At 42.0% G+C, this 144,179-nt stretch overlaps 2 protein-coding genes across 6 annotated transcripts; both read left to right on the top strand.

Moving 5' to 3' along the window:
- The first annotated feature begins 836 nt into the window (after positions 1-836).
- On the top strand, positions 837-62,774 carry LOC308102503 (H-2 class II histocompatibility antigen, E-S beta chain-like). 5 transcript variants are annotated; one of them, XM_080458001.1, is made up of 10 exons: positions 1,327-1,359; positions 51,427-51,446; positions 51,692-51,775; positions 53,344-53,598; positions 54,568-54,840; positions 56,548-56,764; positions 58,952-59,019; positions 59,560-59,673; positions 60,182-60,238; positions 61,252-62,774. In XM_080458001.1, exons 3-9 carry the CDS (start codon positions 51,709-51,711, stop codon positions 60,217-60,219), a joined length of 1,032 nt encoding a protein of 343 aa, XP_080314127.1. In that variant the 5' UTR covers positions 1,327-1,359; positions 51,427-51,446; positions 51,692-51,708; the 3' UTR covers positions 60,220-60,238; positions 61,252-62,774. The 5 variants fall into 5 exon arrangements, with proteins under 5 accessions (XP_080314125.1, XP_080314124.1, XP_080314128.1 ...); XM_080457999.1 differs by lacking the exons at positions 51,427-51,446; positions 51,692-51,775; positions 53,344-53,598; ... (4 more) ...; positions 60,182-60,238; positions 61,252-62,774 and adding exons at positions 837-946; positions 1,753-2,007; positions 2,833-3,105; ... (3 more) ...; positions 6,418-6,474; positions 7,488-9,031 and having other exon boundaries at positions 1,276-1,359; XM_080458000.1 differs by lacking the exon at positions 51,427-51,446 and having other exon boundaries at positions 1,258-1,359.
- Positions 62,775-65,259: 2,485 nt separating this feature from the next.
- On the top strand, positions 65,260-84,916 carry LOC308102501 (uncharacterized protein; the record flags this gene model as incomplete). Its single annotated transcript, XM_080457997.1, has 5 exons — positions 65,260-65,421; positions 71,574-71,672; positions 73,212-73,313; positions 78,788-78,935; positions 84,883-84,916. The coding sequence occupies exons 2-5, from the start codon at positions 71,606-71,608 to the stop codon at positions 84,914-84,916; spliced, it is 351 nt and encodes a 116-aa protein (XP_080314123.1). The 5' UTR covers positions 65,260-65,421; positions 71,574-71,605.
- Positions 84,917-144,179: the final 59,263 nt, after the last annotated feature.

Consider the following 144,179-nt stretch of genomic DNA (forward strand, 5'->3'; position numbering starts at 1 on the left):
TGTTCCGGTGGTTGGTTCCGGTTGGTGTCGCATTGTTTTTGTTCCCCACATAATGTGAATCAGTTTGTTTAGTCAGGCTACGAGTTAGAATAAAAGATGAACATACCAAACCAGTGGGTGGATTTTTTTTTGTGCAGCTCCATCGTTTTAGCTATTTTCAGAAAGAGAAAGAAAAGAAGACGGGGGACGGGGGGGGCAAGGAGAGAATAAAAGATGAATTAAACAAAGATATTTACATACTGTATGTACATGAGGAGACATAAGGTGCATAAGGTACAGTATGTACATGAGGAGACATAAGGTGCATAAGGTACAGTATGTACATGAGGAGACATAAGGTACAGTACGTAGCCTACATGAGGAGACATAAGGTGCATAAGGTACAGTATGTACATGAGGTTAGACATAAGGTACAGTATGTACATGAAGTTAGACATAAGGTGCATAAGGTACTGTATGTACATGAGGAGACATAAGGTGCATAAGGTACAGTATGTACATGAGGAGACATAAGGTGCATAAGGTACAGTATGTACATGAGGAGACATAAGGTGCATAAGGTACAGTATGTACATGAGGAGACATAAGGTGCATAAGGTACAGTATGTACATGAGGAGACATAAGGTGCATAAGGTACAGTATGTACATGAGGAGACATAAAGTGCATAAGGTACAGTATGTACATGAGGAGACATAAGGTGCATAAGGTACAGTATGTACATGAGGTTAGACATAAGGTGCATAAGGTACAGTATGTACATGAGGAGACATAAGGTGCATAAGCAGCAGCTATATACCATATATGATTATGTGCAATAATACAGACTGTCGTCTTTCTGGAAACAGATGATGTAACATCTTATCTTTAATCTGATTGGCTGATTCTTCTGAACTAAAGAACGAGTCCTCCTTCATTCTCTTTCAGACTCCAGAACTTCTCTTTCAGTAAACATCTGTTTATTCTGATCTCTTTATTCTCATCTGTTTATTCTCATCCGTTTATTCTCATCTGTTTATTCTCATCCGTTTATTCTCATCCGTTTATTCTCATCTGTTTATTCTGATCTGTTTATTCTGATCTGTTTATTCTCATCTGTTTATTCTCATCTGTTTATTCTCATCTGTTTATTCTCATCTGTTTATTCTCATCCGTTTATTCTCATCTGTTTATTCTCATCCGTTTATTCTCATCCGTTTATTCTCATCTGTTTATTCTGATCTGTTTATTCTGATCCGTTTATTCTCATCTGTTTATTCTCATCTATTGAATTCAGTTCAGTTTTGATCAGTGATGATGAAGATTACAGCCACCCTCCTCATCCTCTCCTCTGTACTTCATGTCAAAGCGATCCCAGGAAGTAAGTACATTATATTTATGTTATTATATAATATATACATTTATATCTACTGTTATTATATAAAACCAAATATGGACAATGCACAATACAAACAAATGACATGCGCACGCACGCACGCATATACGCACGCGCGCGTGCACACACACACACACACACACACACACACACACACACACACACACACACACACACACACACACACACACCCTCCTTTTACTACCTGTATATACAATATTGAATCAGTGTGAATAAAACATTTGACAGGAAGCTACTTTTAATATCAAACCTTTCACTTCATATAAGAACCAAACATGATTGTTTAACATGATGATTATGTGTTATTGTCACTGTGAAGAAGTTTGTTGTTTAACGTCATCTTTGTTTTATTTCCAGTGTTCCATGAGAGCATTCTAGTCTATAGCTGTTCAGACACAGTTAAAGACTCATATAAAGAGTGGATGATAGGACTGGATGGTGAAGTGTTGGTGTACGCAGACTTCAACAAAGGGAAGGTGGTGGAGCCTCAGCCTCCGTTTGTAGATCATATCCCCTGGCCAGGAGCTTATGATGTAGCTTGGGGTGATCAGGCGTACTGCAAAGGCACGCTGGACAACGTTCGCACTGCCTTGAAGAAACCACCAGTGAAAGGTACATGAATACTATTAACACAATAGTTATTAACTAAAACGGTTGCACACACACACACACACACACACACACACACACACACACACACACACACACACACAAACAAACCCCTTTACTTATTTATTTGGATTTTCAATATAAAGACATGAATTATGTCAAAATCCAAGATAATACGATTATACAACAGTTACCATCAAAGTAAAACATATCAGAATGTATTCATATTGTGAGGCATTTCGCTCTCAAAATAACAACCTTTTTGCAAGTTTTATCTCTGTTATCCTGGAAATACATGATGAGGTCTGACTGACAGACAGACAGACAGACAGACAGACAGACAGACAGACAGACACTTTAGCTAATGTAAAACATTTGAGTACTTCTTCCACCACTGAAGGATGGTAGAGTGTGTTGTTAATGTTGTTTTATGGTCGGTTAATTAATTAATTAATTAATACAAAACATTCGCGCATGAGTCGCGCACGCATGTGGTCCGCAACACAGGTGCGGGGGGGGGGGGGTGTACAGTTTATGCCCGGTCAACATTAGATTCCAGCAGCTGGACTGACAGACAGACAGACAGACAGACAGACAGACAGACAGACAGACAGACAGACAGACAGAGTCCTTGTTTACTCAGCCGCATTAGACAACTGGACACATAGAGAAACAAAACCTAAAACATTTTAATGCCAGATTTCACATCCTTGTAGACTTTATGTAGAGACATATTTGGCTGATGGGGGGCAGTTAGCCTAGTGTTGATATTATACAGATGAATAAAACTGAACATTAATGACATTTTTCATTGTCGACTACTTCCAGATGGATATGTGTACTATGAGACTCACCACTGTGTGTTTAACTCCAGTGAGCTGAAGGACATACAGTACATATACTCAAATGATTTCGATGGTGATGAGTTCTTCAGGTGGGACAGTAGAGTAGATCAGTTTGTTGGATACACTGAGTATGGTGTGAAGGAGGCAGAGCGCGGCAATAAAGATCCTGGACTACTGGCTGGGATGAGAGCAAACCGAGAGGCATTCTGCAAACCCAACATTGAGATCTACTACTCCTCTGCTCTGAACAAGAGAGGTGAGCTGATCTCAGAGCAGCACTCAACACTCATCACCTCATAAACTATAACATGAAATCACATGATTCTATTCAGAGATGATTAATGGTGTTAATATTGATCATATAATAATTATTACATATTTCTTTATCTGCAGAGAAACATTTCAGATCCTCTTGATTTATACTGTAACAGGCTGTCACGCAGTGGAAATAGCAGATCTACAAGCTCACAACATGTGGTGTCACCATCGTACAGTAGTATAAATGAAACATAGATCTAGGCTATGAGCGTTTTCACCTACATATAATGACCTGCCTAAAACAAAGACACCAGGATTAATGTTTTTAAATTATCGTTAAAAAGAACCATGCAGGCTAAAACACACCTCTATACACTTCATTTCACCACCTGATTTTATATTTTAATTATTGTCTTAACTAGTTTGTTTTGAATGTTTTTAATCACAATATTTTACAGGATTATGTGTATTGTTTTGTTTGTTTATTAAGCAATATCATTTTCATACAATGATATTGCTTGGTTTATTGTTGTTTATGTAAAGCACTGTGTAACTGTGAATTATTTAATATGTTTAAATTATATTATATAAGTGCATTCTACAGTGTAGAAAACTGTGACTATTGTAGAATCTACAGTACTCTGGTTCCATCTGGTGGCCAAACACTGACATTTACTGTTACAATTTACAATGTAGGCATTTATCAGACGCTCTTAATCCAGAGTGATTTACAGTAAGCAAGGTAAACATGAGGTAATACATCAAATGCATAGAAATATTAATCTAGGATCATATGTAAACCAATAACCTATCATCAGTCTAAACAGTAATATCAAACAAATAAATAATATGTACATTGAAACTATCCAAATTATAGGATGCCAGGTTGAACCTGGCATCGGTTATATGATAATAATAATAATGATAATAATAATCTTTTTTAGGAGTGGAGCCCAAAGTGAGTCTGAAGTCAGAGACTCCCCCTCGTCGTGGTGAACACACTCACATGCTGAGGTGCAGCAGCTACGACTTCTATCCTAAAGTGATCCTGGTGACCTGGTGGATAGGTCAAGAACCTTTGACATCTGGTCTCTCCTCTACTGACGAGCTGTCTGATGGAGACTGGTACTACCAGTACCACTCCTACCTGGAGTACACACCCAGGTACACACCTAACAGACACCTATACATAGAAATACACACCTAATAGACACCTATACATATATTCTTTAAAAATAAAACAAGTGTTACTCATTTGCTGAAAATTTCCCATTAATTGGTAGGCTAATATTAAGTCACACACACACACACACACACACACACACACACACACACACACACACACACACACACACACACACACACACACACACACACACACACACACACACACACACACACACACACACTCCTGTGTGTTTTTCCTCCCGAGTCCCGTGTTTATCACCAGTCTACTCCAGACACAACTGCGCAGCAAGCTTGTCGTCGTGCGTTTTTTTTCTCTCCAAGAAACTAAATAATAACAAAGATCAACGGATCAATGTGTCGAAGCGCGGCACGTTTCAGCGTGTAGATCGGCTACTTTCACAATCTGTCCTAATGTTTGTGCTAATTAACAGCTGCTCACTCACTGCCAGACCGGGCGGGGAGGAGGGGCCGCTTCAGCTCTGAGCAGATCCACATGGACACACATTCAACTTGAGGACACACGCACGTCATGATTATTTTAGGTGGAGAAAATATCAGTATAAGCTTATCTTATTGCCTATAACGGTCTAGTGCTATGGTGCATAATTGTAGCTGTGTTTTTAATCTTACATTTAAATATAATAGTTCATCGTTTAGTTATTATGATGATCGGCATGGCTCATTTTGGGTGCCCCCTCGGTACCGTGGTCCCCCCCCTTTGCACCATGGTTCCCCCCCTGCACCGTGGTGCAGGGGGGGAACCTGTGTGTAGGTACTGATCATCCTCATCAGATAGAAAACATGCTGTGCTTTTTGAAGAGGATCATCAGCAGAAAAACTGTGTGTGTGTGTGTGTGTGTGTGTGTGTGTGTGTGTGTGTGTGTGTGTGTGTGTGTGTGTGTGTGTGTGTGTGTGTGTGTGTGTGTGTGTGTGTGTGTGTGTGTGTGTGTGTGTGTGTGTTACAGATCAGGAGAGAAGATCACATGCATGGTGGAACATCCCAGCCTGACCGCGCCTATCAAGATGGACTGGGGTCAGTTACTGTAATCTACTCTATTCTACTGTAATCTACTGTAATCTACTGTATTCTACTGCATTTTACTATATTCAACTGTAATCTACTGTATTCTACTGTAATCTACTGTAATGTGTTACATTGCACTCTGTTTTAAGGGTTCAAGGATTCTTCTCTTTTTGTACCTGAAGGTACATTTGTTTTGCAGAAAGGAAACACAGCAATCCAATTAAAAACAAGACACAATAATAATACAGTCACCAGAAATAAAAATCAATACAAATACATTAAAACATCGGAAAGTAACCATTCTAATAAGAAGGTCATGACAGGAGCCTCACCTACTTAGAGCTTAAGTGTCTTGTCTAGATCAGGTACATCATCTTTGTTTACTAATGGCTGCAGGTATAAAGATATTTATAGAATTTATAGAATTTAATATAATATAACATAATATAATATAATATAATATAATATAATATAATATAATATAATATAATATAATATAATATAATATAATATAATATTTTTATTGTCAGATGACTCCATGCCAGAGTCAGTGAAGAACAAGGTGGCCATGGGAGCATCAGGTCTGGTTCTGGGTCTGGTCTTGTTCCTGTCTGGATTCATCTACTACCAGTGGAAGAAACAAGGTGATTAGCATGTTTAATTAACATGTTTCATTAATTAATCTACTACCAGTGGAAGAAATGAGGTCAGATCAACAGAGGATCACATGACATGTGGAACCCTCACATAAATGCAAACAAACAAACAAACAAACAAACAAACAAACACATATGTAAAGCCACAACCTAAACTGGTTTATATTGGTTTAGAACCTTAACCAGTTTAGACCAGTTTAGATAACCTAGTTAGAGGTCAAAGTGTGTTCTATGTTGTCAAATGTAGTCTTAAATAAGAGTCAAATGTTCAAATTAGTTCTGATGCAACATGTGACCCTGATGACTGAACCCTAATGTTGTTGTGTTGTTGTGTTATTGTGTTGTGTGTACATTTATGCATTTTATGGAGAAATACACACAATACAATACATACGATTTATTTGTGTGTCTGTTTTAACTGTCTCTCTTCTTCTTCTATCAGGTCGTATTCTGGTGCCGACAACCAATGACGATCTTTAGACTCCTCCCACACACCCAGGTTCACTTGCTCTTTCTTTTTACTAAACCTTTTTACATATACATTCATACAGTTTTAATGTATAAAAGTGTATAAAAGCATAAAACATACACAAAACAACATGCTTGTGTAAGAAGTGAAACAACTAGCCTGGTAAACCATCCCGGTCGCGTGAATTCACATTATCTTGTGTCTTCCGCTTAATTTCTTATAATAATGAATCAATCAAATGTAATAATCAAATGATTTGTTGTATCAGACAACACTGATGTCAATGTGGTCAGATGGGGGGGGGGTGCTCTTGGTGAACTGTGTAGTTTGGACCATTCATCATCAATCAAATATAAACATGTTTTACATGACGCAGGAGTTTAGATCCCATAGCCTGAGAGGACGTTCAGGTGACTCAGTTAGGAAGTGAAGAGACGACACAATGCAGCCAAACTCTGAACCAATCATTTGAACACAACATTTCAGGGAACTGTAACAATGATTCAGTTCATTGAACACAACATTTCAGTGAACTGTACCAATGATTCAGTTCATTGAACACAACATTTCAGTGAACTGTACCAATGATTCAGTTCATTGAAAACACTGATCATTCCATCACTAGCAGGATCAAAGACAGAACCTTGTGGTCCAAAGGAGAGTGTTTTACCAACTGGGCTGCCCTTCCTACTAAGATACACTATTGACAAAGTATTGGTCAAATGTTGTTTGAATGGACTGAGTTGTTTCTACTTTGATGGTTACTGTAGTTGCAGGGAAGGTGCTGGGAGGTTAAGTTTTTAAGTAGTTTAGGCCTACTAATAACTTGTTCATGATCTATTAACTATTAATAGCATAGTTTTATAAATAATCGTTAAAGCATTAACCATTAACACAGATTTAACAAGTTATAAATAACACATCATTAACTAATCATTTGGGAATGATTAATTTAATTTGATAAGGGAAGGTTATTCTAAAGTGTTAACATGTTCACACAGTTAATACATTCTGATTCTTATTGGTTTATTGTCTTTTCACAGAACACCTGGGTGTGTTTTCAGAGAAGCAGAGAGTCATCGCTGCCCCCTGGTGGAGAGAGGAGTAAATACATGTGTGTCCATTCAGCTTTTAAAAACTAATAACAGCAGCAAAATGATGACATCATCAACCTTTTTCACAAATGTGTCCTTTACACAATTAAAAATGCTAATTAGCTAGCCAAGGCTAACGAGAATTAGTGTGCAGACTCTGTCTTTTCCCGGTGTTTCGCCCAGTTCGACGGCACGGAACGTCGGAACGGCACGTACTGGCGCCATTATCATTTGGTCGAAGTGTGCCATTTAATATCATGCAGGATTTACACACTGCTTTAGCTCCGTGTTCATTGCCAGATTTACAATTGTGTTTTCTGTAGGTTTTAAACGAGGATAGCCGGGTTTGGCTTGTTTTGTGTGTAAATCGCTGCATGTTGAACTGCGTTTCCAAACTGTAATGGCGTCGATGTCTCCTGTACTTGGAATTCACTAAAACGTGTTATAAACATCATTGATGAATTAATGGCTTTTGCATTTTGATATTATGATAAGTTTAATTGATCATATCTATAGAAAATGTAATAGTGTCTCTTACCAGGCGATTAAAGCGGTTAACCTCGGGCCATTGTGTTGTGTTGGATCCTCTGTCCAGTCAGGACAACATTCCAATCGGACTCTTGAATTAATTTGCTAATGTTGCGTTCCTTGTCGAGTGGCAACAAGGTTCTGTGCCTGTGATCTGGCAAGCCATGACGCCTGCTTTTTAAATTGGTATACTTTTACAGCATATGAGTTTGAAAACCCCACATCCCTCGGTCTATACCAGCTGGGGGAAATCTGTGTTTTCCCCCGAGCCGACTCCGCCCCCCCTAGGTACGACCCACTGATGACACTACGCCGTGTGGATGTATTCCCCCTGTGGTGTGTGTGTGTGTAGAGCTGAGGATGGATCATGATTGGTGAACCAATCCGACTGCTGTCCAATCATGGTCTGGTTGGCCTTTTAAAAGCAGGAAGTTGTCATTCAACAACAGATTTGTTTGCAGATTTTGCACAGGCGGGCAGAGTGTGATCCAGCGTCACCCATGGTAAATGTAATAGTTCATTTATAGTTATTGCTACTTTTAAATGGGGCTAACAATGGAGTGTGTAGCTTGTGGGGCAGAATTCTGCCATTAAGGTGCGCTCCACTCTGCTCGCCCTGTGGTAAGGATGTTTTTATTATGTGCGCGTAATGTCAGGTTGTTTTGAAATGTGTGTCAATGTACTAAGCTATTTAATGCAGTCAGATAGTTTTGTGTACATGGTATGTAGTTGTATGTTTTAAACCCACTGTATTTATATAATAATGGTCCATTTGAACTCCTATTTGATGCCATGTCTGAGCATAGTGAACTAATATGTGTGTGTGCTCTTTTGCAGTGAAACGACTAACCTATGAGTTAATTACTCCCTTTTTGTGTGCTGTGGCTTATCTGCTCTGGACAATGCTTGGGGAGATGTGTTCTATTGACCAGTTGTATTGCAGTGGCATAATCTTTTTTTAATAATTTAATGTGAATAAAATGTAAAACTTTTGCAGCGTCATGGTGTCATTGCTGAGCCTCCTACCCAGTTTTCAAAGCTCTGTTAAACGAACCTCCTTTTAATGTTGAGCCTTAATTGGCTTGTTGGTTTAAATCCAACTGGCGTAGTCAGTAGTATTTATGTTTTTAGTTACCCCTATTTTGGCCAGGGTGGTTACATATGGATTTAATTACCTCAAAGGACTTTTCCCCCTATACCACCTTCTATTCATTTAAAAAGTAAACCCTCATGCCAGACCGAGTCGAAAGCTTTCTGGAAATCGACTGTGTGTGTGTGTGTGTGTGTGTGTGTGTGTGTGTGTGTGTGCTGGCATGGGAGGGTCTAATGGTCAGTGGTGTAAAGTAACTAAGTACATGTACTTACTTTACGTACAGTACAATTTTTAGGTATTTGTACTTTACTTGAATATTTCCAATCTCCAATACTTTTACTTCTACTTCACTACATCTCAGAGGCAAATATTATACTTTTACTCCACTACAATTATTTGGAAACTTTAGTTACTTTGTTTTTGTCCATTTGAAAATAGCTAATCTACAATCTACAATCTACAATCTACAAGGTCACAATGCGCCGCGATGCGACGCATTGTGAGCTTGTAGATCTGCCATTTTCAAAAGATTTTTTTACATTTACACCTGAAATGGGACATTCTGCATAATGAGTACGTTCTACACTGGCACTTTAAGTACATTTTGATACTTTTGATACTTTTACTCAAGTACATTTTCAATTCCGGACTTTTACTTGTAACAGAGCAGTATTGATACTTTTACTTGAGCAAAAAAATGTAGTACTTTTTCCACCACTGGTAATCCGTCCATGGTATTGAGGATTGTGAAGAAATTGATTGAGTGATTCTTTAATGGTCTGCTTCTTGTTAATGGTGTCCTGTCTCCTGTCCTTGCTTGTCATGGCTGCCAACTAAAAGAAAGATCAAGCAAGACTATAACCAGGGGTCATCAACATGTCCGTACACAGACAAATGTGTCCGTGGCAAAGACTTGGTCTTGTCCGTGGCAAATTTTTTGATTTACACACCATTATAATGTTCTTATTTAACTCTGAGAGTGTACAAAATGGAACCAAATGGACCCTCTTTATGTGTTTCTGGTAATATTATTGTCCACTCATTTTGTATGTCTGTGGCAAAAATGGAATTTTGACCAAAATGTCCACCACAAGAAAGCATGGTGATGACCCCTGCTATAACTGAAGAGAGATACCTCCTCCACCAACCAACCCCAGCCCCATCCATCCTGAAAACTTGACCTCATAGCTTTTTAGATGTTGAGATGCTGAATTTCAATTAATAAACATGTCAAAACCTCTTTAAAAGTAGTTGTTTTTGTTGTGGTTGTGTATTAATAACATGTCCAAAATAGGACTGCTGGACACGACCATCCACAGTTGTTGTGAGAGAGACACTAGTCGACTCCAGGTTGAACTTCAATGTTAATGTTAATGCCATTTTAATACATTCTCAATGTGCTCCTGCGTGCTAGCCCACAGCTTGATAAACCTGTTGTATGACTGGTTCTCACTGATAACGACAAAAATAGCAGATCTGCAAGCTCATAGCGTGGCACCGAGTGCCTATGAGCTTGTAGATCTGCTATTTTTGAAAAATCTTGAACATTTGTGCTTATCTTTGAATATTTATATTTATAAGCGAACATTTTTAACTCAAATCATTGCTTCTGGGGGTCCCTGGCACAAAACATTTTCAGATGGGGGTCCGCGGCCAAATGTATATCAATTTAGGGGTCCTTGGCATGAAAAAGGTTGAAACCCACTTTTGTTCAGTAACAGGTGTCTCTCCAGCTCTCTATTAAATAGAAGATAGCTACATTTTCAGGTTGGGATACTAATTGTATGTAATGCTAACTAAATGTTTCAACTCCTACATGCCAAGTGCTTAAGTTGTCAGGGTGAGGGGTCCCCATTTCAAATGTCATTATCTTCTTGGGGGTCACGTCTGAAAAGTTTGGGAATCTGTAGTGCCACATTTTCTCATTCTTCTCCTGCCCAGTAGGCGGCGCGCCTGCTCATTGGAGTCGGACGCAACTTCCTTGAAATGCCAGACAAGAAGAACAACAAATCAGGGTTGCCATGTCTGCTTATTATAAGTAAGGTTTCTTGTAAATATTAAAAGTTGCGGCGAGTTGCGTTTTTTGTGCCAGGGACCCCCGCACCAGATTTGTGTTGATAAAATGTTTCAAAGATAATAGCAGATCTAGCAGATCTACAAGCTCACAGTCACAACGTGTTGTGAGCTTGTAGATTGGCTCTTTTCAAATAGGCTAGATAGATCATATAGGTTTAAAGTGCTCATGTGGCCTGCTTTTGGGCTTGTTTTCCTAGACCTGGTTGCTTATTTCTCTCACAAAACCTGGCAACACTGCTCTAGTGCCACAATGCAGTAGTGAAAACAGCATGGTGTGTTGACTGACTGTTGTTGACACTTTAAAATACCATAGATTTATATCAAAGTCAAATGCAAAGAAAAGTAAAACGTGTCGTTTCTAAACAGTGTCGTCGTTAAGCAGCAGGAGGACGTTTGTTAGCAGCTCAACCACTGAAACACAGCAGGTATAAAGATCAACTCATTCAGGTTGTTTTGCATCTATGTTAGCCATGAGAGTTCCTGCTTTAGAGTGGTGTTCGATTTGTTTTACATTTACAACTCTCACATGTACATAAACGTTCACATTTCAAATATAAAGTGCTGACCCATGAGCCACGGATGTTACAAGTTGATCCGTTCCGCGATAAGTACCCGTATCTCCCGTATTGTTCAATAAAAAGCATTTTAATCCGATCGCCGGCCATTTTCTCCAAATTTTCTCCTATGCTTTCAACCATGCGACACTAATGGTTGGGAGGTGTATTGCACTCTGATGATCGGATTAAAATGCTTTTTATTGAACAATACGGGAGATACGGTACTTATCGCGGAACGGATCAACTTGTAACATCCGTGGCTCAGGGGTATAAAGCACTTCTGAACGTTTATGTACATGTGAGAGTTGGCAATGTAAAAACATCGAACACCACTCTAAACCAGGAACTCTCTGTTCCATGACTGTCATGTTTCAGGGCTACCTCCATAGCAGCAGCAATACATGTATGATTTTGTTGTTGTTGACGTCACTATTGTCATGGTAACCCTATAGTTACATCAATGCTACATCATTACAGTGGATAATCTCCATAATAAGCAATGAGGTGCAAAGCAAAGGCTAGGGTTAGGGTTAACAACCCTAACCTCATGTCAAGGACCCCCAAATTGACACTTATTACCCCGCGGACCCCCATTTGAAAAGATAAGCCGGAGACCCCAATAAGAGAAGATTTTTACGGCTCTCTAGCAGTGATTCTCAACCATTTTAATTTCAAGGACCCCCAGTTTGACATGCATTAGGCTACGGACCCCCATTTAATGGCATTTAAACCTCTGGGACCCCGATTCATATTTTAAAATCAATGTTAATTTAACTCTGAGAGTGTACAAATGGAACCAAATGGACTCGTTAGGGTCTGTAACTCTGTAACTCTCAGAGTTACAGACCCATAAGGGTCCATTTGGTTCCTGTCCATCATTTAGCTGGGGACCCCCTGGAACCCCCTCAAGTACCCCTGGGGGTCCCCGGACCCCACTTTAAGAACCACTGCTGTAAACCACCAGTAGTATCTTTACTCTGTCAGACAGAGTCTGTCTGTAATGTTAATGTGATTGTCAAGTGAAGTTAGAGCTCCATGTCTTCATGCACCTTGAATCCTTCTACCAACTAAACATCTGTCATGCTGTATTGTGTAGAATGACCGTCCAGGTAATGCATGGAATTGGAAATGATCTGACAGTTTAGCTCCAAACTCACCTGTCTGCTGTTATTATCAATTGACAAAGGTTTTCTCCTTAATTTTCAAATTATATAGTGTGTAAACTTTATTGCTACATCACAAGTTTACAAAAACGGCAAACACGCAGTGGGAATATTAATTCAGCTCTAAATGCTGAAAAGGGAAAAAAAATCGGTTGAATTTGCATCATGTCTATAATCTGCATACAAGCAATAGATCGTTTGACATATAATAGGCCTATATTTTTTTTATATATGTGTTGACAAATGTTGGGCACATACATATTTTATTTGAGGTTTGGCACTATTGTAATAGATTTTTCATGAAGAATAATGCATTCTAATGACATACCAAAGCTTTGGTCCTATGTGTAAGTCTGCCTTCGAGCAGACGTGAGAAAGAGCGAGCCTCCCGCAAAATTCACAGACAAAAGAATGAATGGATCAGACTACTAACATGGGAAGTTACGAAATTCCTTTACGTAAAAATTATGGGCGCAAACAGCGATAGTGAATCGGGCCCAATGTGTCTCATCGGGATGCATCATTATTCAATACCTTGTAGATCTGCTATTTTCAGATCACCTACGTATATAAATTAGGTTTAAACTGGTTACAGTGATTTTGATGCTATACATTTTGCTGGGGGTCCGCGAAACTGCCTCTCACATGAGCGGACCACTTTAAATAAATCCCCAAACCCTGAAATACCACTAGGGATGGGACCATTATGAACATTTCATGTCACGATTATTGTGACCAAAATAATTGCGATTCACGATATTATCACGATAATCAAAAAATGCTTTAGAACACTTAAAATGCCACTTTTGTTAACCACTTGAACCCCAGCATCCCTAGTCTGGGGTGGAACATTTGCCAAAAATAGCGGATCTACAAGCTCACAACGCGACGCAACGCGACGCAACGTGACGCAACGCGACACGACACAACACAACACAACAGCATCCCTAGTCGCGTTGCGACTTGGGGTCGCGTCGCGTTGTGAGCTTGTAGATCTGCTATTTTTGGCAAAGAGATTTAGAGAGTGAAAAAAAGACTGTATCAAGTAAGTCCTTTACAGTTGCGTTTTACCAATCCTACAGGATTTAAGTGGTACCGGATATGCAGCTCAGCAAAGCTGAATTGATCCCAGTGTATGACGGAGGACAATTTCACCATGAATTAAAATCTCTGCGATGCGATTATTGTGAGCGTTTTTTATCAGGATAAACGATAATAAGGATTATGGTCCCATCCCTAAATACCACATGGTTCTGTGGCGTTCAACGTTAAACATTGGACTTCCAATCCCAGCATCTAGTCTGGATGGAATCCCTCTCCCGCCATTGTTTATTTATATAATCTAAAATGTGTCACATTATTTTATTATGATTAAGGTTGGGTTTAGGCATAGTTTTTGTCGCGACCAGCGAAGCGGACCACTCGACCCACTTGGTGAGAACAGACTACAGCCATTAAAGGGATTCTAGGCAACTTCAGAGATCAAAAAAAGAAAAAAAATGTTGTCAAACACCGCCCCTCCACTCCCCCCCCCCCTCCTCATCAGCAGTTCGTTTCCCCGACCACCAGGGGGTGACGCAGGGGGGACTTCTGAACGGGCCATGCCGAAAATAGGTTGCTTTATTCGGATACAATGCGTGTCACTGCCCGCCCCTGCCGGTTCTCTGTATTTAAAAAAAATTAATAGGCTCTGACATGATTAATTGACCACATATATGAAGTTAAACAACTAAATTCTATCCAAACGATATCTTAAAAGTAAATTCCGTTCCTCAAAAAATAAGTTTGAGAGCGTTTTCAAGTTTTAAAACCCAAACAAAAAATTGCGCATAGACAAGATGGCTGCCGCTCGTTTTTGCTCGGGTGCACTCAGGCTGGACTTAGGCTGGTTCCATTCGGTTTCACTTGAACTCGCCACCTGATTGGCCAACCTTCGCTGTCAATCACCCGCTGCATACCCGGATGTCAAAACATAAATAGTAGGGAAAATACGGATATCAGAAAGAGGACTGTGTTTCAATGCAGGAAAACACCCCAGCATCATTATATAGTGGCTGATAGAGGGGGAAAAATGCAATATATATATATATATAAATATTTAAAAATGTAGGCTTAAAGTTACCTAGAATCCCTTTAAGTTAGGAAGAGGAAGTAGTTAGGCAAATAACAGTTACATCGGAGGCGCGCCGACTCTAGTGGACTTGAGCAACAAGAGGCACCGCCGAGCGAGCCGCTGTGCCGAACGTTGCGAAGTCCACTCAGCGCCGTTGGAGCTATGTACCGACAGGGACAGAATCGTAAATGCCCCCCCCCCCCCCCCCCCCAGGCTGTGCCAGCGCCGAGGACTATCTTCCACCACGGAGGAAAGCCGGCCAGTGCTGTCTTCTTGGAATGAGACGCAGTGATTAGGGGCGAAGCAGTTTCGCGTGCGTCACAGAAGGGGGCGTTGCCAAGTTACTACGATCGGGTAGGAAAACGACACACGTGGGTGTGGTCATGTAGGAGGAGGGGAGGGACTTGGTCAGGTGGGTGGTGGTAAGGTGCCAACCAGGTATACTTGATGAACTGGTGGGATTTGTCCATATAAAAATATCATTTTAACACTTACTGTACACTTTTTGGAAAAACATTCTTCCTCATATATTAATAATACCCAATGATCACCGTTTTAGGGGAAACTAGAACCATGGAACTCTAAAGTCCTTATTCAATTCCTTCATTTCAGACAAGTGTGTGGAGTCCAGACTAAAGGTGAAGATGAACTCTCCAGACTCAGCCAGTGCCATTGCTATTAAACAGGAACCTGAAGACCATCCACACCTCAGTACGTTTAATGTTCTCTCTCTTTCTTAAATATTTTTCTGTTCTGTTGTAGAGCTGTCGCAATATGAACATTTTACTATGCAATAGTCATGACAAAATATATGATAATATCCCGATGATTAAAGATGATTAAACAAATTGGCCATGTTGCCTTGTGGTGCACACGCCATAGGCACCGGAAGGGGGGTCAGAAGGGCCTAGCAATCGGCTTGTCGATCTCGCCGACCGCTGGTCTATTTATTTATTTTTTAAATCCCGACCAGCACTGGTCTAGCACCCCACTGTTCCCATTGTGTTGCACAATGGTTGTTGTGTATTGGCTGCATGCTTGCCTCTTGCCGCAATGACCGTTCTGTTACTGGCTACGTGTGCAGTTGCTCTCTCAACTCGATAAACTAGGAGCCAGACAAGCTAATACTCAACAAATCGCTGTTCTTTATGTATTCTGCTTGTGGGTGTGAAAGAAGCAGATTAGTCAATGAGCCAGACAAGATTTCATTATTGAAAGAGTGGGCAAAACCATACCTATATTAAATTGTGTATAGGGTCAATATTAGTAAATAAATATATGATAACCTTTCCACAGGAGCAGCTTTTTCATATTTATCACACATTTTGTTATTTTCCCCATACGCACATGACAGGTGAAAAAATTACAACATTTAAGAAATAGTTATCATAATGAAACTTCCCCAGTTGATTACTTACATGAAGACAATGATTTATCGTATTACAAGTTTTCTGAAATTGGATATTTAAATATGCAAATTAGGCATTAGGAAAATATGCCCGAATTTGCATAACTTTCCAGAATCAACATTGGACCATTGGACAAAGCCAGAGTCAACATTCTTATTTTATTTTGTTTAGATGTTGGAGTCAAAGGTTTTCAACGAGGGAATATTCAATATCTGGCTCAATTTTGGGGCTCTGGCTCATGGACTAGATGCCCGTGGGGCTCGGGCTGCAAGAATCAAGTGCTGCTATGATAGACTGACTGACCAGGGATCAGATTACTGCAGCGCAAATCTACATAAATGTTCAGATATCAAATATAAAGTGCTGACCCCCGAGCCACGGATGTAACAAGTTGAGGCGCAAATGGTCTAAGTACCTGTATCTGCCGTATTGTTCAATAAAAAGCTTTTTAATCCGATCGCCGGCCATTGTCTCAGAATTTTCTCTGATGCTTTCAACTATGCAACACTACTGGTTGGGAGGTGTATTGCACTCTGATACATTACAAAAAAAATAATAGAAAATGGCCGCCGATCGGATTAAAATGCTTCTTATTGAACAATACGGAAGATACAGGTACTTAGACCTTTTGCGCCTCAACTTGTTACATCCGTGGCTCGGGGGTCAGCAGCACTTTATATTTGAAATCTGAACGTTTATGTAGATGTGGCAGTTGTAAATGTAAAAAAAATCGCAAACCAGGAACAAGTGGGCCCATGACAGTCATGTTTCAGGGCTACAGCTAGGCTAGATTTCATATTTCATATGGAGTATAGCTGACATCTCACCAATACTGTGTTAGAAGAGCATTTTAGGTTTGTCATGTCCATAACAAGACAGACTGCAGGTGACGATGAACTCTCCAGACTCAGCCAGGGACATTTCTATTAAACAGGAGAAACACTATTCTTTTCTCTTCTGTTGTAGGGCTGTCACAATATCTAATTTTACTAAGAAATAATCATGACAAAATACATCATGACAATGATAATATCCTGATGATTAAAACAAATTGCTCACTCTGTCTGGTTGCAGAAACATGAAAAACTGATTGGCTACTTTCACCTTATTCACTTAAGACCATTATTTGCATCGCAGGAATCCATTCTTCTTCCTTGTGCAATCCTAAATTACGAAGGATTTCTTCCCTAATATATGAATCCTATAATCTTTGCACCCAAGATTCATATGATGGAGAGTTGGTCTTTGCCATTTTGCCTTCTGCAAATATTATTGTAAATTTTTTCTTCAGTTAACAAAGTCCTTTTTCAATTGCTTCATTTCAGACCAGTGTGTGGAGTCCAGACTGCAGGTGAAGATGAACTCTCCAGACTCAGCCAGGGACATTTCTATTAAACAGGAGGAACCTGAAGACCATCCACACCTCAGTAAGTTACATATACTCTCTCTTTCTTTCATATTTTCTGTTTTTAATTTTAAAATTAAATATTCAAAAAAGGTTTAGTCAGTTAAATTAAGTCTCCTCACATCTATCTACAAATTACATCCTCCACATAATTCTACATTAATTCAAACTGATAACTCTGACTGGGGAGGCAGTCTGGGAGATAGGTGGGTCATTGAGTCTAATGATTGTTATGTATAGCCTATGGACAATCAAAATCAGGTGGAAATACGACATTTTGATGTGGTGTCATACTTAAACTTAAGGCACACTGACTATCAAGAAGATAAAAACATGGCACTTCATGTCGAAAAGGTTGCCGACCCCTGTTCTACATGGACAAAGGAAGAATAGTGTTACATTTTAGAAATCCATTGTTCAATATCATGTTATTGTTCTGCTCCTAGACATCCTGCACCTTGTTGTGTGTAAAGAGGAGGATTCTTCTGAACAGGAGAGGAGCCCCAGTCTGCTCCACGAGAAACCAGAGCCTTCACACATTAAAGAGGAACAGGAGGAGCTACTTCAAAGACCAGAGGAGCCTGATGGATCAATGTTGACATTACTAGCAGTGAAAAGTGAAATTGATGAAGACATCTCTTCACACTGCTCTGAAGTTGAAGTTGAGCTTGAATCTGACACTGAAGTCACTGAAGACAGTGATGATTGGGGTGAGACAAGTGGAGGTGTCCACACTGGAGAAAAAACATTCCAGTGTAAACTGTGTAACAAGAGTTTCAGTGGGTCATATGACCTGAAGAGACACCAGCGTGTCCACACTGGAGAAAGACCATTCCAGTGTGAACATTGTGACAAGAGTTTCAGTCGGTCAGGTGCCCTGAAGAGACACCAGCGTGTCCACACTGGAGAAAAACCATTCCAGTGTAAACATTGTGACAAGAGTTTCAGTGAGTCAGGTCACCTGAAGACACACCAGCGTGTCCACACTGGAGAAAAACCATTCCAGTGTAAACTGTGTAACAAGAGTTTCAGTGAGTCAGGTAGTCTGAACAAACACCAGCGTGTCCACACTGGAGAAAAAACATTCCAGTGTAAACATTGTGACAAGAGTTTCAGTGAGTCAGGTGACCTGAAGAGACACCAGCGTGTCCACACTGGAGAAAAACCATTCCAGTGTAAACTGTGTAACAAGAGTTTCAGTCAGTCATCTGAACTGAAGTCACACAATCGTACCCACACTGGAGAAAAACCTTTCCATTGTAAATATTGTTACAAGAGTTTCAGTCAGTCATCTGTACTGAAGAGACACCAGCGTGTCCACACTGGAGAAAAAACATTCCAGTGTGAACATTGTGACAAGAGTTTCACTCAGTCATGTGACCTGAAGACACACCAGCGTACAGGGGCGTGCTTAAGGAGGCCCTAGGCAAACCCCAGTATGAGGCCCCTGGGTCGGGACCCATATGTGGGTCGCGGACCAATTTTTCAGGGTCTCGAGTAAATAACCCTTTATTTATTTTTTCCTACATTTATTTTTTAATTATTTCAAAAGACGTTTTACAAAAAAAAATGTTTTTTTCCTAAATATACACATGTATGTGTGTGTGAGTCCACAGACAGACAGACTGTCTGTCTGATAACTCTATTCCAATCTCACTACATTACAAGTTATATTCATAGTGAATTGTTATGAAATTAAATAATATCACTCTTTCTTTCTCTCCAATGGTGGCATTCGGTTATAAAGCATTGTTTTTCAGTCTGTTGTCTCAGTCACTGCTATAACTACAGTATAGCACTTAAAGAATGTTATTATGAAGAAGAATAGCTACTTTCATGAGAGAGAGAGAGAGAGAGAGAGAGAGAGAGAGAGAGAGAGATGTTTTAAGCTCTTACCAGGTGAGCCACCGGGCGGCGCTCCAAGTCAACTTATGTATTGTATTTGCCACTATAAACAGGGAGCACATAACTTTTTGGGTTCAGTTCTCAGGGAGCACCTTGGAGCTCACTCTAACAATTTGTTTTATATAAAAATAGGTATTTATAACCAAATAAGAGGCTACAATGCAAGTGTTTCAGTGCTGATTTAGAGCACATTACATAGTTCAGTGAAATGGAGCCATACTGTATGAATATTGTTTTTGCGCAATGAATCTGTTACCCCATTAAGACCAGGAAAACATCTGTCATTTAAGATTTTAACCTCTATAACCATTATCTTATACTTTGGCTATTAAAAAAAACATTAAAGCAGATTTACACACCATTATTATGTTCTTATTTAGTTTTCTTCAGAATATGTATGACTCTGATTTACTATGACACTATGTATGGAACATTAGGAGTCCTACTAGTACTAGTGGTTCTTAAATGTTTTATTTGCAAGGACCACCATAACTCTGAGAGTGTACAAATGGAACCAAATGGACCCGTAAGGGTCCATTTGGTTCCAATTGTACACGCTCAGAGTTACAGACCTGTTATATCGATGGCCAAAATGCAAAACCTCCTATGTGCAAATTTCATGATTTTCGGATTTCACTGTGGATGAGGACTATAGGCTATGCTGCACAGGCTCAGTCTGTCAGCAAGATAGTCCCGCCCCTCATTTTGGCAGAAAAAGTCATTTGACTAAAACCTCCTATCTTGTTCAGTGCCAATTAGTGCTAAAATGTTGAAGCGCAAAACCTCTTATCTGCACCAGAACTAGTTGAGCAGCAGACAGAGCTGAAACTTGGGAATTCTATGTTATGTAGACCGTCTAAATGTCTTTCAGTTTGTAGTCATCTATTATTTTCAAAATAAAAAAAGTGTCTTCCCCCCTTACTAGTTAAGTATTTGTTAGTAACTCTGTCAAGTTAATTGCATTGCCTTGTTGATTGCTAATGATTAGTGTCAGGTGGTGACACTTTTATCACACCAAGAGTGTGAGTTGATAAAAAAATGTAATGGTAATACTTGATACAGTACTGTAGAATGTCTTGATCTCAAAATGAGCATAAAAAAGCATTATTTAACAAAAATAATGTGTGTTTGTAAGCCTAACTATTTCTAGGTAAAAACCTCCTATGTGCATCTATGTAGATAGGAGGTCATTTTTAGGTATAGATAGGAGGTTTTGGCATTGAACATTTTGAACTTGTGGTTAGAGGTTGTCATTGCTGCTTAAATGTGAACGTCATTGTCGTGATTTTTTATTAATTGCAGATCAAAATCACACGTGAACACTGTGGCAGCCAACAACCCTGTGAAAATATTGTGGTGTGTCGGTTGGGGGGTATGAGGGTATGGGGGTGGGATGGGGTTTGGAGTTATAGGGTGTGGGAGGTGTGGGTGGTGGTTGGGGGGGTATGGGGTGGGGGGTGCATGAGGGTTTGGGTGGGTGGAGTTTGGGGGTTGTGGTGTGCTGGTTGGGGGCATGGGGACCGGGGGTTCTGGGAGTGGGGGTAATGGGTTGGGTGGGATTTGGGGGTGGGATGGGGTTTTGAGTTATGGGGGTTGTGAGGTGTGGGCTGGCAGTTGGGGGGTATGGGGTTTGTGGGAGTGGGGGAGTATTGCAGGTGGTGGAGTTGGGGGGTAGAGGGTATGGGGGGGATTATGTTGAGGGGGGCATAGGCCAGTTAGGCCGGATCATACAGGATAGGGTCTTTGTGATGCGAAAGTGTGGTCTAGCCAACACCAACTCAGGACTCCTGAAGTGGGATGGGGTTTTGAGTGAGGGAGGTGGAGAGGTGTGGGCTGGCAGTTGGGGGGGGGGGGGTTGTGGGAGTGGGGGAGTATTGCAGGTGGTGGAGTTGGGGGGGTAGAGGGTATGGGGGGGATTATGTTGAGGGGGACATAGGCCAGTTAGGCCGGATCATACAGGATAGGGTCTTTGTGATGCGAAAGTGTGGTCTAGCCAACACCAACTCAGGACTCCTGAAGTGGGATGGGGTTTTGAGTTAGGGAGGTGGAGAGGTGTGGGCTGGCAGTTGGGGGGGGGGATTGTGGGAGTGGGGGAGTATTGCAGTAGGTGGAGTTGGGGGGTATAGGGTATGGGGGGGATTATGTTGAGGGGGGCATAGGCCAGTTAGGCCGGATCACACAGGATAGGGTCTTTGCGATGCGAGAGTGTGGTCTAGCCAACACCAACTCGGGACCCCTGAAGTGGGATGGGGTTTTGAGTTATGGAGGTGGAGAGGTGTGGGCTGGCAGTTGGGGGGGGGGGGTTGTGGGAGTGGGGGAGTATTGCAGGTGGTGGAGTTGGGGGTAGAGGGTATGGGGGGGATTATGTTGAGGGGGGCATGGTTCAGTTAGGCCGGATCATAGAATAGGGTCTTTGCGATGTGTGAGTGTGGTCTAGCCAACACCAACTTGGGACTCCTGAATCGCTGCCCTCCACACTCTCCTATCTAGCATCAGGGTCTTGAGCTCTACAGTATTGTTGGCTAAGCTGTCACGCCGAAGTGCATCTACGTAGGTGGTGCACTTCTTGTCTCTCCTGGCTTTGCCCTGGGTTGGCTCTCATAGTGTTAGTTTGCTTGCCACTAGTTATGGGTCCCTGACGCAGTGCCCTGCCTCATCCTTCTTTCTCTGACTTTGTCTGTGACCCATGGTAGGTTCCTGTAGAGGACCACATTTCTGATGTGGTCCGTCCATGTGACTCCTAGTGCCATTCATAGCATTCTAGTGTAGACTCCATCCAAGGCCCTTTCCTGTTGTGCTGTGACGGTCCATGTCTCAGCCCCATACAGCAGTACTGACTCCACTGTAGCTATACGAACAGCCGCCTCTTGAGGTCTTCTCCCATGTCTGATTTCCACACTCTCCTCATCCCATGCAAGGCATTCCAGTCAAGTGCCCCCCGGACCTTCAGGTCCTGTTCCATTGAAGCAGTCCAGGCCCAGGTTATTAGAAGTCCTGGACTGCCTCGAGTAGCTTGTCTCCATCATCTGAACCATCTTCTCAGGAACTCCATAGGCCCGGAGAATGTTCATCAGATTCCCCCGGTGGATGGTGCCAAAAGCCTTTTGGAAGTCATGAAGGTGATCACCAATGAAAGATTCCGCTCCTTACTCCTTCCAGTATCCTCCTCAGCATCAGTATCTGCCCGAGTTTCTCATTACAGGGTCTAAGATGGGTCTAAGACGGTTAGAGTATCTTCCTGTTAGCCGTCTTGGCAACTTGTGAGCTCAGGCTAATGCCTTGGTGAGTTCGCCTGACTTTGGTACTGGATCGATGATCATTTTGCTCCACAGCTTCGGCAGCTTTCTAGACGTGTGTGCTTGATAAAATCCAACACCACCTCGTCTATGGGCACATACATCAGAACCTCTGCTGTCACTCCATCTTCCCCGCAGCTCTTGCCTCACTTGATAGTAGCCTTGGCCCTACTCATCCATGGTGAACCGTCTGGTTTGGGAAGGTCATGGAAGACAGGAGCATCGGATCATCCTCTTCTTCGGTTGAAGGAGGATTTCCTAGGAGTGTTTTGAAGTGCTGGTACCATGTTTCAACTCGTTCCTCTGTGCTTTCTCCCCAGATCTTGGAAGTCTGAGAAGAGCTTCTGCCAGAAATGTCATTGATGAGCTTCCAGCTCTTGCCATGTTTGTGGTTAACATGCACCTCTTTAATGTCCCTGATCTTTTGGGTCAGCTCCCGGTGTTCCAGTTGCATACACTTGATATAGCTCCTCCTTCCTCCGCTTATATTCCTCCCTCAGACCCTCTCGTTATTGGTCAGCGACAAAGTCCCTGTGTGCTGCGCTCATCTCCTCCCTGGCTGTGGTGATTCTAGGGTCAAGGCATCCGTCTTTCCTCCTTGCTTATATGCTCTTTAAGACATTCAATGATCTTACATACTATTCCACTATCCACACCGGACACAAGGTTGGTGATCCAGTTGTATGAGTTAGGGGAGTTGGAGGGCATGAGGGTTTGGGTGGGTGGGGTTTGGGGGGGGTGTTGTGCTGGTTGGGGGGAATGGGGGTTGTGGGAGTGGGGGGGTATTTCAGGTGGTGGAGTTGAGGGTATAGGGGGGATTATGTCGAGGGGTGCCTGGGCCAGTTGTTTTGTAGTCCATCTAATTGTTGTTGTTTTGGGAAAAAAGCGTATACAGTCTACTAACCATTTCATCCATTGAAAATGCACTAGCGTATAACCACGACCACACGCATCTCGTGCAGGGAAGGATTATTGTATACCTCAGAAAACAAACCTAGACCACACCATTGATGCAACTGTTTGCAGCTGTAAATGTATGTATTTACAGCCTGTACTATTTATCATTATTTAGTTATGCAATCACTTAACATCACAGTGCAAAAGCTCCTATCTGCAGAATTATCCAGGAAAAGTGGGGAAAAACCTCCTATCTGCATTTGCAATATGTAATATAGTGTAATTAACATATAATATTGTAATATAATCCAGAAATCCAGAAATGGTGAATTATGTGATGGGTATCATAAAAAAATAGCATTGTGCAAAAAAGATACAACATTTTGTAGTTTTCTTTTTCATTTTCCCAACAATGTTAATTTTTCAGATAGGAGGTTTTGCGTTTTGGCCATCGATATGGTCATTCAGGGCTCTTTATGTGTTTCTGGTAATATTATTGTCCACTCATTTTGTATGTCCGTGGCAAAAATGGAATTTAGACCAAAATGTCCACCACAAGAAAGCATGGTGATGACCCCTGCTATAACTGAAGAGAGATACCTCCTCCACCAACCAACCCCAGCCCCCGTCCATCCTGAAAACTTGACCTGTAGCTTTATAGATGTTGAGATGCTGAATTTCAATTAATAAACATGTCAAAACCTCTTTAAAAGTAGTTGTTTTTGTTGTGGTTGTGTATTAATAACATGTCTAAAATAGGACTGCTGGACACGACCATCCACAGGTTGAACTTCAATGTTAATGTTAATGCCATTTTAATACATTCTCAATGTGCTCCTGTGTGATAGCCCACAGCTTGATAAACCTGGTTTAATAACTGGTTCTCACTGATAACGACCCCCCCCCCCCCTCCGGGGACCACCAGTGGTCCTTGGGGGGTAGCCTACCAGCGGGGGGCCCCCCAGCAAAATTAGTTAACATAGCGTCACAATCATTTTAACCACTTAGCTTTGGCTATTAAAAAACAGCAGATCTACAAGCTCATAGCGCGGCACAGAGTTCCATGCAATGAGCTTGTAGATCTGCTGTTTTTGAAAAATCTTGAACATTTGTGCATATCTTTGAATATTTATATTTATAAGTGAACATTTTTAACTCAAATCATTGCTTCTGGGGGTCCCTGGCACAAAACATTTTCAGATGGGGGTCCGCGGCCAAATGTATATCAATTTAGGGGTCCTTGGCATGAAAAAGGTTGAAACCCACTTTTGTTCAGTAACGGGTGTCTCTCCAGCTCTCTATTAAATAGAAGATAGCTACATCTTCAGGTTGGGATACTAATTGTATGTAATGCTAACTAAATGCCTCAACTCCTACAATGCCAAGTGCTTAAGTTGTCAGGGTGAGGGGTCCCCATTTCAAATGTCATTATCTTGGGGGTCACGTCTGAAAAGTTTCTGAATCTGTAGTGCCACATTTTCTCATTCTTCTCCTGCCCAGTAGGCGGCGCGCCTGCTCATTGGAGTCGGGCGCAACTTCCTTGAAATGCCAGACAAGAAGAACAACAAAGCAGGGTTGCCATGTCTTATTATTATAAGTAAGGTTTCTTGTAAATATTAAAAGTTGCGGCGAGTTGCGTTTTTTGTGCCAGGGACCCCCGCACCAGATTTGTGTTGATAAAATGTTTCAAAGATAATAGCAGATCTAGCAGATCTACAAGCTCACAGTCACAACGTGTTGTGAGCTTGTAGATTGGCTCTTTTCAAATAGGCTAGATCAGGCACGCCGGAAGGGGTTAAATAGTGGGGGGACAGCGACGACGTCATGACTCCCCCCTTCCCCCCGCCCCCTACCCACTGCGTTGCGGGCATGTACGCGCGCGAAGCGCGCACGATTTTTTTTGCTTAATTAATTCATGAAATGACCATAAAACAGTTAACAACACTCTACCCATCCCAGTGTGTCCCATCCTCAAATGTTTTACTTAAGTAAAAGTATCAAGGGTTAGAAAACCTTTTTTTCACATTTGAAAACTTGTGAAATGGGACCTTCTGCATAATGAGTAGCCTACTTTTACTTTTGGTACTTTAAATACATTTTGATACCAATACTTTTCTACTTTTACTCAAGTACATTTTGAATACCTTACTTTTACTTGTAACAGAGTATTTTTACTTCGCAGAATTGATACTTTTATTTAAGTAAAACATTTGAGTACTTTTTCCACCACTGGTATTCAGTGCATGCAGTGAGTGACTGTTAGTGCACACAGGACGAGGGAGTTGAGGGACACAGCATAGCGACCCTTCATTTCAATAATGACAATAATGACACCCTCCCCAAAACCTGCAGAACATGTTTAGCACAGCCACAGTGATCAAGACTTGTTTATTAGAGGCAATTAGCATGTCTGGCTGGGGCCGCTTGACAATGCGAACGGTGGGGTGGACGGAGGCTGCGGAGCTACTGCGCCGGTAGAGAAAAAAAAAGACAGTTTTTTTTTTTTTTTTTTCAAAAGTTTTTTTTATATATAAAAAAAAGAAGTCGATAGCTGAAAAGTGGGGGGACACAGAGGACCGTGTGACCCCGCCTCCGGCGCCTATGGGCTAGATAGATCATATAGGTTTAAAGTGCTCATGTGGCCTGCTTTTGGGTTTGTTTTCCTAGACCTGGTTGCTTATTTCTCTCACATAACCTGGCAACACTGCTCTAGTGCCACAATGCAGTAGTGAAAACAGCATGGTGTGTTGACTGACTGTTGTTGACACTTTAAAATACCATAGATTTATATCAAAGTCAAATGCAAAGAAAAGTAAAACGTGTCGTTTCTAAACAGTGTCGTCGTTAAGCAGCAGGAGGACGTTTGTTAGCAGCTCAACCACTGAAACACAGCAGGTATAAAGATCAACTCATTCAGGTTGTTTTGCATCTATGTTAGCCATGAGAGTTCCTGCTTTAGAGTGGTGTTCGATTTGTTTTACATTTACAACTCTCACATGTACATAAACGTTCACATTTCAAATATAAAGTGCTGACCCATGAGCCACGGATGTTACAAGTTGATCCGTTCCGCGATAAGTACCCGTATCTCCCGTATTGTTCAATAAAAAACATTTTAATCCGATTGCCGGCCATTTAATCCAAATGTTCTCCGATGCTTTCAACCATGCGACACTAATGGTTGGGAGGTGTATTGCACTCTGATGATCGGATTAAAACGCTTTTTATTGAACAATACGGGAGATACGGTACTTATCGCGGAACGGATCAACTTGTAACATCCGTGGCTCAGGGGTATAAAGCACTTCTGAACGTTTATGTACATGTGAGAGTTGGCAATGTAAAAACATCGAACACCACTCTAAACCAGGAACTCTCGGTTCCATGACTGTCATGTTTCAGGGCTACCTCCATAGCAGCAGTATACATGTATGGTTTTGTTGTTGTTGACGTCACTATTGTCATGGTAACCATATAGTTACATCAATGCTACATCATTACAGTGGATAATCTCCATAATAAGCAATGAGGTGCAAAGCAAAGGCTAGGGTTAGGGTTAACCTAGCTGTAGTATACAACCCTCGTAGACGTATTTATGATTCTGATGTCTTAGATTGAAGACGTCAGAATCATAAATACGTCTACGAGGGTTGTATTCTACAGCTATGTTAACCCTAACCTCATGTCAAGGACCCCCAAATTGACACTTATTACCCCGCGGACCCCCATTTGAAAAGATAAGCCGGAGACCCCAATAAGAGAAGGTTTTTACGGCTCTCTAGCAGTGATTCTCAACCATTTTAATTTCAAGGACCCCCAGTTTGACTTGCATTAAGCTACGGACCCCCATTTAATGGCATTTATACCTCTGGGACCCCGATTCATATTTTAAAATCAATGTTAATTTAACTCTGAGAGTGTACAAATGGAACCAAATGGACTCGTTAGGGTCCATTTGGTTCCATTTGTACACTCTCAGAGTTACAGACCCATAAGGGTCCATTTGGTTCCTGTCCATCATTTAGCTGGGGACCCCCTGGAACCCCCTCAAGTACCCCTGGGGGTCCCCGGACCCCACTTTAAGAACCACTGCTGTAAACCACCAGTAGTATCTTTACTCTGTCAGACAGAGTCTGTCTGTAATGTTAATGTGATTGTCAAGTGAAGTTAGAGCTCCATGTCTTCATGCACCTTGAATCCTTCTACTAACTAAACATCTGTCATGCTGTATTGTGTCAGACCTAGAATGACCATCCAGGTAATGCATGGCATTGGAAATGATCTGACAGTTTAGCTCCAAACTCACCTGTCTGCTGTTATTATAATTGACAAAGGTTTTCTCCTTATTTTTCAAATTATATAGTGTGTAAACTTTATTGTTACATCACAATTTTACGAAAACGGCAAACACGCAGTGGGAATATTAATTCAGCTCTAAATGCTGAGAAGAAAAAAAAACAGTTGAATTTGCATCATGTCTATAATATACATACAAGCAATAGATGGTTTGACATAGGGCCATAGGCCTATATCTTTTGAACTGGTGGGTTTTTTCCACATAAAAATATCATTTTAACACTTACTTTCTTCCTCATGATTTGATTTGATTTGATTAGATTTTATTAGACGTTATACAGGAGAAAAACACATGTTACATCATGTTCATCGTAGAAACGTCAAGGATACAGACACAGAAAAGTCTTGCGACTTATTTTCATTGTGGTCCTTGGTCTGAGACAAACAACACTGCAACAAAATACATACAGGTAGACAGTACAGTAATAAATAAAACAATAGCTACACTACATACAGCATAAATATATATATAAAAATACATATAATCGCATTGCTAACATAAGTGACCCTACTATTCGGCAACGTTTTCTAATAGCCATGCTTTGACCCTTATCTTAAAAAGGAGATGGCTGCTGGTGCTCTTTATAGTCAGGGGTAGCGAGTTCCAGTTAACTGCTCCTCCAAATCTAAATGAGCGTTTTCCCATTTCAGTGGTGAACGTGGGCATGGTCAGGTCTGCTATGCTGGCTCTGGTTAGGTGGGAATGGGCTTCGCTACGCTTCTGAAAAAGATTACATAGGTGCACAGGGGTGCTGTTTAAGTAGATGTTATGCACCAGGTTCAGCTGTAGTTGAACTGACCTGGCTGCCAGAGGGAGCCAACCCAACTGCTGGAAATGATGTTTTCCAACATGGTCCCTTGCAGACAGCCCCAAGACAAGCCTGACCAACCTATTTTGAGAAACCTGCAACTTCTCTTTTAGGGCTCTGGTTAGGCCATCGTACCATGAGCCAATGGCATAGTCGAAACAACATAAAACCAGTGAGTTTGCTAATAAGCGAAGACTGTCCGACTCCAGAAACTGCGCTTTCCTGGCTAAGAATTTGGTTCTACCGTTTACCTTGCTAATGGTCTTAAGAGCCATGTTTTCACCACCCAGGCTGCGATCAAGCAGACAACCAAGGTAGCTGACTGAGGGTTTAGCCGGAAAGGACTGGCCCCCAAGAGTGATACTGGGTGAGGCCAGTTTGTGCAACCTGGGCTGAGAACCAAATAAAATATATTCAGTTTTGGCCATATGAAGGGATAATTTATTGTCTGAAAGCCAGGTCTTAATACTATTGTAAGCCGTGGTGTACTGTGTCAAAGGCTTTTTGGAGATCAATTAGGATCATTCCACTTAGCTTACCAGCTTCCATTTCAGATCTAATTAAATCAGTAAGGTAGAGAAGTCATGAATCAGTTGAGTGGGACTTCCTAAAACCAGACTGGAAAGTATACAGTAGTTTGGAGTCACTAAGGTACCCATAAAGTTGTTCATGAATTACTTTCTCCAGTACTTTGGAAGTGACATGTTTCATGTCCAAGGGGACAGTTCCTAGCTCTAGGGACAAATTAACTATGTGTGTGACACATGGTGCAATCAAGTCCGCTGCATCCTTTAGGAACCTTACAGAGATGTTATCAAGCCCAGTGGCCTTGTTGGTGTTAAGGCTCTTTAACATTTTATTTATGTTTTCAACTGTGACTGGCTTGAAAGAAAAGCTGTTAGGAGTGACACCGAGACGGTCATAGAAAGCTTACAGTTCTTTTTGCCCGTAGGTAACAGGGCCTGCAGGCAGACAAGCAACAAGTTTCATGGCAATAGAGGTGAAAAAATAGTTAAAGTGGTTTGCAATCAGGTTTTTGTTGTACACCCTATTACCTTCAATATCTAACGAGATACAAGGACTTGAAACTTTCGTTTTGGTGGTGCAACCCAGGTTCTTTAGGGTTTTCCATAAGGTTCGAGAGTTATCCTTGTTTTCCCTGATTTGCTCAGTGAAATAGCTGGACTTGGCCTTCTTCACTTTGCGCTGAACCTGATTTCTGAGCCTTCTAAAACGTAGGAGGTCAGCTCGATTACCTGATTGCTTGAAACGTGACAGGGCTTTGTCCCTGGCGCTGATGGCTTCAAAGATTGCTTGTGTGAACCATACATTGGATCTCTGCTTGATTCGGACTGTTCTGGTTGGAGCTACTGTGTCAATTACAGAGATAAAAAGTTTTTTAAAACTACCCCATGCCTGATTGATGTCATCAGAATTAAGAACTGGGGACCAGTCTAGCTTCTGTAAAGCCTCGCAAAATTGAGCCGCAGAGTAGCGCTTAAAGGATCTGGCAGTGATTGATTCATTAGAATTCACAATCATTAGAATTTCAGCCAAATTGGTCTCAAGGTCTTTTCTAATGGTGAAGTCAAGGTCGGCTCTGATGTATGCACATACCTGTACACCACCGCCGCCACGATTACGGTCTTTCCGTACAATGGAATAATTATCAATAGATAGTTCGGAGTCACTGATACTAGCATCGAGCCAGGTTTCAGTGAGACAAAAGACTCCAACTTTAATTGATTTGACCAGGGCTCTGATCTCATCGATCTTCGGCCACAAACTCCTAACATTAAGATGCACAAAATGCAGGCCCTTTTCTTGAAAGGGTTTGCATAGGTGCGCAAAGTCGGGAGGTGAAAGATTTGTCCGTGAGACAGGACCAGGGTTGAGTTCAACTTTGCCAGACAACAGAAGTAACAGGAGGATAAAACATATTTTTCTGAGAGCACTTACAGGGTCCTTGTTTACATAGGAAGACACATGCCTATGGCTGAGACAAAGAACATAGTCCTGAAGTAGCATGAGAGCTGGGAAGTGTGCAGTGCAGACAACATTATAACAGGAAGAGCAAGAAGCAGCTAAAACATAAAAACACTTGGAATGTGCAAAAGTTGTGCTGGTTCCTTTGCTGGGAACACTCACCCCAGATGACCGGAACGGTGGAGGAGACCCAGTCCGAGGAGGTAAAAGCACTCAAAGCTAAAACTATAAAAAAAGTTAAAAAGAGACAAGCGAGCCATCCTTACTGCTCGGTAAGGTGCTCCTGGCTGGAAACAAGCCACGCTGGTCGCTGCAAGTTTGCCACTGTAGCCTTCTGAAGTTACTCCCTGGAGCTGTTAGCCTGGTCCGGACCGAGCGCAGCCTCACTGCGGGAGCTGTTGACGTGTCTCCGGGAGGCGGACAGGACGCAGCACCGCTGCGGGGAGCCCACTGTAGCCACTGCCCTGGGGCTCGCAGCCAGATCGCCATGTTCATCATGTAATGGCGCTAAAATCCAGAGAAATTGGTCTGTAGAGGGTTAATTATGTAAACCAGTCCCGTCTGTAAAAATTTTAATTTAATAATTAATAATATTATTAATATTAATAATACCCAATGATCACCGTTTTAGGGGAAGTAGAACCATGGAACCCTAAAGTCCTTATTCTATTCCTTCATTTCAGACAAGTGTGTGGAGTCCAGACTAAAGGTGAAGATGAACTCTCCAGACTCAGCCAGTGCCATTTCTATCAAACAGGAACCGGAAGACCATCCATACCTCAGTATGTTTAATGTTCTCTCTCTTTCTTAAATATTTTTCTGTTCTGTTGTAGAGCTGTCACAATATGAAAATTATATGAATCTTTCACGTTCACAACTGCTACTTCTACATAAACGTTCAGATATCAAATATAAAGTGCTGACCCCAAAGCCACGGATGTAACAAGTTGAGGCGCAAAAGGTCTAAGTACCTGTATCTGCCGTATTGTTCAATAAAAAGCGTTTTAATCCGATCGGTGGCCATTTGTTCCGAATTTTCTCCGATGCTTTCAACTATGCGACACTACTGGTTGGGAGGTGTATTGCACTCTGATACATTACAATTAAATAAATAAAAAACTAATAGAAAATGGCCGCCGATCGGACTAAAATGCTTTTTATTGAACAATACGAGATACAGGTACTTAGACCTTTTGCGCCTCAACTTGTTACATCCGTGGCTCGGGGGTCAGCACTTTATTTTTGTAAAACAAATTGCTTACTCTGTCTGGTTGCAGAAACATGAACAACTGATTGGCTACTTTCACCTTATTCACTTAAGACCATTATTTGCATCGCAGGAATCCATCTTTTGACACATTCTTCCTTTTGTAATCCTAAATTACGAAGGATTTCTTCCCTAATATATGAATCCTATAATCTTTGCTCCCAAGATTCATATGTTGGAGAGTTGGTCTTTGCCATTTTGCCTTCTGCAAATATTATTGTTATTTTTTTCTTCAGTTAACAAAGTCCTTTTTCAATTGCTTCATTTCAGACCAGTGTGTGGAGTCCAGACTGCAGGTGAAGATGAACTCTCCAGACTCAGCCAGGGACATTTCTATTAAACAGGAGGAACCTGAAGACCATCCACACCTCAGTAAGTTTGATATACTCTCTCTTTCTTTCATATTTTCTGTTTTGTTGTAGAGCTGTTACAATAATAACACTGATCCCTAGCGTCCCTATTTTCTCCTGGGGGGAGGAGGGGGGGGGGCATTTGCTGAAATTAACTGATCTACAAGATCTCTAGCTTGTAGATCAGCTATTTTAGGTAAAGAGATTTGGTGTAGAGGGTACATAGCAAATTGTCTGGGAGATAAGTGGGTTATTGATCTGAGTCTAATGATCATTACATTCCGATAAAGAAGAAGAAAAAACTAAAATTATGTACAGTATATGGACAATCAAAATCAGTTGGAAATATAACTTTTTGATGTGGTGTCATAATTAAACTTAATGTTGACATGGCGCACTGACTATCAAGAAAATTAAAACATGGCACTCATGTCAAAAAGGATGCCGTCCCCTGGCCTATAGACCAATTATTTGTTTACTAACATTGAGACTGGACGCACAGGTGATTGTTTCACGCAATCAATTCCCAACCTGTTGTTTTGGGGTGCGCTGGTTTCAGCACACCCCAACCCCCTCTTGTGTGTTGGCTAGTGAGGCGCGTCCTAGCGAGACCTGACAGAATGGGTTTCATTCTGCGCATACTGGTTGCACGCATACTGGTTCTTATCAGTGTGACGTCGTCTGTTAACTTAGGGGTCTATCCATTCAACCGCAACTTTAAGTGGCAAGTTTCAAGTAGGCAAGTATAGAGAAAACATTGGTATAGCGTGAAGTTGAGCGGAGATAGCAAACAGTGTAGTGTGGAGTTGGAACGCTGGCATTGGTCTGCAGGGTAGCTTGGGTTTGAGCGATGGCAGCCTGCAGAGTAACGTAGAGTTGAACGGTGATGTGGGCCTCAGGAGTAGAGCGGGAAGGACTGGCGGTTGGTGCCGACTCCTGTGGGGAAGGTGGTGCTGGTCTTTTGGCTACAACAATGCTCCCTGGTCAGCTGGAAGGCAAGCCTACGAAACCGATGACATCAAAGGGCCACAATGAATTATTACACAATAGGGGTAGGCACCCTTACGCACGAGTGCCAACATTGGCGCAGGGGAGGGTGATCATTGGCACACTGACATAAGTGTGAGAGAGTTTTTTTTTCCTTTTAAAATTAAATATTCAAAATAGGTTTAGTCAGTTAAATTAAGTCTCCTCACATCTATATACAAATTACATTCTGCACATCATTCTACATTCATTCAAACTGATAACTCTGACTGGGGAGGCAGTCTGGGAGATAGGTGGGTCATTGAGTCTAATGTTTGTTATGTATAGCCTATGGACAATCAAAATCAGGTGGAAATACGACATTTTGATGTGGTGTTATACTTAAACTTAAGGCACACTGACTATCAAGAAGATAAAAACATGGCACTTCACGTCGAAAAGGTTGCCGACCCCTGTTCTACATGGACAAAGGAAGAATAGTGTTACATTTTAGAAATCCATTGTTCAATATCATGTTATTGTTCTGCTCCTAGACATCCTGCACCTTGTTGTGTGTAAAGAGGAGGATTCTTCTGAACAGGAGAGGAGCCCCAGTCTGCTCCACGAGAAACCAGAGCCTTCACACATTAAAGAGGAACAGGAGGAGCTACTTCAAAGACCAGAGGAGCCTGATGGATCAATGTTGACATTACTAGCAGTGAAAAGTGAAATTGATGAAGACATCTCTTCACACTGCTCTGAAGTTGAAGTTGAGCTCGAATCTGACACTGAAGTCACTGAAGACAGTGATGATTGGGGTGAGACAAGTGGAGGTGTCCACACTGGAGAAAAACCATTCCAGTGTAAACTGTGTAACAAGAGTTTCAGTGAGTCAAGTAACCTGAAGAGACACCAGCGTGTCCACACTGGAGAAAAACCATTCCAGTGTAATCTGTGTAACAAGAGTTTCAGTGAGTCAAGTAACCTGAAGAGACACCAGCGTGTCCACACTGGAGAAAAACCATTCCAGTGTAAACATTGTGACAAGAGTTTCAGAGAGTCAGGTGACCTGAAGAGACACCTTCAGGTCAGTGTGTCCACACTGGAGAAAAAACATTCCAGTGTAAACATGGTGACAAGAGTTTCAGTCAGTCAGGTAGTCTGAAGACACACCAGCGTGTCCACAATGGGGAAAAACCATTCCAGTGTAAACATTGTGACAAGAGTTTCACTCAGTTAGGTCACCTGAAGTCACACCAGGTTGTCCACACTGGAGAAAAACCTTTCCAGTGTAAACATTGTGACAAGAGTTTCAGTGTGTCACATGACCTGAAGAGACACCAGCGTAGCCACACTGGAGAAAAACCTTTCCAGTGTAAACATTGTGACAAGAGTTTCAGTGCGTCACGTGACCTGAAGAGACACCAGCGTAGCCACACTGGAGAAAAACCATTCCATTGTGAACATTGTGACAAGAGTTTTAGTCAGTCAGGTGACCTGAAGAGACACCAGCGTGTCCACACTGGAGAAAAAACATTCCGGTGTAAACTGTGTAAAAAGAGTTTCAGAGAGTCAGGTCAGCTGAAGACACACCAGCGTGTCCACACTGGAGATAAAACATTCCAGTGTGAACTGTGTAACAAGAGTTTCAGTGAGTCAGGTAGTCTGAACAAACACCAGCGTGTCCACACTGGAGAAAAACCTTTCCAGTGTAAACATTGTGACAAGAGTTTCAGTGAGTCAGGTGACCTGAAGAGACACCAGCGTGTCCACACTGGAGAAAAAACATTCCAGTGTAAACTGTGTAACAAGAGTTTCAGTCAGTCAGGTAAGCTGAAGACACACCAGCATGTCCACACTGGAGAAAAAACATTCCAGTGTGAACATTGTGACAAGAGTTTCAGAGAGTCAGGTGACCTGAAGAGACATCAGCGTGTCCACTCTGGAGAAAAAACATTCCAGTGTAAACATTGTGACAAGAGTTTCAGTCAGTCAGGTCACCTGAAGTCACACAATCGTACCCACACTGGAGAAAAACCTTTCCAGTGTACACATTGTGACAAGAGTTTCAGTGAGTCATGTGACCTGAAGACACACCAGCGTGTCCACACTGGAGAAAAAACATTCCAGTGTAAACTTTGTAACAAGAGTTTCACTCAGTCAAGTAACCTGAAGAGACACCAGCGTGTCCACACTGGAGAAAAAACATTCCAGTGTGAACATTGTGACAAGATTTACACTCAGTCATGTGACCTGAAGACACACCAGCGTACAGGGGCGTGCTTAAGGATCAGGAGGCCCTAGGCAAACCCCAGTATGAGGCCCCTGGGTCGGGACCCATATGTGGGTCGCGGACCAATTTTTAAGGGTCGTGAGTAAATAACCCTTTATTTTTTGTTTCCTACATTTAGTTTTTAATTATTGAGCGGTGCAACTGCTCCTATAAGAGGGTTTAGGACCCATCTGTGGCGAAAGTTTTTCTTTCCGTCGTGAAAATTTGTCTTTCGCTGTGACGCCATGCTGTGGAAAACACGCCCATAGGCTAAGCTCTGCAGGACGTGCTGTGATTGGCTAGCGAGACACATGATGAAATTAACTTTAAACTAAGAGGCGCTGTGATTGGCTAGCGAGACGCATGATGAAATCAGAATCAGAATCAGTTTTATTGTCACATCACAGGTTTACAAGGTAAAAAAGTGGGTGAAATTCATTTTAGTGCAGCTTAAAAAAACAACACCACAGCAGCCGTAAACGATGAACATGAACCATAAACATGAACCATGAACACCATGGCGCTAAACGATCCCTCATATCTAGAGGGAACTGAATAATAATGAATAATAATGTAAAAAATGTAAGCACGTCACTTCGCAGGACGTGCTGTGATTGGCTACCGAGATGCATGATGACATTAATAACTCATAAATAGCACCGCTCACTTCACTGGATTTAAAAAAAAAAATGTTTTACTAAAAAATTAAAATGAAATATATATATTTTTTAAAGGAGTGAAAATAGCAGATCGAGCTATGTTTTTTTCCTAAATATACACATGCATGTGTGTGTGTGTGTCCACAGACTGTCTGTCTGTCTGATAACTCTATTCCAATCTCACTACATTACAAGTTATATTCATAGAGAATTGTTATGAGAGAGAGAGACGGGGTTTCCGACAACGGCGGTCGTTTGTTCGTTGGTTCGGTTTCGCAGAGAGCGGAGAAAAGACTCGACCACGCAGAGCTCTTCCTCTCGTCGGTTCTTCAACTCGACCCCTTCCGCCAACCGACAAGAAAACTCAAGAACGACGACGGCACCGCGCCTGCGTTGTGGCATTGATCCGCGGGGACAAACACCCACTGTGTTCCTCGGTGGAATAGATAGCGTTTAAGCCAGCGGTTCTCAAACTTTTCACCCCACAAAACAATCATATTTGAACTGTGGAACCCCCCACCCTTACAAGCACTTGGAATTGTAGGAGTTGAGGCATTACATTTAGTTTGTCTCTGTTCCACAGATAAATAAGGTGGAAATAGCTACAAGCTTGTAGATCGTCTCGTCTATTTTCAAAAATGTTTGCCTAGTATAGTTTGTTGATTACTTTTGACGCAGCAATGGTCTTATTATAATTTTTTGATGTATTAAAACTATCTCAGAATGTCACTTTAGTGACAGGTGCAGATAGCCTGTATACACTAATACTGTATGTTGGTTCGTTTACTGCTGAGTGAGAAAACAATGTTGCACATTAATTAAGCTAATCATCTGGGGACCCCCCTTGGGGGGGTCCCCAGATGACCCACAGTTTGACCCACAGTTTGAGAACCACTGGTTTAAAACGCATTCAAATGAATTACAGTCGCTTCCGGTGTGAAAATTCCTTTAATAGCCACACACACACGCCCAGCCATCATTGGCCAGGTGATTATAGGCCCAGTAGAAACAGCTGTCGACGTCACTGCAGTAAAAATATCTGGTGACCCGTGAGGGAGAATAGGCTCTGTGTACAGCGGCCATATTGGAAAGAAATTGGGCCTCTGCCTTACTGCCTTAACAGGTCTTACCAAGGCTTACCAATTATACTAATTAAGGCTCTGTTCCACTTAGTGTGGCACAGTGGTTCTCACACTTATTAATTTCAAGAACCCCTGTAACTCTGAGAGTGTACAAATGGAACCAAATGGACCCTTATGGGTCCATTTGGTTCCATTTGTACACTCAGAGTTACACACTCATAAGAGGCCATTTGGAACCCCTTTAAGGAACCTTGAGGGTCCCTGGACCACACTTTGAGACCCACTGGTGTAGCAGAGTGTTTCCAGTGAGCCAACAACATGCACAACATCAACTCCCCTTGATTGTGTTTGACCAGAATGGAACAGAGCCTTCATTAGTATCATTGGTAACAGTAAGGAAGAGGCCCAATTTCTTTCCAATATGTTCTGCTGTGCATAGAGCCTATATTGCAGAAGGTAAACCGCTCGCCAGAGAAAACGTTCCAAACCCTTTGGTCCCAAAGACGTTCCAGGGATTCCATTCTATGAGTAATTAAAAAATAATGTCATTTAAGTTATGGCTGCGCCTGTGCCAATCAATGTTTTTACCCAGAACTTGGGGCCTGGGGAAAAAAAGCCTGAGAAAGAGTATTAACCGGAGTCCCCCAGGGGTCCACACTAGAGCCCCTCCTGTTTTTCGCTCTACGCTAAATATATTTCGCCCGAAAAGTATATTTGCCGAAGATCTTCCTGTCATGTGGTTTTGGACCACATGGCACCAAAATGCTCCGGGAATAATAATAAGAAATATAATAATAAACGAATGAATAACGTTAAGTCCTCTGAGAACTTGAACTGAAATGGTATAAAACATTGTTTCTTTTTTAGCCAGAAGGGAAGAGTGAAATGTTTCAAAAGACCAAAGCTTCCTTTGTAAATGAAACCTTATTAAAACACTGTCACAGTTTGAAGGTCTAGATCAGTGGTTCTCAAGCATTTTCATGTCTAGGACCCCCACATGATTGTATTTGGCCTGCAGACCCCCATTGATTGATTCCTTGATTTGAATACTTTATTAACACGTTTCTTAACAGTACAGTTAGTACAGTCCAAGGTTGTGCTAAAAAGGATAACACCAAAAAAGCCCCCCAGGGAGCTTTTGCTGGGGACCCCCTGGGACCCCCCCAAGAACCCCTGGGGGTCCCCCAGACTCCACATTGAGAACCAGTGATCTAGAGCAGGGGTCTTCAACAGGGGGTCCGGGACCCCTAGGGGGTCCTCAGAGTTGCTACACGGGGTCCGCCAAATCTTAGTTTGGTATGATTTTTTTTTTACCTTAACCATTTGAACCCTAGCATCCCTTTTCTGAGGAGAACTTAAGCCAAAAATAGCCGATCTACAAGCTCACAACGCCTCGCGCTGGCGAGGCGTTGTGAGCTTGTAGATCGGCTATTTTTGGCAAAGAGGTCTAGGTGTAGAGGGAAAAAAGAACAGTAAACGTAAATAAAAAAAGTTGAATCTAAAACACCATTTTATACAATATAGAGGGGGTCCCTGCTTCATCTCTCTCTCAGCTAGGGGGTCCTTGGGCTGAAAACGTTGAAGAGCCCTGATCTAGAGAGTCTTATCTTTAGTTTAACAGAGCAGCCTGTTCAGAGGGTTGAACACTGCTGTGAAATGCCCTGATCTCACAAGTGTTTTTGATTAAAAAGATATGAATATAATGGATACAGTATTAGGTATATCATCACATAGCATTGTGCCGGTTATTATGGTCTGTTGTCTCCACTGGAAGTTCTTCATCCTGGTTTCAGAACAGAGGTTCTCAAAGTGGGGTCCAGGGACCCTCCGGGTTCCTTGAGGGGGCTCTTAAATGGACAGACCTTTAAGGTATATTATACTATTTAGCAGTGGTCGAAAAAGTATCATTTATTTTTACTTTTAAGTAAAAGTATCAATACTGCAGTGTATAGAAATACTCTGTTACAAGTTAAAATCCGGAATTCAAAATTGACTTGAGTAAAAGTACCAAAAGTATTGGTATTAAAATGTACTTAGAAAGTACCAAAAGTAAAAGTACTCGTTATGCAGAATGTCTCATTTCAAGTTTTCAAATGTATTGAAATCTTTTGAAAATAGCCGATCTACAAGCTCACAATGTGTCGCATTGTGAGCTTGTAGATCTGCTATTTTCAAATGGCCAAAATAAATGGGGCTGAAGTGGTTAAATCAAAATCTTCAAAGTAACTAGTAACTAAAAGTTTTCAAATAATGGATTGTAGTGGAGTATAAGTAAAAAAAAATACTCCAAAGTAAAGTACCTCAGAATTATACTTAAGTACAGTACTTGAGTACAAGTACTTAGTTACTTTCCACCACTGGTTATATTATAGTATTTAGTGTGCAAAAATAAGTGACCTTACAGGTCAGTAACTCTGAGAGTGTACAAAATTGGGTCCATTTGGTTCTTGTACTCTTAGAGTTATGGGGGTCCTTGAAGTTTAAAACAAAAGGTTTGAGAACCACTGTTTCAGACTAATACCTGGTATTAATGTATGTCCTGAATGTACTGACTATCATCCTGGTTCTATTGGTATTACTGCTTTAGGTCTGGATATTGCACTTTTTCTCATGGTTTAACTGACAGTAAGGTCTTGAGTGTAAATTCAAGAGTGAATTTAGCTTTGGGGGAGAGTTAAATGAATTGGCATTACTGCATACATACATGCACTCAAATACATGCACATATCAAGGTTGTTATAGTTTAACATTTTTCATTTTTTATTTAAATTAGTTTAAATTTGTTTTAATGTGGGTTTAGAGTATTATTATTTCATTTTTTTAAAAGGCTTAGTTTTGAATTTGTTGTAAAATGGGGTATTTGTCAGGGTCAAGATTCAAAACGGTAATAAAGTATTGTCATTAAAAAACAAAACACAAAAATATATTTTCAGTCATAGCTAAGAAAGCCAAATTTCATATCCAAGCAAAATACTACCCTGACGTATGAAATATTGCCTAAAACTATACAGTTAGTTATTGTTTTTTTGTACAGCCTTGTTTTTATTTAATTTTTATTTAACTATAATAACCTACATATATGCACATACATATATGCACATAATACACATGGCCAAATACAGTACATGGAAATTGTTCCATATAGTTTTATTGTGACGTAGACAGCAGCTCATATTCTTTCTTTGTGATTTCCATTGGTTTGTCTGTAATGTACCGTATGTGTTGTTGTACACAGAGACCACATGGCAGTACTGACATCTATCTCTGACATAATCTCTTTATCAGCAATCATACAAAGAATGCACATGTTCCTTTGATCAGCGTCGGTGCTTTTTAACCTCTTAAACCCTCTATACTTGATTGGCAAATCTCTTCGCCGAAAATAGCCGATCTACAAGCTCGCGTTGTGAGCTTGTAGATCGACTATTTTCCTGCGAATGCCAATTTTAGCAGTGATTCTCAACCATCCAACCAATTTAATTTCAAGGACCCCCAGTTTGACATGCATTGATTAGGCTACGGACCCCCATTTAATGGCATTTCTATTTCTATAAACTGGCATCTCTGGGACCCCAATTTATATAGTAAAATCAATGTTAATTTAACTCTGAGAGTGTACAAATGGGTCCATTTGGTTCCATTTGTACACTCTCAGAGTTAAATTAAAATTGGATTCCAACCTGATTTCTAAAGCCGTCTCTCAGTCTGGACACTCTTGACACTGAAGCCTGGTTTATACTGGTTTATACTGGTTTATACTGGTTTATAATTCATCAAGCGATGGTGTAACTCGCTGACCTACGAGCTGAGCTGTTTTTGGGGAACGATGAACCGCTGTACGATAGAGCAGGGGTCTTCAACAAGGGGTCGGGGACCCCTAGGGGGTCCTCAGTTACTCCAGGGGGTATTTTTTCTTTTTTTACATTAACCACTTGAACCCTATATAGCATCTCTATTCTGAGGAACGTTAGCCGAAAATAGCCGATCTACAAGCTGCGTTGTGAGCTTGTAGATCGTCTATTTTCGGCAAAGAGGTTTGGTGTAGAGGGGGAAAGGAGCAAATCAAGTACTATGTCTTGAAGGTTTAAGTGGTTAAATGTCTGAAATTAACAAAAGAAGCATTAATTTACACAACACTGATGATAGTCAATGAATCTATCTATGAAATCTATGAAAAAAGTTGAATCTGCAACACAATTGTATGCAATGTAGTGGGGGGTCCCTGCTTCATCTCTCTCTCTCTCTCTCTCTCTCTCTCTCTCTCTCTCTCTCTCTCTCTCTCTCTCTCTCTCAGCTATAGGGGGTCCCTGCTTCATCTCTCTCTCTCTCTCTCTCTCTCTCTCTCTCTCTCTCTCTCTCAGCTATAGGGGGTCCCTGCTTCATCTCTCTCTCTCTCAGCTATTAGGGGTCCTTGCGCTGAAAAACGTTGAAGACCCCTGGATAGAGTATAAGTTAAGCATTAGCCACGCCTATGTCGTTAAACGTTAACGACAGCAACTGAATACAATAATCCGGTCTGATCACTTTGTAAATAACAGTCAGTCCTAAAGATCAGATTTGAGAAACAAATGGGATTTTGCTGCAGCCTGAACAAAGCTTCAGATTTAGTTAGAAAACAATAAGTTAGTTTTTTTTTCCACTACAGGACCAAACATGGCCACATGGGTCATACAGGACACATTAATATCAACCAAAATATCATCATTCTGTTTCAGTATGCCGCCATCAATGTTTATTTGCCAACTAACCGGGTCATAGTTTGAAATGAACCAGTTCTTGTTTAAAAAATCATGTGCTATTAATACATTGTGTTAATTTGGCCCTGGTTTTGGTTAGCGCCCCCCTGTGGAGGATGGTGTGTTTAACGCCGCTGAACAAGAGAGGAGAGGCAGTAGAACATGTAATGTATTAATCATATAGCATTATTGCTGTCTGCATCGATGGGTCAAATGCATTGTTTGGAAGCCTTTTTTTCTTTTTAAATTAAGTCTTACCTATATGTGAGGATGAAACGTTTGCTGTTTTTATTTTATATTTTATATGAATTGAGGAGAGAAAACAGTGACAATTAAAGATGCATTCTGTTTTAATTTGGATGATAAAGTGTTTACATGTTCTGTAGTAGCACAACGTGCCAAAGTTCCTTCCTGTCTCGTCACCAGGAGGAAGACGGAAATGGGAGGAGACTTGTAGAAGTGGGAGGAGACTTGTAGAAGTCTGTGTGGTACCTCTAATGATTAGAGCAATGGTTCTCAAACTCAAAGTGGGGTCCAGGCCAGGGACTCTAAGGGTTCCTTGATGGGAGGGTCTAAATTGACCCTTACAGGTCTGTAACTCTGACGGTATACAAATGGAACCTGACGGGTCCATTTGGTTCCATTTGTATACTGTCAGAGTTAAAGGTTTCACGAGAGAGAGGGGGCGGGATTAATGGACTATGACATCAAAGTCCAGGGGCCAATCGCAGCACTTTTTTTAGCCTAATTATTCAGAAAACCTCAGACCACAGAAAATCCACTGAATGTTCAAAGTTCAGACTGGCCAATCACAGCGCTCACAGCGCGTTGACTACTGGCCAATCACAGCGTGTCTAACTGACTTTTGCTGCGCGGCTGCCTCTTACGAAAAGACCCGCCCCCACCTGCCTCTGATTGGCCTACCGAACGCCCCCTTCTGTGACACACGCGGAAGCTTGCCTTCTCTAAAATGGCGCCCGAGATACCAACGCCTCAGAGCCGAAGGAGACGTCTACCTTTATATGTCTATGGAGTGCAGTGGGCGTCGCCCCAAATGTTGTGACGTCACGGCTCTCAATGCTGCACATTGGGGAGGGGCGCGGGGAGGGGGCAGGGGAGGGGCGCGGGGAGGGGGCAGTGGCGGGGGCTGACGGACAGATCGGTGAACCAATAAGATCCGGCGGAACTTTTCACCGGAAATTTTGAACCCGCCCCTCTAGACTGCCACACACTTCTACAAGTCTCCTCCATCTGACTGAACATGATGTGAACTGAGCCTGGAGGTTGGAGGTTGGACCAGGGGATGTTGCCTCGACACCCATCTAGTATCAAGTCATCGCTGTCTGGTGGAAACCTTGCATGTCCAAAACCCTGACGAAAATGAAAAAAAACCAACCCGTGTTCCAATGGATTCAATGTAGTTATTTAGTCACAAGCTCTTATTAATACCTTTCGTTGGTTCAATATGTATGAACTCCACAGACAGACTCAACCACGTTCACTTTTAAAATGTTGTAAAAATAGCCGCGCAGTGAGCTTGGCTGTTTTGGCGACTTTTGCACGGCAGAACGAAGGCGATGTATGACGATGCAATGTTTCCGCCCGACAGCGATGATGTATTTGACAGGATGAATAAAAGCCCAATGTCATATGTAGAAAATACTATGTAGCGTGCAAATCAAAAGTTATGAATCCCATTTTAGCTGCTTGGGAGAACGAATCTCTAAACTGATGATTAGTTTGAATTCGGGGAGTGTTATCAGTTATCCACAGATTATGACAACTATGCTAACAAGTGGAATGCCTCAAATCACCTTTTTAACATCGCCATCTTAAAACATCCTGTGTAGGGTACAACTATCCCTCTGTTACTATTAGTATGGAAAGGTGTTTGAGTCATGCTAGGATATTTGAGTCTTGGTGGGATGTTTTAGTCACGCTATGTTTGAGTCTTGGTGGGATGTTTGAGTCATGCTAGAATGTTTGAGTCATGCTAGGATGTTTGAGTCTTGCTAGGATGTTTGAGTCTTGCTAGGATGTTTGAGTCTTGCTAGGATGTTTGAGTCATGCTAGGATGTTTGAGTCTTTGTGGGATGTTTGAGTCTTTGTGGGATGTTTGAGTCATGCTAGGATGTTTGAGTCTTTGTGGGATGTTTGAGTCATGCTAGGATGTTTGAGTCTTGCTAGGATGTTTGAGTCATGGTGAGACATTTGAGACAGATCACATTCGTATTTGACTTCGTTCAGCTTGTGAGCGTAGGCAGTACCCAAGTCCCATCGCCATTTCATGCCAGAAAACTGAATTCATAAGCAAAAGCAAATAATAATATTATTAAAATGAGTTTGTGAATGTTGTGGCATGGGGGATATCACATGTAAAAGTGTACATTGTTTGTATATACCTGTCAGTGTGTGTAGCATCTGCACAGATATACACCGTGTATTTGGCCTCAGTTCATAGTTTTGTTGTTGGATTGTACAGCGCTGCGCTTCTAACTGTTTTATAGAAATGGAAGAAATTCAACTTTGAATGAGGACAAAATGATTAACTTAAATAAATGCATTTATATATGAACTAAATGCTGCAAAGTGCCGTGCTTCAGTGAGTGACTACCTGTACGTACATAGTACATACACAGGCATAAAAGGGCTTGTAAGTCATATGTTATCGTTAAAATAAGTGCTAAATAGTCCTATATTTCCTATATTAATCATTGCAATCCAGTGTTTGTTCTCCAGCTCTTTAGTAAACAGAACATTCATTTTCATGTCAGGATGTCATTGTTATCCAATCAAGAGAGAGAACATACAGGATACAGGATAAACAAGTGAAATAGGAAGTGATGAAACAAAAACTAAAAAAATAGACACATTTGGAACTGGAACACTTTATTATTGAAGCTGATAAATGATCTTTGTGGAGTTTCTCTTCTGATTGGATAAAACTGGTATCCTGACCTGAACATGTTCTGTTTACTAAAGAGATGGAGAGACGAGGAGACCCCTGATACTGAACAAACACTCTATACAATGATTACTATCACAATATAGAGCTGTAACTTAATCACTCTCAACATATTCTTCTTTATATCGTATGTCCAAAACTGTTACTTTTCAGGATTCAAATTCAAAAGCATCAAAAGTAGCAGATCTACAAGCTCAAAACGCGTCGCTTCGCGTCGCGTTTTGAGCTTGTAGATCTGCTAATTTTGATGCTTTTGTGTGACGCTGTAGTATGATCAAGTGGGGCGTTAATTTATGAAAGTTAGAATATGGAGATACGAGGTTTCTGCCCGACAGGAAGGCAAATGCTCTATTAGCCTTAGCAGCCATATAACTCTGAAATACAACTTAAGATGTGCTTCAAAGTTTCCCTAGTGATGTCACTGGAGTAAAAAACTACAACCTACCTTGTTTTTTAGCCGCTTTCCTCAGTGTTTACAAATGAAACTAGAAAAGTGCAGTTCCTGGTGAAACTGTGAGCTTTGCTGCAAGCAACAATGTAGAAAAAAAGTGGAAATCAAGTAACTAGTTATGAACTAAATGTTGATTAAATATGAATTAATTAATAGTAATGATTTACTAAGGAAGAAAACCATGACCCACCTGGGACCACCGGTCCCGTCCAGTGAACCAGTCCAACTTGGGAGACCCCCGCCACCCTAACACACAGCAATGCACCGCATGGAGGTTTTGGAACAAACACCACTAGAGAGCGACTCTCCTCACTACTCCTACGTACCTACCTACTGTATGAGCACTCATCCTGGGCATAGAAGCCACCGGGGGAAAAAGCGGGCAGTTTTAACGTCCATTTGGTGCAAAATCAGGTTTTCCTGCTGCTTTCTGCATCAACACTCTGATACTAGTCAAGTTAGCTGTAAGAGAAAATGTCTCCTCATAATCAGCTCTCATCTTTTGACTGTACGGTACCCTTTAGCCACATACCTAGCATTGTATTTTTCAGACCCATCAATGTTGTTCATCATAGCATAAACCCATCTACCCCCCCACTGCTTTCTTACCCTCAGGTAAGTTGATTATTAGAGTAAATGTGTTATTTTCTTTAATCGATTGCATTTCCTCATCCATCGCATGGACCCTGAGCTTAAAGGGGAATTTTGGACTAAGGTTTTCTTACCTTTTCTATGACGTTATGATATCTTAGGATGAATGGTACAGTAGGAAAAAATCATAACTCCATCCCGGGTCCGCCACAGCTTAAAACGTATGCCTATAGAGCACCGAAGTCCTGACGTCACTCGTTCATCCCCAGGTTTGCGGAAGTAATTTCTCTATGGAGAATAACATTGGGTCATCTTAGAATCGTCTCATATAAGAATTGTGGTCCAAAAATAAACACAGCGTGTCGGCGTTATTGTCAGGGAGGAGGTTCTGTATAGTTTATGATAGTCAGTCACTTATATTTGATACAGTCTGTTTCTGGCGAAAATGTAACTAATTTGGCGGAAGTAACATTAGCGTTTTCTCACCGTCAGTTGATGCTTCATATCCATAAGAGTCAACCCGCCGTGGTCATTTGTTTATTTTTGGAACACAGTTCTTATTTGACGCGATATTAAATACGTCTATGGGATTCAGAACGGGGGTGGAAAACTGCGAACCAGGTAGACAAACAAAGGATGTGTAAATGACGTCAGACTTCGGCGGTCTATAGGTCTTGCGCTAGATCACATATTTTAATAGCTTTTTTAACGTTTTTTTTTTGGTGAGATCTGACGTTTATAGTGACAGAACACTATGTAAAAAAAATAAAAAATAAAATAAAACCTAAGTCTTCTAGGTTTTTTTTTGTTTTTTTTTTACAGTGTTCTGTCACTATGAACGTCAGATCTCACCAAAAAATAAATTAAAAAAAAGCTAATAAAATACGCGATCTAACGCAAGGCCTATTGAAGCACGTTTTAAGCTGTGGTGGACTCAGGATGGAGTTATGAATTTTTTCTACTGTACCATTCATCCTAAGATATAACGTCATAGAAAAGGTAAAAAAAAAACCTTAGTCCAAAATTCCCCTTTAAGGCTCCTGTGAAAGTTACAGGTACATTACATGTCACTCTGTAACAATAATCTATGTTACTTTGGTGTAACTTGGCTTCCTCCTCACTCTAGAAGGGTATCTTTTTGGCTCAGGTTTAGCTTCAACTGCCTGTGGTTGGCTACTCTCTTCAGCCTCATTGACTGGAACCTGGTCACTTTCTGGAGTTACATTCTGCCTAGTGTTGGCCCTGTGCTCCACCTTCAGATCACCATCATCATCATCAGGTGCAATGTTAGTCTGAGTCTGTTGCTCTACACCAGTTTAGAAACAAACTAATGGCTAATCTATGTTTCTGCACTTTCCTGCTGTCAGGAAAATAGACAATAAAAAAAAGAAAATAGATAATATTTATTACTTTTTTATTATTATTATTATTATTATTATTATTATTATTATTATTATTATTATTATTATTCCAGGGTGTTACTGCTCTATACATTATATTAACCACTTTCTACCTGCTGTCCCTATTTTGAGCATAGGGGAAAAAATGTCACAAATAAAAAAATAGTGAAAACACAAAACACACGTGAGCTTGTATATCAGCTATTTGTGGTTAACATGTGTAGTCGGGCAGAAACCTCAATATTTTCACTTTGTGATTTTTTCCCTAAATGAACTCCCTACTTGATCATGCAGCGTCACACAAAAGCATCAAAAGTAGCAGATCTACAAGCACGAAATGTGGCGCGAAGCGCCACGTTTTGACCTTGTAGATCTGCTACTTTTGATATTTTTGAATTTGAATCCTGAAAAGTACCAGTTCTGGACATATGAGGTTTCTACCCGACAGAGACGATGTAGTATACACACCTTTTGTGAGTAATTAACTATAAGGTCCAATTGGACTGTAACATCTTATGCAATTAATCTTATGGAATGATGCTGAATCCACTATATGAGGTGCATGGAAATACCTTTTATTGTACAATTTTAAATCACCACTTATTAGCAACTTAGGCTCTGATGCCATGACAGCGATTCCCTGGTTCGATTCCCAGACCAGCTCGACCATTGCTCTTTGTCACTCCCTTACTTTCTCCCCCACCTTGACTGTCTCTACACTGACCTATCCAAATGAAGCAGAAATGCCCGAAAAGATAAACATTTAAATTTGAATGCATTTTACTATTTGAATATCCGGATCTGCAGACCCAGTCTGGGTTTCTTCAGGAAGTTGACATTTGTATTTAATAAACAGTACTGGGTTTGGTGATGTTCCATATTCTCTGAATCAGCTTTATTTGTGTTTGTGTACGTGCTAAAAGAGCGACTTTGAGAGATGTTTCACCGTACAATGTAAGTCAATGAGGAGCATGTTATGAATGATCAATTTCTAATCAATGGAGCAATTATTTTTGATTTCTTGTCCACCTTTGGAGTTACATCATGGCAAGGTAAATACACAACCCAAACCTCTACCAAAGTGGTCTTGTCCTTTAAGTGATAGAAGCTTCTAGATCATGTGACAACAATCTCTCTCTCTCTCTCTCTCTCTCTCTCTCTCTCTCTCTCTCTCTCTCTCTCTCTCTCTCTCTCTCTCTCTCTCTCTCTCTCTCTCTGAGTGAATCAGGAAGTGAAATTAATGTTCGGGGAGTTTCCAGTGAGAAGCTTCAACACCACACACACACACACACACACACACACACACACACACACACACACACACACACACACACACACACAGACACACAGACACAAAACAGTGTTTGTCTGTCTGTCTGTTTGTTTCAACTTTTAACATCAGATTTAAAGTGTCCTTATTGCCATGAGCAACACCTTGACATTACCAACAAGAGTCAAATAAAACAAACAATAAATAAATACATAATTAGCCTATGTACAGTCTGTGAGGTTGTTGACATCAACATGTCTCTCTAGTAACTGGTGATGAGTAATAAAAGAATAATTCTGATTGGCTGCTGAGTGAATCAGGAAGTGAAATTCAAGTTTGAGTTTCCAGTCAGAAGCTTCAGTAGCGAGTTCAACCGCACGCACACACGCACGCACGCACGCACGCACGCACGCACGCACGCACGCACGCACGCACGCGCACACACACACACACACACACACACACACACACACACACACACACACACACACACACCTCTCATGTGACACTTTGATCACATGACCAGTGTGTTTTTAAAGACATTAGATTCAGCAGTGAGATGTAATGAGGCTTGGATTGATGTTTAATGAACATGAACAGCATTTTACCAGCAACGCTGAACACGCACGCACGCGCACGCACGCACACACACACACACACACACACACACACACACACACACACACACACACACACACACACACACACACACACACACACACACACACACACACACACACACACACACCATCAGTGAGATGTAATGAGGCTTGGATTAGAGGAGCGTCTGTGAGTTCAGTTAACAGAGGTTCCCGGTTTGATTCCTGACTCCTCCTGGCTTCATGTTGAAGTGTCCTTGAGCAAGGCACTGAACCCCTAACTGCTACTGATGAGCAGGTTGGAGGAAAGCCTGGTATTCATTCTAAAACTGAGTACACGATTATACCAAACGATTATACCAAACGATTATACCAAACGATTATACCAAACTAAACAAGTTTTAAACTAGGGGAATCCTTTTGGAGGCGCACGGCGCTGGAGGTTCCGGTCGTGGGTTCCGGCCGCCTGATGACGTAAAGTTATTTCCACTCCAGACCCGACCAGAAACCTGAAAATGGTATTTGATCCCAGTCTACCTTTAACCACTCTGATGCTCCAAGATGTCACCTTTGACCTTTGACCAAGAAGATGTGGTTGAGTTAGGAGGTCAAATGTGACTCCTTTGTGTGAGAATACCTTAGCTTATAAATTAGTAAAAGTAAATGAATAGACTAAATAGACTTTTACTGCACAGCCTTCCAATCCAATGGTCTCTGAGTTGTGTCCATATGAAGTGTTAAACACTGTGTAACACTGCTGTAGAACCATATGTGTGACATTCAGTTTATTTGGTGAGACTATTCTCTTACCAGACCTGAACAGTGTTTGTGTAAAGTTTGGTGTGGATTGGAACCCCCCACCCGTTGCCCTCCAACAGCAACTACATGGGAGACGTTATTTATATTATTCATATTTTAAATAATCTGTAATCACTTCAATCTGAAGTGATGAACTTTAACCTTTAGCCTCCCATCATGTCTCATCTGAAAGCTTTTAATTAATTATAACATTTTACTTTCTTTCTTTCTTGTGTTTCTCTTCAACAGAATCAGAATCATCTTTATTGTCACATCACAGGTTAAAGGTGTGAAGAAGTGGGTGGAATTATTTTTTGTGCAGCTCCATCGTTTTAGTTATTTTCAGAAAGAGAATGACATAAGGTGCATAAGGTACAGTATGTACATGAGGAGACATAAGGTGCATAAGGTACAGTATGTACATGAGGAGACATAAGGTTTATAAGGTACAGTATGTACATGAGGTTAGACATAAGGTACAGTATGTACATGAGGAGACATAAGGTGCATAAGGTACAGTATGTACATGAAGTTAGACATAAGGTGCATAAGGTACTGTATGTACATGAGGAGACATAAGGTGCATAAGGTACAGTATATACAGTACATGAGGAGACATAAGGTGCATAAGGTACAGTATGTATATGAGGTTAGACATAAGGTGCATAAGGTACAGTATGTACATGAAGTTAGACATAAGGTGCATAAGGTACAGTATGTACATGAGGAGACATATAGGTGCATAAGCAGCAGCTATATACCATATATGATTATGTGCAATAATCCAGACTGTCGTCTTTCTGGAAACAGATGATGTAACATCTTATCTTTAATCTGATTGGCTGATTCTTCTGAACTAAAGAACGAGTCCTCCTTCATTCTCTTTCAGACTCCAGAACTTCTCTTTCAGTAAACATCTGTTTATTCTGATCTGTTTATTCTCATCTGTTTATTCTGATCTGTTTATTCTGATCTGTTTATTCTCATCTGTTTATTCTGATCTGTTTATTCTGATCTGTTTATTCTCATCTGTTTATTCTGATCTGTTTATTCTCATCTGTTTATTCTGATCTGTTTATTCTCATCTGTTTATTCTCATCTGTTTATTCTCATCTGTTTATTCTGATCTGTTTATTCTCATCTATTGAATTCAGTTCAGTTTTGATCAGTGATGATGAAGATTACAGCCACCCTCCTCATCCTCTCCTCTGTACTTCATGTCAAAGCGATCCCAGGAAGTAAGTACATTATATTTATGTTATTATATAATATATACATTTATATCTACTGTTATTATATAAAACCAAATATGAACAATGCACAATACAAACAAATGAAATGCGCACGCACGCATGCACTCACACACACACACACACACACACACACACACACATCCTCCTTTTACTGCCTGTCAGGCCCGCTGAAAGGCGGGGCTAAAGGGGCCTCAGGCGGGGGGGGGGGGGGGGGGGCGCCGGCAGAGACATCGCAAACTTCTTCACATATAATTCATGTAATTTATATTTGTGTGGTGGTGGACTGGTGGAAATGCGCGCTGCGTGCGTCGCGACGTGACTGTGTGTGTGTGTGCGCTGCTGCGCATCTGATCAGAGAGAGAGAGAGAGAGAGAGAGAGAGAGAGAGAGAGAGAGAGAGAGAGAGAGAGAGAGAGAGAGAGAGAGAGAGAAGGGGGGGGGGGTTGCCAGGTAAAATCTATGAAAAAAGCAAAAATTTGCGCTTACAGTATTGATTGATTGATTGAAGTCACGGGGAGAAAAGTAAACAAAACATTGTGTGGATTTATGATGAGACAGAAAATAGCAAGTTTTCAACTAGAAATGATGAATTTAGGAGATGTTTGGACGTTGGAGGGACAGCTATTGTGAGTGCAGAATGTTTAATGTGCAGAAGTGGCTGCCGTGCCTATGAGTAAAAGTGCAAAAGTATAAAATGGACTGTAATCTCGTATCAAAAGTAAAAGTACTCATTATGCAGAATGTCCCATTTCAAGTTTTCAAATGTATAAAAACCTTTTGAAAATAGCAGATCTACAAGCTCTGTGAGCTTGTAGATCTCTGTGAGCTGTAGATCTCTGTGAGCTGTAGATCTCAGCCCTATATATTTCGGCCATTAGAAAATAGCCCTGTAAAAGTACTCACAACGACTGGAGTACTTTTACTTTTGGTACTCAAAGTAAATTTTTATACCAATACTTTTGTACCTTTACTGAAATACATTTTTAATTGACTTTTACTTGTAAGGGAGTATTTCTACATTGCATTATTCATACTTTTACTTAAGTAAAACATGTGAATACTTTTTCCACCACTGGTTATGAACAGAACTGACTATATATTGGCTTGAGGCTAAAGTGGCCAACGTGAAATCGCGCAAAGACACCCGACTTAATGTTTTGAGGTCAAAAATAATAATAAATTAATTCAAAAACCGAGAAAAACCCGAAAATAATAATAAGAAATTAATTAATAAATAACTGAATTAAAACCGGGGAAAAAATCGCGCGAGCACACGCCCCATGCACGCACGCGCAAGCATGGGGGGGGCCACTTTCGAAAAACTTGTCCCCCCACCCAATCTTGTCATCGGCCCACACACACACACACACTCCTTTTACTACCTGTATATACAATATTGAATCAGTGTGAATAAAACGTTTGACAGGAAGCTACTTTAATATCCAACCTTTCACTTCATATAAGAACCAAACATGATTGTTTAACATGATGATTATGTGTTATTGTCACTGTGAAGAAGTTTGTTGTTTAACGTCATCTTTGTTTTATTTCCAGTGTTCCATGAGGACATTCTAGTCTTTAGCTGTTCAGACACAGTTAAAGACTCATATAAAGAGAGCATGAAGGGACTGGATGGTGAAGTGTTGGTGTACGCAGACTACAACAAAGGGAAGGCGGTGGAGCCTCAGCCTCCGTTTGTAGATCATATGACCTTCACAGGAGCTTATGATGCAGCTTTGGGTCAGCAGGCGTTCTGCAAAGACCAGCTGGACACCGTTCGCACTGCCTTGAAGAAACCACCAGTGAAAGGTACATGAATACTATTAACACAATAGTTATTAACTAAACCGGTTGAACACACACACACACACACACACACACACACACACACACACACACACACACACACACACACACACACACACACACACACACACACACACACACACCTTTACTTATTTATTGGGATTTTCAATATAAAGACATGAATTATGTCAAAATCCAAGATAATACGATTATACAACAGTTAAGGTCCTTACACACCGGGGGCGATTTTTTCATGCGAATAATAGTTTTTTTTACACCTTATAAAGTCAATGCAAGCTTCCATGGAGTGAAAAAGCGAAAAAGCGAAGCGAAAAAGTGTCTTTTAATCTGCGTATATTCGCATAATCGCCGGTGTGTAACGACCTTTACCATCAAAATAAAACATATCAGAATGTATTCATATTGTGAGGCATTTCGCTCTCAAAATAACAACCTTTTTGCAAGTGTTTTTTCTGTTATCCTGGAAATACATGATGGGGTCTGACTGACAGACAGACAGACAGACAGACAGACAGACAGACGGATGGTAGAGTGTGTTGTTAATGTTGTTTTATGGTCGGTTAATTAATTAATTAATACAAAACATTTGTGCATGAGTCGTGCACGCATGTGGTCCGCAACACAGGTGCAGGGGGGGGGTACAGTTTATGCCCGGTTAACATTAGATTCCAGCAGCTGGACAGACAGACAGACAGACAGACAGACAGACAGACAGACAGACAGACAGACAGACAGACAGAGTCCTTGTTAACTCAGCCGCACTAGACAACTGGACACATAGAGAAACAAAACCTAAAACATTTTAATGCCAGATTTCACATCCTGAACCTATTGTAGACTTTATGTAGAGACATATTTGGCTGATGGGGGGCAGTTAGCCTAGTGTTGATATTATACAGATGAATAAAACTGAACATTAATGACATTTTTCATTGTCGACTATACTTCCAGATGGATATGTGTACTATGTGGCTTCCCGCTGTGTGTTTAACTCCAGTGAGCTGAAGGACATACAGTACATATACTCAAAGAATTTCGATGGTGATGAGTACCTCAGGTGGGACAGTAGAGTAGATCAGGTTGTTGGATACACTGAGTATGGTGTGAAGCAGGCAGAGCGCAGCAATAAAGATCCTGGAGTACTGGATGCGATGAGATCAAACCGAGTGGCATTCTGCAAACACAACATTGAGCTCTACTACTCCTCTGTTCTGAACAAGAGAGGTGAGCTGATCTCAGGGCAGCACTCAACACTCATCACCTCATAAACTATAACATGAAATCACATGATTCTATTCAGAGATGATTAATGGTGTTAATATTGATCATATCATAATTTTTATTACATATTTCTTTATCTGCTGAGAAACATTTCAGATCCTCTTGATTTATACTGTAACCTAACAGGCTGTCACACAGTGGAAATAGCAGATCTACAAGCTCACAACATGTGGTGTCACCATCGTACAGTAGTATAAATGAAACATAGATCTAGGCTATGAGCGTTTTCACCTACATATAATGACCTGCCTAAAACAAAGACACCAGGATTAATGTTTTTAAATTATCGTTAAAAAGAACCATGCAGGCTAAAACACACCTCTATACACTTCATTTCACCTCCTGATTTTATATTTTAATTATTGTCTTAACTAGTTTGTTTTGTATGTTTTTAATCACAATATTTTACAGGATTATGTGTATTGTTTTGTTTGTTTATTAAGCAATATCATTTTCATACAATGATATTGCTTGGTTTATTGTTGTTTATGTAAAGCACTGTGTAACTGTGAATTATTTAAAATGTTTAAATTATATTATATAAATGCATTCTACGTTGTAGAAAACTGTAGACATTGCAGAATCTACAGTACTCAGTACAGTGCCATCTGGTGGCCAAACACTGACATTTACAGTTACAATTTACAATGTAGGCATTTATCAGACGCTCTTAATCCAGAGTGATTTACAGTAAGCAAGGAAAACATGAGGTAATACATCAAATGCATAGAAATAGTAATCTAGGATCATATGTAAACCAATAACCTATCATCAGTCTAAACAGTATAATATCAAACAAATAAATAATATGTACATTGAAACTATCCAAATGATAGGATGCCAGGTTGAACCTGGCATCTGTCTACATAGTATGCTATCTAAATTATCTAAATTACATTTTAACCTTTGAATGAGACCGCAAGGTCGTCAAGGCTAGGTCAAGAAGGGAAAAGAGTCTAGGACGTGTGGAGCGTTGTCCAGGGTGTTTTAGAGAAGGGAGAAGAGTCTAGGATGTGTGGAGCGTTGTCCAGGGTGTTTTAGAGAAGGGAGAAGAGTCTAGGACATGAGGAGCGTTGTCCAGGGTGTTTTAGAGAAGGGAGAAGAGTCTAGGACATGAGGAGCGTTGTCCAGGGTGTTTTAGAGAAGGGAGAAGAGTCTAGGACGTGTGGAGCGTTGTCCAGGGTGTTTTAGAGAAGGGAGAAGAGTCTAGGACATGAGGAGCGTTGTCCAGGGTGTTTTAGAGAAGGGAGAAGAGTCTAGGACATGAGGAGCGTTGTCCAGGGTGTTTTAGAGAAGGGAGAAGAGTCTAGGACATGAGGAGCGTTGTCCACGGTGTTTTAGGGAAAGGAGAAGAGTCTAGGACGTGTGGAGGGTGAGAGGTTGTATAGGGTTGGATCAGGTATATGGAGGTGTTATACCTTTGGTTGCTTTGTAGGCCAACATCAGTGTTTTGTACTCTGTGAGGGCAGCAACTGGAGGGTCAATGGAGGGAGAGGAGCCGGGAAATGTGAACATTTTGGCTGGTTGAAGAACAAGTGTGTTGCAGCTTTCTGGATCATTTGGATGATATACAATTATTAATGATAATAACATGTTCCTACTTCCTATGACGGTTATATTATAATAATAATAATAATCTTATTTATCCAGTGGAGCCCAAAGTGAGTCTGAAGTCAGAGACTCCCCCTCGTCGTGGTGAACACACTCACATGCTGAGGTGCAGCAGCTACGACTTCTATCCTAAAGTGATCCTGGTGACCTGGTGGATAGGTCAAGAACCTTTGACCTCTGGTCTCTCCTCTACTGATGAGCTGTCTGATGGAGACTGGTACTACCAGTACCACTCCTACCTGGAGTACACACCCAGGTACACACCTAACAGACACCTATACCTAGAAATACACACCTACTAGACACCTATACATATATTCTTTCAAAACAAAACAAGTGTTACTCACTTGCTGAAAATTGCCCATTAATTGGTATGCTAATATTAAGTCACACACACACACACACACACACACACACACACACACACACACACACACACACACACACACACACACACACACACACACACGATTGCTCCCGAGTTTTTGATTGCTCCTGTGTTTATCACCAGTCTACTCCAGACACAACTACGCAGCAAGCTCGTCGTCGTGCAAGCATGACGAACGCACACAGAGACCCGCGAGCGAGTGTGCTATACATGAATACACACACAGGAATACGCTATAACGTGCATATCTCGTTGCTAAGTTTCTTCTGCCTCTTGCCTTCCTATTTTTTCTGCAATGGGGAGGGAATAGTGGAATACACAATAAACACTAGAGCGGAGGAGAGCCCAGCGGGGCATTCACGCTCCTACATAAAAATAGTCAAACCTTTTTTTTCTCTCCAAAAAACTAAATAATAACAAAGATCAACGGATCAATGTGTCGAAGCGCGGCGCGTTTCAGCTTGTAGATCGGCTACTTTCACAATCTGTCCTAATGTTATTAACAGCTGCTCACTCACTGCCAGACCGGGCGGGGAGGAGGGGCCGCTTCAGCTCTGAGCAGATCCACATGGACACACATTCAACTTGAGGACGCACGCACGTCATGATTATTTTAGGTGGAGAAAATATCAGTATAAGCTTATCTTATTGTCTCCGCCAGGCCGAAAGGCGTGGCGAGAGAGTATGTTTTCGCCCCTGTCCGTCCGTCCGTCTGTGTGTCCGTCCGTCCGTCCGTCCGTCCTGTCTGTGTGTTACCACCAAATCTCCGGCACCGTTGGCCCGGTCGTTGCGAAACTGTGCACACACACTCCCTGGATGCCAATTCAGAACCTCTGCCTCAAATTTTTCACATGGGCCTGTTATAGCGCCACCAGGAGGCCGATTTGTGCAAAACCCATTTTTTCCCATTACTCCTACAGTTCTTAACCAAACCTCATGCAAATCGGTACACAGTATCTCTATAGTCATGTGATCAACCCTGATCAGTCCGCTTTCCCATATTCCATCCTCATTGGCTAAGGTTACCATCCAAAGTTTGCAGGATTGGTCCGTTTTCAACAAACTGCCTCAAATCATGAACGCAGCTTGCCATTTCCATAAAATTGCACACGCACATTCCCACTAGGCCGAGGAAGAAATGGCACTTAAAACTTTTCACATCAGCCTCATGGTGGCGCTATAACAGGCCGATTTGCATTTTTAACTATAACTGCACCGATCTGCGTGAAACTTTGCACGCCTACTCTCTAGAGGCCAAGGAAAAACATCTGCACTGCAATTTTCACATCTGCTTTTTACAGCGCCACCAGGAGGCCGACTTATGTCAAATACATTTTTGGATATTAATCCTTCAGATTTTATCCAAACATCACGCAAATCGGTACACAGTATCTCTATAGTCATGTGATCAAGACGCATCTGTCCGATATTTCATATTCCATCCTGATTGGCTAAGGTTGAATTCCAAAGTTTGCAGGATTGGTCCGTTTTGAACAAAATGTCTGAAATCATGAACGTGGCGTGCGATTTCCGTGAAAATTTGCACGCATATTCCCACTAGGCCGAGGAAGAAATGCCACCCTTTTCACATTGGCCTATTATAGCGCCACCAGGAGGCCACAATAACTAACCTGACCTGGCGGAGACCTGTGCTCCGAGGAGCACTTTTTCTAGTTGCCTATAACGTCTAGTGATATGGTGCCTAATTGTAGTTGTGTTTTTAATCTTACATTTAAATATAATAGTTCATCGTTATGAATGATGTTCATCGTTATTATGATTAGCGGCATGGCTCATTTTGGGTGCCCCCTCGGCACCGTGATGCCCCCTCTGCACCGTGATGCCCCCTCTGCACCGTGGTGCCCCCCCCCCCCCTGCACCGTGGTGCCCCCTCTGCACCGTGGTGCCCCCTCTGCACCGTGGTGCCCCCCCCCCCCTGCACCGTGGTGCAGAGGGGGCACCACGGTGCGTAGGTAATGATCATGTGTGTGTGTGTGTGTGTGTGTGTGTGTGTGTGTGTGTGTGTGTGTGTGTGTGTGTGTGTGTGTGTTACAGATCAGGAGAGAAGATCACATGCATGGTGGAACATCCCAGCCTGACCGCGCCTATCAAGATGGACTGGGGTCAGTTACTGTAATCTACTCTATTCTACTGTAATCTACTGTAATCTACTGTATTCCACTGCATTCTACTATATTCTACTGTAATCTACTGTATTCTACTGTATTCTACTGTAATCTACTCTACTGTAATGTGGTACACTGCACTCTGTTTTAAGGGTTCAAGGATTCTTCTCTTTTTGTACCTGAAGGTACATTTGTTTTGCAGAAAGGAAACACAGCAATCCAATTAAAAACAAGACACAATAATAATACAGACACCAGAAATAAGAATCAATACAAATACATTAAAACATCCTAAAAAAGTAACCATTCTAATAAGAAGGTCATGACAGGAGCCTCACCTACTTAGAGCTTAAGTGTCTTGTCTAGATTAGGTACATCATCTTTGTTTACTAATGGCTGCAGGTATAAAGACATTTATAGAATGTATAGAATTTATAATATGATATAATATAATATAATATAATATAATATAATATAATATAATATAATATAATATAATATAATATAATATCATTCATATAATATTTGTATTGTCAGATGACTCCATGCCAGAGTCAGTGAAGAACAAGGTGGCCATGGGAGCATCAGGTCTGGTTCTGGGTCTGGTCTTGTTCCTGTCTGGATTCATCTACTACCAGTGGAAGAAACAAGGTGATTAGCATGTTTAATTAACATGTTTCATTAATTAATCTACTACCAGTGGAAGAAACAAGGTGATTAGCATGTTTAATTAACATGTTTCATTAATTAATCTACTACCAGTGGAAGAAATGAGGTCAGATCAACAGAGGATCACATGACATGTGGAACCCTCACATAAATGCAAACAAACAAACAAACAAACAAACAAACATGTAAAGCCACAACCTAAACTGGTTTATATTGGTTTAGAACCTTAACCAGTTTAGACCAGTTTAGACAACCTAGTTAGAGGTCAAAGTGTGTTCTATGTTGTCACATTTAGTCTTAAATAAGAGTCAAATGTTCAAATTAGTTCTGATGCAACATGTGACCCTGATGACTGAACCTTAATGTTGTTGTGTTGTTGTGTTATTGTGTTGTGTGTACATTTATGCATTTTATGGAGAAATACACACAATACAGTACATAGGATTTATTTGTGTGTCTGTTTTAACTGTCTCTCTTCTTCTTCTATCAGGTCGTATTCTGGTGCCGACAGCCAATGACGATCTTTAGACTCCTCCCACACACACAGGTTCACTTCCTCTTTCTTTTTTACTAAACCTTTTTACATACATTCATACATTTTTAATGTATAAAAGTGTATAAAACTAGAAAACATACACAAAACAACATGCTTGTGTAAGAAGTGAACCAACTAGCCTGGTAAACCATCCCGGCCGTGTGAATTCACATTATCATGTGTCTTCTGCTTAATTTCTCATAATAATGAATCTAATAATCAAATGTAATAATCAAATGATTGGTTGTATCAGACAACACTGATGACAATGTGGTCAGATGGGGGGGGGGGGGGGGGTGCTCTTGGTGAACTGTGTAGTTTGGACCATTCATCATCAATCAAATATAAACATGTTTTACATGATGCAGGAGTTTAGATCCCATAGCCTGAGAGGTTAGATCCCATAGCCTGAGAGGACGTTCAGGTGACTCAGTTAGGAAGTGAAGAGACGACACAATGCAGCCAAACTCTGAACCAATCATTTTGAACACAACATTTCAGTGAACTGAACACAATGATTCAGTTCATTGAACACAACATTTCAGTGAACTGAACCCAATGATTCAGTTCATTGAAAACACTGATCATTCCATCACTAGCAGGATCAAAGACAGAACCTTGTGGTCCAAAGGAGAGTGTTCTACCAACTGAGCTGCCCTTCCTACTAAGATACACTATTGACAAAGTATTGGTCAAATGTTGTTCGAATGGACTGAGTTGTTTTTTCTTTGATGGTTACTGTAGTTGCAGGGAAGGTGCTGGGAGGTTAGGTTTTTAAGTAGTTTAGGCCTACTAATAGTTAATAGATTACTTGTTCATGATTTATTAACTATTAATAGCATAGTTTTATAAATAATCGTTATAGCATTAACCATTGACACACATTTAACAAGTTATAAATAACACATGAACTAATCATTTGGGATTGATTAATTTAATTTTATAAGGGAAGGTTATTCTAAAGTGTTAACATGTTCACACAGTTAATACATTCTGATTCTTCTTGGTTTATTGTCTTTTCACAGAACAACTGGGTGTGTTTTCAGAGAAGCAGAGAGTCATCGCTGCCCCTGGTGGAGAGAGGAGTAAATACATGTGTGTCCATTCAGCTTTTAAATACTAATAACAGCAGCAAAATGATGACATCATCAACCTTTTTCACAAATGTGTCCTTTACACAATTAAAAATGCTAATTAGCTAGCCAAGGCTAACGAGAATTAGTGTGCAGACTCTGTCTTTTCCCGGTGTTTCGCCCAGTTCGGCGGCACGGAACGTCGGAACGGCACGTACTGGCGCCATTATCATTTGGCGAAGTGCGCCATTTAATATCATGCAGGATTTACACACTGCTTTAGCTCCGTGTTCATTGCCAGATTTACAATTGTGTTTTCTGTAGGTTTTAAACGAGGATAGCCGGGGTTGGCTTGTTTTGTGTGTAAATCGCTGCATGTTGAACTGCGTTTCCAAACTGTAATGGCGTCGATGTCTCCTGTACTTGGAATTCACTAAAACGTGTTATAAACATCATTGATGAATGAATGGCTTTTGCTTTTTGATATTATGATAAGTTTAATTTGATCATATCTATAGAAAATGTAATAGTGTCTCTTACCAGGCGATTAAAGCAGATAACCTCGGGCCATTGTGTTGTGTTGGATCCTCTGTCCTGTCAGGACAACATTCCAATCGGACTCTTGAATTAATTTGCTAATGTTGCGTTCCTTGTCGAGTGGCAACAAGGTTCTGTGCCTGTGATCTGGCAAGCCATGACGCCTGCTTTTTAAATTGGTATACTTTTACAGCATATGAGTTTGAAAACCCCACAACCCTCGGTCTATACCAGCTGGGGGAAATCTGTGTTTTCCCCCTAGCCGACTCCGCCCCCCTAGGTACGACCCACTGATGACACTACGCCGTGTGGATGTATTCCCCCTGTGGTGTGTGTGTGTGTGTGTAGAGCTGAGGATGGATCATGATTGGTGAACCAATCCGACTGCTGTCCAATCATGGTCTGGTTGGCCTTTTAAAAGCAGGATGTTGTCATTCAACAACAGATTTGTTTGCAGATTTTGCACAGGCGGGCAGAGTGTGATCCAGCGTCACCCATGGTAAATGTAATAGTTCATTTATAGTTATTGCTACTTTTAAATGGGGCTAACAATGGAGTGTGTAGCTTGTGGGGCAGAATTCTGCCATTAAGGTGCGCTCCACTCTGCTCGCCCTGTGGTAAGGATGTTTTTATTATGTGCGCGTAATGTCAGGTTGTTTTGAAATGTGTGTCAATGTATTAAGCTATTTAATGCAGTCAGATTGTTTTGTGTACATGGTATGTAGTTGTATGTTTTAAACCCACTGTATTTATATAATGATGGTCCATTTGAACTCTTATTTGATAACTTCTGTGAGCATAGTGAACTAATATGTGTGTGTGCTCTTTTGCAGTGAAACGACTAACCTATGAGTTAATTACTCCCTGTTTGTGTGCTGTGGCTTATCTGCTCTGGACAATGCTTGGGGAGATGTGTTCTATTGACCAGTAGTATTGCAGTGGCATAATCTTTTTTAATAATTTAATGTGAATAAAATGTAAAACTTTTGCAACGTCATGGTGTCATTGCTGAGCCTCCTACCCAGTTTTCAAAGCTCTGTTAAACGAACCTCCTTTTAATGTTGAGCCTTAATTGGCTTGTTGGTTTAAATCCAACTGGCGTAGTCAGTAGTATTTATGATTTTAGTAACCCCTATTTTGGCCAGGGTGGTTACATATGGATTTAGTTACCTCAAGCTTTCTGGAAATCGTGTGTGTGTGTGTGTGTGTGTGTGTGTGTGTGTGTGTGTGTGTGTGTGTGTGTGTGTGTGTGTGTGTGTGTGTGTGTGTGTGTGTGTGTGTGTGTGTGTGTGTGTGTGTGTGTGTGTGTGTGTGTGTGTGTGTGTGTGTGTGTGCGCTGGCATGGGAGGGTCTAATGGTCAGTGGTGTAAAGTAACTAAGTACATGTACTTACTTACGTACAGTACAATTTTGAGGTATTTGTACTTTACTTGAATATTTCCAATCTCCAATACTTTTACTTCTACTTCACTACATCTCAGAGGCAAATATTATACTTTTACTCCACTACAATTATTTGGAAACTTTAGTTACTTTGTTTTCGTCCATTTGAAAATAGCTAATCTACAATCTACAATCTACAAGCTCACAATGCGCCGCGATGCGACGCATTGTGAGCTTGTAGATCTGCCATTTTCAATTTTTTTTTTTTACATTTACACCTGAAATGGGACATTCTGCATAATGAGTACTTTCTACTTTTGGCACTTTAAGTACATTTTGATACTTTTGATACTTTTACTCAAGTACATTTTCAATTCCGGACTTTCACTTGTAACAGAGTATTTCAACATTGCAGTATTGATACTTTTACTTGAGCAAAAAAATGTAGTACTTTTTCCACCACTGGTAACCCGTCCATGGTATTGAGGATTGTGAAGAAATTGATTGAGTGATTCTTTAATGGTCTGCTTCTTGTTAATGGTGTCCTGTCTCCTGTCCTTGCTTGTGCCCTGTCTCAGGGGGACTCCGGTGGTCCCCTGGTGTGTGAGAAGGACAACATGTGGACCCTGGTCGGCATCGTGTCCTGGGGCAGAAGCCGCTGCTCCACCTCCGTGCCCGGCGTCTACTCCCGCGTGGCCCAGTTCAGCAGCTGGGTGGACCAGGTCATGGCTGCCAACTAAAAGAAAGATTAAAAAAAAAGACTATAACCAGGGGTCATCAACATGTCCGTACACAGACTAATGTGTCCGTGGCAAAGACTTGGTCTTGTCCGTGGCAAATTTTTTGATTTACACACCATTATAATGTTCTTATTTAGTTTTCCTCAGAATATGTAAGACTCTGATTTACTATGACACTATGGAACATTAGGAGTCCTACTAGTACTAGTGGTTCTTAATGTTTTATTTGCAAGGACCACCGTAACTCTGAGAGTGTACAAATGGAACCAAATGGACCCGTAAGGGTCCATTTGGAGAGTGTACAAATGGTTACGGGTCCATTTGGTTCCATTTGTACACGCTCAGAGTTACAGACCTGTTATATGGTCATTCAGGGCTAGCTCTTTATGTGTTTCTGGTAATATTATTGTCCACTCATTTTTTATGTCTGTGGCAAAAATGTAATTTTGACCAAAATGTCCACCACAAGAAAGCATGGTGATGACCCCTGCTATAACTGAAGAGAGATACCTCCTCCACCAACCAACCCCAGCCCCCATCCATCCTGAAAACTTGACTTTTAGATGTTGATCATTGCTTCTGGGGGTCCCTGGCACAAAACATTTTCAGATGGGGGTCCGCGGCCAAATGTATATCAATTTAGAGGTCCTTGGCATGAAAAAGGTTGAAACCCACTTTTGTTCAGTAACAGGTGTCTCTCCAGCTCTCTATTAAATAGAAGATAGCTACATTTTCAGGTTGGGATACTAATTGTATGTAATGCTAACTAAATGCCTCAACTCCTACAATGCCAAGTGCTTAAGTTGTCAGGGTGAGGGGTCCCCATTTCAAATGTCATTATCTTGGGGGTCACGTCTGAAAGGTTTGGGAATCTGTAGTGCCACATTTTCTTATTCCTCTCCTGCCCAGTAGGCGGCGCGCCTGCTTATTGGAGTCGGACGCAACTTCCTTGAAATGCCAGACAAGAAGAAGAACAACAAAGCAGGGTTGCCATGTCTGCTTATTATAAGTAAGGTTTCTTGTAAATATTGAAAGTTGCGGCGAGTTGCGTTTTTTTGTGCCAGGGACCCCCGCACCAGATTTGTGTTGTTAAAATGTTTCAAAGATAATAGCAGATCTAGCAGATCTACAAGCTCACAGTCACAACGTGTTGTGAGGCTCTTTTCAAATAGGCTAGATAGATCATATAGGTTTAAAGTGCTCATGTGGCCTGCTTTTGGGCTTGTTTTCCTAGCCCTGGTTGCTTATTTCTCTCACAAAACCTGGCAACACTGCTCTAGTGCCACAATGCAGTAGTGAAAACAGCATGGTGTGTTGACTGACTGTTGTTGACACTTTAAAATACCATAGATTTATATCAAAGTCAAATGCAAAGAAAAGTAAAACGTGTCGTTTCTAAACAGTGTCGTCGTTAAGCAGCAGGAGGACGTTTGTTAGCAGCTCAACCACTGAAACACAGCAGGTATAAAGATCAACTCATTCAGGTTGTTTTGCATCTATGTTAGCCATGAGAGTTCCTGCTTTAGAGTGGTGTTCGATTTGTTTTACATTTACAACTCTCACATGTACATAAACGTTCACATTTCAAATATAAAGTGCTGACCCATGAGCCACGGATGTTACAAGTTGATCCGTTCCGCGATAAGTACCCGTATCTCCCGTATTGTTCAATAAAAAACATTTTAATCCGATCGCCGGCCATTTTCTCCAACTTTTCTCCCATGCTTTCAACCATGCGACACTAACGGTTGGGAGGTGTATTGCACTCTGATGATCGGATTAAAATGCTTTTTATTGAACAATACGGGGAGATACGGTACTTATCGCGGAACGGATCAACTTGTAACATCCGTGGCTCAGGGGTATAAAGCACTTCTGAACGTTTATGTACATGTGAGAGTTGGCAATGTAAAAACATCGAACACCACTCTAAACCAGGAACTCTCGGTTCCATGACTGTCATGTTTCAGGGCTACATCTATGTATCATTTTAGATGAACGGATCACGTCTTGTTTAATCTATTTGTCTTTATTAACGCATCGTTTAAGTTGGAACATACATCCAATTACTTTAATAGCTGTTAGGTTGTTATAAGGTGATCATAAACACAAACAATAGCTCCAGACCATAGCAGCAGCAATAATACATGTATGGTTTTGTTAGCCTGGGACCAGGCTATGGTTTTGTTGTTGTTGACGTCACTATTGTCACTGTAAACCTATAGTTCAGTGGTTCTCAACCTGTGGGTCGGGACCCCCAGGGGGGTCCCCACATGATTTTGGGGGGTCCCCAGGTGACAGTGAAGTGACAATTTTAGGACTTTTAAGACCTTTTTAATACCTCGAAAATAATTTACTGCATCAAAAGTAATCAACAAAGTACTATAAAAAACTGGTCAAACATTGGCCAAATTGTCAAATAATATAAGAAATAGGCAAACGTTTTGAAAATAGCCGAGCTACAAGCTCACAACGCCTCGCAACGCGAGGCGTTGTCAGCTTATAGATCTGCTATTTTCACGATAGCAGATCCTCAACTCCTACCCTTATCAGGGTGGGGGGTCCTCAGTTCAAATATGATTATCTTGGGGGGTCACGGCCTGTTAACCACCAGTAGTATCTTTACTCTGTCAGACAGAGTCTGTCTGTAATGTTAATGTGATTGTCAAGTGAAGTTAGAGCTCCATGTCTTCATGCACCTTGAATCCTTCTACCAACTAAACATCTGTCATGCTGTATTGTGTCAGACCTAGAATGACCATCCAGGTAATGCATGGAATTGGAAATGATCGGACAGTTTAGCTCCAAACTCACCTGTCTGCTGTTATAATAATAATAATAATAATAATGGATTTTATTTATAACGCACTTTACATTTCAAGAAATCTCAAAGTGCTTACAGAAGGCAAAAATTAAAAACAGAAACATCACACCAATAAAAGAAAACAACAACTAAGAAACTGAATAAAACAATTAAAATATGGGGGCATAAAGCCTAGAGGTAAAACCAGCTAAAAGAATGCTTTGCTAAAAAGGTAGGTCTTTAGTCCTCTTTTAAAGCAGTCGACCGACTGTGGTGCTCTCAGGTGGACCGGGAGGGCGTTCCACAGTTCGGGGGCGATCGAGCAGAAAGCCCGGTCGCCCATGGTGCGTAGATTGGCCTTGCGGGTGTTGAGGAGGTTGGTGTTTGAAGAGCGGAGGTTGCGGGTCGAGGGTTGCAGGGAGACTAGGTCCTTGAGGTATGAGGGAGCGTTGCCGTGGATGCACTGATGTGTCAACAGGGATATTTTGTATTGGGTCCGGAAAGCAACGGGAAGCCAGTGGAGTGAACGGAGGATGGGTGTGATGTGCTCATGTTTGCGCACTCTCATCAGGACCCTAGCAGCGCTGTTCTGAATATACTGGAGCCTTTGAAGGCTCTTGCTAGGGATCCCGATGAGAAGTGCATTGCAATAGTCCAACCTGGAGGAGACAAAGGCGTGGACGAGCTTTTCTGAGTCTGCTAGCGTGAGTGTGGGACGGAGTTTTGAAATGTTTCTGAGGTGAAAGAAGGATGTTTTGCATAGGAATTTGACGTGGGCCTCGAAGTTAAGGTGAGGGTCCATTTTTACTCCCAGGTTTGTGACAACCGATGAGAGGGGGAGGTCCTGTCCGGAGAAGGTGATGCTGGTTATGGGGGATGTTTTTATCTGGTGTGGGGTGCCTATAAGAATGACTTCAGTTTTGGAACTGTTTAGCTGCAGAAAGTTGTTACTCATCCACGCCTTTATCTCCTCCAGGCAGGTAGTGAGAGTGGATGATGATGATGATGATGATGATGGAGCGGCAGAGGGGGTTTGCTTGGTTTTTATGTATAGTTGTGTGTCATCAGCATAGCAGTGGAAAGATATTCCATGCCTGCTGATGACACGGCCAAGGGGTAGCAGGTACAGGGTGAACAGGGTGGGGCCGAGGACAGATCCCTGGGGGACACCACAGGTGACAGGCTGGGTGAGAGATGTTGCACCTCCCAGGGAGACATACTCTGTCCTGCCAGAGAGATAGGACTTGAACCAGTCCAATGCTGAACCACTGAGTCCGATGGTGGAGTGAAGGAGGGTGAGGAGGATGCCATGGTCGACGGTGTCAAACGCCGCGGAAAGGTCCAGGAGGATGAGCAGAGAGGGGGAGCCATCATCGGCTGCCATTAGGAGGTCGTTTGTGACCCTACCCAGGGCGGTTTCCGTACTGTGGGCGGAGCGAAAACCAGATTGAAATGTTTCATAAAGATTGTTGAGGTTGAGATGGTTTTGCAATTGTATGGATACTACTTTCTCCAGAATTTTAGAGAGGAATGGGAGATTTGAGATGGGCCTGTAGTTTGTCAGAATGTCTGGGTCTAGGGAGGGCTTTTTGAGGAGGGGTGTTAGAATGGCAGTTTTAAGAGCGGGTGGAATGTGGCCGGTCCGGAGAGAGAGGTTGATGGTTTTGGTGATCAGGGGACTTATTGCAGAGATGTTGAATTTGACTAGGGCGGTGGGAATGGGGTCCAGGGCACAGCTAGAGGGCTTCATCCTTCCAACGATATCCTCAACCTCCTGCTGCGTGGTGTTGGAGAAGCAGGAGAGCAGGTGGGAAATCCCAGACTGTGGGACAGCAGTTGGGACAGGTGGAGTGACGGGGCCGGAGAGGAGAGAGCGGATGTTTTCTACCTTGGTCCTGAAGAAGTTGAGGTAGGTATTGCACTGTTCCTCTGTGGTGTTGGTGTGTTTAGGGGTTTGTGGTTTCAGAAAGTGGTTTATGGTGGAAAATAGTGTCTTAGAGTTGCCAGGGCTATTGTTGATGATATTTGAGTAGAATTGTGACTGTGCCTCCCTGAGGGACCTTGAATAGGCCTTCTGGTGCTCTCTATAGGCCAATCTATGGACAGTTAGTCCAGTGGCTTTGAGTCGACGCTCGAGGACACGCCCAGCTGCCTTCATTTTTCTCAGCTCGCCGGAGAACCAGGGGGCTGAGCGGGAGAAAATGACAGTTCTAGTTTTGACAGGGGCGTGGAGGTCGAGGAGGTTTTTCAGGTTGGTGTTGTAGTAGTCCACTGCTTCGCTGGCTGATGAGGGGGTTGTAGAGGAGAGATGCTCGAGGTCTGAGGTCATGGTGTCCTGGTTGATATGTTTGAAATTTCTAAATGTGATTTGGCGTTTGGGTTTGGCATGAGAGGGGGGAAAGGGCAGCTCCAGTGAGATGACCATGTGGTCGGACACACCCAGTGAGTATACCATCAGATTGCTGATGGGGGCGGAGTCAGTGATGACCAGGTCGAGCGTATGTCCCTTTTTGTGTGTGGCGGTATTTACATGCTGAGTGAGGTTGAGAGAGTCCAGTATTTGAAGGAAATCAGATGCAAAAGGACAGGATGGGTTGTCCACGTGGATATTTATGTCGCCAAGTATTTTGATGCTGGCAGAAATTGTGCAGAGAGTGGTGAGGAGGTCGTGAAATTCTGAGATGAAAATTGAGTTTTGTGTTTTTTTTGGGTGGCCGGTAGATGAGAAGCAGGGTCATGGAAAAGGGGGGTTTACATTTAAATGCAAGGCATTCACATGATGACAACGATGGTATGGGGACTGGGGACAGTTCCAGGTGTGTTCTGTGGAAAATGGCTAAACCACCGCCACGGCCGGTGCTGCGAGCCCACTGCTGGTAATTATAGCCAGGGGGACAAGCTAGGTTTAGATTTGTGAACTCCCCTGGTTTGTGCCAGGTTTCAGTGAGGCACATGAAATCAAGTCCCTTGTCAATAATGTGGGCGTGTATCAGAGCTGGTTTGTCTGTTAGTGATTGTATATTTAAAAGTTCTATTTTGAGAGTTTGAGGATGGATGAATCTCTGGAGAGGCTGAAGTAGACTGAAATCCACTCCACGTATTGTATGCTGCCTGGTGGTGAGAGGAGGCCCCACGATGTTGTTAGTGCACTCCACTCCAGGTTTTCCACTCAGCTTGTAGTGACGCAGCAGTCTCACGGTGTTTCCAGTGCTGCTACAAGCTCCCATGTCACCAGTGCTCTGATGACGTGATTGGGGTGCGACGGAGCGTTCGGTGGAACAGATGGTTGGAATAACATGACCAGCCTGGGAATAAACAAACTGTCGGCGGGTGGATCTGTGTGTGTAACGGGGTCGGCGAAAAAGTCCAAGTTGTTTAATTACTAAGATGCATGCTGGAATGGCGCTGATGTTACATTCCAGCAGTTTGGAGATGGAATATTTCAGCATGATGCCGGTCGGAGAGACAAGTTTGTCTGGAATTAGCCGTTAGCCAGCAGGTAATCGAAGGTGCCAGTGGAGCCAGGAGACGGGGACGAAGCACTGAGACAGTCGGGTTGACTGCAGCACCAGTCGCCCGTTGGCTGGGTGGCTGTTTGTGCCGGTGGAGCCAGGAGACGGGGACGAAGCGCTGAGACAGTCGGGTTGACTGCAGCACCAGTCGCCCGTTGGCTGGGTGGCTGTTTGGCAGCTGACTGTGAAGGTAGCGGTCCCAGGCAACGATGGCCTAACCGCACCGGGGACAGCTGTTGGGCTGCCCGGGTGAATACCTCACAGCAACAGGTGATCTAGGAAGGGCAAGCAGCGCTGGAACGGCCGCACGTTGGAGATTGAAGGGCGGCGAGCCAGCTATGGAGGAAGCGGTCCCAGGCAACGATGGCCTAACCGCGCCGGGGACAGCTGTTGGGCTGCCCGGGCAAAGCCTCACTGCAGCGGCGGAGAAAATGGAAGGACCCACTGCTGACCGTGGTTGGAGATGGTCAGCTGGACGGTAGCAGGTAGGCAAAAACAGCCGTCTGGGTCGTTACGGTCCGTGCAAAATAACAACAACAACAACAAGGCTTTCTCGCTAGCACACACTTAAAAACACTTAAAATCACTAAAACACTATAATACGAAAACACTAAATCACTAAAGTGAACGAGCGACGGAGAAGCGGCGAACAGACAGCGCCAGCGTCCTCTCACGTCCTCTCACGTCCTCTCATGAGGAGCACAAGCAGAGAATTGACTTATTATCAATTGACAAAGATTTTCTCCTTATTTTTCAAATTATATAGGGTGTAAACTTAATTGTTACATCACAAATTTACAAAAACGGCAAACACGCAGTGGGAATATTAATTCAGCTCTAAATGCTGAAAAGGAAAAAAAGATCAGTTGAATTTGCATCATGTCTATAATATGCATAAGCCTACAAGCAATAGATGGTTTGACATAGGGCCATAGGCCTATATCTTTTGAACTGGTGGGTTTTGTCCACATAAAAATATAATTTTAACACAAATTTTGGAAGAACATTCTTCCTCATATATTAACCCATTTTGGGCGGGGACCCGTTTTTGTAACTATACAGGACGGGAACCCCTTTTAGGGTTCTTGTTGTTATGTACAGTATATAGCAACATACTGTACATTGTTTGTCATTTTGGAATAAATATTTGAAGTTTTTCAGAAAACTTAGGTCAGGATTTAGAAGGCGTTTTTAGAATGGGCCTCAGGTCTAAATGGGTTAATAATACCCAATGATCACCGTTTTAGGGGAAGTAGAACCACGGAACCCTAAAGTCCTTATTCAATTCCTTCATTTCAGACAAGTGTGTGGAGTCCAGACTAAAGGTGAAGATGAACTCTCCAGACTCAGCCAGTGCCATTTCTATTAAACAGGAACCTGAAGACCATCCACACCTCAGTACGTTTAATGTTCTCTCTCTTTCTTAAATATGTTTCTGTTCTGTTGTAGAGCTGTGTCGCAATATGAACATTTTACTATGCAATAGTCATGACGAAATATATGATAATATCCGGATGATTAAAGATGATTAAACAAATTGGCCATGTTGCCTTGTGGTGCACACACCATAGGCACCGGAAGGGGGGTCAGAAGGGCCTAGCAATCGGCTTGTCGATCTCGCCGACCGCTGGTCTATTTATTTTTAAAAAAATCCCCGACCAGCGCTGGTCTAGCACCCCACTGTTCCCATCGTTTTGCACAATGGTTGTTGTGTATTGGCTGCATGCTTGCCTCTCGCCGCAATGACCGTTCTGTTACTGGCTACGTGTGCAGTTGCTCTCTCAACTCGATAAACTAGGAGCCAGACAAGCTAATACTCAACAAATCGCTGTTCTTTACGTATTCTGCCTGTGGGTGTGAAAGAAGCAGATGCCCGTGGGGCTCGGGCTGCAAGAATCAAGTGCTGCTATGATAGACTGACTGACCAGGGATCAGATTACTGCAGCACAAATCTACAAAAACGTTCAGATATCAAATATAAAGTGCTGACCCCCGAGCCACGGATGTAACAAGTTGAGGCGCAAATGGTCTAAGTACCTGTATCTGCCGTATTGTTCAATAAAAACCTTTTATTTTTTCTTCTTTTTTTTCCCACGATTTTGTTACCCTAATTTTTACACCCAGTGCCAATTGTCTATGTAATCCTGGGCACTACCTTCCCTCTGCCAACCTAGGGAGGCCAGGGCCGAGCTCATGCCTCCTTCAATGCATGAGAGCCAACTGACCTTCTTGTCACCTGACAGGGGAGAGGTTCCCTGGTTGGACGTAGCGCGTGGAAGGAACACGTTATTCCAACCAGTTCCTTTCCCCTCCATCAGGCGCCCCGGCTGGCCAGGGGGAGGCAGTATAGTGACCAGGATTACTGCATGTTTTTGTGAGGGTACCTAGGAGACACGGGGAGAACATGCAAACTCCACACAGAAAGAAAATAAAAAGCTTTTTAGTCCGATCGCCGGCCATTGTCTACGAATTCTCTTTGATGCTTTCAACTATGCAACACTACTGGTTGGGAGGTGTATTGCACTCTGATACATTACAAAAATAATTATAGAAAATGGCCGCAGATCGTATTAAAATGCTTTTTATTGAACAATACGGAAGTTTTTTTGTTGAGTTTTTTACTTTTTTTTCAAAAACACATGATTGGCACGTTGCACCATAGTGGGAAAACATTGGAAACACGTGCATGGCACTCAATGATTTAAGACCATTATTTGAATCGCAGGAAACCATCTTTTGACACATTCTTCCTTGTGTAATCCTAAATTACGTAGGATTTCTTCCCTATATGAATCCTATAATCTTTGCTCCCAAGATTCATATGTTGAAGAGTTGGGCTATGCCATTTTGACTTTGCCTTCTGCAAATATTATTGTTATTTTGAGACCATTAAGGTCTTCAGTTAACAAAGTTTATTTTTCAATTGCTTCATTTCAGACCAGTGTGTGGAGTCCAGACTGCAGGTGAAGATGAACTCTCCAGACTCAGCCAGGGACCTTTCTATTAAACAGGAGGAACCTGAAGACCACCCACACCTCAGTAAGTTTCATATACTCTCTCTTTCTTTCATGTTTTCTGTTTTGTTGTAGAGCTGTTACAATAATAACACTGATCCCTAGGGGGGGTGGGGGGGGGGCATTTGCTGAAATTAACTGATCTACAAGATCTCTAGCTTGTAGATCAGCTATTTTAGGTAAAGAGATTTGGTGTAGAGGGTACATAGCAAATTGTCTGGGAGATAAGTGGGTTATTGATCTGAGTCTAATGATCATTACATCCCGATAAAGAAGAAGAAAAAACAGTTATGTACAGTATATGGACAATCAAAATCAGTTGGAAATATAACTTTTTGATGTGGTGTCATAATTAAACTTAAAGGAGCATTTCACCCCTGGAAGAAACTGCAATCACTCAATGGTAATAGTATTTGTAGTAGATAACAGTAGCACAATTTAAAATTTGCAGCCAGAAAAATAATAAAATCTGTGTGTTTGACTAGGGTTTGACTGGACTGCTGCATTACTACAATGACCATAATGCTTTGGTGCACTGCACCTCCTTGTGGCAGGGGAGGTTGCATGTGGGTGTGATCTCCAACAACAACATCCAAACAGCATGCCAGTGTTGCCATGTCCAGAGATGCTCATAGGCCTGCGTCCTGCGTCGCTGACGCACAATATCGAGAAAGGACGCATTCATGACACCCTCGTGGCGTCCATGGGACGCACTAGAGTTGTCACCAAGAACAGAGAAAAATATAAAAATAATTTGCGGTAAAATATTTTTTTACCGCGAATATTTTACAAATCCACAGTATCGGCCCGATATCAGGAATTATGACGTCATCCCAATAAAACCGATAAAATTAATTATAGCTCCGATAATATATAATATTTGTTTTGTCAGCTGTGATCTGCATGAAATCTCTCGGTTAGACATCGTTGTGTGGAGAAGTACAACTCTCTCGGTTAGACACCGTTGTATGGAGAAGTATATGCAATCCCCGGCCAGTCGCCCCAAAACACAGTCGCCCCGGGACTAATCCGGCGACCTCGGAACGGCCGCCTCCGCGGGAAAAATGGGGGCGACTATGTTTTGGGGCGAGGCTTCCAGTTACCAACACGAGCCGTAAAAACGAAAATGAAACCCAACTCTAGTTTCTGCAAATCCCCGATGCGCATTGCAAGCTTGACAACGCTGGGATGCATGTCCCGCGGTCTCACCAGGTCATGCACTTAGTTCGTGTTGCTGTCAAATCTAGATATTACAACTTGTGTCAGGTATGTTTATATCACCACCAGTCAGTCAATCAATGCAATTTGAAATGTGAGTTCGCTACCCACGAGCATTAGTGAGTTAGTTAGGAAGGAGGGGAGGAAGGGGGCGAGGACGGCCCGGGAGGGTGATTATGTCGCAGCGTCATTATTTATTATTTTATTATCTTAAAAAACGTTGTGTCTGTAAAAAAAAAAAGAAAAAAGAAAAGTTGGATGGGTGTGTTTTGCCAAACTCCTACTCTGCTTCAACTTCACTTCATCTCCTAGCGAGCCTGTTATCTTAGTCCTGAAAAATAATATCCATTAAGAACGAATTCTTCGTTGTAAACTAGTTTGGTCAGTGAGAGGTGCACGGTCGCCAGAGCAGGCGAAAACTTCTGGGAACTCAGATTAGCACGGGAGCAGAAAGACAGTCTTGTCTCATCATCTCTGTTCATTGACAGCGCGGCGTCACGTTACTATAGTAACCCGACACCAGCACTGCACGTGTTGCAGCCTCGTTGTACGAGGTGTCGTGCACCGAAAATGGCAGATCGACAAGCTCACAATGCGTCGCGGACGCAAGGCATTGTGAGCTTGTAGATCTGCTATATCGACACACGACCCGCTGTATAAATCTAGCTTGTATGTACAACTGGCTGCAGTCATAAATCTGCATTATGATTCAAACAGACTGTAACATCCAAATCGTTGGTTCTTGAATTATTTTTTGTTTCAGTGTACCACACTGGCTGCTGTTATAATATCTGCATTACTTTTCAAGAAGAATGTAACAAACACAGTATAAGTAAAATGATGATGTCATGATATACTGTATTTGGTTAGGTCAAAGCTATGTTAAATCCACCTTTGCCCACTACTAGTATTTCTTACCATAAGGTGTGCTAATACTACAGATTCATATACATTTTAAATATTTATGATTTTTAATATATGTATATATATTTGTATTTATCGGTTATCGGTCTTGAGAAGCAGGAAGTTATCGGTATCGGTTTAAAAAAAACAATATCTTGCACCTCTAAAATCCACGGGACACCACCATTTTGCATGGCCACGTCCTACTTTATCCTACTTTATATACAATAAAATTGACAAAACCGTCCCAGGGGGCAACGAACGGGTCCGCGCCCCATCCCCCCCCCGTTGACAAAACCGTCCCGGGGGGCACCGAACCGGGTCCAAGCACCAGGCACCACGAAGGGTTTGAATTTTTGAGGGACTCATAAAATGTCCCTGGGACTCATTCAAATGACCACCAGTGAGTCCCGGGACTCACTAGATTGAAAACCTAGCAACATCACTGCATGTCTGCTTATTATAAGCGGCTTCTTTCTAAAATGTAGTTGATATTTGGGCTTGTTTCCAAATGTTTTGATTGTTGTTTAAACCATTGGTTCTCAAACATGTTCATGTATCTTTCCACAGACCCCCATCTGAAATTATAATTTGTGCCAGGGAGCCCCTAACAAATATGTGTCAAAAATATTCCACATTTTGCACTTTTTCCCCCTCAAGATTTTTTTGTAAATAGCAGATCTACAGGCTCACAATGGGTCGCGAAGCGTTGTGAGCTTGTAGATCGGCAATTTTCAAATATATAATATCCCATGTCTAGGTAAAGTGCTCTTGGCCTAGTTATCTTCTTTTGGGCTTGTTTTCATAGACCTGGTTGCTTATTTCTCTCACAATATCTGGCAACACTGGCTGAAGAACGTGTACCTCGCACACGTTCATCTAGTTACATATATGTCCAAGGATTCGTTAGTGATGTCATATCACTGACAAATCCTTGGTATCTTTATGCAGTTCTACTTCCGTGTCGAATAGTAGTGACATCACTGTCTAATCCTTGGTATTATGATCCTAGCCTTTCGCGACGGTGTTTGTTTACCAGCGCTGCCACTCCACGTTTTTTTTTCACGCTTGCGCTTATGAAACACTACACAGGATTATTATTTCATGTCAACATTCAAGTACAACTATCAGAAGATAACTCAGGTAAAGTAATGCCTCACTCTGCAAGGGGGGTTGCCCGCTGGCCGCAGCTAATGGGAGTGGCCGAGTGGGGAAAGAAGGTTGAACAAAGTGTTACGGACACCCCATTGGGGCTGTCTTTGGAGCTGGTCTGACTGAGACGCGCCGAGACATGTAGTGCGGAAAGGAATGACGTAACATCTCGTGACGTAAATAACGTCACGAAACCTTCGAAGATTACTATATATCTAAAAACACAGATTATGCACAAAACAACCCCAGGATCTTGTTTCTTGAGTCCTAAACTTCATTAAAAGAAGATCTGGTTGCAAAATCGGCGAAATGTCCCTTTAATGTTGACACGGCACACTGACTATCAAGAAAATTAAAACATGGCACTCATGTCAAAAAGGATGCCGTCCCCTGGCCTATAGACCAATTATTTGTTTACTAACATTGAGACTGGACGCACAGGTGATTGTTTCATGCAATCAATTAACAACCTGTTGTTTTGGGGTGCGCTGGTTTCAGCACCCCCTCTTGTGTGTTGGCTAGTGAGTGTTGGCTAGCGAGACCTAACAGAATGGGTTTCATTGCGCGCATTGTTCATTTTTATAGCAAATCATAGTTTCTGCTTTGTGCAGATAAGCTACGAGCGCCATACCCCATGAAAAAGGGAGGTCAGAGTGTAAAGGGTTTAAGCAAATTACTCAAACCTGGTGTCTTTTAAGGTGTTTTATTTACTATATGCACATTACAAACATATATCTCTAGTCTAAAACTTAGGTACCAGTTAGCAACGGTTAACAGTTAGGCACCGGTTAGGTTAGTTAGGTAATTAAACCTGATGAGAGAGAAAACAAGCACAGAACATTCATAGTATTAAGGATATGACTTCAAACCATTAATCATTACAGTGTTCAATACTCACTAATAATCTCACACTCTTTCCAACTGGTCAGTGGGTCCCTCTAAAGCCCATACTCCGGAACACCCACGGTACAGTTACTTAATTGAATCTAAACTGCCTGCTCCAAGGCAGGCTTATTTATCAACTTCTTGCATTAGGTCCTCCTTCAGGGAGGTCCTAGCAACCGGAAGTTCTCATTACCCACAAAGCCTGGTGTTTTAGTAGTTTCCTGTTGCCAGCAGAGCAGACCCACTAGTAGGGGCTTGCTATCTCTATGTTTAGGAACCCCTCACCCTGTCTTCCACACAAAGGCCTATTGTCTTATCTACAACCCTACCCCCGCCCTGGTATGCAAGCTCTCTATGAGGCTCAGGAGCACAGCAGGGGTCTGCCCTGGTATGCAAACGTTCCCCTAGACTTAACTTAATTAGAACATTTTGGTAAATCCTGCAGGACAATAAAAGCATCATTACTGTAAACAATAATAATTCACTTTTCTCTTGCTTATGGGTTGGATTATTGTACACGCATACTGGTTCTTACCAGTGTGACGTCGTCTGTTAAGGGGTCTATACATTCAACCGCAAATTTAAGTGGCAAGTTTCAAGTAGGCAAGTATAGAGAAAACATTGGTATAGCGTGAAGTTGAGCGGAGATGGCCAACGGTGTAGTGTGGAGTTGGAACGCTAGCATTGGTCTGCAGGGTAGCTTGGGTTTGAGCGATGGCAGCCTGCAGAGTAACGTAGAGTTGAGCGGTGATGTGGGCCTCAGGAGTAGAGCGGGAAGGACTGGCGGTTGGTGCCGACTCCTGTGGGGAAGGTGGTGCTGGTCTGTTGGCTACAACAATGCTCCCTGGTCAGCTGGAAGGCAAGCCTACAAAAACGATGACATCAAATGGCCACAATGAATTATTACGCAATAGGGGTAGGTACCCTTACGCACGAGTGCCAACATTGGCGCAGGGGAGGGTGATCATTGGCACACTGACATAAGTGTGAGAGAGAGTTTTTTTTATTTTTTTTTATTAAATATTCAAAAAAGGTTTAGTCAGTTAAATTAAGTCTCCTCACATCTATATACAAATTACATCCTGCACATCATTCTACATTCATTCAAAAACTGATAACTCTGACTGGGGAGGCAGTCTGGGAGATAGGTGGGTCATTGAGTCTAATGTTTGTTATGTATAGCCTATGGACAATCAAAATCAGGTGGAAATACGACATTTTGATGTGGTGTCATACTTCAACTTGTCGAAAAGGTTGCCGACCCCTGTTCTACATGGACGAAGAATAGTGTTACATTTTAGAAATCCATTGTTCAATATCATGTTATTGTTCTGCTCCTAGACATCCTGCACCTTGTTGTGTGTAAAGAGGAGGATTCTTCTGAACAGGAGAGGAGCCCCAGTCTGCTCCACGAGAAACCAGAGCCTTCACACATTAAAGAGGAACAGGAGGAGCTACTTCAAAGACCAGAGGAGCCTGATGGATCAATGTTGACATTACTAGCAGTGAAAAGTGAAATTGATGAAGACATCTCTTCACACTGCTCTAAAGTTGAAGTTGAGCTTGAATCTGACACTGAAGTCACTGAAGACAGTGATGATTGGGGTGAGACAAGTGGAGGTGTCCACACTGGAGAAAAAACATTCCAGTGTAAACTGTGTAACAAGAGTTTCAGTGGGTTATATGACCTGAAGAGACACCAGCGTGTCCACACTGGAGAAAAACCATTCCAGTGTAAACTGTGTAACAAGAGTTTCAGTGAGTCATATAAACTGAAGAGACATCAGCGTGTCCACACTGGAGAAAAACCATTCCAGTGTGAACATTGTGACAAGAGTTTCAGTGAGTCAGGTGACCTGAAGAGACACCAGCATGTCCACACTGGAGAAAAACCATTCCAGTGTGAACTGTGTAAAAAGAGTTTCAGAGAGTCAGGTCAGCTGAAGACACACCAGCGTGTCCACACTGGAGAAAAACCATTCCAGTGTGAACATTGTGACAAGAGTTTCAGTGAGTCAGGTGACCTGAAGAGACACCAGCATGTCCACACTGGAGAAAAACCATTCCAGTGTGAACTGTGTAACAAGAGTTTCAGTGAGTCAGGTAGTCTGAACAAACACCAGCGTTTCCACACTGGAGAAAAACCTTTCCAGTGTAAACATTGTGACAAGAGTTTCAGTCAGTCAGGTAGTCTGAACAAACACCAGCGTGTCCACACTGGAGAAAAAACATTCCAGTGTAAACTGTGTAACAAGAGTTTCAGAGAGTCAGGTGACCTGAAGAAACACCAGCGTGTCCACACTGGAGAAAAACCATTCCAGTGTGAACATTGTGACAAGAGTTTCAGTGAGTCAGGTGACCTGAAGAAACACCAGCGTGTCCACACTGGAGAAAAACCATTCCAGTGTAAACATTGTAACAAGAGTTTCAGTCAGTCAGGTCAGCTGAAGACACACCAGCGTGTCCACACTGGAGAAAAAACATTCCAGTGTGAACTGTGTAACAAGAGTTTCAGTGAGTCAGGTAGTCTGAACAAACACCAGCGTTTCCACACTGGAGAAAAACCTTTCCAGTGTAAACATTGTGACAAGAGTTTCAGTCAGTCAGGTAGTCTGAACAAACACCAGCGTGTCCACACTGGAGAAAAAACATTCCAGTGTAAAATGTGTAACAAGAGTTTCAGAGAGTCAGGTAACCTGAAGACACACCAGCGTGTCCACACTGGAGAAAACCCATTCCAGTGTAAACTGTGTAACAAGAGGTTCAGTCAGTCAGGTGACCTGAAGAGACACCAGCGTGTCCACACTGGAGAAAAACCATTCCAGTGTAAACATTGTAACAAGAGTTTCAGTCAGTCAGGTCAGCTGAAGACACACCAGCGTGTCCACACTGGAGAAAAACCATTCCAGTGTAAACATTGTAACAAGAGTTTCAGTCAGTCAGGTCAGCTGAAGACACACCAGCGTGTCCACACTGGAGAAAAAACATTCCAGTGTAAACTGTGTAACAAGAGTTTCAGTCGGTCATATGACCTGAAGAGGCACCAGCGTGCCCACACTGGAGAAAAAACATGACAGTGTAAACATTGTGACAAGAGTTTCAGTCATTCAGGTCGCCTGAAGTCACACAATCGTACCCACACTGGAGAAAAAGCTTTTCCCTGTAAAAATTGTGACAAGAGTTTCAGAGAGTCAAGTCAGCTGAACAAACACCAGCTTTTCCACACTGGAGAAAAACCTTTCCAGTGTAAACTGTGTAACAAGAGTTTCAGAGAGTCAGGTAACCTGAAGACACACCAGCGTGTCCACACTGGAGAAAAACCATTCCATTGTGAACATTGTGACAAGAGTTTCAGTCAGTCAGGTAGTCTGAAGACACACCACCGTACAGAGGCGTGCTTAAAGGTTTCATGACGTTCAGTTTTACCACACATTAAAAGTCTTTGTCATGGTCCTTCAAACGTGTATAGAAAGTTTTAACAAAAAATTCCACTCCGTTGATCCATGGCAGGTGTTTTTCTCTCACATTTCTAAAGCCTTTTCAACTGCAATGAAAAAAGAAATCTTTGCCTGCGGGTGTCGCTGGTGAGGGATTTTGCCTGTCAATCATCGCCTCTGCTCCGCCCCCCCCAAAGGAAAGGATAGGGGAGTGGAGGGGCGAGGAGGAGAGTGGGCGGGATTAATCGGCTGTGACCTCACTGTCGAAGGGCCAAGCTCAGATTACTTTTCAGCCTAATTATTCAGAAAACCCCAGACCACAGAAAATCCACTGAATGTTCAAAGTTCAGATTTTTGGGTGTAATTGAGGTCTTAAAACCCCAAAAAAAACATAAAAAATAAAAAAAAAGTGAAAATGAATGTCATAGAACCTTTAATGATCAGGAGGCCCTAGGCAAACCCCAGTATGAGGCCCCTGGAATCGTACCCACACTGGAGAAATAGCTTTTCTCTGTAAAAATTGTCTTTCCACTGTCAATTGTTAACATTGTGACAAGAGATTCAATCACCCAGGTTACTTTAAAAGACTTCAGCTTATTCACACCAAAAGGATCAAATTGACCCTCCTAGAGTCTTCGTTTTTTAGTCACACCTAAGGTCTGCGGGTAAATTTGACTCATTGAGTGCCAGAATTAATTAATGAATTAAAGGGGCTACACCATGAATTTTAACTTTTTCTTCTTTTTTGTGTGTTTTTGGTCTCTCCTACCTCTCTTCTATCCTCAAAAATACCCCAGTTAGAACACTCAGGCTTTCACAGCAAATCTGGGGTTTTCTGTAAATTGTTCTCAAAACAGGCCAAACTGATTTGGTCCTTGACGTGATGTCACGTCAGGGAACAATTCCTCCCGTTTTTCAGTTCCAACCAATTTTTTTATTTTTTTCATATATATTTGTTTTACTTATTCCATACAGAACCAGGAGATAACATGCATACAAACTGGCTCAATAGCGCCCCGTGCCAAACAGGACAATGTGGTATTGCAGGTGAAAGTGCTTTATAAGCCAGAGAGAAGTTAGTTGGAATGAGTATATCTGAGGCTTGATTTAGGCTCAAACCTTTTGAAAAACGTTTGAGGGACATAAACAATATGATATTAAATATATATATATATATTTTTAAATTCATGCCAGTGCCAGAGCATTTTTACCAACCTTTCAAGAGCCACAGAACATATTGCTCCAGGACGATCGACACACAAAGTGTCGGTTGTTACAAGTTGATCCGTTCCGCGATAAGTACCCGTATCTCCCGTATTGTTAAATAATAAGCATTTTAATCCGATCATCAGAGTGCAATACACCTCCCAACCATTAGTGTCGCATGGTTGAAAGCTATGGAGAAAATGGCCGGTGATTGGATTAAAATGCTTTTTATTGAACAATACGGGAGATACGGGTACTTATCGCAGAACGGATCAACTTGTAACATCCGTGGCTCATGGGTCAGCACTTTATATTTGAAATATGAACTTTTATGTACATGTGAGAGTTGGCAATGTAAAAAAACCGAACACCACTCTAAACCAGGAACTCTCGGCTCCATGACGCTTGATGTGAACCATGGCTAGCCCAATAATAGCCTATTGGGCAATAACCCCCTTTTGAGGATCCTTGGAGACTGCTGTGCCCAGAAGCACTTCCCTTAAAACGGCATAAAAATAAAGGCAGGAGGATAATAATAATAGTAATGGGTCTGGCATTAAAACAATGGTAATAGGTAAACATCGACTAGTCGACTACCACTGGGGCTAATAGTAAAAATCTCTAGTCGTGAAAGCCCTACTCCGATACCGAGAGGGCACAAATACATGGACCACGTCACTGTGTATAGTTTAACCAGCAAACAAAATAAGTCTCCGATCGGCATTTGAGTCAACAAACCGTTCAATTTACAGATGGCGATGTAACATTACCGAGCGGGGAGATCATTCTCACAGACAGACAACCAGGGTGATGGGGTCGCCAAACAATTCCCTCATAATATGGGGTCGTGGTATGAAGACGTTTGAGAACCCCTGCTTTAGAGACATTCTCCAGCTCTTTTGTTTTCTTCTTTTAAATCCTCACATTCATTTGTTTTAAAGGGATATTTTCACTTAAAACAAATGTATCAGACATGCCCACCTATACAAACCCATTATAACTTCAAACTCAATTTTTAACATGTTAGATTCATCAAAAACACCGTCCTTGGTTCTGGTGACTCATCCTGCCCTCCTAATACGTGAGGGCGCCGTGTATTTTCAATTAGTTTTTTCATTTATTTTTTGTTTAGGGTTAGGGTTAGAGTTAGGCCGTTGCTCCACCTCCGTGCCCGGCGTCTATTCCCGCGTGGCCCAGTTCAGCAGTTGGGTGGACCAGGTCATGGCTGCCAACTAAACCCAGTTCAGCAGCTGGGTGGAACAAAAAAGTTTTTTTTTTTTTTTTAGATCAAGCAAGACTATAACCAGGGGTCATCAATATGTCCGTACACAGACAAATGTGTCCGTGGCAAAGACTTGGTCTCAGTGTTGATTTCGTCGACTAAAATTATGACAAAAAATGTTGGTCGATTACCTTTTTTCACTGACAAAAACTAAATAAAAACTAAATAAAAACTAAGCTACGACGACTAAAACTATTACTAAATATATTGACAATTTCTTCAACAAATGAAAACTAGACTAAAATGTTAGTGAGGGATCTAGTGGAGAAGAGATCCAGTAGAACTAAAAGACAAGTCATTTTATGTTTGGTTGAGCTCAGCGGCGGACTGGCCATTTGCCATACTGGGCAAATGCCCGGTGGGCCGCTGGGCCAAAAAAAAATAAAAAAAAATAAAAAATTTTTAATTTATTTTTTTAGAAAAATATTTTCGCTCCCGTTTTCAGATTATTACGGTCATTTCCCGGTCGCGTGGCCCAATTATTAGTTAAGTTAATGTTTGGGCTGGAATGCTTTCCAGCAGGGGCCTCGAGTGCTGCTGCAGAGTTCATGTGCAGGGCTGGGCTGAAACAGAGAAACGCTCCACCCGCCCCCCCCCCCCCCCTCCCCCGTTGACAAACGGGGGGGGGGGGTGGTGGGCCGGTCCGGACCAAAATGCCAGGGCTGAATTTTGGTCCCAGTCCGGCCCTGGTTGAGCTCGGGTGTTGCGTTCGGGTGTTTATGCAACCAAGTGTAAAATCAGCCATTACGACGCCATCAAGGCACCGCCAACATACATTTTAGTCCACTAAGTCAACTGTAGATTTAGTCGACTGTAATCTTATGATATTTAGTCGACTAAAACTAGACAAAAAAAAAAAAATCAGATGACTAAAATATGACTAAAACTAAATGGAATTTTATTCAAAAGACTATGACTAAAACTAAATAAAAATTTGCTGTCAAAATCAACACTGCTTGGCCTTATCCGTGGCAATTTTGTATTTACACACCATTATAATGTTCTTATTTAGTTTTCTTCAGAATATGTATGACTCTGATTTACTATGACACTATGTATGGAACATTAGGAGTCCTACTAGTACTAGTGGTTCTTAAATGTTTTATTTGCAAGGACCACCGTAACTCTGAGAGTGTACAAATGGAACCAAATGGACCCGTAAGGGTCCATTTGGTTCCATTTGTACACTCTCAGAGTTACAGACCTGTTATAAGGTCATTCAGGGCTCTTTATGTGTTTCTGGTAATATTATTGTCCACTCATTTTGTATGTCTGTGGCAAAAATGGAATTTTGAAAATGTCCACCACAAGAAAGCATGGTGATGACCCCTGCTATAACTGAAGAGAGATACCTCCTCCACCAACCAACCCCAGCCCCATCCATCCTGAAAACTTGACCTCATAGCTTTTTAGATGTTGATATGCTGAATTTCAATTAATAAACATGTCAAAACCTCTTTAAAAGTAGTTGTTTTTGTTGTGGTTGTGTATTAATAACATGTCTAAAATAGGACTGCTGGACACGACCATCCACAGTTGTTGTGAGAGAGACACTAGTCGACTCCAGGTTGAACTTCAATGTTAATGTTAATGCCATTTTAATACATTCTCTATGTGCTCCTGCGTGCTAGCCCACAGCTTGTTAACCTGTTGTATGACTGGTTCTCACTGATAACGACAAAAATAGCAGATCTACAAGTTCATAGCGCGGCACCGAGTGCCTATGAGCTTGTAGATCTGCTATTTTTGAAAAATCTTGAACATTTGTGCATATCTTTGAATATTTATATTTATAAGCGAACATTTTTAACTCAAATCATTGCTTCTGGGGGTCCCTGGCACAAAACATTTTCAGATGGGGGTCCGCGGCCAAATGTATATCAATTTAGGGGTCCTTGGCATGAAAAAGGTTGAAACCCACTTTTGTTCAGTAACAGGTGTCTCTCTCCAGCTCTCTATTAAATAGAAGATAGCTACATTTTCAGGTTGGGATACTAATTGTATGTAATGCTAACTAAATGCCTCAACTCCTACAATGCCAAGTGCTTAAGTTGTCAGGGTGAGGGGTCCCCATTTCAAATGTCATTATTTTGGGGGTCACGTCTGAAAAGTTTGGGAATCTGTAGTGCCACATTTTCTTATTCTTCTCCTGCCCAGTAGGCGGCGCGCCTGCTTATTGGAGTCGGACGCAACTTCCTTGAAATGCCAGACAAGAAGAAGAACAACAAAGCAGGGTTGCCATGTCTGCTTATTATAAGTAAGGTTTCTTGTAAATATTGAAAGTTGCGGCGAGTTGCGTTTTTTTTGTGCCAGGGACCCCCGCACCAGATTTGTGTTGTTAAAATGTTTCAAAGATAATAACAGATCTAGCAGATCTACAAGCTCACAGTCACAACGTGTTGTGAGCTTGTAGATTGGCTCTTTTCAAATAGGCTAGATAGATCATATATGTTTAAAGTGCTCATGTGGCCTGCTTTTGGGCTTGTTGTCCTATACCTGGTTGCTTATTTCTCTCACAAAACCTGGCAACACTGCTCTAGTGCCACAATGCAGTAGTGAAAACAGCATGGTGTGTTGACTGACTGTTGTTGACACTTTAAAATACCATAGATTTATATCAAAGAAAATGCAAAGAAAAGTAAAACGTGTCGTTTCTAAACAGTGTCGTCGTTAAGCAGCAGGAGGACGTTTGTTAGCAGCTCAACCACTGAAACACAGCAGGTATAAAGATCAACTCATTCAGGTTGTTTTGCATCTATGTTAGCCATGAGAGTTCCTGCTTTAGAGTGGTGTTCGATTTGTTTTACATTTACAACTCTCACATGTACATAAACGTTCACATTTCAAATATAAAGTGCTGACCCATGAGCCACGGATGTTACAAGTTGATCCGTTCCGCGATAAGTACCCGTATCTCCCGTATTGTTCAATAAAAAACATTTTAATCCGATCGTCGGCCATTTTCTCCAAATTTTCTCCGATGCTTTCAACCATGCGACACTAACGGTTGGGAGGTGTATTGCACTCTGATGATCGGATTAAAATGCTTTTTATTGAACAATACGGGAGATACGGTACTTATCGCGGAACGGATCAACTTGTAACATCCGTGGCTCAGGGGTATAAAGCACTTCTGAACGTTTATGTACATGTGAGAGTTGGCAATGTAAAAACATCGAACACCACTCTAAACCAGGAACTCTCGGTTCCATGACTGTCATGTTTCAGGGCTACATCTATGTATCATTTTAGATGAACGGATCACGTCTTGTTTCATCTATTTGTCTTTATTAACGCATCATTTAAGTTGGAACATAAATCCAATTACTTTAATAGCTGTTAGGTTGTTATAAGGTGATCATAAACACAAACAATAGCTCCAGACCATAGCAGCACCAATAATACATGTATGGTTTTGTTAGCCTGGGACCAGGCTATGGTTTTGTTGTTGTTGACGTCACTATTGTCACTGTAACCCTATAGAGCGTCGCAGTTCCCGCCCACTTCCTGTTTTTTTTGGTGCCGGAAGAAAAAACTCAATGCATTTTTCCATTGACATTTCCAAAAATATTTATATCTATTAATTTAAGCCTCGAATCAAGCCATCATGACATGACATGAATCATGACCATAAAACGTTTGATTCTGTGATTTGTCTTTTTGGAAAACGGCAAAACAAAGGGTATTTATTAAATATAGTATATCATATAATTAAATATAAAAAAAATCACAGAAAAAAACGTTTTATGGTCATGATTCATGTCATCTCATGATGGCTTGATTCGAGGCTTAAATTAATAGATATAAATATTTTTGGAAATGTCAATGGAAAAATGCATTGAGTTTTTTCTTCCGGCACCAAAAAAAAACAGGAAGTGGGCGGGAACTGCGACGCTCAATAGACCGCCGAAGTCTGACGTCATTTACACATCCTTTGTTTGTCTACCTGGTTTGCAGTTTTCCACCCCCGTTCTGAATCCCATAGACGTATTGAATATCGCGTCAAATAAGAACTGTGTTCCAAAAATAAACACATGACCCCGGCGGGTTGACTCTTATGGATATGAAGCATCAACTGACGGTGAGAAAACGCTAATGTTACTTCCGCCGAATTAGTTACATTTTCGCCAGAAACAGACTGTATCAAATATAAGTGACTGACTATCATAAACTATACAGAACCTCCTCCCTGACAATAACGCCGACACGCAGTGTTTATTTTTGGACCACAATTCTTATATGAGACGATTCTAAGATGACCCAATGTTATTCTCCATAGAGAAATTACTTCCGCAAACCTGGGGATGAACGAGTGACGTCAGGACTTCGGTGCTCTATAGTTCAGTGGTTCTAAACCATGATTTTGGGGGGTCCCCAGGTGACAGTGAAGTGACAATTTTAGGACCTTTAAGACCTTTTTAATACCTCGAAAATAATTTACTGCATCAAAAGTAATCAACAAAGTACTATAAAAAACTGGTCAAACATTGGCCAAATTGTCAAATAATATAAGAAATAGGCAAACGTTTTGAAAATAGCCAAGCTTATAGATCTGCTATTTTCACAATAGCAGATCCTCAACTCCTACCCTTATCAGGGTGGGGGGTCCTCAGTTCAAATATGGTTATCTTGGGGGGTCACGGCCTGTAAACCACCAGTAGTATCTTTACTCTGTCAGACAGAGTCTGTCTGTAATGTTAATGTGATTGTCAAGTGAAGTTAGAGCTCCATGTCTTCATGCACCTTGAATCCTTATACCAACTAAACATCTGTCATGCTGTATTGTGTCAGACCTAGAATGACCATCCAGGTAATGCATGGAATTGGAAATGATCTGACAGTTTAGCTCCAAACTCACCTGTCTGCTGTTATTATAATTGACAAAGGTTTTCTCCTTATTTTTCAAATTATATAGTGTGTAATCTTTATTGTTACATCACAATTTTACGAAAACGGCAAACACGCAGTGGGAATATTAATTCAGCTTTAAATGCTGAAAAAAGCAAAAAAAAGTTGAATTTGCATCATGTCTATAATATGCATACAAGCAATAGATCGTTTGACATAGGGCCATAGGCCTATATCTTTTGAACTGGTGGGTTTTTTCCACATAAAAATATTATTTTAACACTTACTGTACAATGTTTGGAAAAACATTCTTCCTCATATATTAATAATACCCAATGATCACCGTTTTAGGGGAAGTAGAACCATGGAACCCTAAAGTCCTTATTCTATTCCTTCATTTCAGACAAGTGTGTGGAGTCCAGACTAAAGGTGAAGATGAACTCTCCAGACTCAGCCAGTGCCATTTCTATCAAACAGGAACCTGAAGACCATCCATACCTCAGTACGTTTAATGTTCTCTCTCTTTCTTAAATATTTTTCTGTTCTGTTGTAGAGCTGTCGCAATATGAAAATTTTACTATGCAATAGTCTTGACAAAATATATGATTGATAATATCCCGATGATTAAAGATGATTAAACAAATTGGCCATGTTGCCTTGTGGTGCACACGCCATAGGCACCGGAAGGGGGGTCAGAAGGGCCTAGCAATCGGCTTGTCGATCTCGCCGACCGCTGGTCTATTTATTTAAAGACGGGGTGCCGTGATTTTCAGTGATTTTTTCCCCCCCTAAAACATAGTCATCAGGTATTATGGTTATACTAGGAGGAAGATCTTTTTTCAAAAAAGTGTTAGTTAGGGAATTTTAGCAAGATGTTTGGACCATCTGTGAAAAAAATGACTACCAATAGCTTTCTTCACCAATGTGTTCTTATAGGTGTCTAGAATCACCTCTGAATTAATTGAAACCCAAATCCTCGTGGAAAATCCTGGAGAGCCAATCAAAGTTAAGAAGCCCAGAGGGCTTGGGTGAAAAATATGAAAAAAATTATAAAAGTCTAAAATGAACATGTGAGGTGTCTAACTAGGGGTTTTCAGGGGTGCTGAATCCATTCCAACCATTATTTTTGAGTAAAAATGTCTCCCTGGCCATATAATATTGGTATATTGGTTATTGTTAAGCTGTAACGTATAGCACAGTGTATAATCAACGGTAGGGGATTGGGGTGTTGTTGAATTGATTCTATTCTGAAAAATAAAATAAGAAAATATTGCTAAACACTTGATAAGAGTGTACACCTACTGTGCACATGCTCAGTGGGATACACTGTCTGCATGTGGGGACCTAAGGAGCCCCGAGGGCTTTACTTGGGTGAAAAAAAAACGAAAAAAATGAAAAGTCTAAAATTAACTTGTGAGGTGGAACTAGGGGTTTTCAGGGGTGCTGAATCTATTCCAACCATTAGTTTTGAGTAAAAGAAACAACTCATTTTCCATAAGGACATATTATTATTACATATTGCAAGAAAAATGTAAAGTAAGAAATGTGCAGTATTGATGAAACCTGGTGTCAGTCTTACTCAGCCAACTCCTCATCTTCCTCACTCCTTTTCTCGTCTGGTTGATGTTCTTACATTCTCCATTACACTTGCCACAAGCAGATATACACTTGACCCCCTGCTTTTTACAGCAGCACCTGTGTGTACTACAGTCTCCCTCACAGTTGCAGCTGATGATTTTCAGTAGATAGTCTGGGGCAATGGGGTCTGTGGTAGGGACTAGTGCATAGCCTTCTGCTCCCAGTTTCCACCCGTAGTCGAGGACATCCAGTGATGGACTTTGTAGCAGTAGCCAGTCTCTGGTTTGGAGATATGCTCGGAGAGAATGTTGTGCTGCAGCTGCTGTATGCATGATCACGTCAGACATACAAAGCATGCATGCTGTGACATCCAGATTCGTCCAGACATCCAAAACATTATTCCTAGAGAAAAGTTCCTAAACAACAAGAGTAACAAGGCCCAGCTCATCCTGCTACTTGCTGAGACATTCAGTGGTAATGGAATCCGTGTACAGCAATGCTCCGAGGATGCAGACACACGGACATTCTGGTTATGCTTATTCATCATAAAGCAGACCACTCCGTCTTCATCACAGCAGCAAAAAATGTATCGATGTTGCAAAGATCCAAGAGGCCCTCCCAGAGAAATACAGGAAGTATCTGCTCTTCTTACACAGCTTCTCGGGCTGTGATACTTTTTGGTTTTGGCAAACCACCTATACTACGTAAACTCTGCAAGACGGACCAAGCAGAGACAGCCATGGACGTTTTTCTTGACATCCAAGCCCAGAAAGATGCCATCATCACAGCCGGCTGTGAAATCTTCAAACTCATGTACCACGGGAAACCACCAAAAGACTGGTGGGGGACTTGAGATTTGAGATGTTCAGCAAGCATGCTGCTGCTGGGAATATCGGACCAGAGAAACTGCCCCCGACTACAACAGCTGCAGCACAACATTCTCTCCGAGCATATCTCCAAACTAGAGACTGGCTACTGCTACAAAGTCCATCACTGGATGTCCTCGACTACGGGTGGAAACTGGGAGCAGAAGGCTCTGCACTAGTCCCTACCACAGACCCCATTGCCCCAGACTATCTACTGAAATTCATCAGCTGCAACTGTGAGGGAGACTGTAGTACACACAGGTGCTGCTGTAAAATGCAGGGGGTCAAGTGTATATCTGATTGTGGCAAGTGTAATGGAGAATGCAAGAACATCAACCAGGCAGGTTTCATCAATACTGCACATTTCTTACTTTACATTTTTCTTGCAATATGTAATAATAATATGTTCTTATGGAAAATGAGTTGTTTTTCTGCTCAAAACTAATGGTTGGAATAGATTCAGCACCCCTAGTTAGACACCTTTAGACTTTTCTTTTTTTTTCCGTTTTTTTTCACCCAAGCCCTCGGGGCTCCTTAGGTCCCCACATGCAAACAGTGTATCCCACTGAGCATGTGCACAGTAGGTGTACACTCTTATCAAGTGTTTAGCAATATTTTCTTATTTTTCTCAATCCCCTACCTTGATTATACACTGTGCTATACATTACAGCTTAACAATAACCAATATACCAATATTATATGGCCAGGGAGACATTTTTACTCAAAAATAATGGTTGGAATGGATTCAGCACCCCTGAAAACCCCTAGTGAGACACCTCACATGTTCATTTTAGACTTTTATTTCTTTTCATATTTTTCACCCAAGCCCTCTGGGCTTCTTAACTTTGATTGGCTCTCCAGGATTTTCCACGAGGATTTGGGTTTCAATTAATTCAGAGGTGATTCTAGACACCTATAAGAACACATTGGTGAAGAAAGCTATTGGTAGTACATTTTTTCACAGATGGCCCAAACATCTTGCTAAAATTCCCTAACTATGTAGACAGAAAGTGTTTATGTTTTTATGTGGACACGCCTCCAGTTCATTAAGTATACCTGGTTCTCACCTTATCACCTCCTCCACCACCTTAGCACCACCCACCTGTCCTAGTCCCTCCTCCTCCTCATGCCCACACCTGTTGTTTTATGATAATGAGGGGGAGGGTATATTTTTATTGTGTCATTAAATGGCTGTTTTTCTATTGGCACGTTTGACCCTCAAGGTTTCAGCCTCCAGGAAGAAACTCAAAACAGTCAGAGAAGACATAAAACACCATAAAAACACCACCAGGGGGCTTAATGAAGTTCTATCAACCTCATAGACACATGAAAAACAGAAAAAGTGCAAAATCATGGCACCACCTTTTTAAAAAAAGAATCCCCGACCAGCGCTGGTGTAGCACCTCACTGTTCCCATCGTGTTGCACAATGGTTGTTGTGTATTGGCTGCATTGGCTTGCCTCTTGCCGCAATGACCGTTCTGTTACTGGCTACGTGTGCAGTTGCTCTCTCAACTCGATAAACTAGGAGCCAGACAAGCTAATACTCAACAAATCGCTGTTCTTTACGTATTCTGCCTGTGGGTGTGAAAGAAGCAGATGCCCGTGGGGCTCGGGCTGCAAGAATCAAGTGCTGCTATGATAGACTGACTGACCAGGGATCAGATTACTGCAGCGCAAATCTACATAAACGTTCAGATTTCAAATATTAAGTGCTGCTGACCCCCATGCCACGGATTTAACAAGTTGAGGCGCAAAAGGTCTAAGTACCTGTATCTTCCGTATTGTTCAATAAAAAGCTTTTTAATCCGATCAGCGGCCATTTGTTCCGAATTTTCTCTGATACTTTCAACTATGCGACACTACTGGTTGGGAGGTGTATTGCACTCTGATACATTACAATTTATTTTATAGAAAATGGCCGCCGATCGGATTAAAATGCTTCTTATTGAACAATACGGAAGATACAGGTACTTAGACCTTTTGCGCCTCAACTTGTTACATCCGTGGCTCGGGGGTCAGCACTTTATATTTGAAATCTGAACGTTTATGTAGATGTGGCAGTTGTATTTGTAAAAAAAATGACAGTCATGTTTCAGGGCTACAGCTAGGCTAGATTTGATATTTCATATGGAGTATAGCTGACATCTCACCAATACTGTGTTAGAACAGCATTTTAGGTTTGTCATGTCCATAACAAGACAGACTGCAGGTGACGATGAACTCTCCAGACTCAGCCAGGGACATTTCTATTAAACAGGAGGAACCTGAAGACCACCAACTATTCTTTTCTCTTCTGTTGTAGGGCTGTCACAATATCTAATTTTACTAAGAAATAATCATGACAAAATATATCATGACAATTATAATATCCTGATGATTAAAACAAATTGCTCACTCTGTCTGGTTGCAGAAACATGGAAAAACTGATTGGCTACTTTCACCTTATTCACTTAAGACCATTATTTGCATCGCAGGAATCCACCTTTTGACACATTCTTCCTTGTGCAATCCTAAATTACGAAGGATTTCTTCCCTAATATATAAATCCTATAATCTTTGCTCCCAAGATTCATATGTTGGATAGTTGGTCTTTGCCATTTTGCCTTTGCCTTCTGCAAATATTATTGTTATTTTTTTCTTCAGTTAACAAAGTCCTTTTTCAATTGCTTCATTTCAGACCAGTATGTGGAGTCCAGACTGCAGGTGAAGATGAACTCTCCAGACTCAGCCAGGGACATTTCTATTAAACAGGAGGAACCTGAAGACCACCCACACCTCAGTAAGTTTGATATAGTCTCTCTTTCTTTCATATTTTCAGTTTTGTTGTAGAGCTGTTACAATAATAACACTGATCCCTAGCGTCCCTATTTGGGGGGGGGGGGGGGGGCATTTGCTGAAATTAACTGATCTACAAGATCTCTAGCTTGTAGATCAGCTATTTTAGGTAAAGAGATTTGGTGTAGAGGGTACATAGCAAATTGTCTGGGAGATAAGTGGGTTATTGATCTGAGTCTAATGATCATTACATCCCGATAAAGAAGAAGAAAAAATGTACAGTTATGTACAGTATATGGACAATCAAAATCAGTTGGAAATATAACTTTGATGTGGTGTCATAATTAAACTTAATGTTGACATGGCACACTGACTATCAAGAAAATTTAAACATGGCACTCATGTCAAAAAGGATGCCGTCCCCATGGCTATGGACCTTTACTTTACTAACATTGAGACTGGACGCACAGGTGATTGTTTCATGCAATCAATTCCCAACCTGTTGTTTCGGGGTGCGCTGGTTTCAGCACACATAGATATATATAAAGGCTAGATGGCTCAAGGGGGCGTCGCAAGCGTAGCTCAACCACGGCCATCTTGCAACAGTCATTCATAACATTATGTCTATGGTGCATGTACTTTGAAATAACCATAGCGTGCTCAATTTTCATCCGATTTTCAAATGGTTTGGTGTTTTGTAAACACCAAAGATGTAGTTATGATACTGCATACTTATAATTATAATCATGTTTTTTCAACACCAAACTATTTGAAAATCGGATGAAAATTGAGCACGCTATGGTTATTTCAAAGTACATGCACCATAGACATAATGTTATGAATGACCGTCCCAAGATGCCCGCCATGTGGCAACGTCGTACTCCATTGGCCAGCAGCGCGGGTGAGTCATCTAGCCTTTATATATATCTATGTCAGCACACCCCAACCCCCTCTTGTGTGTTGGCTAGTGAGGCGCATCCTAGCGAGACCTGACAGAATGGGTTTCATTGCGCGTATACTGGTTGCACGCATACTGGTTCTTATCAGTGTGATGTCGTCTGTTAAGGGGTCTATACATTCAACCGCAACTTTAAGTGCCAATTTTCAAGTAGGCAAGTATAGAGAAAACATTGGTATAGCGTGAAGTTGAGCGGAGATGGCCAACAGTGTAGTGTGGAGTTGGAACGCTGGCATTAGTCTGCAGGGTAGCTTGGGTTTGAGCGATGGCAGCCTGCAGAGTAGCGTAGAGTTGAACGGTGATGTGGGCCTCAGGAGTAGAGCGGGAAGGACTGGCGGTTGGTGCCGACTCCTGTGGGGAAGGTGGTACTGGGCTGTTGGCTACAACAATGCTCCCTGGTCAGCTGGAAGGCAAGCCTACAAAACCGATGACATCAAAGGGCCACAATGAATTATTATACAATATGGGTAGGCACCCTTACGCACGAGTGCCAACATTGGCGCAGGGGAGGGTGATCATTGGCACACTAACATAAGTGTGAGAGTTTTTTTTTCCTTTTAAAATTAAATATTCAAAAAAGGTTTAGTCAGTTAAATTAAGTCTCCTCACATCTATATACAAATTACATCCTGCACATCATTCTACATTTATTCAAACTGATAACTCTGACTGGGGAGGCAGTCTGGGAGATAGGTGGGTCATTGAGTCTAATGTTTGTTATGTATAGCCTATGGACAATCAAAATCAGGTGAAAATACGACATTTTGATGTGGTGTCATACTTAAACTTAAGGCACGCTGACTATCAAGAAGATAAAAACATGGCACTTCATGTTGAAAAGGTTGCCGACCCCTGTTCTACATGGACAAAGGAAGAAGAGTTTACATTTTAGAAATCCATTGTTCAATATCATGTTATTGTTCTGCTCCTAGACATCCTGCACCTTGTTGCGTGTAAAGAGGAGGATTCTTCTGAACAGGAGAGGAGCCCCAGTCTGCTCCACGAGAAACCAGAGCCTTCACACATTAAAGAGGAACAGGAGGAGCTACTTCAAAGACCAGCGGCGCCTGATGGATCAATGTTGACGTTACTAGCAGTGAAAAGTGAAATTGATGAAGACATCTCTTCACACTGCTCTGAAGTTGAAGTTGAGCTTGAATCTGACACTGAAGTCACTGAAGACAGTGATGATTGGGGTGAGACAAGTGGAGGTGTCCACACTGGAGAAAAAACATTCCAGTGTAAACTGTGTAACAAGAGTTTCAGTAGGTTATATGACCTGAAGAGACACCAGCGTGTCCACACTGGAGAAAAAACATTCCAGTGTAAACATTGTAACAAGAGTTTCAGTGAGTCATATAAACTGAAGAGACATCAGCGTGTCCACACTGGAGAAAAACCTTTCCAGTGTGAACATTGTGACAAGAGTTTCAGAGAGTCAGGTGACCTGAAGAGACACCAGCATGTCCACACTGGAGAAAAAACATTCCAGTGTAAACTGTGTAACAAGAGTTTCAGCAAGTCAGGTAGTCTGAAGAGACACCAGAGTGTCCACACTGGAGAAAAACCTTTCCAGTGTAAACTGTGTAACAAGAGTTTCAATCAGTCACGTAACCTGAAGAGACACCAGCGTGTCCACACTGGAGAAAAACCTTTCCAGTGTGAACATTGTGACAAGAGTTTCAGTCAGTCAGGTAAGCTGAAGACACACCAGCGTGTCCACACTGTTGAAAAAACATTCCAGTGTAAACTGTGTAACAAGAGTTTCAGAGAGTCATTTAACCTGAAGACACACCAGCGTGTCCACACTGGAGAAAAACCTTTCCAGTGTAAACAATGTGACAAGAGTTTCAGAGAGTCAGGTGACCTGAAGACACACCAGCGTGTCCACACTGGAGAAAAACCATTCCAGTGTGAACATTGTGACAAGAGTTTCAGTCAGTCAGGTAACCTGAAGACACACCAGCGTGTCCACACTGGAGAAAAACCATTCCAGTGTGAACATTGTGACAAGAGTTTCAGTGAGTCAGGTGACCTGAAGACACACCAGCGTGTCCACACTGTTGAAAAACATTCCCCCCTTCCTATACAAACCCATTATAACTTCAAACTCCATTTTTAATCAGCTGACTCTGAGGAAGGTCGAAAGACCGAAACGTCAGTCTATACTTGCACCTAAATAAATAAAAGGCTTAAAAAGTCTGTGTTGCTCCAGCGTTGATCTCTTCTCCATTTTTAATAAATGTTTTTGTTGTATTTAATTATTTTCATTTTCCAAAGAATATATTACAAATAAATGAAATATATTAGAAGGACAATATCAGTCACCAGAACCAAGGACGGGTGTTTCCGATGAATCTAACTTGGTTAAAATGGAGTTTGTAGTTACAATGGGTTTGTATAGGAAGGGGGCGTGTCTGATACAATTAAATATCTAAATACTGAATCAAGCAACTTAAAAACTGTCCGGGGTGCTCCCAAAAGCCTGAGTAGACGATAAAATGACCCAAAGTTTTTTTTAAAGTGAAATATCCCTTCAAGTGTTAACGGTAACAATTATGCTGTCCGGCAGAAACCAGCTTGCGACGCTTTTGCATGTTTTTCCATAGATCAAGGCCATTGAACACCCTTTACGTCTGTGTGTTGGTAAAAAAACAGGACCAGGTCATGGCTGCCAACTAAAAATGTTTTTAAAAAAAGAGATCAAGCAAGACTATAACCAGGGGTCATCAACATGTCCGTACACAGACAAATGTGTCCGTGGCAAATGTTTTGATTTACACACCATTATAATGTTCTTATTTAGTTTTCTTCAGAATATGTATGACTCTGATTTACTATGACACTATGTATGGAACATTAGGAGTCCACTAGTACTAGTGGTTCACAAATGTTTTATTTGCAAGGACCACCACTCTGAGAGTGCAAATGAAACCAAATGGACCCGTAAGGGTCCATTTGGTTCCATAAAGACACTCTCAGAGTTACAGACCTGTTATATGGTCATTCAGGGCTCTTTATGTGTTTTTGGTAATATTATTGTCCACTCATTTTGCATGTCTGTGGCAAAAATGGAATATACACCAAATTTTCCACCACAAGAAAGCATGGTGATGACCCCTGCTATAACTGAAGAGAGATTCCTCCTCCACCAACCAACCCCAGCCCCCATCCATCCTGAAAACTTGACCTCATAGCTTTTTAGATGTTGAGATGCTGAATTTCAATTAATAAACATGTCAAAACCTCTTTAAAAGTAGTTGTTTTTGTTGTGGTTGTGTATTAATAACATGTCTAAAATAGGACTGCTGGACACGACCATCCACAGTTGTTGTGAGAGAGACACTAGTCGACTCCAGGTTGAACTTCAATGTTAATGCAGATCTACAAGCTCATAGCGTGGCACCGAGTGCCGCGCTATGAGCTTGTAGATCTGCTATTTTTGAAAAATCTTGAACATTTGTGCATATCTTTGAATATTTATATTTATAAGCGAACATTTTTATCTCAAATCATTGCTTCTGGGGGTCCCTGGCACAAAATATTTTCAGATGGGGGTCCACGGTCAAATATATATAAATTTAGGGGTCCTTGGCATGAAAAAGGTTGAAACCCACTTTTGTTCAGTAACAGGTGTCTCTCTCCAGCTCTCTATTAAATAGAAGATAGCTACATTTTCAGGTTGGGATACTAATTGTATGTAATGCTAACTAAATGCCTCAACTCCTACAATGCCAAGTGCTTAAGTTGTCAGGGTGAGGGGTCCCCATTTCAAATGTCATTATCTTGGGGGTCACGTCTGAAAAGTTTGGGAATCTGTAGTGCCAAATGTTCTTATTCTTCTCCTGCCCAGTAGGCGGCGCGCCTGCTCATTGGAGTCGGACGCAACTTCCTTGAAATGCCAGACAAGAAGAACAACAAATCAGGGTTGCCATGTCTGGTTATTATAAGTAAGGTTTCTTGTAAATATTAAAAGTTGCGGTGAGTTGCGTTTTTTGTGTCAGGGACCCCCGCACCAGATTTGTGTTGTTTAAATGTTTCAAAGATAATAGCAGATCTAGCAGATCTACAAGCTCACAGTCACAATGTGTTGTGAGCTTGTAGATCGGCTCTTTTCAAATAGATAGTGACTAGATAGATCATATAGGTTTAAAGTGCTCATGTGGCCTGCTTTTGGGCTTGTTTTCCTAGACCTGGTTGCTTATTTCTCTCACAAAACCTGGCAACACTGCTCTAGTGCCACAATGCAGTAGTGAAAACAGCATGGTGTGTTGACTGACTGTTGTTGACACTTTAAAATACCATAGATTTATATCAAAGTCAAATGTAAAGAAAAGTAAAACGTGTCGTTTCTAAACAGTGTCGTCGTTAAGCAGGGGTACACCCCCGCATTCCTAAACCCCCCCACTTATACACCCCCCCATTCCGAAAACCCCCCCCCCCCACTCCTACACACCCCCCACTCCGAATTTTTTTTTCGGAATGGGGGGGTGTAGGAGTGGGGGGGTTTTGAAATTTTGAAATAAACCCTGCCATTCCGAAAAATAGATATAAAAAAAAAATATATATAATTTTTTTTTTTTTTTTTTTTTTTGCGGGGCTCCCCCAAGTTTGGGAGCCCGGCAAAAAAAAATGTTTTTTTTTTTTTTTTTTTTTTCAATAGAAAAAAAAAACCGAGGAGGGAGTATTAATATATTAAAGTATTCTGGCGCAGCTGTTCACCCCCCCCACCTGCGTGACCCCCCCCCCCCCCCCCCACCGGGACCCCCCCCCCGGACCCCCCCCCCCAGGCCCAAGGTGTCACTCATAATAATTTTATATTTTGCGCTTTGACACAGAGCGGTTGAGATTTCATTAAGCCAGATCTTTGTCAATTTTACTTGAATTCTTATCATTTTAATGTTTATATGATCTGTAAAATGTAGATTTTCATTTGGTAGCAGTCATGCATTTATTGTAATTTATTATAATGTATTTCTTATTTTCTGTCATTTATTTCCACGCACGTAACATTATCTGTCTGTCTGTCTGTCTGTCTGTCTGTCTGTCTGTCTGTCTGTCTGTCTGTCTGTCTGTGTGTGTGTGTGCGTGCGTGTGCGCACAGACAGACAGACAGACATCTTTCCTCTACAAATGAGACTAACAAGTCAGTCGAATCCCATGCTATAAGCTTGTAGATCTGCTGTTTTTGAAAGCATCAGAATCACGTGCGCGTGGAGGGAGCGCACACGCGCGCAATATTAAAGTCTTCTGGCGCAGCTGTTCACCCCCCCCCCCCCCCACCGGGACCTATCTATCTATCTATATATCCATCTATCTATCTATCCATCTATCCATCTATCTATCTATCATTCATCTGTCACAAGGCTTTTCAGCCCAAGGACCCCCTAGCTGCCGTCCACTCATCAGTGGGCTGATTGGCACAGTATTAAAGCAACGCACCTCCAAACACAGTTAGCTGTCTGTCTCTCCACACTGGTCTATTATCAGTCCAGGCTGGCCTGTTGGGCCCGCCTGTGTTCTCATCGCGCATTAGCGCAGGTATGTCTCTCCATCTTGCTGTTTATGCAATTGTCTTATGCTGCGTAGTGCATGGTCTTGAACTTGACCATGAGCGTTTGTGTCCTTTGTAGCCCTGGTGTGTCAACCCATCTTGTTGGCGTTTTGCGCCGGGCGTGCAGTGCTTCATGCTGCACAACGGGTACGTTGGTGGTCCTCCTTCTCCGCAGTATAGCAAGTTAATTTCAGGCACTATAATAACCATGGCCCTTTATTATTACAGTTTGTCTCCTACCGGTGTTCGCCGCTGCAGGCAGTCCATTGTGGCTTACGCCTTTGCTGCACCGCGGTACGTGACTGTCTCTCTCTGCTCCTGTCACCCGTCTTAATGAATATTAGTATTATACTGTAAATGGTAGAATGACACGGCCGTTTGTCCTTTCGGGCACCGTGATACTCCACTGCTGCTTTGCGGGTTTCCAATAACCCACGCATTAAGAACCCTCTCACACTGATAATCCATTCTGAGGTTCCCCTCCAGCTGAGCTTATGCCCTTATATGGGTGAACGTATTCTTTTCTGACGCATTGGTCCACACTCTCAGGCTCACAGCCAGCCTCCCTGTTTATTTTGTTTTAGTGTTATTGCTTATTTTGTTATTGTTTATTTAGTGTTGTTTCTTTGGTTTGGTTTATTTTCATGAGATTGTAGGCCTACAGACGGCATTCTATTATAACTTGCAGCACTGGCCCTATAGGCAAATAGATTTTATTAAGTGCATTGCCCGATTGTTTTTTTCTTATTAAATGTTTTGTTACTTTTATTATTGATGAGATTACCCTGTTACCATTATTACAATAAAGCTTTTTGTACTTTTTACTTTTCTGCCTTTTTATAATTGTACAACGAACTTGTGTGAGGAGTAATATATGTTCAGGTGGTTGGTTTACATTATAAATATTTCCTGGGGTGCTACTCCCCAGGTGTTGGCTATATTATATAATTATTCATACCGCCCTGCTACACTTGCATGCATGTATGAGGTGGGTTAATAATTATTTGAATAAAAGTATATTTTCAGCTCATTCTGTTCAGTCCATAAATGTTGTGTTCAGAATAATAAAAAACATAGTGTCATTATTATTATTATTATTATTATTATTATTAGTAGTAGTAGTATTAAGTTATTATTACTACTACTATTATGCTATTATTACTGTTATTATTATTATTAGTAGTAGTAGTAGTAGTAGTAGTAGTAGTATTAAGTTATTATTATTACTACTACTATTATGCTATTATTACTGTTATTATTATTATTATTATATTTGTCAGTGTGTTTGTGTGTGTCAGTAAAAAAGGCCAGTAGAGAGAGAGAGAGAGAGAGAGAGAGAGAGAGAGAGAGAGAGAGAGAGAGAGAGAGAGAGAGAGAGAGAGAGAGAGAGAGAGAGAGAGAGAGAGAGAGAGCATGTGTCTCTACAGAGAGAGAGCGCGCACTGGGGTAGAGCGAGCATGTGTCTCTACAGAGAGAGAGAGCGCACTGGGGTAGAGCGAGCATGTGTCTCTACAGAGAGAGAGAGCGCACTGGGGTAGAGCGAGCATGTGTCTCTACAGAGAGAGAGAGCGCACTGGGGTAGAGCGAGCATGTGTCTCTACAGAGAGAGAGAGCGCACTGGGGTAGAGCGAGCGTGTGTCTCTACAGAGAGAGAGAGCGCACTGGGGTAGAGCGAGCGTGTGTCTCTACAGAGAGAGAGAGCGCACTGGGGTAGAGCGAGCATGTGTCTGTACAGAGAGAGAGAGAGAGAGAGAGAGAGAGAGCGTATTTGGGTAGAGTGACTAAATTAACGTGAATTAATGTATCCCCTAGCTGCTAGATTGATATTTAGATCTTAGTTGGTTCAGAGAAACGTGGCACATTTATCAGTACTGATTAATAATAATTATAATATTATAGATAATAATATAATCATTTAATTCCGAGATGAACTCGATAGATAGAGATAGATAGATATATAGATAGATATATGGGCAAAAGTGACGGTTTTAAGTAACGTCAGGGTTAACTGCGTGTGTTTGTTTGTGCATTATGGCCGCTGACTTTTGAGACAGACAGACAGACAGACACCCAGGCTGTGGTAGATCGGTGGTAGACGTCTGTCTGTCTGTCAAGTTGTGAGCTTGTAGATCGGCTATTTTCAAGCCTATAAAATATGTCTGGAGTGGTTAATATGGCTAATAGTTGACATCTGCAACTGCAAAGTAGCCTAACTACTAGGACTAAAGTGTAGTTAGTTACTTTCATAACTGGCTGAAGTGGACAGTGGTGGAGAAAGTACTCAAAGGTTTTACTTAAGTAAAACATTTGAGTACTTTTTCCACCACTGATGCGTATATTACTTCATGTGAGATGTGACGAGATGTGGGTTAATTAACGAGAAAACATCTGAGGAACCTGAGCATGTGAGCGTCTCTGAGAGTAGGCCTACGTGATTACTGACCCGTCAATCAACGTGCGCGCATTAATAATGATAATAGCATGATAATAATATTTTTTTTATTATTCTGAATACAATATTAATGGACTGAACCTGAATGGTAATAACAAATGACGTTGTGGTCTTGGTCTGATGAACAGCTGCGCCAGAAGACTTTAATATTGCGCGTGCGCGCTCCCTCCTCGCGCACGTGATTCTGATGCTTTCAAAAACAGCAGATCTACAAGCTCATAGCATGGGATTCGACTTACTTGTTAGTCTCATTTGTAGAGGAAAGATGTCTGTCTGTCTGTCTGTGCGCACACGCACACACACACACAGACAGACACGCACACACACAGACAGACAGACAGACAGACAGACAGACAGACAGACAGACAGACAGACAGACACCAAAAAATAGCCAATCTACGAGCTCTGTAGCGCGATAGATAGATAGACAGACAGACAGACAGACTAGACAGACAGACAGACAGACAGACAGACAGACAGACAGACAGACAGACAGACAGACAGATAATGTTACGTGCGTGGAAATAAATGACAGAAAATAAGAAATACATTATAATAAATTACAATAAATGCATGACTGCTACCAAATGAAAATCTACATTTTACAGATCATATAAACATTAAAATGATAAGAATTCAAGTAAAATTGACAAAGATCTGGCTTAATGAAATCTCAACCGCTCTGTGTCAAAGCGCAAAATATAAAATTATTATGAGTGACACCTTGGGCCTGGGGGGGGGGTCCTGGGGGGGTCCCGGTGGGGGGGGGGGGGCACGCAGGTGGGGGGAGGTGAACAGCTGCGCCAGAATACTTTAATATATTAATACTCCCTCCTCGTTTTTTTTTTCTATTGAAAAAAAAAAAAAAAAAAACTTTATTTTTTGCCGGGCTCCCAAACTTGGGGGAGCCCCACAAAAAAAAAAAAAAAAAAAAAAATTATATATATATTTTTTTTTTATATCTATTTTTCGGAATGGCAGGGTTTATTTCAAATTTTCAAAACCCCCCCACTCCTACACCCCCCCATTCCGAAAAAAAAATTCGGAGTGGGGGGGTGTAGGAGTGGGGGGGGGGGGGTTTTCGGAATGGGGGTGTGTATAAGTGGGGGGGTTTAGGAATGCGGGGGTGTACCCGTTAAGCAGCAGGAGGACGTTTGTTAGCAGCTCAACCACTGAAACACAGCAGGTATAAAGATCAACTCATTCAGGTTGTTTTGCATCTATGTTAGCCATGAGAGTTCCTGCTTTAGAGTGGTGTTCGATTTGTTTTACATTTACAACTCTCACATGTACATAAACGTTCACATTTCAAATATAAAGTGCTGACCCATGAGCCACGGATGTTACAAGTTGATCCGTTCCGCGATAAGTACCCGTATCTCCCGTATTGTTCAATAAAAAGCATTTTAATCCGATCGGCGGCCATTTTCTCCAAATTTTCTCCCATGCTTTCAACCATGCGACACTAATGGTTGGGAGGTGTATTGCACTCTGATGATCGGATTAAAATGTTTTTTATTGAACAATACGGGAGATACGGTACTTATCGCGGAACGGATCAACTTGTAACATCCGTGGCTCAGGGGTATAAAGCACTTCTGAACGTTTATGTACATGTGAGAGTTGGCAATGTAAAAACATCGAACACCACTCTAAACCAGGAACTCTCGGTTCCATGACTGTCATGTTTCAGGGCTACCTCCATAGCAGCAGCAATACATGTATGATTTTGTTGTTGTTGACGTCACTATTGTCATGGTAACCCTATAGTTACATCAATGCTACATCATTACAGTGGATAATCTCCATAATAAGCAATGAGGTGCAAAGCAAAGGCTAGGGTTAGGGTTAACCCTAACCTCATGTCAAGGACCCCCAAATTGACACTTATTACCCCGCGGACCCCCATTTGAAAAGATAAGCCGGAGACCCCAATAAGAGAAGGTTTTTACGGCTCTCTAGCAGTGATTCTCAACCATTTTAATTTCAAGGACCCGTTTGACATGCATTAAGCTACGGACCCCCATTTGATGGCATTTATACCTCTGGGACCCCGATTCATATTTTAAAATCAATGTTAATTTAACTCTGAGAGTGTACAAATGGAACCAAATGGACTCGTTAGGGTCCATTTGGTTCCATTGTACACTCTCAGAGTTACAGACCCATAAGGGTCCATTTGGTTCCTGTCCATCATTTAGCTGGGGACCCCCTGGAACCCCCTCAACAGAGTCTGTCTGTAATGTTAATGTGATTGTCAAGTGAAGTTAGAGCTCCATGTCTTCATACACCTTGAATCCTTCTACCAACTAAACATCTGTCATGCTGTATTGTGTCAGACCTAGAATGACCATCCAGGTAATGCATGGCATTGGAAATGATCTCCCTGTCTTGTTCATGTGCTGCAAATTGACAGTTTAGCTCCAAACTCACCTGTCAGCTGTTATTATAATTGACAAAGGTTTTCTCCTTATTTTTCAAATTATATAGTGTGTAAACTTTATTGTTACATCACAATTTTACGAAAACGGCAAACACGCAGTGGGAATATTAATTCAGCTCTAAATGCTGAAAAGAAAGAAAAAAAACAGTTGAATTTGCATCATGTCTATAATATGCATACAAGCAATAGATCGTTTGACATAGGGCCATAGGCCTATATCTTTTGAACTGGTGGTTTTTTTCCACATACAAATATCATTTTAACACTTACTGTACAATTTTTGGAAAAACATTACCCTACTATTCGGCAACGTTTTCTAATAGCCATGCTTTGACCCTTATCTTAAAAAGGAGATGGCTGCTGGTGCTCTTTATAGTCAGGGGTAGCGAGTTCCAGTTAACTGCTCCTCCAAATCTAATTGAGCGTTTTCCCATTTCAGTGGTGAATGTGGGCATGGTCAGGTCTGCTATGCTGGCTCTGGTTAGGTGGGAATGGGCTTCGCTACGCTTCTGAAAAAGATTACATAGGTACACAGGGGCGCTGTTTAAGTAGATGTTATGCACCAGGTTCAGCTGTAGTTGAACTGACCTGGCTGCCAGAGGGAGCCAACCCAACTGCTGGAAATGATGTTTTCCAACATGGTCCCTTGCAGACAGCCCCAAGACAAGCCTGACCAACCTATTTTGAGAAACCTGCAACTTCTCTTTTAGGGCTTTGGTTAGGCCATCGTACCATGAGCCAATGGCATAGTCGAAACAACATAAAACCAGTGAGTTTGCTAATAAGCGAAGACTGTCCGAGTCCAGAAACTGCGCTTTCCTGGCTAAGAATTTGGTTCTACCATTTACCTTGCTAATGGTCTTAAGAGCCATGTTTTCACCACCCAGGCTGCGATCAAGCAGACAACCAAGGTAGCTGACTGAGGGTTTAGCCGGAAAGGACTGGCCCCCAAGAGTGATACTGGGTGAGGCCAGTTTGTGCAACCTGGGCTGAGAACCAAATAAAATATATTCAGTTTTGGCCATATGAAGGGATAATTTATTGTCTGAAAGCCAGGTCTTAATACTATTGAATTCCTTGACAAGGGTGCCATTCAACTTATCCACATCCTCATCTGAGGCCAGGATGGCTGAATCGTCCGCGTACAAGAACAAATTAACAGAACAGGCAGCTTGGAGGTCGTTTATGAAAATTAGAAACAACAGGGGGCCCAAAACACTCCCTTGCGGGACGCCGCAGGTCACAGGCAGAGCCTTTGAGAGATGGCCTTGAAAGTCCGTGATTTGATCCCTGTCTGAAAGATACGACATAAACCAATTTAAGCTAGAAGAGCTCAGGCCTAAGGCTGAAAGTTTGTTGAAAAGTAAGCCGTGGTGTACTGTGTCAAAGGCTTTTTGGAGATCAATTAGGATCATTCCACTTAGCTTACCAGCTTCCATTTCAGATCTAATGAAATCAGTAAGGTAGAGAAGACATGAATCAGTTGAGTGGGACTTCCTAAAACCAGACTGGAAAGTATACAGTAGTTTGGAGTCACTAAGGTACCCATAAAGTTGTTCATGAATTACTTTCTCCAGTACTTTGGAAGTGACACTGAGTATGGAGATAGGTCTGTAGTTTCCGGGGTCCGACCTATTACCCTTCTTAAAAAGAGGGATTGTCTTGGCATGTTTCATGTCCAAGGGGACAGTTCCTAGCTCTAGGGACAAATTAACTATGTGTGTGACACATGGTGCAATCAAGTCCGCTGCATCCTTTAGGAACCTTACAGAGATGTTATCAAGCCCAGTGGCCTTGTTGGTGTTAAGGCTCTTTAACATTTTATTTATGTTTTCAACTGTGACTGGCTTGAAAGAAAAGCTGTTAGGAGTGACACCGAGACGGTCATAGAAAGCTTAGTTCTTTTTGCCCGTAGGTAACAGGGCCTGCAGGCAGACAAGCAACAAGTTTCATGGCAATAGAGGTGAAAAAATAGTTAAAGTGGTTTGCAATCAGGTTTTTGTTGTACACCCTATTACCTTCAATATCTAACGAGATACAAGGACTTGAAACTTTCGTTTTGGTGGTGCAACCCAGGTTCTTTAGGGTTTTCCATAAGGTTCGAGAGTTATCCTTGTTTTCCCTGATTTGCTCAGTGAAATAGCTGGACTTGGCCTTCTTCACTTTGCGCTGAACCTGATTTCTGAGCCTTCTAAAACGTAGGAGGTCAGCTCGATTACCTGATTGCTTGAAACGTGACAGGGCTTTGTTTGTCCCTGGCGCTGATGGCTTCAAAGATTGCTTGTGTGAACCATACATTGGATCTCTGCTTGATTCGGACTGTTCTGGTTGGAGCTACTGTGTCAATTACAGAGATAAAAAGTTTTTTAAAACTACCCCATGCCTGATTGATGTCATCAGAATTAAGAACTGGGGACCAGTCTAGCTTCTGTAAAGCCTCGCAAAATTGAGCCGCAGAGTAGCGCTTAAAGGATCTGGCAGTGATTGATTCATTAGAATTCACAATCATTAGAATTTCAGCCAAATTGGTCTCAAGGTCTTTTCTAATGGTGAAGTCAAGGTCGGCTCTGATGTATGCACATACCTGTACACCACCGCCGCCACGATTACGGTCTTTCCGTACAATGGAATAATTATCAATAGATAGTTCGGAGTCACTGATACTAGCATCGAGCCAGGTTTCAGTGAGACAAAAGACTCCAACTTTAATTGATTTGACCAGGGCTCTGATCTCATCGATCTTCGGCCAAAAAAAACTCCTAACATTAAGATGCACAAAATGCAGGCCCTTTTCTTGAAAGGGTTTGCATAGGTGCGCAAAGTCGGGAGGTGAAAGATTTGTCCGTGAGACAGGACCAGGGTTGAGTTCAACTTTGCCAGACAACAGAAGTAACAGGAGGATAAAACATGTTTTTCTGAGAGCACTTACAGGGTCCTTGTTTACATAGGAAGACACATGCCTATGGCTGAGACAAAGAACATAGTCCTGAAGTAGCATGAGAGCTGGGAAGTGTGCAGTGCAGACAACATTATAACAGGAAGAGCAAGAAGCAGCTAAAACATAAAAACACTTGGAATGTGCAAAAGTTGTGCTGGTTCCTTTGCTGGGAACACTCACCCCAGATGACCGGAACGGTGGAGGAGACCCAGTCCGAGGAGGTAAAAGCACTCAAAGCTAAAACTATAAAAAAGTTAAAAAGAGACAAGCGAGCCATCCTTACTGCTCGGTAAGGCGCTCCTGGCTGGAAACAAGCCACGCTGGTCGCTGCAAGTTTGCCACTGTAGCCTTCTGAAGTTACTCCCTGGAGCTGTTAGCCTGGTCCGGACCGAGCGCAGCCTCACTGCGGGAGCTGTTGACTTGTTTCCGGGAGGCGGACAGGACGCAGCACCGCTGCGGGGAGCCCACTGTAGCCACTGCTCTGGGGCTCGCAGCCAGATCGCCATGTTCATCATGTAATGGCGCTAAAATCCAGAGAAATTGGTCTGTAGAGGGTTAATTATGTAAACCAGTCCCGTATGTAAAAATGTTAATTTAATAATTAATAATATTATTAATATTAATAATACCCAATTATCACCGTTTTAGGGGAAGTAGAACCATGGAACCCTAAAGTCCTTATTCTATTCCTTCATTTCAGACAAGTGTGTGGAGTCCAGACTAAAGGTGAAGATGAACTCTCCAGACTCAGCCAGTGCCATTTCTATCAAACAGGAACCGGAAGACCATCCATACCTCAGTACGTTTAATGTTCTTTCTCTTTCTTAAATATTTTTCTGTTCTGTTGTAGATCTGTCGCAATATGAAAATGTTACTATGCAATAGTCATGACAAAATATACGATAATATCCCGATGATTAAAGATCATTAAACAAATTGGCCATGTTGCCTTGTGATGCACACGCCATAGGCACCGGAAGGGGGGTCAGAAGGGCCTAGCAATCGGCTTGTCGATCTCGCCGACCGCTGGTCTATTTATTTAAAGACGGGGTGCCGTGATTTTCAGAGATTTTTTCCCCCCCTAAAACATAATCATCAGGTATTATGGTTATACTAGGAGGAAGATATTTTTTCAAAAAAGTGTAGACAGAAAGTGTTTGTTTTTATGTGGACACGCCTCCAGTTCATCAAGTATACCTGGTTCTCACCTTAGCACCTCCTCCACCACCTTAGCACCACCCACCTGTCCTAGTCCCTCCTCCTCCTCATGCCCACACCTGTTGTGTTATGATAATGATGGGGAGGGTATATTTTTACTGTGTCATTAAATGGCTGTTTTTCTATTGGCACGTTTGACCCTCAAGGTTTCAGCCTCCAGGAAGAAACTCAAAATAGTCAGAGAAGACATAAAACACCATAAAAACACCACCAGGGGGCTTAATGAAGTTCTATCAACCTCATAGACACATGAAAAACAGAAAAAGTGCAAAATCATGGCACCACCTCTTTAAAAAAAGAATCCCCGACCAGTGCTGGTGTAGCACCTCACTGTTCCCATCGTGTTGCACAATGGTTGTTGTGTATTGGCTGCATTGGCTTGCCTCTCGCCGCAATGACCGTTCTGTTACTGACTACGTGTGCAGTTGCTCTCTCAACTCGATAAACTAGGAGCCAGACAAGCTAATACTCAACAAATCGCTGTTCTTTACGTATTCTGCCTGTGCATGGGTGTGAAAGAAGCAAATGCCCGTGGGGGTCGGGCTGCAAGAATCAAGTGCTGCTATGATAGACTGACTGACCAGTGATCAGATTACTGCAGCGCAATAGGCTATGGGAACAAAGTTGTTCCCCCGTCAGTTAAAGTGAGAGCCCAGAGCGCACGCACAAATCGCATTAAACCTCTGTGGAATCAAAGTGCACCGTGGCATTTGTGATCATGGATTCCTTATTCATGAGGTGAATGTCTCTTATTGTAGGCAGCTACAGCTAGGCTAGCCATGGTTCACATGACGCTCGTCTGTCACAAGCATCATGGGCCCACTTGTTCCTGGTTTGCGAATTTTTCACGTTCACAACTGCTACATCTACATAAACGTTCAGATATCAAATATAAAATGCTGACCCCCATGCCACGGATGTAACAAGTTGAGGCGCAAAAGGTCTAAGTACCTGTATCTGCCGTATTGTTCAATAAAAAGCTTTTTAATCCGATCGGCGGCCATTTGTTCAGAATTTTCTCCGATGCTTTCAACTATGCGACACTACTGGTTGGGAGGTGTATTGCACTCTGATACATTACAATTAAATAAATAAAAAAGTAATAGAAAATGGCCACCGATCGGACTAAAATGCTTTTTATTGAACAATACGGAAGATACAGGTACTTAGACCTTCTGCGCCTCAACTTGTTACATCCGTGGCACGGGGGTCAGCACTTTATATTTGAAATCTGAACGTTTATGTAGAAGTGGCAGTTGTAAATGTAAAATAAATCTCAAACCAGGAACAAGTGGGCCCATGACTGTCATGGTATGACAGTCATGTTTCAGGGCTACAGCTAGGCTAGATTTCATATTTCATATGGAGTATAGCTGACATCTCACCAATACTTTGTTAGAACAGCATTTTAGTTTGTCATGTCCATAACAAGACAGACTGCAGGTGACGATGAACTCTCCAGACTCAGCCAGGGACATTTCTATTAAACAGGAGGAACCATCACTATTCTTTTCTCTTCTGTTGTAGGGCTGTCACAATATCTAATTTTACTAAGAAATAATCATGACAAAATATATCATGACAATGATAATATCCTGATGATTAAAACAAATTGCTTACTCTGTCTGGTTGCAGAAACTGATTGGCTACTTTAGCCTTATTCACTTAAGACCATTATTTGCATCGCAGGAATCCATCTTTTGACACATTCTTCCTTTTGTAATCCTAAATTACGAAGGATTTCTTCCCTAATATATGAATCCTATAATCTTTGCTCCCAAGATTCATATGTTGGAGAGTTGGTCTTTGCCATTTTGCCTTTGCCTTCTGCAAATATTATTGTTATTTTTTTCTTCAGTTAACAAAGTCCTTTTTCAATTGATTCATTTCAGACCAGTGTGTGGAGTCCAGACTGCAGGTGAAGATGAACTCTCCAGACTCAGCCAGGGACATTTCTATTAAACAGGAGGAACCTGAAGACCATCCACACCTCAGTAAGTTTCATATACTCTCTCTTTCTTTCATATTTTCTGTTTTGTTGTAGAGCTGTTACAATAATAACACTGATCCCTAGCATCCCTATTTTAGGTAAAGAGATTTGGTGTAGAGGGTACATAGCAAATTGTCTGGGAGATAAGTGGGTTATTGATCTGAGTCTAATGATCATTACATCCCGATAAAGAAGAAGAAAAAACAGTTATATACAGTATATGGACAATCAAAATCAGTTGGAAATATAACTTTTTGATGTGGTGTCATAATTAAACTTAATGTTGACATGGCACACTGACTATCGAGAAAATTAAAACATGGCACTCATGTCAAAAAGGATGCCGTCCCCTGGCCTATAGACCAATTATTTGTTTACTAACATTGAGACTGGACGCACAGGTGATTGTTTCATGCAATCAATTCCCAACCTGTTGTTTTGGGGTGCGCTGGTTTCAGCACACCCCAACCCCCTCTTGTGTGTTGGCTAGTGAGGCGCGTCCTAGCGAGACCTGACAGAATGGGTTTCATTGCGCGCATACTGGTTGCACACATACTGGTTCTTATCAGTGTGACGTCGTCTGTTAAGGGGTCTATCCATTCAACCGCAACTTTAAGTGGCAAGTTTCAAGTAGGCAAGTATAGAGAAAACATTGGTATAGCGTGAAGTTGAGCGGAGATGGCCAACAGTGTAGTGTGGAGTTGGAACGGTGGCATTGGTCTGCAGGGTAGCTTGGGTTTGAGCGATGGCAGCCTGCAGAGTAACGTAGAGTTGAACGGTGATGTGGGCCTCAGGAGTAGAGCGGGAAGGACTGGCGGTTGGTGCCGACTCCTGTGGGGAAGGTGGTGCTGGTCTGTTGGCTACAACAATGCTCCCTGGTCAGCTGGAAGGCAAGCCTACGAAACCGATGACATCAAAGGGCCACAATGAATTATTACACAATAGGGGTAGGCACCCTTACGCACGAGTGCCAACATTGGCGCAGGGGAGGGTGATCATTGGCACACTGACATAAGTGTGAGAGAGAGTTTTCTTTTCTTTTAAAATCAAATATTAAAAAAAGGTGTAGTCAGTTAAATTAAGTCTCCTCACATCTATATACAAATGACATTCTGCACATAATTCTACATTCATTCAAACTGATAACTCTGACTGGGGAGGCAGTCTGGGAGATAGGTGGGTCCTTGAGTCTAATGTTTGTTATCTATAGCCTATGGACAATCAAAATCAGGTGGAAATACGACATTTTGATGTGGTGTCATACTTAAACTTAAGGCACACTGACTATCAAGGAGATAAAAACATGGCACTTCATGTCGAAAAGGTTGCCGACCCCTCTTCTACATGGACGAAGAATAGTGTTACATTTTAGAAATCCATTGTTCAATATCATGTTATTGTTCTGCTCCTAGACATCCTGCACCTTGTTGTGTGTAAAGAGGAGGATTCTTCTGAACAGGAGAGGAGCCCCAGTCTGCTCCACAAGAAACCAGAGCCTTCACACATAAAAGAGGAACAGGAGGAGCTACTTCAAAGACCAGAGGAGCCTGATGGATCAATGTTGACATTACTAGCAGTGAAAAGTGAAATTGATGAAGACATCTCTTCACACTGCTCTGAAGTTGAAGTTGAGCTTGAATCTGACACTGAAGTCACTGAAGACAGTGATGATTGGGGTGAGACAAGTGGAGGTGTCCACACTGGAGAAAAACCATTCCAGTGTAAGCTGTGTAACAAGAGTTTCACTCTGTCAAGTAACCTGAAGAGACACCAGCGTGTCCACACTGGAGAAAAAACATTCCAGTGTGAACATTGTGACAAGAGTTTCATTCAGTCATGTCAGCTGAGGACACACCAGCGTGTCCACACTGGAGAAAAACCATTCCAGTGTAAACTGTGTAACAAGAGTTTCAGAGAGTCAGGTCAGCTGAAGACACACCAGCGTGTCCACACTGGAGAAAAACCATTCCAGTGTGAACTGTGTAACAAGAGTTTCAGTGAGTCAGGTAGTCTGAACAAACACCAGCGTGTCCACACTGGAGAAAAACCTTTCCAGTGTAAACATTGTGACAAGAGTTTCAGTCAGTCAGGTAGTCTGAACAAACACCAGCGTGTCCACACTGGAGAAAAACCTTTCCAGTGTAAACATTGTGACAAGAGTTTCAGTGAGTCAGGTGACCTGAAGACACACCAGCGTGTCCACACTGGAGAAAAAACATTCCAGTGTGAACATTGTGACAAGAGTTTCAGTCAGTCAGGTCAGCTGAGGACACACCAGCGTGTCCACACTGGAGAAAAACCATTCCAGTGTAAACTGTGTAACAAGAGTTTCAGAGAGTCAGGTCAGCTGAAGACACACCAGCGTGTCCACACTGGAGAAAAAACATTCCAGTGTGAACATTGTGACAAGAGTTTCAGTCACTCAGGTCAGCTGAGGACACACCAGCGTGTCCACACTGGAGAAAAACCATTCCAGTGTAAACTGTGTAACAAGAGTTTCAGAGAGTCAGGTCAGCTGAAGACACACCAGCGTGTCCACACTGGAGAAAAACCATTCCAGTGTGAACTGTGTAACAAGAGTTTCAGCGAGTCAGGTAGTCTGAACAAACACCAGCGTGTCCACACTGGAGAAAAACCTTTCCAGTGTAAACATTGTGACAAGAGTTTCAGTCAGTCAGGTAGTCTGAACAAACACCAGCGTGTCCACACTGGAGAAAAACCTTTCCAGTGTAAACATTGTGACAAGAGTTTCAGTGAGTCAGGTGGACCTGAAGAGACACCAGCGTGTCCACACTGGAGAAAAAACATTCCAGTGTAAACTGTGTAACAAGAGTTTCAGTCAGTCAGGTAAGCTGAAGACACACCAGCGTGTCCACACTGGAGAAAAAACATTCCAGTGTGAACATTGTGACAAGAGTTTCAGAGAGTCAGGTGACCTGAAGAGACATCAGCGTGTCCACACTGGATAAAAAACATTCCAGTGTAAACTGTGTAACAAGAGTTTCAGAGAGTCATTTAACCTGAAGACACACCAGCGTGTCCACACTGGAGAAAACCATTCCAGTGTGAACATTGTGACAAGAGGTTCACTCAGTCATGTGACCTGAAGACACACCAGCGTACAGGGGCGTGCTTAAGGAGGCCCTAGGCAAACCCCAGTATGAGGCCCCTGGGTCGGGACCCATATGTGGGTCGCGGACCAATTTTTCAGGGTCTCGAGTAATTAACCCTTTATTTTTTGTTACCTACATTTAGTTTTTAATTATTTCAAAAGACGTTTTACAAAAAAAATTAAATGAAATATATATATATTATTTAAAGGAGGGAAAATAGCAGATCGAGCTATAACGTTTTTTTCCCCCTAAATATACACATGTATGTGTGTGTGTGTGTGTGTGTGTGTGTGTGTCCACAGACAGACAGACTGTCTGTCTGATAACTCTATTCCAATCTCACTACATTACAAGTTATATTCATAGTGAATTGTTATGAAATTAAATAACATCACTCTTTCTTTCTCTCCAATGGTGGCATTCGGTTGTAAAGCATTGTTTTTCAGTCTGTTGTCTCAGTCACTGCTATAACTACAGTATAGCACTTAAAGAATGTTATTATGAAGAAGAATAGCTACTTTCATATGAGAGAGAGAGAGAGAGAGAGAGAGATTTTAAGGGCCTCGAATGGATTGGAAAGCTGTTTATTTCTATTTTTATATATAATAAAATTAATTAAAAAAAAATCTCATGGGGCCCCCTTGTGACAAGAGTTTCACTCAGTCAGGTGACCTGAAGAGACACCAGCGTATCCACACTGGAGAAAAGCCTTTCCACTGTCGAGTGTCAACATTGCGACAAGAGATTCAATCACCCAGGTTACTTTAAAAGACATCAGCTTTTTCACACCAAAAGGATCAAATTGACCCTCCTAGAGTCTTCGTTTTTTAGTCACACCTAAGGTTCTCGGGTAAATTTGACTCATTGAGTGCCAGAATTAATTACCATTAATCCGATCATCAGAGTGCAATACACCTCCCAACCATTAGTGTCGCATGGTTGAAACTATAGAGAAAATGGCCGGTGATCGGATTAAAATGCTTTTTATTGAACGATACGGGAGATACGGGTACTTATCGCAGAACGGATCAACTTGTAACATCCGTGGCTCGGGGGTAAGCACTTTATTTTTGAAATATGAACGTTTATGTACATGTGAGAGTTGGCAATGTAAAAAAAATCAAACACCAGTCTAAATCAGGAACTCTCGGCTCCATGACATTTGTATACAAGCGTCATGTGGACCATGGCTAGCCCAATAATAGCCTTTTGGGCAATAACCCCCTTTTGAGGATCCTTGGAGACGCTGCTGTAATGCTGTGCCAGAAGCGCTTCCCTTAAAACGTCATAAAAATATAGGCAGGAGGATAATAATAATAATAGTAATGGGCCTGGCATTAAAACAATGGTAATAGGTAAACATCGACTAGTCGACTAGTCGACTACCACTGGGGCAAATTAGTCGACCAGTAAAAATCTCTAGTCGTGAAAGCCCTACTCTGATACCGAGAGGGCACAAATACATGGACCACGTCACTGTATAGTTTAACCAGCAAACAAAATAAGTCTCCGGTTGGCATTTGAGTCAACAAACCGTTCAATTTACAGATGGCGAGACATTCTCCAGCTCCAGCTTTAGGGATATTTCACTTTCAAAAAAACGTTGGGTCATTTTATGGTCCACTCAGGCTTTTTTGAGCTCCCCAGACAGTTTTTAAATTGCTTGATTCAGTATTTAGATATTTGATATTGATTTGATCAGACACGCCCCCTTCCTATACAAACCCATTTTAACTTCAAACTCAATTTTTAATCAGCTGACTCTGAGGAAGTTCGAAAGACCGAAACGTCAGTCTATACTTGCACCTAAATAAATAAAAGACTTAAAAAGTCTGTGTTGCTCCAGCGTTGATCTCTTCTCCATTTTTAATACATTTTTTGTTGTATTTAATTCTTTTCATTTTCCAAAGAATATATTAAAAATAAATGAAAAAAGTTATTGTAAAAACACGGTCTCCTCACGTATTAGAAGGACAATATCAGTCACCAGAACCAAGGACGGGTGTTTCCGATGAATCTAACATGGTTAAAATGGAGTTTGTAGTTACAATGGGTTTGTATAGGAAGGGGGCGTGTCTGATAAAATGACTATCAAATATCTAAATACTGAATCAAGCAACATTTTTTTTAAAGTGAAATATCCCTTCAAGTGTTAACGGTAACAATTATATATGCTGTCTGGCAGAAACCAGCTAACTCTGTTTTTATGCTTTTTTATGTTTTTCCATAAATCAAGGCCATTGAACATCCTTTACGTCTGTGTGTTGGTAAAGAAAACAGGACCAGGTCATGGCTGCCAACTAAAAATGTTTTTTTAAAAAGAGATCAAGCAAGACTATAACCAGGGGTCATCAACATGTCCGTACACAGACAAATGTGTCCGTTGCAAAGACTTGGTCTTGTCCGTGGCATTTTTTTTTATTTACACACCATTATAATGTTCTTATTTAGTTTCCTTCAGAATATGTATGACTCTGATTTACTATGACACTATGTATGGAACATTAGGAGTCCTATGTATATCAATTTAGGGGTCCTTGGCATGAAAAAGGTTGAAACCCACTTTTGTTCAGTAACAGGTGTCTCTCCAGCTCTCTATTAAATAGAAGATAGCTACATTTTCAGGTTGGGATACTAATTGTATGTAATGCTAACTAAATGCCTCAACTCCTACAATGCCAAGTGCTTAAGTTGTCAGGGTGAGGGGTCCCCATTTCAAATGTCATTATTTTGGGGGTCACGTCTGAAAAGTTTGGGAATCTGTAGTGCCACATTTTCTCATTCTTCTCCTGCCCAGTAGGCGGCGCGCCTGCATATTGGAGTCGGACGCAACTTACTTGAAATGCCAAACAAGAAGAAGAACAACAAAGCAGGGTTGCCATGTCTGCTTATTATAAGTAAGGTTTCTTGTAAATATTAAAAGTTGCGGCGAGTTGCGTTTTTTGTGGCAGGGACCCCCGCACCAGATTTGTGTTGTTAAAATGTTTCAAAGATAATAACAGATCTAGCAGATCTACAAGCTCACAGTCACAACGTGTTGTGAGCTTGTAGATTGGCTCTTTTCAAATAGGCTCGCTAGACACTAGATAGATCATATAGGTTAACAGTGCTCATGTAGTACACCTTGTATTGTGAATTTGTACTTCCATGTACTGTCATGTACTATTCTCATGTCTTTCTAAATAAACTACATCAATCAATCAATGTGGCCTGCTTTTGGGCTTGTTTTCCTAGCCCTGTTTGCTTATTTCTCTCACAAAACCTGGCAACACTGCTCTAGTGCCACAATGCAGTAGTGAAAACAGCATGGTGTGTTGACTGACTGTTGTTGACACTTTAAAATACCATAGATTTATATCAAAGTCAAATGCAAAGAAAAGTAAAACGTGTCGTTTCTAAACAGTGTCGTCGTTAAGCAGCAGGAGGACGTTTGTTAGCAGCTCAACCACTGAAACACAGCAGGTATAAAGATCAACTCATTCAGGTTGTTTTGCATCTATGTTAGCCATGAGAGTTCCTGCTTTAGAGTGGTGTTCGATTTGTTTTACATTTACAACTCTCACATGTACATAAACGTTCACATTTCAAATATAAAGTGCTGACCCATGAGCCACGGATGTTACAAGTTGATCCGTTCCGCGATAAGTACCCGTTTCTCCCGTATTGTTCAATAAAAAGCATTTTAATCCGATCGCCGGCCATTTTCTCCAAATGTTCTCCCATGCTTTCAACCATGCGACACTAACGGTTGGGTGGTGTATTGCACTCTGATGATCGGATTAAAATGCTTTTTATTGAACAATACGGGAGATACGGTACTTATCGCGGAACGGATCAACTTGTAACATCCGTGGCTCAGGGGTATAAAGCACTTCTGAACGTTTATGTACATGTGAGAGTTGGCAATGTAAAAACATCGAACACCACTCTAAACCAGGAACTCTCGGTTCCATGACTGTCATGTTTCAGGGCTACATCTATGTATCATTTTAGAATCAGAATCAGTTTTATTGTCACATCACAGGTTTACAAGGTAAAAAAAGTGGGTGAAATTCTTTTTTGTACATCGTTCCCATCGCAACGTTAGTTTCCATAGAAAGAAGAGGGGGGGGGGGAGAAGAAGAGGGTGGGGGGCAGGTGGGAAGGAGATCAAAAACAAGAGAGCAACAGAAGGCCAGACAAGTTATCTACATATTTACAAATTACCTGAGATAATAAAAAAACTAAAAACGGATGAACGGATCACGTCTTGTTTAATCTATTTGTCTTTATTAACGCATCGTTTAAGTTGGAACATAAATCCAATTACTTTAATAGCTGTTAGGTTGTTATAAGGTGATCATAAACACAAACAATAGCTCCAGACCATAGCAGCAGCAATAATACATGTATGGTTTTGTTAGCCTGGGACCAAGCTATGGTTTTGTTGTTGTTGACGTCACTATTGTCACTGTAACCCTATAGTTCAGTGGTTCTCAACCTGTGGGTCGGGACCCCCAGGGGGGTCCCCACATGATTTTGGGGGGTCCCCAGGTGACGGTGAAGTGACAATTTTAGGACTTTTAAGACCTTTTTAATACCTCGAAAATAATTTACTGCATCAAAAGCAATCAACAAAGTACTATAAAAAACTGGTCAAACATTGGCCAAATTGTCAAATAATATAAGAAATAGGCAAACGTTTTGAAAATAGCCGAGCTTATAGATCTGCTATTTTCACAATAGCAGATCCTCAACTCCTACCCTTATCAGGGTGGGGGGTCCTCAGTTCAAATATGGTTATCTTGGGGGGTCACGGCCTGTAAACCACCAGTAGTATCTTTACTCTGTCAGACAGAGTCTGTCTGTAATGTTAATGTGATTGTCAAGTGAAGTTAGAGCTCCATGTCTTCATGCACCTTGAATCCTTATACCAACTAAACATCTGTCATGCTGTATTGTGTCAGACCTAGAATGACCGTCCAGGTAATGCATGGAATTGGAAATGATCTCCCTGTCTTGTTCATGGGCTGCAAATTGACAGTTTAGCTCCAAACTCACCTGTCTGCTGTTATTATCAATTGACAAAGATTTTCTCCTTATTTTTCAAATTATATAGGGTGTAAACTTTATTGTTACATCACAAATTTACAAAAACGGCAAACACGCAGTGGGAATATTAATTCAGCTCTAAATGCTGAAAAGGAAAAAAAAATCAGTTGAATTTGCATCATGTCTATAATATGCATACAAGCAATAGATGGTTTGACATAGGGCCATAGGCCTATATCTTTTGAACTGGTGGGTTTTGTCCACATAAAAATATAATTTTAACACAAATTTTGGAAGAACATTCTTCCTCATATATTAACCCATTTTGGGCGGGGACCCGTTTTTGTAACTATACAGGACGGGAACCCCTTTTAGGGTTCTTGTTGTTATGTACAGTATATAGCAACATACTGTACATTGTTTGTCATTTTGGAATAAATATTTGAAGTTTTTCAGAAAACCTAGGTCAGGATTTAGAAGGCGTTTTTAGAATGGGCCTCAGGTCTAAATGGGTTAATAATACCCAATGATCACCGTTTTAGGGGAAGTAGAACCATGGAACCCTAAAGTCCTTATTCAATTCCTTCATTTCAGACAAGTGTGTGGAGTCCAGACTAAAGGTGAAGATGAACTCTCCAGACTCAGCCAGTGCCATTTCTATTAAACAGGAACCTGAAGACCATCCACACCTCAGTACGTTTAATGTTCTCTCTCTTTCTTAAATATGTTTCTGTTCTGTTGTAGAGCTGTCGCAATATGAACATTTTACTATGCAATAGTCATGACGAAATATATGATAATATCCCGATGATTAAAGATGATTAAACAAATTGGCCATGTTGCCTTGTGGTGCACACACCATAGGCACCGGAAGGAGGGTCAGAAGGGCCTAGCAATTGGCTTGTCGATCTCGCCGACCGCTGGTCTATTTATTAAAAACAAAAACCCCGACCAGCGCTGGTCTAGCACCCCACTGTTCCCATCGTGTTGCACAGTGGTTGTTGTGTATTGGCTGCATGCTTCCCTCTCGCCGCAATGACCGTTCTGTTACTGGCTACGTGTGCAGTTGCTCTCTCAACTCGATAAACTAGGAGCCAGACAAGCTAATACTCAACAAATCGCTGTTCTTTACGTATTCTGCCTGTGGGTGTGAAAGAAGCAGATGCCCGTGGGGCTCGGGCTGCAAGAATCAAGTGCTGCTATGATAGACTGACTGACCAGGGATCAGATTACTGCAGCGCAAATCTACATAAACGTTCAGATTTCAAATATAAAGTGCTGACCCCCGAGCCACGGATGTAACAAGTTGAGGCGCAAATGGTCTAAGTACCTGTATCTTCCGTATTGTTCAATAAAAAGCTTTTTAATCCGATCAGCGGCCATTTGTTCCGAATTTTCTCCGATACTTTCAACTATGCGACACTACTGGTTGGGAGGTGTATTGCACTCTGATACATTACAATTTCTTTTATAGAAAATGGCCGCCGATCGGATTAAAATGCTTCTTATTGAACAATACGGAAGATACAGGTACTTAAACCTTTTGCGCCTCAACTTGTTACATCCGTGGCTCGGGGGTCAGCACTTTATATTTGAAATCTGAACGTTTATGTAGATGTGGCAGTTGTAAATGTAAATCGCAAATCGTTGTAAAAAAAAATCGCAACCCAGGAACAAGTGGGCCCATGACTGTCATGGTATGACAGTCATGTTTCAGGGCTACAGCTAGGCTAGATTTGATATTTCATATGGAGTATAGCTGACATCTCACCAATACTGTGTTAGAACAGCATTTTAGGTTTGTCATGTCCATAACAAGACAGATATCAGGTGACGATGAACTCTCCAGACTCAGCCAGGGACTTTTCTATTAAACAGGAGGAACCTGAAGACCACCCACTATTCTTTTCTCTTCTGTTGTAGGGCTGTCACAATATCTAATTTTACTAAGAAATAATCATGACAAAATATATCATGACAATGATAATATCCTGATGATTAAAAAAAATTGCTCACTCTGTCTGGTTGCAGAAACATGGAAAAACTGATTGGCTACTTTCAGCTTATTCACTTAAGACCATTATTTGCATCGCAGGAATCCATATTTTGACACATTCTTCCTTGTGCAATCCTAAATTACGAAGGATTTCTTCCCTAATATATGAATCCTATAATCTTTGCACCCAAGATTCATATGTTGGAGAGTTGGTCTTTGCCATTTTGCCTTTGCCTTCTGCAAATATTATTGTAATTTTTCAATTGCTTCATTTCAGACCAGCGTGTGGAGTCCAGACTGCAGGTGAAGATGAACTCTCCAGACTCAGTCAGGGACAATTCTATTAAATAGGAGGAACCTGAAGACCACCCACACCTCAGTAAGTTTCATATACTCTCTCTTTCTTTCATATTTTCTGTTTTGTTGTAGAGCTGTTACAATAATAACACTGATCCGGGGGGGGGGGGGGGGGGGGCATTTGCTGAAATTAACTGATCTACAAGATCTCTAGCTTGTAGATCAGCTATTTTAGGTAAAGAGATTTGGTGTAGAGGGTACATAGCAAATTGTCTGGGAGATAAGTGGGTTATTGATCTAAGTCTAATGATCATTACATCCCGATAAAGAAGAAGAAAAAACAGTTATGTACAGTATATGGACAATCAAAATCAGTTGGAAATATAACTTTGATGTGGTGTCATAATTCAACTTAATGTTGACATGGCACACTGACTATCAAGAAAATTAAAACATGGCACTCATGTCAAAAAGGTTGCCGTCCCCTGGCCTATAGACCAATTATTTGTTTACTAACATTGAGACTGGACGCACAGGTGATTGTTTCATGCAATCAATTCCCAACCTGTTGTTTTGGGGTGCGCTGGTTTCAGCACACCCCAACCCCCTCTTGTGTGTTGGCTAGTGAGGTGCATCCTAGCGAGACCTGACAGAATGGGTTTCATTATGCGCATACTGGTTGCACGCATACTGGTTCTTATCAGTGTGACGTCGTCTGTTAAGGGGTCTATACATTCAATCGCAACTTTAAGTGGCAAGTTTCAAGTAGGCAAGTATAGAGAAAACATTGGTATAGCGTGAAGTTGAGCGGAGATGGCCAACAGTGTAGTGTGGAGTTGGAACGCTGGCATTGGTCTGCAGGGTAGCTTGGGTTTGAGCGATGGCAGCCTGCAGAGTAACGTAGAGTTGAACGGTGATGTGGGCCTCAGGAGTAGAGCGGGAAGGACTGGCGGTTGGTGCCGACTCCTGTGGGGAAGGTGGTGCTGGTCTGTTGGCTACAACAATGCTCCCTGGTCAGCTGGAAGGCAAGCCTACGAAGCCGATGACATCAAAGGGCCACAATGTATTATTACACAATAGGGGTAGGCACCCTTACGCACGAGTGCCAACATTGGCGCAGGGGAGGGTGATCATTGGCACACTGACATAAGTGTGAGAGAGAGTTTTTTTTCTTTTAAAATAAAATATTCAAAAAAGGTGTAGTCAGTTAAAGTAAGTCTCCTCACATCTATATACAAATGACATTCTGCACACAATTCTACATTCATTCAAACTGATAACTCTGACTGGGGAGGCAGTCTGGGAGATAGGTGGGTCCTTGAGTCTAATGTTTGTTATGTATAGCCTATGGACAATCAAAATCAGGTGGAAATACGACATTTTGATGTGGTGTCATACTTAACTTAAGGCACACTGACTATCAAGAAGATAAAAACATGGCACTTCATGTCGAAAAGGTTGCCGACCCCTCTTCTACATGGACGAAGAATAGTGTTACATTTTAGAAATCCATTGTTCAATATCATGTTATTGTTCTGCTCCTAGACATCCTGCACCTTGTTGTGTGTAAAGAGGAGGATTCTTCTGAACAGGAGAGGAGCCCCAGTCTGCTCCACGAGAAACCAGAGCCTTCACACATTAAAGAGGAACAGGAGGAGCTCCTTCAAAGACCAGAGGAGCCTGATGGATCAATGTTGACATTACTAGCAGTGAAAAGTGAAATTGATGAAGACATCTCTTCACACTGCTCTGAAGTTGAAGTTGAGCTTGAATCTGACACTGAAGTCACTGAAGACAGTGATGATTGGGGTGAGACAAGTGGAGGTGTCCACACTGGAGAAAAAACATTCCAGTGTAAGCTGTGTAACAAGAGTTTCAGTGAGTCAGGTAACCTGAAGAGACACCAGCGTGTCCACACTGGAGAAAAACCATTCCAGTGTAAACTGTGTAACAAGAAATTCAGTCAGTCAGGTCACCTGAAGAAACACCAGGGTGTCCACACTGGAGAAAAACCATTCCAGTGTAAACATTGTGACAAGAGTTTCAGAGAGTCAGGTGACCTGAAGAGACACCAGCGTGTCCACACTGGAGAAAAAACATTCCAGTGTGAACATTGTGACAAGGGTTTCAGAGTGTCAGGTCAGCTGAAGACACACCAGCGTGTCCACACTGGACAAAAAACATTCCAGTGTAAACTGTGTAACAAGAGTTTCAGTGGGTCATATAACCTGAAGACACACCAGCGTGTCCACACTGGGGAAAAAGCTTTCCAGTGTAAACTGTGTAACAAGAGTTTCAGAGAGTCAGGTGACCTGAAGAGACACCAGCGTGTCCACACTGGAGAAAAACCTTTCCAGTGTAAACTGTGTAACAAGAGTTTCAGAGAGTCAGGTAAACTGAAGACACACCAGCGTGTCCACACTGGGGAAAAAGCTTTCCAGTGTAAACTGTGTAACAAGAGTTTCAGAGAGTCAGGTGACCTGAAGACACACCAGCGTGTCCACACTGGAGAAAAACCTTTCCAGTGTAAACTGTGTAACAAGAGTTTCAGTCAGTCGGGTCACCTGAAGTCACACAATCGTACCCACACTGGAGAAAAACCTTTCCAGTGTAAACATTGTGACAAGAGTTTCAGTGCGTCATTTTCTCTTAAGCAACACCAGCGTATCAACACTGGAGAAAAAACATTCCAGTGTGAACATTGTGACAATAGTTTCACTCAGTCATGTAAGCTGAAGACACACCAGCGTACAGGGGCGTGCTTAAGGAGGCCCTAGGCAAACTCCAGTATGAGGCCAGTGGGTTCGGGACCCATATGTGGGTCGCGGACCAATTTTTCAGGGTCTCAAGTAAATAACCCTTTATTTTTTGTTTCCTACATTTAGTTTTTAATTATTTCAAAAGACGTTTTACCACAAAAAAAAATGTAATATATATATATTATTTAAAGGAGTGAAAATAGCAGATCGAGCTATAACGTTTTTTTCTTAAATATACACATGTATGTGTGTGTTTGTCCACTGTCTGATAACTCTATTCCAATCTCACTACATTACGATAGATATATTCATAGTGAATTGTTATGAAATTAAATAGTATCACTCTTTCTTTCTCTCCAATGGTGGCATTCGGTTGTAAAGCATTGTTTTTCAGTCTGTTGTCTCAGTCACTGCTATAACTACAGTATAGCACTTAAAGAATGTTATTATGAAGAAGAATAGCTACTTTCATATGAGAGAGAGAGAGATGTTTTATTTGCAAGGACCACCGTAACTCTGAGAGTGTACAAATAACAGGTCCATTTGGTTCCATTTGTACACGCTCAGAGTTACAGACTTTTATATGGTCATTCAGGGCTAGCTCTTTATGTGTTTCTGGTAATATTATTGTCCACTCATTTTGTATGTCCGTGGCAAAAATGGAATTTAGACCAAAATGTCCACCACAAGAAAGCATGGTGATGACCCCTGCTATAACTGAAGAGAGATACCTCCTCCACCAACCAACCCCAGCCCCATCCATCCTGAAAACTTGACCTCATAGCTTTTTAGATGTTGAGATGCTGAATTTCAATTAATAAACATGTCAAAACCTCTTTAAAAGTAGTTGTTTTTGTTGTGGTTGTGTATTAATAACATGTCCAAAATAGGACTGCTGGACACGACCATCCACAGGTTGAACTTCAATGTTAATGTTAATGCCATTTTAATACATTCTCAATGTGCTCCTGTGTGATAGCCCACAGCTTGATAAACCTGGTTTAATGACTGGTTCTCACTGATAACGACCCCCCCTCCGGGGACCACCAGTGGTCCTTGGGGGGTAGCCTACCAGCGGGGGGCCCCCCAGCAAAATTAGTTTACATAGCGTCACAATCATTTTAACCACTTAGCTTTGGCTATTCAAAAATAGCAGATATACAAGCTTTTGTTAGGGTTAGGGTTAGGCCATTGCTCCACCTCCGTGCCCGGCGTCGCTTGTAGATCTGCTATTTTTGAAAAATCTTGAACATTTGTGCATATCATTGAATATTTATAATCATAAGCGAACATTTTTAACTCAACTCTTTGCTTCTGGGGGTCCCTGGCACAAAACATTTTCAGATGGGGGTCCGCGGCCAAATGTATATCAATTTAGGGGTCCTTGGCATGAAAAAGGTTGAAACCCACTTTTGTTCAGTAACAGGTGTCTCTCCAGCTCTCTATTAACTCTATAACTGCCAAAGACGTTTATAAACGTCTTTGAGAAATTAGCTGTTGCCTGCCAAAGACGTTAAAAAACGTCATGAAAAAAAAAAAAAAAAGAAAAACTTTTTTCAAAAAAAAAAAAATTCTAAAAAGATTCTCTAATTATTTAGTATTGACACCTTTTCGATATTCCAAACGAATAAGGAGATAACAATTTCCAAAGATTTGCTGCTCCATCCACTTCAATGTTAAAATTGAAACGGACAAACAATTCACAATGTTTTTTGGTTTGAAACTACTGGTTTTGAGCTATTTTCAAACATCAAACAACACATGACAACAAGGTCAAATTGACCTCGTTGACATTTGTGAAACCACACCTGAATCTCATCTGTGATTAGAAATTTTCTGGGGATCAATCATACTTGAGAAACATATTTTGTGGCTATGCGAAAAGGTACCAAAATCGGTCAAAACCCTGGCAGAGGCTACAGACTGTTCTGAAAAAACTCTGGCAGGGTAAGAGTTAAATAGAAGATTTACATTTTCAGGTTGGGATACTAATTGTATGTAATGCTAACTAAATGCCTCAACTCCTACAATGCCAAGTTCTTAAGTTGTCAGGGTGAGGGGTCCCCATTTCAAATGTCATTATCTTGGGGGTCACGTCTGAAAAGTTTGGGAATCTGTAGTGCCACATTTTCTTATTCTTCTCCTGCCCAGTAGGCGGCGCGCCTGCTCATTGGAGTCGGACGCAACATCCTTGAAAAGCCAGACAAGAAGAAGAACAACAAACCAGGGTTGCCATGTCTCTTTATTATAAGTAAAGTTTCTTGTAAATATAAAGTTGGCTTGTTTCCTAAGTGTTGTTTAAACCAGTGGTTTTCAAATATTTTCATGTCAAGGACTTTAATGACTCAAGGACCCCCAAATTAATATGTATTTGTCCATAAATGGTAAATAAATACATTTGTCCATGTATCCTAATCTGAAAATATTTTGTGCCAGGGACCCCCGCACCAGATTTGTGTTGTTTAAAATGTTTAAAGATAATAGCAGATCTAGCAGATCTACAAGCTCACAGTCACAACGTGTTGTGAGGCTCTTTTCAAATAGGCTAATATATAGTATATAATATAATAATCTAGTGTACTTCTTGATTGAGGTCACATGATATGTGTGTCACATGATAAACCTAACCCACTTCCTGTCTTTCTTAAAAAGATACTACCTGCCATAGAAAACAATGAATTTACATATTTTTAAATCAAAACACAAACATGAAATAAACAACTGTAACAGAACAGTAACATTTAAACCACATTGAGAACCATTGAAATATACAGGCCATTAAAGTTCCTATAGAAACCCCAATTGTACATGTTAGGATTGATTGTTCCAAATTCCTTCAGAACAATACAACCTGGTGTAATCAATGGACAAGGGTAGAACCAGCTTTGGTGAAGAACTATTTGTGATGATGTGTTTATATGATTGGTTTAAAATGCAGCTTTTCTATGACTGGTCACAAACCACTATACACTATTTTGTTACCACTACACTCTGACTTCTCTGGTGCGATATTCTCTTTACATGTCAAAACAACAAACGTTTGTTCTTTTGACATGTAACAAAGTATAAAAGATGAAACTCACTCTTTCCACTCTGAGTGACTGTGACCCATTACATTTATAAATGTTGTTGATCACAAACCACCAACTTACTACTTTAAATGGTCATTACAACAAGATAAAGATGACAAATATGTCAAAACTATAATACAGTATTATAAACTCAGTGCCTTCGAATACATCAGCACCTTGAATTAGTCCGTGAGCCAGGACCCCAAAAATGGGGTCATCATTACCATCTGGGGGGATTAATTCTCATAGTGATTTTTGGGTAGGTATACACCCCTAGAGCTAGGAAAAATGTGATAGCCTTGCATCGGTGGTAGCTATCTGTGTGTTATCACTCCTTTTATAACCACAAGCCAAAACACAGTTTTCAAAATCCGAATGAAGCATTCTACTTCAAACTGATGGTTCTCTCTTATTATTGACCCTCTCTCTCTGAAAAATGGTTGGGATAAAGCTCAGACTATATATTGTCCAGAAAGGTTGTTAAAATTTGCATATCTAGAATATTTTTCTATTACAGGCAGTGACAACATAGTGACTATATGTGACATAAGATGTACTTTGGTTTTAATGAAAGATGGAACACAAAGGGTTCCTTTGTAAATTACCTATAGATTTAAAACCATGTTAGATTCTAAGGAAATGTATTATGAAATTCAATAAACAGAATATAGTGCAATGGGTAAGAAAATATCCAAAATGGCCACTAAACACACGCCTGGTAATTTTTTACTTTTAATCCGCTTGTCTTAGAATACCTCTGTTTGATACCTCTTTTTTAGGGTTTTCATATGTAGAATCCATTCCTGATGTTATTTTTTTAATATCAGGTCAATCATGTCAAAGGTCAGGTCAAGGTTAAAATTGACCTCTGGGAGAACAACAAATGGAAACAACTTGATGAACATTCATGGTTCACTATTCATGATTTTGTTTTGTGAAAAGTGTCATTAACATGTCACAAGAACTGGTATTCATAATAACATGAATGTAAAATGATATAATCTAATGTCAAATATGTATCTTTTGCAACTACATCTGTATTCTCCAACCCACATCCTGTTCTACCTCATCCTTACAAGTATCCTCCTTATTAACATCACTCCTCATCTGTAGCTTGAACATATCATCAGTAACCATCTTCACCAGAGCAGTTACAGTACATCAGTGATGTACTTCTCACTCTCTGTGCCCTAAATTGATATTGCACCATGTCACATAGCTCTGACGGTGGGGTCACCCTTAGCAATGACAGGAACAAGAATATCCTAGATCTCCTATCCAAATTTTGTGACATCAAACGACTTGTCAGGTGGGGCTTGGTGGTCTGCCACTTTCCACAACATCACTTGTAAATAAATGAGCCCACATGTGGTGCAACAGGTTGGTCGGTGTTGGAGGAAGGGCCATTGACTTGTGGCACCCACCTCACCCAGCACATCAGGGTAGCCTGGGAAGTTCCCTGCCAGCAAAGTGTAGTGTGCTCTGATCTTGCCTTTGTCATACATATAAGACTGTCCCATCCCAATGCTCCATCTATACTTTACACTGTAGGTCCACCTGATACACCCCAATACACAGCATACAACAGGACAAGAACATCAGTGTAATCACTGAGCATGTGTATCACACCCTTTCCAGAGATGGCTGCATCAGGGATATAGGAACTCATGGTGATGTCTGCCTCATCATGACTAAATGCAGTATCTATCGTCAGCACTGAAGGTGTACAACATGCTCAACGGCTTCTGCTTAATGTTCTTACTCTTCATGATGACATCTCATGTGGGTAAAGGACATTACTATTCACAACAGCATGGGGGCAAATTAGCCAAGGATGGGATTGAAGAGATGATCTTTCTGTGTGTGAGGAATCCTACACCCCAATATTTTATGACCAAGACACACCAGTGCTTCAACTCTCCCTCTGTTTCTGCACATTTTGGGGAAGGCTTCAGTCCACTCCACTCACATGCATCATGACAGCATCTTTCCTGATCGTTATGGCAGTCTGCTCCCCAGACTGGTCAGCAGAGACAGTGATCCAGAATCCATCATGGTGCCGACAGACAAGGTCTAGCTTAGCCTCTATGCTATGGCATGGAGCACATGCATCTTCAGCAGGCACTGGGTTAGATATCAAGCACACTGCACATGGCCAGCATGGAAGAAGTGCTTCAGTCATGTGCTTCATGAGAGAAAGGTGAAGTTAATGTCAATGTGTCTCCCTGCGCATTCAAACTGGTGGATGTGAAGTGTAGGAAGAAGTTGTCTACCCACTGTCAGCCAGTAGGATGGAGATGTGCAGTGTCCAGGTAGGCTACTGCTGTATCTGTTCAAATGTCTTTGGCCAAGTTGATAGAAACCACTTCAGAGTGCTGCTGATACACTCAGGACTGACCACTGAACTTGCCTGTCATGTTCTGCAACCACATGCATTTCCACTTCCAGTGCTGAACCTTGCATCAGTTTTGCAATGCAGCTGAAGAATGACTGTATAACATACAATTACATTATAGAGCTTATATACCTGCAAGGTGTCAACAAACGGCTCCATGTCAATTGTGAGGTGAATAGGGCCTGCTGTACATGTCAACCAGTGACCATATCTGCTGCCTGCTTGGACACCTGGTTGGACGATAAGGTGCGAGAGAGACCTTGACCTGACCTTTAGCACATAGGCCAAAGACTGACCAGCAAGTCAAAATATAACATTAGAAATAGATTCTACACCTATGAATGCCCCCCCCCAGGTCCCCATATGAATCACGTTCATGAAGTTCACAGATTCCCTCACACAACTGCAATATTTTGTTGTTTTTAACATAATTTAGTACAATGGAACATCACCATGGGATGGACACCATCTTTGATTTGGCAATAAAAAATTAACTGATGGTAATTTCACTGATTCAGCCATATTTCTTGAACCCTAAGACCTAGTTTTAGACACCAAAACCACCTTTCTAGGTTGAACAGTATCATAAAGCCATTTAAGCTCCTGGCAGTCATATTGGACGCCATCTTGAAAATGATGGCTTTACGAGAAATATAATTTCCTAGATTTTTTTGTATGTTCTTAAGCATGCCTAGACGTACCAGAACCAATTGAAAAACCTTTTGTATATTTTTTTTGGGGGGGGTTAATAGTATGTTTTCATATATTGACCCATGTAATTTTCGCCTAGTGTTATAACATAAAATGCATGATAGCACCCATAAAGCTACCATTGGTGCAAGGCTATCACATATTTTCTAACTCTAGACATGCATACCTTGACAAAAATCACTATGAGCATTAATCCCCTCAGATGGTAATGACCAACCCCCCTGGCTCACGGACTAAATGTGTATACTATCCCCTCTACATATTTTGAATTAAGTTGCAATGTGAAGTCAATCTTTAGATTTATTTCAATTTGTTTTACAGAGTGTGTATAAACCTGGTCAGATCTTGCATATCAATGCATCCCGGGTGTCTATGGGCCTGTTCACCAGTTGCATTCTGGGTGATCACAAGTGGACATCTCTTAATACAGATGTAAATGCCTCAAAGAGGACAACAATCACCTCCCCTCTCAGAGGGGGAAAGAAGGGTGAACATGTTTGAACTGATCAAAACTATGATCATGATGAGTCAGGTTATAAACATAAAGCAAAGAGAATGTGTCACATTATGTCTCACTTAACCACTTTGGTAGATTTAACACATGATTTATGAAGTCTTAATACATATGTTAAAGAGATTTCCTATACATTATATTCTGTTCTGAAGGAATTTGGAGCAATCAAATGTGCAAATGTGGTTTCTATAGAGAAATGATTAACAAGAGGATATAGAGAGAGACTCTCACTATGAGGATATGGATAGAGTTGTTAATTGTACATGTAAATGGAAGCAGGAGATTTAGAATGGATAGCAGTGTCCTTTACAGAAAAATAAATGTGTAGTTTGGGGTTGTGTTTATAGTAACTACAGTCATTATATTGCATACACACCACCCAATAAAGATAAGAAATATTTGAAAACTAAATTATTAAATAGTATAATCTTTCACTGGTGGCACCGCCAGACACCAACTTACTGTGATGTTTTCATTATTACCTTGAACATTCTTCATACAAGAAAAAAGAGAAAAAACATAATCAAGAATCAATCAAGAGGGTTTATTTGTCACTCACTTAGTACAATATGTGAAATATTGATGGGACATGTTCAGCAAAGACAGTGATAACACAACAATGCAATATAACAACTAGGTGTAATGAAGTTAAACATACCTTGATGACAGGTCTATCAGCAATCAGGAATACAAGAGGTTAGAAGGCATACCTATATAAAGCAATTTGTACTAACTGGCTACAACACATTACCTGTGTTTTCTAATCATTACTTTGAAAACTACATGCACTAAAATGTGTGTTAAGATAATATTAGATAATGGTCTTCAATAGACAGAGTATAGAAACCTTTTTTTTGGCGTCCTATAATATTGGCAATTTGGCAACCACTGTATGCAGCACAAACACATTGTTGTCTCTTGTCTCGCGTGAGTATCATTCTCTTGCATAGTGTGCAAGTGTTGCATGTTTCTGATCCTTTCTAATGAAGCGCTTGACACAATATTCACAATACATTTTCATTGGTGTGTGCGTGCATGGCATTTTTGGCTGTTTAACTGGGTAGAATTAATTCCACATTGACCAAATTAGGAGTTCTCTCCAGTGTGAATGTTTTGGTGTCTTTTAAGGTTGGCCATTAGAGAGAAGTGTTGACCACACTGATCACATCCATATGGTTTCTCTCCAGTGTGTATTCTGTGGTGTCTTTTAAGGTCGGCCATTAGAGAGAAGTGTTGTCCACACTGATCACCGGTCAGTGACATATACTCACATTTCTTCCGTTTAAATGCCTATAGCTAAAGCAGCCACACCCCAAACAATGGACCGGCACGACATCAGTACCGTGGAACAGACCTGACAACATAAAAACATTTCTTCATTGTAGACATACAAAATAAAACAATAAAAGCGAGGATACAAAAAAACACTTTCAAAAGTAAACTACATAACACCACTGTACCACATGAAGTTGCATAACACTATGAAATAAACAGGCTTTTCTGCAGCAGTATAACAGGTATAGGTAATCACAGGTGAGAATTAGACCAAGACTAACTTGACAGGACTTCTACACCAAACTTCACAAAACGTCTCTTTCATACAAACAAAATAATGAACTACAATGAAAGACCAGGTGAAAGGAAGACAATACATACCAACGATGCTACGACTAGGAGAAGATTGGAGCAGATGTTAGCACAAAATACAGGATGTATGCTGCATGAGTCATGAAAGTTTTTGCAATGAAATCTAGTGTACTTCTTGATTGAGGTCACGTGATATGTGTGTCACATGATAAACCTAACCCACTTCCTGTCTTTCTTAAAGAGATACTACCTGCCATAGAAAACAATGAATTTACATATTTTTTAATCAAAACACAAACATGAAATAAACAACTGTAACAGAAAAGTAACATTTAAACCACATTGAGAACCATTGAAATATATAGGCCATTAAAGTTCCTATAGAAACCTCAATTGTACATGTTAGGATTGATTGTTCCAAATTCCTTCAGAACAATACAACCTGGTGTAATCAATGGAAAAGGGTAGAACCATCTTTGGTGAAGAACTATTTGTTATGTGTTTATATGATTGGTTAAAAATGTAGCTTTTCTATGACTGATCACAAACCACTATACACTATTTTGTTACCACTACACTCTGACTTCTCTGGTGCGATATCCTCTTTACATGTCAAAACAACAAACGTTTGTTCTTTTGACACGTAAGAAAGTATAAAAGATGAAACTCACTCTTGCCACTCTCGATTCATTTTCTGTTTAATAAAGAGCTGGAGAGACATCTGTTACAGAACACTCTATAGCAATGAGTACTATCAGAATATAGAGCTATTTGAACCTTATTTTTACCTTTTATTTTAAAGGCTTAACTGAGTAAAAATTAATTCCATGTTGACCAAATTAGGGTTTCTCCCCAGTGTGATTTTTTTGGGTGTGTGTTTTAAGGGTGGACATCCTCGAGAAGTGTTGTCCACACTGATCACATCCATAAGGTTTCTCTCCAGTGTGAATTCTCTGGTGTGTTTTAAGGGTGGACATTTGAGAGAAGGGTTGTCCACACTGATCACACCCATAGGGTTTCTCTCCAGTGTGCAGTCTCTGGTGTCTTTCCAGGTTGGCCATTAGAGAGAAGTGTTGTCCACACTGATCACATCCATAAGGTTTCTCTCCAGTGTGAATTCTCTGGTGTCTTTCCAGGTTAGACATTTGAGTGAAGTGTTGTCCACACTGATCACATCCATAGGGTTTCTCTCCAGTGTGCGTTCTCTGGTGTGTTTTAAGGCTGACAGCATGAGAGAAGTGTTGTCCACATTGGTCACACCCATAGGGTTTCTCTCCAGTGTGCATTCTCTGGTGTGTTTTAAGGCTGACCATTAGAGAGAAGTGTTGTCCACACTGATCACATCCATAGGGTTTCTCTCCAGTGTGGATGCTCTGGTGTCTTTCCAGGTTGGCCATTAGAGAGAAGTGTTGTCCACACTGATCACATCCATACGGTTTCTCTCCAGAGTGAATTCTCGGGTGTCTTTTCAGGTGGGCCATTTGAGAGAAGTGTTGTCCACACTGATCACAGGGTTTCTCTCCAGTGTGGATGCTCTGGTGTCTTTCCAGGTTGGCCATTAGAGAGAAGTGTTGTCCACACTGATCACATCCATACGGTTTCTCTCCAGAGTGAATTCTCGGGTGTCTTTTCAGGTGGGCCATTTGAGAGAGGTGTTGTCCACACTGATCACATCCATAGGGTTTCTCTCCAGTGTGCATTCTCTGGTGTCTTTTCAGGTGGGCCATTAGAGAGAAGTGTTGACCACACTGATCACAGCCGTGTCGTTTTGGTTTAGCCAAGCTTGTTTGTTCAATCACTGCTGGTAGCAAAGGGAAGCCAGACTGATGACTCAACACTGGATTGCAGAAAGACAAGAGAAATATGGTTGAGAAGTTGGACTAGAGTACAAGTGTACAACATAATTGTTGTACAATTACAATTAAAAAATCACACCCTGTGTGAAGTGGGCGGTGTCTTGCTAGCTAATCACAATATTGAATGGAGTCAACCAATCATGTACAAAAAATAAATACATTTATTGAAACACTCTTTATGATGGACGAAACCATAACTTAAAAAAAACAAATTTATGGTTTATTTAAAGTTATGGTTTCTTATATAGGGCTATGCACATGTGTCATGTGACACTGGCCAATCACAGTCCTGAATAGACTGTGATTGGCCAATCACGGTGCAGGGTTAGGCAGGGTACTTTTTGGCCAATCACAGCGCACAGAAATTGTACAAATATCCAAACCTCACTTATAGGGGCGGTTTCACCGCCCAAAAATTGGAAGTCACCAGCCAAATATATATATATATATATATTAATATATATATATATATTTTTTAGACACAAAGTATAAGATTGAGACAAGTAGTGAGACTGCTTAATTTAAAAGTATTAAAACATTTGTACGACGATGCAGGGAAATTAAAACTAGAGAGGAGGTAGAGAAAATAACATACCATTTTCTTTGGGTCCCTCCTGTTCAGCAGAACTGTTTCTGGTTGGGTTGAGAGAGTTCATCTTCCACTGAATTCTGGAGTCCACAGTCAGGTCTGATCAGAAATGATTGATATCCTGGAGGAGAATTACAAACTCTTCTTATACTTGAGAGCCTGGGGTGGAGCCAGTAACTGCTTTGACTGATTGGACAAAGAGAACAATACAACCATCTCTCCACCATTCACAACCTAGCATACTTGTACATGCCCCTCCCCCTCCCCCAGACATGCTCCATCCATGCAACCTTCTAGAAAATGTTGACTTTCTGTTACAAGAGAACCAAGAGCATCCATTTGTGGATGAATTGTTTTGTAATCTTCATGCAATTCAAATATGTCTTAATTCATATAAATATAAATATAACGCGCGCGGGATGTGCACCCACCCGCGTGCATGCATGCGCAGGGGGGGCCTGATCACTGTGCTGTGCCTCCCGGCCCGGCTTTGAGTTGTTCCGCCACTGCCCCAAATAACAGGCTTTTGTGGATTAACATGGTAATATTTTGTTTACAGAAGAACATTATGGAATGTTAAAGTTACACACGTGTATACATGGACTATTTAGGGGAAATCAAGGAAGGGGAGCCATCTGAGAGCTTCATGCTCAAAGTTAAATGAGTTATGTCAGTATGTCACGATCCGAGACCACATCAACAGGGAAGCCATGAAGGCGGACTACATGCTGCACCAGTAACTCTGCAGTCTCCTTGGCAGTAGGGAGCTTGGGGAGGGCAATGAAGTGGGCCGACTTTGAGAACCGGTCCACAATGGTCAGAATGGCCGTGTTGCCGTCTGATGCTGGAAGGCCGGTGACAAAGTCCAACGAGATGTGAGACCAAGGGCGGTGCGGAACAGGGAGTGGTAGCAGAAGGCCAGATGGGGGCCGGCGAGACGTTTTATTCTGGCACAGACTGGGCAGGCTGCCACAAACGAATGGACATCTCTCCTCATGGAAGGCCACCAGAAACCTTGTTTCAAAAAGGAAAGGGTGCGATTCATACCAGGATGGCAGGTGAGGTTAGATGAGTGCTCCCACTGTAGCACACGGGACCTAACTGGTGCGGGCAACAGACGGTTTGGAGGTCCATTACCAGGGTCGGGGTGCTGACGTTGGGCGTCACGAACCACCGCTTCCACCTCCCAGGACAAGACTCCCACAATGTAGTTGGAAGGAAGGATGGGCTCAGGACTGTGGTTCTCAGGGCTGGGGCTGAACATGCAAGACAGAGCATCAGGCTTAGTGTTTTTGGACCCAGGGCGATAAGACAGAGTGAAGTTGAACCTGGAGAAGAATAAAGCCCACCGAGCCTGGCGGGAGTTGAGCCGCTTAGCTGTTTTAATGTACTCCAGGTTCTTGTGATCCGTCCAGACAATAAACGGTTGCTCGGCGCCCTCCAGCCAAATGTCTCCACTCTTCAAGGGCCAACTTCACGGCCAACAGTTCCCGGTTCCCAATGTCATAATTTCACTCTGCAGGGTCCAGCTTACAGGAGAAAAAGGCACATGGATCCACCTCAACGATGAACTGTCGGGTTGGCTCCGGATGGATCAGGACAGGGGCGGACGTGAACCGGGTCTTGAGGTACTGAAACGCCTTCTCCGCCTCAGGCGACCAGACGAAGGGCACCTTGGAAGAAGTGAGGGCAGTGAGAGGAGCCGCCACCGTGCTGTAGTTCCGCACGAAACCCCTATAAAAGTTGGCGATCCCGAGGAAGCCCTGAAGACCCTTCCGGTTACTGGGCTGGGGCCACTCGACCACCGCTCTAATCTTCTCTGGGTCCATACGGAGGCTGTCAGCAGACAGAATGTAGCCCAAGAAAGGGACAGTGGTCTGGTGGAACGCACACTTCTCCGCTTTCACAAAGAGGTGATTCTCAAGGAGGTGATTCTCGTCACGTTGCACGTGACGAGAGTGCTCTTGTGGGTTACTGGAGAAGACCAAGATGTCGTCTAAATAGACAAAAACAAACCGGTTCAACATGTCCCGGAGGACATCGTTCACCAGAGCTTGAAAGACGGCAGGAGCGTTCGTGAGGCCGAAGGGCATGACCAGGTACTCGTAATGGCCGCTGGGGGTGTTGAATGCGGTCTTCCACTCGTCGCCTTCTCAGATTCGGACCAAGTGGTAGGCATTGCGAAGGTCGAGTTTGGTGAAGATGGAGGCTTTCTGGACACGCTCAAAAGCAGAGGAGATGAGGGGTAGTGGGTAGCGGTTCTTGATGGTGATGTCATTCAGGCCCCGGTAATCGATGCAGGGCCGTAGCCCCCCGTCCTTCTTCCCCACAAAGAAGAACCCTGCTCCAGCAGGTGAAGACGAGGGGCGGATGATCCCAGAGGCCAGGGACTCAGAGATGTATTTCTCCATGGTGTCGGTCTCAGGGGCAGACAGTGAGTACAGGCGACCACGGGGGGATAAGTGTCTGGCAGCAGGTTGATCGGGCAGTCATAGGGGCGATGTGGAGGTAACGACGTGGCCCGAGACTTGTTGAAGACCTCCCTCAAGTCCCAGTATTCGGGCGGGACCCCTGACAGGTCTGGGGAGTAGTTGGAAGGAGCAGGCTTTAGGGATGATGGGGGTTGAGCCGACCTTAGGCAGTTAGCGAGACAATACTGCCCCCAGGAGGTGATCTTGCGATTCGACCAGTCTATGGAAGGGTTATGCAAAGCAAGCCAGGGACGTCCTAAAATGACTGGGACATGAGGTGAATTAATAAGATGCAGTGAAATAGTCTCACAGTGGTTGCCAGAGATACAGAGCTTAATAGGGACTGTAGCCTGAGTTACCAACCCAATGGACCTCCCATCGAGAGCACTGGTCTGACAGGGTTTATCAACAGAAGTGACAGGAATATTTAATTGGTGGACTAAATTAGCATCAATCAAATTAGCATCAGCACCAGAATCAATTAGAGCCTGAGTTTCCAACTCTGTATTATTGCAGCTTATAATAACAGACTGAAATTTAGTAGAAGAGTTAGGGAAATGGACATTGCTCACCAATAATTCCCTGGCTACTGGCGAGCGTTGTCTTTTAATGGACAGAACCCCGCAAAGTGGCCCTGACGGCCAAAATAGAGACAGGCGTTGTCCTGGATCCGTCTCTTGCGCTCCTCGTAACTCAAACTGGCCCGTCCTATCTCCATGGGCTCAGCTCTGGAGGGAGCAGGGGACGGGGGCGTGGCTGTGACGCGGCTGGCACCGGTGAATGACGGCCCCGCCTCCATACTGTTTCGGTCCACGTTGGGAAGGCGGAAGGACCGTTCTCTGCGCCGCTCACGGAGGCGCTCGTCAATCTTCACCGTCAACTTCATGAGAGAGTTCAGGTCGGCAGCGTCATCACGGGTGGCGAGTTCGTCCCGCAACTCAGGCGAGAGGCCGTGGTGGTAAGCGGTTAGCAGAGCGTCATCATTCCATCGCGTACCGGCTGCCAGAGTGAGGAATTCAATGTTGTAGGCGGTCACCTCCCGTCTTCCTTGCCGAACGCCATAAAGCCTCCGGGCCGCCGTCTGGCCCGTACCCGAGTGGTCAAACACACGCTGGAACTCCGCCACAAAACCATCATAAGTCCGATCAGCCTGGGTAGTAGGGGGTGCTAAGTGAAAAATCGTTACGCGGCGGATAAAAGCATGAAATTTGATACAGATGTCCCTTGGGTCATCCTAAAACATCCTAGAAGGGGTGCCCAAAAAAATCTTAAACAGGAAGTGAGTTATGGACAAAATCCAAAATGGCCACCTAAACTGTTGACCGTTGACTCAAAAGACACCAAAAGAATCTCCAAAAAGCATACAATTTGGCACACATGTCCCTTGGGTCATCCTAAGACATCCTAGAAGGGGTGCCCAAAAAAATCTGAAACAGGAAGTGAGTTATTGACCAAATTGAAAATGGCCGCCTAGTGTTGTCGATTGACTCAAAAGACAACTAAAGAATCTCCAAAAAGCATAAAATATGGCACACATGTCCCTTGGGTCAACCTAAGACATCCTAGAAGGGGTGCCCAAAAAAGTCTTCAACAGGAAGTGAGTTATTGACAAAATTGAAAATGGCGGCCTACAGTGTTGGCGATTGGCTCAAAAAGCCTATAGAATCTCCAAAAAGCATATAATTTGGCACATATGTCCCTTGGGTCATCCTAACACATCCTAGAAGGGGTGCTCAAAATAATCTGAAACAGGAAGTGAGTTATTGACTAAATTGAAAATGGCCGCCTACAGTGTGAAAGATGATGTAAAGATACCTAAATAATCTCATAAAATCTTCTCATGTATTTTCTTCTTGATCATTACTGTTTTTTTGTGATTAGTGTTTAGTAACTACATGTATTCATGTGTGCCATTTCGCAATTACCAGCACATTGGCATAATGCTCTGCAAGGTAACCCAGCATCCCGGCATCTACACTTTCTCGAACAGAAGGGCTCAGCTTTGCAGCCACACTTGAGTTCTCTACAAACTTTGGCAGCCTCTGGCAAGAGTGTCCATAAAGGTGTCCACGAATCAGCGACTTTAATCTATCCATATTTGTCAGGAGATTACATTACATTACATTACAGTCATTTAGCAGACGCTTTTATCCAAAGCGACTTACAATAAGTGTATTCAACATAGGTAGGGAACGAAAACTACTAATCACCAGAAGTCTTTAGTGCATTTTCTGCAAAAACAAGCAACCAAGAGTATACCTAGCGCTAAGGTAAAAGTGCAATATATCAGCTACCTATTTCCTTAAACAGATGAGACAAAATAGCTAAATCAAATGAGCATGAGCTAAAACAAATAAGTGTATCGACTAAACAAGATCCAATAAACAATCCAATAAACAATACAGCAATAGAAAACAAGCGTTCGTACAACTAGTTAACAACAAGTAGGTCAGGCAGAGAGGAAGGGTAGTGTTTCCTGAAGAGGTGAGTTTTCAGCCTGCGGCGAAATATGGGCAGTGACTCTGCTGTCCTAACATCAGTGGGAAGTTCATTCCACCACTGTGGGGCCAGAACAGAAAAGAGTCGTGACCGTGTGGATCGGCCAGAAGGACCCTTGAGTGACGAGGCAATCAGTCGCCCCGAGGTGGCAGACCGAAGTGGTCGGGCAGGGGTGTAGGCATCGACCATAGCCCGGAGGTAGGAAGGAGCTGTTCCTTTCACTGCCCTATAGGCTAGCACCAGGGTTTTGAACTGGATGCGAGCCGCTACGGGGAGCCAGTGTAGAGAGCGGAGAAGGATGGTTGTGTGGGAGAACTTGGGGCGGTTGAACACCAGACGAGCCGCAGCTTTCTGAACAAGCTCCAGAGGTTTGATGGCAGATGCCGGAGCACCAGCAAGGAGGGAGTTGCAGTAGTCCAGGCGGGAGATGACGAGAGCCTGGATGAGCACCTGGGCTGCCTTCTCCGTGAGGAAGGGGCGAATCCTCCTGATGTTGTAGAGCAGGAATCTGCAGGACCTCGTCACTGATGCGATGTTTGCCGAGAACGTCAGTTGATCGTCCAGGGTCACACCCAGATTCTTCGCAGTCCGAGTTGAGGTCACCACAGCATTATCAATGGTGATGGCCATGTCTCGGTGCGGACAGCCCTTCCCCGGGAGGAACATCAGCTCGGTCTTGTCCAGGTTGAGCTTCAGGTGGTTTGTCGACATCCACTCCGAGATGTCAGCCAGACAAGCAGCAATGCGTGCCTCCACCTGGGTATCAGAGGGGGGGAATGAGAGGATTAGCTGGGTGTCATCGGCATAGCAGTGGTAGGAAAAGCCATGGGAGTGGATGACAGCACCCAGAGATGTAGTGTAGAGAGAGAAAAGAAGAGGACCCAGAACCGAGCCTTGGGGAACCCCAGTTGTGAGCCTGTGTGGTTCTGACACAGACCCTCTCAGCATCACCTGGTAGGAGCGACCCGTCAGGTAGGATGCAAACAGGGAGAGTGCAGAGCCTGAGACACCCATCCCCTCGAGGATGGAGAGGAGGATCTGATGGTTCACCGTGTCGAACGCTGCAGACAGGTCCAGGAGTATCAGCACGGAGGAGAGAGAGTTTGCTCTAGCGGCATGGAGCGACTCCGTCACTGCCAGGAGGGCAGTCTCTGTCGAGTGACCCACTTTGAACCCAGACTGGTTGGAGTCCAGGAGGTTGTTCTGGTGGAGATAGGAGGACAGTTGTTTAAAGACAGCACGTTCGAGAGTTTTAGATAGGAAGGATAGAAGGGAAACCGGTCTGTAGTTCTTGATCTCAGAGGGGTCAAGTGTCGGTTTCTTCAGGAGGGGGGTGACTCTGGCAGTCTTGAAAGTAGAGGGAAAGTAGCCAGATGTCAGAGAGGTGTTAATAAGGTGGGTTAAGAAGGGAAGAAGTTCAGGTGCAATAGACTGCAACAGAGTGGATGGGACCGGGTCCAGAGAGCATGAGGTAGGGCGACTAGAGGTAACAAGGAGAAGGACCTCGTTAGGGGAGAGGGGAGAGAAGTGGGAAAGAGAGGGGATGGGGGGGGAGAGGAGTAGATGAAGGTAGAGAGGGGGGGGTTGCAGGCAGACGGGTGTGGGTAGTGCGCAGGGCACCAGCCGGGGGAGGAGGGAAGGAGGATCGGATATCGTTCACCTTCTTGTCAAAGAAGTTGGCGAAATCGTCGGGGAGGAGGGACGAGGAGGGAGGAGGGGGTGGTGGTTGCAGGAGAGAGGAGAAAGTTTCAAAGAGTTTTTTAGGGTTGGAAGCAGAAGCCTGAATTTTAGTGCAGAAAAAAGCAGCTTTAGCAGCTGATAGAGAGGAGGAAAAAGTAGAAATGAGAGATTGGAAGGTGAGAAGGTCCTCCAGGAGGTTGCCATTTCTCCATTTGCGCTCAGCCGCTCTCAGTCCGCACTGAGTCCGACAACCAGGGGGCAGGTGGAGTTTGGCGTGCAGGCCTGGTGGTGAGGGGACAGAGATGGTCGAGAGAAGAGGATAGAGTAGAGAAAAGAAGATCTGTGGCGGTATCAGGGGATAGAAGAGCAAAGGATTCAGGGGCAGGGAGAGCAGAGAGAACAGAGGAGGAAAGAACAGTGGAGGAAAGTGAGCGAAGATTGTGACGTGAGGCAATCATGTGGGTAGGGAGGGGCTGTGAGGGGGGAGAGGAGAGAGAGAGAGTAGGACATGAAGTAGTGATCAGAGAGTTTCTTACCCTTTTCACTGGAAAGAGGAGTGACAGACAGGTTAGCAATAGAGCAGCCTCTGGTGAAGATCAGGTCCAGTTGGTTGCCCGCCTCATGGGTAGGAGGAGATGGGCAAATAACTAGGTCAAAGGCGGCGAGAAACGAAAGTAGTGGGTCTAGCTGCTTCTCAGTCGGGAGGTTGAAGTCACCCAGAAGGATGAATCCAGAGCCATCGACGGGGAAGTGGGAGACTAGATGGTCCAGCTCCTCCAGGAAGCCACCAGCAGGGCCCGGTGGGCGATAAACAACTGCAATGGTGAGCTTGACTGGATGAGAGACAGTGACCACATGAAATTCAAATGAGGTAGGAGAGAATTGTGACAGTGATACAGGAGAGTATTTCCATTTTCTGGAAATTAGCAGACCAGCCCCACCACCTGTCCGCACGGCTCTGGGAGTGTGAGAGAAAGAGTACACATCTGACAGAGCCGCGGGCGTAGCAGTGTTTTCTGGTCTGATCCAGGTCTCAGTCAGAGCAAGGAAGTTAAGGGATAGCAAGGATGCGTAGGCTGAGATGAAAGCAGATTTGCCTTCCACCACAGCCGAGTGGCAATTCCAAAGCCCTCCTGTTACCACTTGCTCGACGTGAGTGGAAAGAGTAGGATATATTAGATTAGTTGTATCGCGACATCTGGGTGTAACCCAGTGTTTTTGCGACCACCAGGAAGAGGAGAGGACAGGAATAGGAAGAAAACACATCGTAGATCCCTAAACATATACACACTACTATATCTATCACACTACTATATATCACTAAACACTGATGCTGCTTATGAAGAGAAGAAGCACTCAATGTGGAAGGTCGTAAATTGACTAAGTCGGACTTTGACAAAGTCGCCTGTCGCCTTTGTTCGCCTGGCCTTCGGTTGCTGGCCGCCGCTTAAAAGCTGACGCTTTCAGAGCAAGTATTTAAGGCCACTTCAACTGATTGCTAATCGCCTGCGAGGAGTGTAGGCCCCTCCCCTATTTATCGAAGACTATTGAGCTGGTTCAGGTGAAACTGCCTTTAATGGGGCTGTCAGCTGAGACCTAACAATAGGCTAAGCAAAAAATAACAACTACTAAAAATAACAACTACTTTTAAGCTAAACCAACTATACAACACTGATACTTTGGAGCAAAGTACAGCTACTTAAAGCAACCTGCTAATACAAGAAAATATACTCAAGCTGTCTAGGTGGGTCAGGCAGTTTACAGGGTTCCTCCAGAAGTCAAATTACACACTGGAGATGGTAGAGATTGCATAGCTTTCAGGCTTCTGGACCAAATGCCAGATTGGCAAACTGCTCGATTTGTTGTAGCAGTGCAGCCCGTGGGGGAGGAGTGTTTTCCATTGAGAGACTATTTGTACCAAATTTCATGCTTTTTTTGCATCATCTGTCAACACTGTACACGGCCATTTTCAATTTAGTCAATAACTCACTTCCTGTTTCAGATCATTTCAGGCACCCCTTCTAGGATGTCTTAGGATGACCCAAGAGACATGTATGCCAAATTGTATGCTTTTATGAGATTCTTTAGTTGTCTGTTGAGTCAATCGACAACACTGTAGGCGGTCATTTTCAATTTTGTCAATAACTCACTTCCTGTTTAAGATTTTTTGGGGCACCCCTTTAGGGATGTCTTGGGATGACCCAAGGGACATGTATGCCAAATTGTATGCTTTTATGAGATTCTTTAGTTGTCTTTTGAGTCAATCGATAACACTGTAGGCGGTCATTTTAAAATTTGTCAATAACTCACTTCCTGTTTCAGATTCCTTTGGGCACCCCTTCTAGGATGTCTTAGGATGACCCAAGGGACATATGTGCCAAATTTTATGCTTTTTGGAGATTATTTTGGTGTCTTTTGAGTCAACGGTCAACAGTTCAGACATCTGTATCAAATTTCATGCTTTTATCCGCCGCGTAACGATTTGGCCATTTTTTGTGGTTAGCACCCCCTACTAGGGGGAGAACACTGAACTGAGCTACAGCCCAGTTCAGTGGGCTATCCACAAGGAGATTCATAATGAACGCCAACTTGTTATGGTCAGAGGAATAACGGGACG

This window comes from Gymnoscopelus braueri (genome assembly GCF_963280865.1).
Source record: "Gymnoscopelus braueri genome assembly, contig: SUPER_15_unloc_1, whole genome shotgun sequence".
Classification (NCBI taxonomy): domain Eukaryota; kingdom Metazoa; phylum Chordata; class Actinopteri; order Myctophiformes; family Myctophidae; genus Gymnoscopelus; species Gymnoscopelus braueri.

What these genes read in the sequence shown, in the direction of transcription:
- LOC308102503 (XM_080457999.1), top strand. Translation starts at nt 1,293, where the DNA reads ATGATGAAGATTACAGCCACCCTCCTCATCCTCTCCTCTGTACTTCAT. An exon ending in GAAGAAACCACCAGTGAAAG is followed by an intron (nt 2,008 to 2,832) that starts GTACATGAATAC and finishes GACTACTTCCAG; the next exon opens with ATGGATATGTGTACTATGAG. An exon ending in TACCTGGAGTACACACCCAG is followed by an intron (nt 4,272 to 5,260) that starts GTACACACCTAA and finishes TGTGTGTTACAG; the next exon opens with ATCAGGAGAGAAGATCACAT.